The sequence below is a fragment of the Nomascus leucogenys genome, chromosome 5, assembly GCF_006542625.1.
Source record: "Nomascus leucogenys isolate Asia chromosome 5, Asia_NLE_v1, whole genome shotgun sequence".
Lineage (NCBI taxonomy): Eukaryota > Metazoa > Chordata > Mammalia > Primates > Hylobatidae > Nomascus > Nomascus leucogenys.
The window spans coordinates 18,378,020-18,521,384 of record NC_044385.1 but is presented as its reverse complement, the minus strand read 5'-3'; the positions used below and the strand labels follow the sequence as shown (position 1 = coordinate 18,521,384).

Sequence of the window (143,365 nt, the reverse complement as noted above, 5' to 3'; positions counted from 1 at the left end):
ACACAGTGAAACCCCATCTCTACTAAAAATACAAAAAAATTAGGCAGGCGTGGTGGCAGGCGCCTGTAGTCCCAGCTACTCAGGAGGCTGAGGCAGGAGAATGGCGGGAACCTGGGAGGCAGAGCTTGCAGTGAGCCGAGATTATGCCACCGCACTCCAGCCTGGGCGACAGAGCAAGACTCTGTCGCAAAAGAAAAAAAAAAAAAAAAAAGTGAATCACTGATTGCCAAGTTAACTATGTGCACAATAAGCACTCAGTGGGTCACAGGCAGAGGCAGAGGTTCTCCTGGAGCTTCCCATCACTCCTGCGCCCAGCACGCATGCTGGCACACGGTGGTTGTCCAGGGTGCTGCTGGTGTGTAGGGATGTCCAGCAGCACCCCAGGCACCTTCTCCTGGCTGCTGAGCACAGCCTCGTCCACCTGCTCCCAGTAGAGGGCATGTCCAGAGGAGATACCCACACGGGAGATGAGGTGGTAGAACTGGGGAAGTCACTCTGGGCTTGAAGAGGTAGGACACATTATATACAAAAAGCTCTAAAGGCCTCTGTATGAGCTGTCATGCCCCTGCAAATGATACCTTCTGTCTGAGGGATTTCTTTCCACTGGCACTTAGAAAAGAAGGTACTCTCACAAAATAAGGTATCTGCATGGTTTAAGCATCTTCCAGGGCGCAAAACTGGGAGCAGAGCTTGGGAGAGTCCCCCAGTGCTACAGTGTGGTGAACCACTTACCAGAAGCAGGGTCGTACAACCTCAGCAGGAGCGAAAGCACTGTTGATTTGCCAGAACCACTTGGGCCAACCAGTGCCGTGACAGATCCTGACGGAATGGAAAGGCTGAAATCCTGAAATATGGGCACCTCTGGGCGAGCCGGATAGGCAAAATGCACGTTCTTAAACTCCAAAGCACCCTGGAAGCTTTTCTCATTTAAGATGACCCCCTCTGAAACATAAAATGGAATATTAATTACTTACAGCAAAAAATTAAACTCACAGCTGAACTCGGTTCTCCTACTCATCTAGCTACGGATGGGTGACTCCACCACAGCTAATCCTGGTATATGAGCTCTTAAAGGGCAAGTAAGAAGTAGACCTAGGCTAAATGCTTACCACGTGCCAACTCTGCACCTACTATGTCCAAGGTACTATACACATAGACGGTCTTATTTGATCCTTACAACCCTGAGAGGTAGAAATTATAATTGCAATTTTGCCGATGAGGACATTGAAGACCACAGACAACAACCTGCTTAAGCTAACAAGTAGTGGAGTTAAGATCCACCCTTGTTAGTCTGGTTTCAAACCCGATGGCCTTCTCTCTATGCCACTACCTCTGTGTAGCTCCAGAGTTTATCTTACCTACCCGGAATAAATATTTTGAAAGAGTTACGATGAAACGGGGAGCGCTGCACAACAGCCGCAGAACTGGAGGGGTCAGAGGTCTGTTCTGCCCTATGGTGTTCACCTGCCCTGCTTTGGGAGACACCACTCAAACTCTCTCAGCTCGGCCTGTTTCCTAGGCCTATCACATTGGAGAATATTGGGCTTTCACTTATGGACCTGGGGCTACCTAATAATGTCCTAGGAAGTCAATAAGCAGTTGGGAGTGGTTACTACTCAGAGCCATTTCTCCCAATTCCTGGCTAGTTGGTCTACGCCCTACAGCTCCAGGGAAGTCACTGATAAGGAAGGAGATGGCTCCAGCCAATGAGTACCAGCCTCCCCTACCCCACCCCCAAATGCCAAGAAACTTAGATATTTTCTTATGTCTGGTTCCTCCTCCCTTCTTCCCACCCTAGCCCTCCACAGAGATCTCAGAATCACTAGGGAAGATCAGTTTGGTGGACTAGCTCGGACCCTTCCTAGTCACAGTCCTGGGCCACAGTGACTTCCATCCTGCCCTTGGCGGTAACACCCACATGCAGGGAGGGGAACAGAGGGCAGCACACTATGTGGCCAGCCCATGCATCCAGGGGCATCCTGGCCCACAACAGTGCCCCAGCAGCTGTCCCACCCCCTCTCATAGAAAACCTGACCGCCCCCACTCCAGGCCCGCTATGCAGCAGGAGCCACATCCTTATTGTGGCTCATCCCTCACTCCCTTGCAGGTAGGGGAAGAGCTGGTCTCATTGTTCAAAGCCATATTCGTTAATCCTAGCAAAGAAACAATCAATTTTCAGACCCACCGTTAAAAGGCAGCTTGGGCTCTCTCTCCAGGAGCTCCCAGAGGCGCCCCCCTGCACCCAGTCCTTTCATCAGCTCCGAGTAGAAAGAGCTCAGACCTGAGGACGAGAAGCAGAATCCACACACATGTCCACCACTGGCATTGGCACTGGCATTGGCCACCACTCCTCCGAGAGCAGTGACAATGATTGCTTTTAATATAAAATCTGTTATTAATATTTTCAAAAAACAACTTGAGGCAGCTTCCTGGGAACTGACATTCAGAATTCCCTTGTCTCATACTCTAGTTTTCCTTTGGCTTCTCCTCCTCCAGTTTCGTTAATTTTTTTTTTTTTTTTTTTGAGACGGATTATCACTCTGTCACCCAGGCTGGAGTACAGTGGCACGATCTTGGCTCAATGCAATCTCCATCTCCCCAATTCAAGTGATTCTCCTGCCTCAGCCTCCCGAGTAGCTGGGATTACAGGTGCATGCCACCAGGCCTGGCTAATTTTTTTATTTTTAGTAGAGATGGGGTTTCGCCATGTTGGCAAGGCTGCTCTCAAACTCCTGACCTTAGGTGATCCACCCGCCTCGGCCTCCCAAAGTGTGGGATTATAGGCATGAGCCACTGTGCCCGGCCACATTTCACTGATTTCTAATAAGGACTTAATGTTTGATCAGGGATTGAAAAACATATAGTCATACTCATCAACCACTGGATTAAAATCATAATGCCGCAGAGGAAGTCTACCTAGTTAAAAGCATAGCAATTTAACTGAAATGTAACGCTATCTCATAATTTAAAAAAATATAAAATACTTCAATGTTGATTTTAAAGACAAATCCACAAAATAATACCTCACCTTCAGGCACTCAATAAATACAACTTTGATAAGCTACACACATTCTCCCATATACTTCAAGTAATCTCTAGATTACTTATAATACCTAATACAATGTAATGCTATGTAAAAAAAAAAAAAAAGGGCCAGGCAAAGCGGTTCATGGCTGTCATCTCAACACTTTGGGAGGCCAAGGTGGGAGGATTGCTAGAGCCCAGGAGTTCAACACCAGCCTGGGCAACATAGAGAGAACCCTGTTTCTACAAAAAATAATTGTAAGGCTAGGCCTGGTAGCATGTGCCTATATTCCTAATTACTTGGGAGGCTAAGGCAGGAGGATCGCTTGAGTCCAAGAGGTTAAGGTTGCAACGAGGTATTACTGCACCACTGCACTCTGGCAGCACTCAGGGCAACAGAGCGAGACCCTGCCTCAAAACAAACAAACAAAAAACAACGACAAAAAAAAAAACAACAAAAAAACAACTTTCACAGTAGCAAAAACTGAAATAAATTTGGTTAATGTTAAACATTCCAGCAATCTCTTTATTTTTATTTTTTTGTGGAGACAGGGTCTTACTATGTTGCCTAGACTGGTCTTAAACTCCTGGGCTCAAGCAATCCTCCTGCCTTGGCCTCCCAAAGTGCTGGGATTACAAGTGTGCGTCACCGTCCCTGGCCTCTAGCGATCACTTTTTAAAGTCAGCTTTGAACCATGGTTTTTTTTTTTTTTTTGAGACGGAGTCTTGCTCTGCTGTGGCGTAATATCTATTCACTGAACCTCTGCCTCCCAGGTTCAAGCAACTCTCCCTGCCTCAGCCTCCCGAGTAGCTGGGATTACAGGTGCCCCCCACCATGCCTCGCTAATCTTTGTATTTTTAGTAGAGACAGGGTTTCACCATGTTGGCCAGGCTGGTCTCCAACTCCCAACCTCAAATGATGTACCCACCTCAGCCTCCCAAAGTGCTGGGATTACAGGTGTGAGCCACCGTGCCTGGCCTGAACCATTTAACAACTTAAACCCCAAATGCAATGGTCTACATCAAATGTGAGGACATATATTTGTAACATTTTCCCTCAGTAAGGATGTTGAAAAAATACAATTCAAATATTCTATGGTATGAATATTTATGCAAGATACAATGGACTAAAATTTTTAGGCTGAATTAAAAATGCATTTGGCAAAAATAGACCCCTACAAATAGTCAACTGATTTTTGACAAAGAAGCAAAGGCAATACAATGGAGATGCAACGGCAATATATGTATTATCTTTTTAACAAACGGTTCTAGAACAACTGAACATCCACATGCAAAGAAGGAATCTAGACACAGACCTTACACCTTTCCCAAAAACTAATGTAGAGTGAATTACAGACCTAATGTAAAACACAAAACAACAAACTCCTAGAAGGCAACACAGGAGCAAGTGTAGATGACCTTGAATTTGGCAATGACTTTTTAGATACAATACCAAAGGTACAATCCATGAAAGAAAGAAGCTGGACTTCATTAAAATTAAAAATGTATGCTTTGCAAAAGACAATGTGAAAAGAAGAGGACCAGCCACAAACTGGAAGAAAATATCTGTAAAAGACCTATCCAATAAAGGATTGCTACCCAAAATATATAAAGAACTCTTAAAACTCAACAATACAGCAACATGAAGACTTATTTAAAAATGGTCAAAAGTCCTGAACAGACAACTCACCAGAGAAGGTATACAGAGAGCAAATAAGCATATGAACAGATGCTCAACATCATATGTCATCAGGGAAATGCAAACTAAAACAACAATGAAATACCTTGCATCTATCAGAATGGCTAAAAGCTAGAACACTGACGCCACCAAGTGCTGGGGTGGATGTGGAGCAACAAGAACTCTCATTCCTTGCTGGTGGGGATGCAAATGTGACACACACTTTGGAAGGCAGTTTGGGAGTTTCTTACAAAACTAAAATTTTTTTTGTAAGAAAAAAAAATTCATTCAGTCTCCACAGAGATGTCAAAAATTGCCAATGCTGGCCAGGTGCGGTGGCTCACACCTGTAATCCCAGCACTTTGGGAGGCCAAGGTGGGCAGATCACTCGAGGCCAGGAGTTCAAGACCAGCCTGGCCAACACGGTGAAACCCTGTCTCTACTGAAAAAAAAAAATACAAAAATTAGGCCAGGCGCGGATGGCTCATGCCTGTAATCCCAGGACTTTTGGGAGGCCAAGGTGGGTGGATCACCTGAGGTCAGGAGTTCAAGACCAGCCTGGCCAACATGGTGAAACCCCTTCTCTACTAACAATACAAAAAAAATAGCTGGACACAGTGGCATGCACCCATAGTCCCAGCTACTCAGGAGGCTGAGGCTGGAGAATCGCTTGAACCTGGGGGGTGGTGGTTGCAGTGAGCCAAGACTGCGCCATTGCACTCCAGCCTGGGTGACAAAGCAAGACTCCATCTCAAAAAAAAAAAAAAAAAAAAAAGGCCCGGCATGGTGGCGGATGCCTGTAATCCCAGCTCTTTGGGAGGCTGAGGCACAAGAATTGCTTGAACCCGGGAGGTGGAGGTTGCAGTGAGCTAAGATGATGCCACTACACTCCAGCCTGGGCAACAGAATGAGACTCCCTTTAAAAAAAAAAAACAAAAAACCTTGCCAATGCTGACTACATTGCAAGTCATCACAGCAGGGTATTGAGAAAAGTTTTTAATTAGCAATAATCACGCCTTGGATAAACCTCATTGCCTATGATATTGCCACTGTGCTAAGCTAAACATATTCTTACCATCCAATCAAGCAGCTGTACTCCTTGGTATTTACCTAAATGAGCTGAAAACTCCTATCTACACAAAAACCTACACATGGATGTTTATAGCAGCTTTATTCATCATTGCCAAAACTTAGAAGCAGCCAAGTGTCCTTTAGTAGGTGAATGAATAAACTGTTGTACATCCACACAATGGAATATTATTCAGTGCTAAAAATAAATGAGCTATCAAGCCATAAAAAGACATGGAGAAATCTTAAATGCATATTTCTATGAAAAGAGCCAATCAAATGCTACCTACTGCATGATTACAAATACATGACATTCTAGAAAAGGCATAACCATGGAAACAGTAGGTTGCAGAAGGGTGATGAATAAGCAGAGCTCAGAGGATCTTTGAGGCAGTGAAACTACTCTGTATGATACAATAATGTTGGATACATGTCATTTTGCATTTGTTCAAACCCATAGAATGTACAACACCAAGAGTGAACCCTAATGTAAACTGTGACTTTGGGTGTAATGCTGTGTCAATGTAGGCTCTTTTTTTTTTTTTTTTTTTTTTTTTTTGAGACAGAGTCTCACTCTGTCACCCAGGCTGGAGTGCAGTGGCGCAATCCCAGCTCACTGCAACCTCCGCCTCCCAGGTTCAAGCAATTCTCCTGCCTCAGCCTCCTGAGTAGCTGGGATTACAGGCATGAACCAGCACACCCAGCTAATTTTTGTATTTTTAGTAGAGACAGGGTTTTGCCATGTTGGCCAGGCTGGTCTCGAACTCCTGGTCTCAAGTGATCTGCCCGCCTCAGCCTCGCAAAGTGCTGGGATTGCAAGAGTGAGCCACTGTGCCCGGCTGTAGGTTCATTAATTGTATCAAATGTACCACTCTGCGGGGGATGTTAATAGGGAGGCTGTGCGTGTATGGGGGCAGGGGTATACACCCCTATCTCCACACAATTTTGCTATGAATGTAAAACTACTTTGAAAATGGTATTAATTTTTAAAAAGAAGGGAGGGAGGGAAGAAAGAAAGAAGAAAAAAAAAGTAAGGCTGGGCATGGTGGTGCACACTTATAATCCCAGCACTTTGGGAGGCCGAGGCAGGAGGATCACTTGAGCTCAGGAATTTGAAAGCAGCCTGGGCAACACAACATAGCAAGACCCTGTCGTTACAAAAAATAAAAATAATTAGCTGAGTATGGTTGTGTATGCCTGCAGTCCTAGCTACTCAGAAAGCTGAGGCGGAAGGATCACTTGAGCCCAGGAGGTCGAGGCTGCAGTGAGCTAGGATTGTGCCATTGCACTCCTGCCTGGAGACAGAGTAAGACCCTGTCTCTAAAACAAAACAAAACAAAAAAGAAGTAAAGGGAAAGAGTCAAAAGTAGTTTAACACAGTAAAGAGCTTTGACTCTGAAGAACAAAAGCACAATGGCCCTGGATAAACAAAATGCAATCTCTCGCTATAATGGAATATTATTCAACCATAAAAAGGAACGATGTACTAGCCCAGTTGCGGTGGCTCATGCCTGTCATCCCAACACTCTGGGAAGCAGAGGCGGATAGATTGCTTGAGCCCAGAAGTTCAAGACCAGCCTGGGAAACATGTCAAAACTCTGTCTCCACAAAAACTACAAAAACTAGCCAGGCATGGTGGTGCATGCTTGTAAGTCCCAGCTACTCAGGGGACTGAGGTGAGAGGACTGCTTGAGCCCAGGAGGTCAAGGCTGCCCTACTGCATTCCAGTCTGGGTGACAGAGCAAGCCCCCGTCTCAGGAAAAAAGGAAAGAAAAAAAAAAAAAGGAAATGAAGTACTGATACGTGCTACAATGTAGATGAACTTTGAAAATATTATGCTAAGTGAAAGAAGCCAGGCACAGAAGGACATATATTGTATGTAGATATATGAAATATCTACAATAGGTAAATACATAGACACAGAAAGCAAACTGTGGTTGCCAGGAGCTGGCAGGAGGAAGTAATGTAGATAGACTGCTTAATGAGTATTGGTTTTCTTTTCAGTGATGAAACTGTTTGGGAGCTAGATGGAGGTAGTGGTTGCACAGCATTATGAATGTACTAAACACCACAGAATTGTAAACTTGAAAATGGTTAGGTTTTGCTTTTCTTCATACAGTACTTCTGACTTCATCTTAGCAGACAATGTACTTAGAATCATTGGGGTTTTTACCCCTAGTCTGCCTTTCTAAGCAGAAACCAAAATAAAAATTCTTATTTAATAAATAAAATAGAATTTCTTGCTTTGTAGATTATAGAATCACTTTAGACAGCAATTCTATAAAAGTATAAAATTACTTTAAAAACATAAAAGCACGGCTGGGTGCAGTGGCTCACACCTGTAATCCTAGCAATTTGGGAGGCTGAGGCAGGCGGATTGCCTGAGCTCAGGAGTTTGAGACCAGCCTGGGCAACATGGTGAAACCCCGTCTCTATTAAAAAAATCCAAAAGATTAGCCAGGTGTGGCGGCACGTGCCTGTAGTCCCAGCTACTCGGAAGGCTGAGGCAGGAGAATTGCTTGAACCCCGGAGGCGGAGGTTGCAGTGAGCCGGGATCATGCCACTGCACTCCAGCTTGGGCGACAAGAGCAAGACTCCGTCTCTAAATAAATAAATAAACAAATAAACATAAAAGCACTTAAAATCCAATTTAAGTTGTTGGGCATTGGTGGTTCAGTGGTAGAATTCTCACCTGCTAATTCAAGTTGTTGGATTAAATTCCTATCACCTTAGGCATCTATGTTATAAATGTGGAAGAACTGGTGGCAAGAGATGTACACTGACCTACCCATATTTTCTCTCATCCCTCCTCGTACCAGATGGCAGATCCTGAACAAGACAGTTGACCAGAGTTGTGGGCTAGCCTGTGGTTAAGAAAGCCAAATTACCCAATCTCTGCATGCAGACAAAGCCTTAGCAGCACCTCCCATAACCAGTGGTGGTAACTGACTATAGCAATGGATTAGAACTGTGTTTTCCAACACATTCTGTGCAAGGCACAGTTGTGAACTTGTCCCTTGTGAATAGAGAGGGCAATAGAACAACCACAAACAGAAATAACTTCTATCATGCCAAGTGGTTCAGAGGAGGGAAGAGGAGGGGCTGAGAAAGATCATGTCAAATGTGGCAGAAAATATTAAGATGAAGGGAGGCCAGGGAGGAAACCTGGAATGTGAACAGAAAGGCTAGGGCGAGGGGAAGTGGGGTAGGTAGTCCACTTGAAGGAGGATGGAAGACCTAAGGGAACAGGACCACAACAGGGTGTGAAACCTCCAGCCCAGCAGGCTCAATCCAGGAAATGGAGAGGGAAGAGCTACATACTGTCTGTGGGTCCTCCTGAACCGGTCCACCTTCTTGTTTCCCAAACTATCCAGCACCCCAAAACATCTTAATCAGTTTTTATTTAAGACCAGCTGGCAGAACTAAAATACTTTTTTCAGGGGTCTCTGAAAATCTCATTCCAGAAAAAAATCCTCACTTGCCTGCAGATGTCTACGGAAATGCCTCTACCTTCAACAATTAGACAGATACAAAACCCTGAAAATAAAACTCTCTGGTTGAGGCAACACCATAGGATACCTGATAATGTTCCATTAATCAGATCTTAAGCTACTTACCTGACCTTTCCATCTTGATTTTCAAAGACAAGAAGGGAAACAAAAACCAGGAAATCATTTGTCCCAAGTTGACTGGGGATGCATTCCTGCTTTCCTTCATCCGGGAATGAAAAATAAAAGCTGAACTCTGACAGATTCTTAATAAAAGCAGGCAACTCTGTTTCATACACTTGATAATTTATAAATTTTTTTTATTGCTCATTAGTTTTGAATATGGTCGGCTTTGTACAAAAGGAATTTTATTCTCCACTGATTTGCCAATCACGAAACCATCACTAACACAGGACTATGGGTTTCTGTGTCCACACTTGCTTAGCGCCACCCTCCTCCTGCCTGCACCTGTGAGCAAGTGAACAAATGGTCTGAAGACACAGGCTGGGAAATACCACTCCAGAGTGATGCTGAGCTATAAGAGGCCTGCAAAGATCCCAAACTTCCCAACTAAGGAGCTGTTTGCTCGCCTGCTGGGGAGGGTCATGCTCATTTTACTTCTTTAAAAGCTCAGTTGGAATAATAACATTCTAGGAAATGCTTTTTTAGTAGAAGTTAATTGAAGTAATGTGAAAGTTCAGTTTCTCTTTCAGAAATGATGCTCTGATTTTTAATTTGTAACACCCCAAGCCTATTTAAATTATTTACCTCCAATGCTTATTCCAACCCAGAAAGCATACATTAGGAAGGAAGAGAGTTCACCCACGGTCATGTGGGCACTGCCCATCAGCAGCCCTCCTTTGTACAGGACAGAAAGCACGATCAGGTTGCCGGAGAGCCCAGTCTGTCGAGTGATGAAAACACAGAAGTCAGGTGGGAATCAAGGACCCAGAATGCAAAAAGCATGAACATGGCCTGTAATGTCCCTTTTGCATTCAACTGTCACAGCAAGATTTTTCCAAAATATTAATTTCAACTGAGTTTCAAATTAAAAATGGTTTTGTAATATTGCAATAATGAAGAAAACAATCTCATCACCATGAAAACCTATAAGCTAAGTCTCCCATCAGATCCCAATTTTATCCCATCTACTCAGTTTGCAAAAGGTAAAAGTAATATTAAAGGCTCCTTCCCTAACTAGAGGAAACAAATAAGTATCTACTGTATGGGTTTATATAATATAATGAGATGTTCTGGGCAAGGACACCAGCCTGAGGAGCTGGACTCCTGTATCTATGGCCTGCTTTTCCCTTCATCACATGTGTGGTTGTCTTAGGTATAGGGGAGGCCTTCTCTGGGCCACTGCTCCTTATCTGTTAATCATAGCAATGACAGAATTGCCTCTGAAGTTCTTTTCAGTTTACACATATCTTGAATTTGCCCTCATAGTGATTTTCTATTTCAGTGTCCTATTTGAGTGCATTGTGATTGATTTTTTATACTTGTTTCTTGAAACACATTGAGGTAATTTTGGTTAATCCTCAGACTTTGCTGGCATCAGAATGACCTGGAAGGCCTGTTAAACAGATTGCTGGCCCCAGTTTCCTACCCAGCAGATCTGGGGTGGAGCTGAGTCTTGGTGAGGCAGACCAGTGCTCAGGCAAAGCTGATGCCGCTGCCCTGCACCGCGCAAAGAATCAGTGCCCGATCACACCATGCACTGACTTTTCTCTAAGGACATTTACTTGTTTCTTCCTTTTTCACAAAAATATTTTAAAGAAAGTCATTCTCGGCCTTGAAATTAAGACTAAAATTTTAAAAATTAAAATTATTTTCTACTTATGCTGAGCACCACAGAATAAAACTCTCACCATTCTAACATTTGCCACTTTCACTTTTTCCAAAATGATCTACTTACTGCTCCAAAGAAGCCAGCCCGAGCAAATGCCTCTTTCCTTGCTAACTGCATTACATGGTCCACTTTGCTGGCATATTTCTCTATTTCAGTCATTTCTTTCCCAAAAGCTCGAACAGTTCTTACATTTCCAATACGTTCCTCAGCTAGCTGGCAGAATAATAAATACATTTCAGGAGGAGAAGGGTCATATTTCAAGAGCTTCTAGAAGCAAAAATAAAATGTGGTTCTCATTTTGTTATTAAAAGAAAAGAAATAGTGATAGTAAGAAGTGAGAACGCCACAAAAGACACTATCAATGGAAAGCCACTCTTGATACGTGACTAAGTCAAAAAAGAGTGACAAAGCAGAGTATACAAAGCAATCCTAGTTTTGGGGAAAAAAAATCTATACCTAAATGTATCAGAAAAACATATAGGCAGAAAAATAGGAGTACACGTAGATGCAGAAATGCATTTTTATGCAGAGAAAAAGACAGACTCCAAAATGTTAATAGTGTTAATTCTAAAAGACGGGATTATGTGTGTTTTTGTTTTCTCTCTTTATATTTTCAAATTTTTCAACAATAAACATGCATGGTTTTTGTAACATGAAAGTATAATGGTTATTTTTCTTTTTTCTTTTGGAATGGAGTTTCACGCTTGTCACCCAGGCTGGAGTGCAATGGCGCAATCTCAGCTCACTGCAACCTCCACCTCCAGGGTTCAAGTGATTCTCCTGTCTCAGCCTCCCAAGTAGCTGGGATTACAGGCATGAACCAGCACGCCCAGCTAATTTTTGTATTTTTAGTAGAAACAAGGTTTCACCATGTTGGCCAGGCTGGTCTCAAACTCCTGACCTCAGGTGACCCACCCGCCTTGGCCTCCCAAGGTGCTGGGATTATAGGCATGAGCCACCGCGCCTGGCCATTTTTAATTTTTGAAAAGATAACGTTGCACAGCACTGCAAAGCTTGATTTATTAAATTAATGAAACACAGTGTTATCTAGTAACTATTTTCAAAATCTGATTAACCGTTTTGTCCTATAACAAATAGTGATAGTGGCTAGGTATGGTGGTTCATGCCTGTAATCCTAGCACTCCGGGAGGCCGAGGTGGGAGGATCACTTGAGCCCAAGAATTTGAAACCAGCCTGGGCAACACAGTAAGACCCTGTCTCTACAAAAAGTTTTAAACATTAGTGGGCATGGTGGCATGTGGCTATAGTCCCAGCTACTGAGGAGGCTGAGGTGGGAGGATCACTCGAGCCTGGGAGGTTAAAGCTTCACTGAGCTGTGATTGTACCACTGCACTCCAGCCTAGAGTGCATGAAAAAACTTTTCTCATGTACCTTGTCTCAAAAAAAAAAAAAAAAAAAAAAAAAAAAAGGACGAAAAGAAATAGTGATAGCAACAAGTAAGGACCCCACAAAATGTTTAGTCAAGTTGGATCTACTTTGAGATATGGGTAGAAATCTAGTCTAGAAAACAGAGTAGTTTAAGTTTCTGGGATCTTGGGGTAATTTCTAATGAAAGGAAAGGAAGGCACTTTATTGAAAAACCTAAGCACATCCCTTAGGATCTGCCCTCTAGGATCCTGGCTGTGACCCCATTCTGCTGGAAACCACGCGGATAGGAAGGGGCCTTTACCTGAGTGGCTTGTGCCAGGGAATCCTGGGTGACTTTGGTCAGTTTCCGTAGATACCGCCCATAAATTACAGCAATGATTGACACTGGAGGCACCACGCTCAAAACAAAGGTGGCCAGATTAGGTGAGACAAAAAACTGTCAAAAACAAAAAAAATTGAGAGGTGTTTGTTACATAGCGTGGCAAGACATTCTCATTACCTACGACAGGGGAGTGTGTGTGTGGGTGTGTCTGTGTGTGTGTGAGTGTGTTTAAATTAATAGCAGACTTGAAGGTACTGTCCCCAAGTTGTTATATCCTGTTTTGGTGGAATTTTTCAGACATCTTTATTCTTCACAAAACCCCATAAATATTCAGCATGCCACATAGAAGAAATGTGAGAAGCAATTGCTGAAGAAAGAATCCTCAGGCCAATACTAGATCAGACCATGCTGTTTAACAACAGAGTGGGAAGAGACAGGATGGGAGTTTGGCAGAGGCCCATTCTGCTCCACACTCCAGACCACCTCAGGAGTTGTGTATTCAGGTCTGAACCACCTGCAGGCACTGAACAACCAGAGCAACACGTCCCATCAAAATGACCAAGATGGTGAAGTCACCAAAAAACCCCACATCGGGTGAGGTGCGGTGTCTCACGCCTGTAATCTCAGCACTTTGGGAGGCCAAGGCGGGCGGATAACCTGAGGTCAGGAGTTTGAGACCAGCCTGACCAACGTGGTGAAACCCCATCTCTACTAAAAATACAAAAATTAGCCAGGTGTTGGGGCGCATGCCTGTAATCCCAGCTACTCGGGAGGCTGAGGCAGGAGAATCGCTTGAACTCGGGAGGTGGAGGTTGCAGTGAGCCAAGATTGAGCCACTGCACTCCAGCCTGGGCAACAAGAGCAAAACTCCGTCTCAAAAAAAAAAAAAAAAACACCTGCATATTGCATGACAAACAGCCAACAGAGGACTTGGAGGACACAACTAACAAGTCGAAGAAGAATTAGAGCTGCTTTCGTGGCTCAGTGGACTGAAGTCAGCAGGATGGATCTGGGCTCAACATACTGAGAAGCTTCTAGCAATTGGAATTGCTGAAAGAATAACCTAACTTCTAGAAGTAACAGAGGGTTTTCCTGTCAACCTTGCAAGTTGGTGATTGTACTTTTTTTTTTTTATTAATTTTTTTTGCACACAAAAACAATAAACATTTTCTAAAAATACATACAAACAAAAAGATGCGTAACAAACATATTAGGAAGGTTGCACATGGGAAGACGGGGAATAGAAATGGGGAGTGGGAATCAAAATAAATGAGAGAGGGACTTTATATGGATCAGTGATAATAACTCAATCCTCTATTTGACGAAGAAGGAGAAGGAAGAGGAAGAAAAAGAAAGTGGGATAAAGGATCAGAAAGGGAGGAAAATAGAAAAAATTAGAGTATGACTCCAGGATAGACCTGTTTTGTTGTCACTGAGTTGGTTGGTTGGTTTGTCTGTTGTATTTTTCATATGTTTCACCATGTTGGCCAGACTAGTCTCGAACTCCTAGCCCGAAGTGATCAACCCGCCTCGGCCACCCAGAGTGCTGGGACCACAGGCGTGAGCCACCACGTCCAGCCCCCAGATTGCTTCTGGCCTCCGTGGTATACCTCCCAGATGGGGCGGTCGGGCAGAGGCGCTCCCCACATCCCAGACGGGGCGGCCGGGCAGAGGCGCTCCTCACTTCCCAGACGGGGCGGCCAGGCAGAGACGCTCCTCACTTCTTCCCAGACGGGGCGGTCGGGCAGAGGCGCTCCTCACTTCCCAGACCGGCGGCCAGGCAGAGACACTCCTCACTTCTTCCCAGATGGGGCTGCTGGGCAGAGGTGCTCCTCACTTCTTCCCAGACGGGGCGGCCGGGCAGAGGCGCTCCTCACTTCCCAGACGGGGCGACCGGGTAGACGCGTTGCTCATTTCTTCCCGGACGGGTGGCCGGGCAGAGACATTCCTCACTTCTTCCCAGACGGGGCGCCGGGCAGAGGCGCTCCTCACTTCCCAGACGATGGGTGGCCGGCAGGCGCCCTCACCCCAGCGGGCCGCACCTCCTCCTCCCAGCGGGGGGCGGGCAGAGGCGCTCCTCCTTCCCAGACGGGCGGCCGGGCAGAGGCCTCCTCACTTCTTCCCAGACGGGCGGCCGGCAGAGCGCTCCCACTCCCAGACGGGGCGGCCGGGCAGAGGCGCTCCCACTTCTTCCCAGACGGGCAGCCGGCAGAGTCGCCCTCACCTCCCAGACGGGCAGCCGGCAGAGCGCTCCTCACCTTCCCAGACAGTGCGGCCAGGCAGAGGCGCTCCTCACCTCCCAGACGATGGGCGGCCGGGCAGAGGCGCTCCTCACCTCCCAGACGATGGGCGGCCGGGCAGAGGCGCTCCTCACCTCCCAGGCGATGGGCGGCCGGGCAGAGGCGCTCCTCACCTCCCAGACGATGGGCGGCCGGGCAGAGGCGCTCCTCACCTCCCAGACGATGGGCGGCCGGGCAGAGGCGCTCCTCACCTCCCAGACGGGGCGGCGGCCGGGCAGGGGCTGCAATCCCAGCACCCTGGTAGGCCAAGGCAGGCGGCTGGGAGGCGGAGGCTGCCGCGAGCCAAGACCACGCCACCGCACTCCAGCCCGGGCCACAAGGAGCACCGAGTGAGCGAGACTCCGCCCGCAGTCCCAGCACTTCGGGAGGCCGAGGCGGGCAGAGCACTCGGGGTCAGGAGCCGGAGAGTAGCGTGGCCAACATGGCGAAACCGCGCCTACAGCCAAAGGAGAAAAAGGAGGCTGGCGAGCGCTGGCAGTCCCAGGCAGTCCGTGGTGCGGGGCAGCAGCGAGCCGAGTAGATTACATGCAGCGTGGGTCACAGAGGGAAAGAAGAAAGAAAGAAAGAAAGGAAAGAAAGAAGAAGGAAGGAAGAAGGAAGAAGGAAGGAAGAAGGAAGGAAGGAAGAGAGAGAGAAGGAAGGAAGGAAGGAAGGAAGGAAGGAAGGAAGGAGGGGGTGATTGTACTTTCAATAGTACTAGCATCTCTTCGACAAATTATTAAAATCTACCATGTCTCATTTGCACAGAAAATAGTATAATCAGTACAAGGCTAAATAATACTAAGGAAAAACTGCAAACTGAAACATAAGTGGATGGATCAACCAATCATTCACTCATTCATTTACTCATTCAACAAGTTGTTACTGAAAGCCCACATTACTGAGTGCAAGCACTATTCCAGGCACCTGGGAGATAACCAACCCTCACAGAGTTTTCATGCAAGAAAGAAGAGGTGAGACTTAGATAATAAACAAGTAAAAGAGAGAGAAAGTATCACTGCAGATATAACACGATCTTAGAAGACCTCGCCACCAAGAAGGAAGAGCCATTGCATAAAAAGGCCCTGAGGCAGAAAGGAGGTTGGCACCTTCACAGAGGACAGATGTGTATAGGAATGTCCCACCCAGAGAAGACAAGTCCATCAGGACACCTAGGGTGAGCCTCGGGGAACACAATCATATCTCTGATGGTCACCATCAGGACATGAGACCAACAGGGCAGGTCTAACACTTCTGGGGCCTGAACACAACTGATGTCAAATGAACCAACTGGACAGGTGTCCTCTGTGTGGGGCAGGCACAGTCCATCAAGATTCTCCTAGAACTGTCCCAGAACCACCCCCCTCCCTTCACGGTGGTTCCATACTTAATGAAAAACCTTCTGAAGACTAATACAGGGTCCTGGCACCATAACAAAGTGTTCTGAATAGCAGAAATGGGCTAGGCATGGTGGCTCACGCCTGTAATCCTAGCATTTCGGGAGGCTGAGGCGGGCAGATCGCTTGAGCCCAGGAGTTCAAAACCAGTGGGCTGGGCAACATGGTGAGACACTGTCTCTATAAAAAATACAAAAATTAGCTTCCTTCCTTCCTTCCTTCCCTTTCTTCCCTTTCTTCCCTTTCTTTCTTTCCTTTTCTTTTCTTTTCTTTTCCTTTCCTTTCTTTTCTTTCTTTCTTTTCTTTCTTTCCCTCTGTGGCCCAGGCTGCAATCTACTCAGCTCGCTGCTGCCCGCGCCGCGGACTGCCTGGGACTGCCGCCACGCGCCACGCTGCCTGCTTCTCCTCGTTTGGCTGCAGGCGCGCGGTCGCCACGTTGGCCACGCTGCTCACCAGCTCCTGACGCCGAGTGCTCTGCCCGCCTCAGCCTCCCGAGCCCCTGCCCGGCCACCACCCCGTCTGGGAGGTGGGGAGCGCCTCTGCCCGGCCGCCCCGTCCGGGAAGAAGTGAGGAGCGCCTCTCCCCGGCCGCCCCACCCGGGAAGAAGTGAGGAGCGCCTCTGCCCGGCCGCCCCGTCCGGGAAGAAGTGAGGAGTGCCTCTGCCCGGCCGCCCCGTCTGGGAAGTGAGGAGCGCCTCTGCCCGGCCGCCCCGTCTGGGAAGTGAGGAGCGCCTCTGCCCGGCCGCCCCGTCTGGGAAGTGAGGAGCGCCTCTGCCCGGCCGCCCCGTCTGGGAAGTGAGGAGCGCCTCTGCCTGGCCACCCATCGTCTGGGAAGTGAGGAGCGCCTCTGCCCGGCCGCCCCGCCTGGGAAGTGAGGAGCGCCTCTGCCCGGCCACCCACCGTCTGGGAAGTGAGGAGCGCCTCTGCCCGGCCACCCACCGTCTGGGAAGTGAGGAGCACCTCTGCCCGGCCACCCACCGTCTGGGAAGTGAGAAGCGCCTCTGCCTGGCCGCCCCGTCTGGGAAGAAGTGAGGAGCGCCTCTGCCCGGCCGCCCCGTCTGGGAAGTGAGGAGCACCTCTGCCCGGCCGCCCCGTCTGGGAAGTGAGGAGCGCCTCTGCCCGGCCGCCCCGTCCAAGAAGAAGTGAGGAGCACCTCTGCCCGGCTGCCCTGTCCAGGAAGAAAGGAGGAGCCCCTCTGCCCGGCCGCCCCGTCCGGGAAGAAGTGAGGGGCCCCTCTGCCCGGCCGCCCCGTCTGGGAAGTGAGGAGCGCCTCTGCCCAGGCACCCATCGTCTGGGAAGTGAGGGGCGCCTCTGCCCGGCCACCTATCGTCTGGGAAGAAGTGAGGAGCGCCTCTGCCCGGCCGCCCCGTCCAAGAAGAAGTGAGGAGCACCTCTGCCCGGCTGCCCTGTCCAGGAAGAAAGGAGGAGCCCCTCTGCCCGGCCGCCCCGTCCGGGAAGAAGTGAGGGGCCCCTCTGCCCGGCCGCCCCGTCTGGGAAGTGAGGAGCGCCTCTGCCCAGGCACCCATCGTCTGGGAAGTGAGGGGCGCCTCTGCCCGGCCACCTATCGTCTGGGAAGAAGTGAGGAGCGCCTCTGCCCGGCTGCCCCATCTGGGAAGTGAGGAGCGCCTCTGCCCGGGCGCCCCGTCCAGGAAGAAATGAGGAGCGCCTCTGCCCGGCCGCCCCGTCCAGGAAGAAGTGAGGAGCGCCTCTCCCCGGCCGCCCCGTCTGGGAAGAGGTGAGGGGTACCTCTGCCCGGCCGCCCCGTCTGGGAAGTGAGGAGCACCTCTGCCCGGCCACCCATTGTCTGGGAAGTGAGGAGCGCCTCTGCCCGGCCACCCATCGTCTGGGAAGTGAGGAGCACCTCTGCCCGGCCACCCATCGTCTGGGAAGTGAGGAGCGCCTCTGCCCGCCACCCCGTCTGGGAAGTGAGGAGCGCCTCTGCCCGGCCACCTATCGTCTGGGAGGTGAGGAGCGCCTATGCCCGGCCGCCCCGTCCGGGAGGAAGTGAGGAGCGCCTCTGCCCGGCCGCCCGTCCGGGAGGAAGTGAGGAGCGCCTCTGCCCGGCCGCCCCGTCCGGGAGGAAGTGAGGAGCGCCTCTGCCCGGGCGCCCCGTCCGGGAGGAAGTGAGGAGCGCCTCTGCCCGGGCGCCCCGTCCGGGAGGAAGTGAGGAGCGCCTCTGCCCGGCCGCCCCGTCCGGGAGGAAGTGAGGAGCGCCTCTGCCCGGCCGCCCCGTCCGGGAGGAAGTGAGGAGCGCCTCTGCCCGGCCGCCCCGTCCGGGAAGAAGTGAGGAGCGCCTCTGCCCGGCCGCCCAGTCTGGGAGGTGAGGAGAACCTCTGCCCAGCCACCCATCGTCTGGGAGGTGAGGAGCGCCTCTGCCCGGCCACCCCGTCTGGGAAGTGAGGAGCGCCTCTGCCCGGCCGCCCCGTCTGGGAAGTGAGGAGCGCCTCTGCCCGGCCGCCCCGTCTGGGAAGTGAGGAGTGCCTCTGCCCGGCCGCCCCGTCTGGGAAGAGGTGAGGGGTACCTCTGCCCGGCCGCCCCGTCTGGGAAGTGAGGAGCGCCTCTGCCCGGCTGCCCCGTCTGGGAAGTGAGGAGCGCCTCTGCCCGGCCACCCATCGTCTGGGAAGTGAGGAGCGCCTCTGCCCGGCCGCCCCGTCTGGGAAGTGAGGAGCGCCTCTGCCTGGCCACCTATTGTCTGGGAGGTGAGGAGCGCCTCTGCCCGGCCGCCCCGTCCGGGAGGAAGTGAGGAGCGCCTCTGCCCGGCCGCCCCGTCCGGAAGGAAGTGAGGAGCGCCTCTGCCCGGCCGCCCCGTCCGGGAGGAAGTGAGGAGCGCCTCTGCCCGGCCGCCCCGTCCGGGAGGAAGTGAGGAGCGCCTCTGCGCGGCCGCCCCGTCCGGGAGGAAGTGAGGAGCGCCTCTGCCCGGCCGCCCCGTCCGGGAAGAAGTGAGGAGCGCCTCTGCCCAGCTGCCCCGTCTGGGAGGTGAGGAGAACCTCTGCCCGGCCACCCACTGTCTGGGAAGTGAGGAGCGCCTCTGCCCGGCCACCCACCGTCTGGGAAGTGAGGAGCGCCTCTGCCCGGCCACCCACCGTCTGGGAAGTGAGGAGCGCCTCTGCCCGGCCGCCCCATCTGTGAAATGAGGAGCGCCTCTGCCCGGCCACCTATCGTCTGGGAGGTGAGGAGCGCCTCTGCCCGGCCGCCCCGTCCGGGAAGAAGTGAGGAGCGCCTCTGCCCGGCCGCCCCGTCCGGGAAGAAGTGAGGAGCGCCTCTGCCCGGCCGCCCCGTCCGGGAAGAAGTGAGGAGCGCCTCTGCCCGGCCGCCCCGTCCGGGAAGAAGTGAGGAGCGCCTCTGCCCGGCCGCCCCGTCCGGGAAGAAGTGAGGAGCGCCTCTGCCCGGCCGCCCCGTCCGGGAAGAAGTGAGGAGCGCCTCTGCCCGGCCGCCCCGTCTGGGAAGTGAGGAGCGCCTCTGCCCGGCCGCCCCGTCCGGGAAGAAGTGAGGAGCGCCTCTGCCCGGCCGCCCTGTCCGGGAAGAAGTGAGGAGCGCCTCTGCCCGGCCGCCCCGTCTGGGAAGTGAGGAGCGCCTCGGCCCGGCCGCCCCGTCTGGGAAGTGAGGAGCGCCTCGGCCCGGCCGCCCCGTCTGGGAAGTGAGGAGCGCCTCTGCCCGGCCGCCCCGTCTGGGAAGTGAGGAGCGCCTCTGCCCGGCCACCCATCGTCTGGGAAGTGAGGAGCGCCTCTGCCCGGCCACCCATTGTCTGGGAAGTGAGGGGCGCCTCTGCCCGGCCACCTATCGTCTGGGAAGTGAGGGGCGCCTCTGCCCGGCCACCTATCGTCTGGGAAGAAGTGAGGAGCGTCTCTGCCTGGCCGCCCCGTCTGGGAAGTGAGGAGCGCCTCTGCCCGGCCACCCCGTGTCTGGGAAGAAGTGAGGAGCGCCTCTGCCTGGCCGCTCCGTCTGGGAGGTCTACCATGGAGGCCAGAAGCAATGTGGGGGCTGGGCGTGGTGGCTCCCGCCTGTGGTCCCGGCACTCTGGGGGGCGAGGCGGGTTGATCACTTCGGGCTATGAGTTCGAGACCAGTCTGGCCAACTTGGCGAAACATGAAAAATACAACAGACAAACCAACCAACCAACTCAGTGACAACAAAACAGGTCTACCCTGGAGTCATACTCTAATTTTTTCTATTTTCCTCCCTTTCTGATCCTTTATCCCACTTTCTTTTTCTTCCTCTTCCTTCTCCCTCTTCTTTGTCAAATAGAGGATTGAGTTATTATCACTGATCCACATAAAGTCCCTCTCTACCTTATTTTAACTCCCACCCCCCATTTCTATTCCCCGACTTCCCATGTGTAACCTTCCTAATATGTTTGATACGCATCTTTTTGTTTGTATGTATTTTTAGAAAATGATTATTGTTTTTGTGTGCAAAAAAAAATTAATAAAAAAAAAAAAAATACAAAAATTAGCCGGGCATGGTGGTGCACGCCTGTAGTTCCAGCTACTCAGGAGGATGACGTGGGAGGATCACTCGAACTCGAGAGGCAGAGGTTGCAGTGAGCCAAGATGACACCACTGCACTACAGCCTAGGCAACGGCGTGAGACCCTGTCTCAAAAAAAAAAAAAAAAAAAAAAAAAAAAAGAATAGCAGAAACACAACTTGATGGTGGGAAGGCCCACTATGTAAATTAATAAATTGGCAGTATCACACACAATATCAGGTTCTCATAACTGGACTTCCCCTATGTCAGGTCCATGAGTTTGTGCAGGAGAAACAAAGTCACATTTCTGATCCTCTAGAGCCAAAGATAAGATCCTAGGTGAAGCCACTTCCTGAGGCCCTTTTATAGACTGAATGGAAATTCCCCCTGAAATTCACATGTTGAAGCCTTAACTCCCAGCATGGCTATATTTGGAGATGGGGTCTCTAAGAAAGTAACTAAGGTTAAATGAGGTTGTTAAGTGTGGGGCCATGATCCAATAGGATTAGTGTCCTTATAAGAGACATGCTAGAGCACACTCTCTCTCCACTATGTGAGCACATGGCAAGATGGCAGCTGCCTACAAGCCAAGAGAAAAGGCCTCAGAATAAAGCTATTTTGCTAGCACCTTGTCCCTGGACTTCTAACCTCCAGAATTGTGAGAAATACATTTCTGTTGTTTCAGCCAGCCAGTCTGTGGTATTATTATGGCATCCCAAACAGACCCCTTTGAATTGCTCATCTGACCTACACTGAATTCCCTTTCCTTGTTACAAAAAGTACCCCAAGTGATTTTTCCCAGCTTGAACTCTTCCTGATCCCCAAAACTATTCATATTTGGAAAATGGCATGTTAGTGCAGGAAGGGTCCTCTTCCAGAGGTTTGCTTCTCTCTTAGCTGGAAAATCATGAGATTTCAAAGCTGTTTTTCATTCCGTACGTCAGATCTAATAGTCAACACACCCTTCCTCTCTGAGTGCTTCATGGGACACAAAGGACAAAATCCAAGCTTTTCCACTTGTGAGAAAGGATTATTTACAGTTCTTATTCCACGAGTCTAGAACTGCACTGCCCAAAACGATAGCCTTACATGGTTACTGGAAACTTGAAATGTGGCAGGTATGACTGAGACACTGACTTTTTAATTGTATTTAGGTTTAATTAAAATTTAAAAGCCTATACTCCATTCAGTTATTGGCAAACTATTAAGTATGTCTGGAAAACTTGAGTATGTCAAACTGCTTTTTCAATTGTACATTTTATAAAATCTAAATATAGATCAAGTACTTTCAATGAAAATTTAGCATCCGAATTAAGATGCTCCATAAGTAGAGAATACATACCAGATTTGGAAATTCAGTTGACCTTTGGACAACATTGGTTTGAAATGCATGGGTCAACTTATACATAGATTTTCTTCCATCTCTGCCACCCCTGAGACAGCAAGAACAACCTTTCTTCCTCCTCTCAGTCTACTCAGTGTGAAGACAATGAGGATAAATACTTTTATGATGAGCCAGGCGCAGTGGCTCACGCCAGCAATCCCAGCACTTTGGGAGGCCGAGGCAGGCAGATCACGAGGTCAGGAGTTCAAGACCAGCCTGGCCCCAACATAGTGAAACCCCATCTCTACTAAAAATACAAAAAAATTAGTGAGGCACGGTGGCTGGCGCCTATAATCCCAGCTACTTGGGAGGCTGAGGCAGGAGAATCACTTGAACCCGGGAGGCGGAGGTTGCAGTGAGCCAAGATCGCGCCACTGCACTCCAGCCCAGACGACAGTGCAAGACTCTGTCTCAAAAAAAAAAAAAAAAAAAACTTTTATGATGATCCACTTCCACTTAATAAATAATAAATATATTTTACCTTCCTTATGATTTTCTTAGTAACACTTTCTTTTCTCTAGCTTACTCTAAGAACATAGTATATAACACATATAACATACCAAATACATGGTAATTGACTATTTATGTTATCAGTAATGCTTCTGGTCAACAGTAGGCTATTAGTAGTTAAGTTTTTGGGGAGTCAAAAGTTATACTTTGATTTCTGACTGTGTGGGGTTCAGTGTCCCAACCCTGCATTGTTCAAGGGTCAACTATAATATGAAAGAAATAATATAAAATACCTCATTAATAATTTTGATATTAATTACATGTTGAGATGACAATATTTTGTTTATACTGGCTTAAACAAAACATTATTAAAATTAATCTCAGCCAGGTATGGTGGCTCAAGCCTGTAATCCCAGCACTTCGGGAGGCTGAGGCAAGAGGATCACTTGAGGCCAAGAGTTTGAGACCAGCCTGGGCAACATAGAGACCCCCCTGCCTCTACAAAAAATATATATATATTCTTTTTTTTTTTTTGAGACAGAGTCTCGCTGTCACCCAGGCTGGAGTGCAGTGGGGCGATCTCGGCTCACTGCAAGCTCCGCCTCCCGGGTTCACGCCATTCTCCTGCCTCAGCCTCTCCGAGTAGCTGGGACTACAGGCACCCGCCACCACGCCCGGCTAATTTTTTGTATTTTTAGTAGAGACGGGGTTTCACCGTGGTCTCGATCTCCTGACCTTGTGATCCACCCGCCTCGGCCTCCCAAAGTTCTGGGATTACAAGCGTGAGCCACCGCGCCCGGCCATATATATGTTCTTTAAATTAGCCAGACTTGGTGGTGTGTGCCTGTAGTCCCAGATACTTGGGAGACTGAGGTGGGAGAATCACATGAGCCCAGGAGTTTAAGACTGCAGTGAGCTATGATCTTGCCACTGTACTCCAGCCTGGGTAATGGAGTAAGGCTGTCTCTAAAAAAATTAAAATTAAAAAAAAAAATCAATCTCATTGGCTTCTTTTTGCTTTTTTAAATGTGGCTTCTAAAACATTAGAATCACATATGTGGCTTGCATTGCCTCTCTACTGATCTGCAGCACTGGGGTGAACAGAAATACTGGTTGAAGAGGTAAGATAGGCACAAGCCACCCAGTTAAGGAAAGGAAAAAAGGCCGTGGGAGTGAAGAGCTCTCCCCTTAAAAGAGCACAGTTCGACTTATACACACAGAGGAATGGAATTTAGTCACTGCTTGGTGCCACCCACAGGGTAGTACCCAGTGCTCCTTCTACCTGATACTCTTTTCTGCCTTAATACCCTGGATACACACATCTCAGAATACCCAGCAGTAACACAAGAGTCCATTTTCCAGATAATCACTCATTCTGGAGAAATGAAGGTACAAGAGGCCATGCAGGCAGAGGCAATCCCCACATCCCAGCAGCCTCTGCAACAGCACTTTTGGCTCTAGGCACTTACAGAATGATGCGAACCGCTCAGCTTGAGCTCATCTCACACTTGAGAGGCCTGGTGCAAGCCAAGCCCTGGCAGGATGGTACCAAGGGGAACCAGGCCAACATACCATCATACTGATGCCTACAGAAGCCTGGGCCCCGGCCCTGAGCCCATCTGAGAGGTTTTCAGTCACTGAGCGCCCCAGGAGTGCAGTGTCTGATGAGAGGCGGTTAATCAATTCTCCTGTGCGAGTCTTGTCAAAGAAAGCAACCTCCTGCCTCAGAATGGAGGAGAATAATGAAGTTCTCAGCCTATTCACAATGCGCTGACCTGCAAAAGCAAACAGGAACAGGCTCACCAGGGGTAAAGACATCCATTACCATTATGGGGCAGCCACCTACTGTGCAGCAGCTTGGCCTGGAGTTGTAACCCTTCTGAGCAATGCAGCCTCTGAGCGTGTCTGCTGCACTGTATCCCATGGGTGGAAAAGAGACTTTCCCAAACCAGGCACATTAACTGTCATGCACTACTAACACTACTTTTCTCTTATTAACTACAGACCGTGGGTGCTAGTGAGAGGATACAGGAATAAAATAAATATAACATGACTCAGAGGCTTTTTTTATTTTTACTTTTTTATTTTTTTAAGAGACTGGGTCTTGCTCTATCACCCAGGCTTGAATGAAGTGGCACGATCACAGTTCACTGTAGCCTCAACCTTGTGGGCTCAAGCCATCCTCCCACCTCAGCCTCCTGGGTAGCTGAAACTATAGATGTCTGCCACTACACCCAGCTAACTTATTTTTATTTTTTGTACAGACGGAGTCTTGCTATGTAGCTCAGGCTGGTCTCAAACTCATTAGCTCAAGCAATCCTCCTGTCTCAGCCTCCCAAAGTGCTAGGATTACAGGCATGAGCCACTACACTTGGCCGAGATTTTCTTAAGGTATTATTTACAAAGAACTTTTATTACATTAACTTCCAAAAGCTCACTTTGTTCCTCCCTGGAAACCCTTTCCTGTATTGAACCTTCAAATGGCAAAAACTGGTTAATTATCCACAGAGATAAATGGAGAGCAACAGATTTCCAGTTGGTGTCCCAGGTTCTCTCATTATTGTGGCAGTGACCTGCCTGTAACAACGAGACCTCTTCAGAGAAATACTAACAAAGTTATCATCTCAGCTGCTACTTAAAGGAGAAACACAAGCATGGGGCATGTAAATGGGTTTCTGAAGCCTTCAGGAAGCCTCAGAAGTCCAGCTTCATGGCCAGGGGGCTCATTTTCTTTTCTTTTTTTTTTTTTTTTTGAGATGGAATCTCGCTCTGTCTCCCATGCTGGAGTGCAGTGGTGTGATCTGGGCTCACTGCGACCTCTGCCTCCCGGGTTCAAGTGATTCTCCTGCCTCAGACTCCTGAGTAGCTGAGATTACAGGCACGCACCACCACGCCTGGCTAATTTCTGTATTTTTAGTAGAGACGGGGTTTCACCATGTTGGCCAGGCTGGTCTCGAACTCCTGACCTTGTGATCCACCTGCCTCGGCCTCCCAAAGTGCTGGGATTACAGGCATGAGCCATGGCACCCAGCCCAAGGGGCTTATTTTCAAACCTCCCATAAGACCAACATGATTGCCCTTACAGCTCAACTTCAACTATAAAAGAAGAGTTGAGAAGAGAGTGCTTGACCTAAAATAATCTGTAACTCCAACATCTGGGCAGTTATTGGACTCTATCCCCACTTAATGGGATGCCAGGAAGAGAGGAAGAGAATGGAGCCTAGAGCACATGAGATTTGAGCCCGAACAAACCCACAGGACTCTACATCTTCTTCAGGATGACTCACATCCCTGAGAGGAGAGACTGTTACCTGAAGTTTGCATGAGGTAGACACGAATGGCATTGGCGGCAGCACCACACAGAAACACGGCACTGAGCCCAAGGCAGAGGCGGGTCAGGTTGTCGCTGTAGTCCACAGTGGGGTTGGTATAGAGGACATCGATGATCTTCCCCAGGAAGAAAGGGGCAGACATGGAGATAACACTGGACATCGTGAGAAATCCAACCGCAGCTAGAAAACACAAGCACTCTCAATGTTCAGGGTGCTTCAGCAAAGGGGCTGTGGTGCTGAGTCTAGGAGGCTGCCTTGCCAAATAAGCTGTTTTCAGAGTATGCATTGATCTCAGTCTCTAGCAGTTTCCTCCCTTTTGCTCCTCGACCCCTGACTCAAGGGAAGAACCAAATGGTTCCAGGTGAGAACAAGCAGGTTGACTAAGGAAGTGAGTGATCACATCTGAACCAGAGAAGATGACTTCTTAGTCTGATCAACTCTTCCTCACCAAGAAAAACTGGGAGCCAACTATGGAACCCGTTCTGGCCAGTCCCTCCCTCCCTATCTCTTGATTTTGGTGTTAATCTCGGATCATATTTTTCCTCCATTTATGCTATACATGCTATACTCCTTGGCATCTAACTATACTGCAACTTGAAGATCAAGCTGTCTAGTTAAAGCCCTTGATTACATCTAGTATCTCAAAACACTCTGTCTATGGCCATACACTCTGAATGCATCCAATCTTGTCTGACCTCAGAAGCTAAGCAGGGTGAGGCCTCATTAGTACTTGGATGGGAGACTGCCTGGGAATACAAGGTGCTGTAGGCTTTAAACAAACAAACAATCCATTCTAGATAACTTTTGGAAAACAGTTTCATGGATCATTACACAGAAGCAAATGTCAATAAAACATGTGATATATTGCTTCTTATTATTGCTTTGGGAAATATCAACATGATATGAAAATAATATGAACAAAATTGTTCATGCACCTAAAAAACAGGCAAACAAGATAGTCTTATCAGAAGAGAAGATATTGGCTTGGCACAGTGGCTCATGCCTGTAATCCCAGCACTTCAGGAGGCTGAGGCAGGTGGATTGTTTGAGCCCAGGAGTTCGAGACCAGCCTAGACAACATGGCAAAACCCTGTCTCTACAGAAAATACAGAAATTAGCCAGGGTAGTAGCATGCACCTGTAGTCCCAGCTACTCAGGAGGCTGAGGTGGGAGGATTACTTGAGTCCAAGAGGTTGAGACTGCAGTGAACCATGATTATGCCACTGCACTCCAGCCTGGGTGACACAGCAACATGCTGTCTCCAAAAAAAAAAAAAAAAAAGTTTAGAAAATCCGCACGAACAGGCCAGGTATGGTGGCTCACAGCTGTAATCCCAGCACTTTGGGAGGCCGAGGCGGGTAGGTCACTTCAAGTCAGGAGTTCAAGACCACGCTGGCCAACATGGTGAAACCCTGTCTCTACTTAAAAAAAAAAAAAAAAAAAAAAAAAAAAATATATATATATATATATATATATATAAAATTAGCCCGGTGTGGCGTTGCGCACCTGTAGTCCTAGCTACTTGGGAGGCTGAGGCAGGAGAATCACTTGAGCCCAGGAGGTGGAGGTTGCAGTGAACCAAGATTGTGCTGCTATACTCCAGCCTAGGTGACAGAGCAAGACTCTGTCTCAAAAAAAAAAAAAAAGAAAAGAAAACCCAATTAGTAACAACACATATCAGATAACTGCATTCATAATAAGAGAAATGCATTTTTTTAAAAGATAGTGATGGGGGTCTCACTACGTTGCCCAGGCTGGTATCAAACTCCTGGCCTCAAGCAGTCCTCCCATCTCAGCCTTGCAAAGTGCTGGTATTACGGGCATGAGCCACTGCACCCAGCCAAAAGTATTATTTTATATAACCTTAATAAAGAGTCCAGAGCAAACTCAGTGCCAACTGGACATTTAGTCGACAAACAGAATTCTAAGAAAAACATGGGCCTTTTTAAGTGGGGAAAATTTTGAACAATTGCTCTTGCCCCTCCTTAAGGTCTTTATTCTAATATCCCCTCCCCAAAAAGGCCTGCTCTGACAGCCTCACTTAAAATTCAGACACCCTACACTATCCACCTCACTCCCTCTCCATTTGTGTTCTCGAAGCTCCTACCTTTCAGCATTCTAAATGTCTCACGTGTTTATTTAGTTTCTCTCTCTATTAGGACATAAAAGATTTTGGTCTGGTTTGTCACTGATTGCCTACAGTGACAGGCACACAGAAGAATCTCAATCACTATTTTGTTGGATGAACAAATAAATTGAACTTTGGCAATGGAAGCAATAACGTCTATCAGATCAAAATTCTTCAATAGCCTAAGCAGAAATGTGAGCTCTGGCAGCTCATAAAGTCCATATGCCTGGCTTAAAAACCCATAATCACAATCTAACTGAATAATAGGAAGCTGGGCAAGGGTCACTTCATTTTGATGTAAAGCCCAGAGTCTTGTTTCAAAGCACCATGCTTCTTACAACAGTGCCCAAGGGGGCTTGAGGGCCCAAAGGACGAGGAGTGTGTCTAACTTGAGGTTCCAAATACCTCAGCCTCGATGAACTGGCAGCTCCAGAAGGAGTCATCCTGGTGAATTCAGGATTCAGCAGAAAATTCTTTTTGTCCTTCATCAGTAGCTAATCTCTATTCTTTCACCTCAGTGAATAATTCCGAAAGCACAGTGTATGTGACCTACTATATAAAGGTCCACCTCTTCCCTCCTCCTCTAGTTTTCTAAATCAGTTATGATTCTACAATAAGAATCCACATGACATGAATGAAATGCCCCCTAATTATGATTCTGAGTCTTGTTCTCACATAGTAATGATGCTGATTACAAAGAGGAAGTAATTTAGCTGAATCCAAATTAATTTCAGGATATCCCCCCACACTTTTACTTTTTAATAATCATTTAAAAATTATCAGCTTGTTAGGCCGGGCACCGTGGCTCAAGCCTGTAATCCCAGCACTTTGGGAGGCCGAGGCGGGCGGATCACGAGGTCAGGAGATCGAGACCATCCTGGCTAACACGGTGAAACCCCGTCTCTGCTAAAAATACAAAAAATTAGCCAGGCGAGGTGGCACACACCTGTAGTCCCAGTTACTCGGGAGGCTGAGGCAGGAGAATGGCGTGAACCCAGGAGGCGGAGCTGGCAGTGAGCCGAGATCGCGCCCACTGCACTCCAGCCTGGGCGACAAAGCGAGACTCCGTCTCAAAAAAAAAAAAAATTATCAGCTTGTTTTATTGTCATTTGCTTATCCAATTTGAATGTAAGAAAAGTAAAAGATATTTTTCAGCTTTTAGTTAACTGGATTCTTGTTAATCAAGATCTGACTACATATCACTGTCTTCTGATATTAATGAATACTTTAGACTTGCTCCATAAACATCATTTCATATTCCACCACAAGCCCTGGACACAACTGAGCATACTGCAATTCTGAAATTCTTCCACACCTTTCACCATAGTTAAGTCTCTTGCTTGCCCCCACCCTTGCCTGATGCGGCCCCGGCAACTTCTTCCATTATCTATTTCTTGACAGATACTTTCAAGTATCTTTCCGTTACCTTATTCTACTGAATTGCGGCAAAAATGGAAACAAATATCCTTCAAAAGAAAGGGGAAGGAAAATCTGAAATGCAGATTGCTGGACAACAGGGCTGGATAGAAGGACAGAGGTTGGGGTGGTTGGAGGAAGCTGTACACTGTGCCTACTACCTGCCCACTGCTGAACACGGCACCCATCTGGTTGTATCAGGCAGGTACAGCAATCTCCACTGTCATTCAAGGACTCAAAGGCAGCACTTCAGAGTCCTCACGGTTATCTGAAGGATCTGGCATCCATCATCTTAAATCCTCCCTTTCACCCTCATCTTATCCTCGTTTTTCAGAGAGGAATCTCGAACACAGAGAGGGAGCCTACGCAAGGTCTCCCAGTTTACACAACGCAGAACCACATTCTGCAACAAAGCCTGTCTTCGGCATCTTCCCACGTCCCAAGCAGAGGAAGCAGCACAGGCCTCACCTTCGAGTCAGGGAAGGGAGCAGAAAGCCTGGCAGGATGGAGCAGGGGCAGAGACCTCATGGGTGCACAGGAAGGAGAACTGAGAAATGAAATGAAGCCTCTAGATTATAGAACAGAGGATTTTGTGGCAAGGTCGGCCTAACAGGGCTTTACACTGGAGAATGATACAGCCAGATTTGCTTTTTTTTTTTTTTTTTTTTTTTTTTGAGATAGAGTTTCCCTCTTGTTGCCCAGTGCAATGGCGCAATCTCGGCTCACTGCAACCTCCGCCTCCCAGGTTCAAGCGATTCTCCCGCCTCAGCCTCCCAAGTAGCTGGGATTACAGGCACGCGCCTCCACGCCTGGCTAATTTTGTATTTTTAGTAGAGATGAGGTTTCTCCATGTTGGTCAGGCTGGTCTTGAACTCCCGACCTCAGGTGATCCGCCCGCCTCAGCCTCCCAAAGTACTGGGATTACAGGCGTGAGCCACTGCACCCAGCCAGATTTGCATTTTTAAATGATCCACTCTGGCTACAGAGCAAAAGGAGCGGCTGACAGAGCACTGTTCTAGTGCCCTAGGTGAGAAGCAAACTTAGGGTGAAGTAGGTTGGGGACAGAGGGATAAAGGGCAGAGTATAGGACTGCAGATATTTTTAAGAACTAGGACGTGATGACTGGTTGGATGTGAGCATTTTTCCTCTCTGAAAAATGAGGATAGGATGAGGGTTAAAGGGAGGATTTAGGATGATGAATGCCTAACCTAGGAGGGCCGTTCTGAGCTTGAGTTGGTCAGGATTGTGTCGGAACCCTGAACAACTCAACCTCAGAAGGCGCCCTCCTAGGTTAGGTGTTCATTATCTTAAATTCTCCTTTTAAGCTCTGCCATCTAGCTGTTTGACCTTGCATAAGTCACTCCATCTCTCTGTGCCCAGTTTCCTCATTTGTAAAATGGCAATAAAAACAATCCCTCCCTCACAGAATTATGAGTAAACTAGACACATATTCAAAGCATCTGTTACAACGCCCAGGGCTGAGTACACAAGAAATATTAACTATTATCTTTATTACTATCGTTATAATTATAAGAACGACCCATGTCTCTGGCCAAGGCCAAGGTTCACACTGCAGTCTCTCTCACCGAACCGAGAGAGAAGAGGAAAGATGCTTTGTGGAGAAAGGTAACTTTGGTTTTTAGACATGTTGGGACACATTTCCACGGATGCAGGTGGGTGTGATGGAGAATACAGGAGTCGAGGGTGTGGGGGAGATGGAGGCTGAGTGAAGGGTAGAGAATAAGTGAGGACATGAGCGGCTGACCGATGAGAACGGAAGAGAGGAAGAAGCCAGAGACTCCAGGTTCTGGAAATCTGGAGAAGAAAGATCCGAGGCCCCCATGTGTCTGGTGCGAGATCAGACTGTCTCTGTCCATGCTACTAGCATGCTCTAGAGTTAGGAGTACCCCAAAGACAAAATTAAAACAGTTACGGGTACCTGTCCCATGAACCACAGGAGGGCTCGCCATGGACTCTTAACAGACATACGATGGGAGCCACCTAGGTAATTTAAACTTCTCTAGTTGCCACATTATAAAAAGGGATACGTAAAATTAATTTTAGTAACATTTTACTTGACCCAATATATCCAAAATATTATCCACACATGATCAGCATAAAAAATTAGTAAGATATTTTACATTTTTTCTCTACTGTCCTTCTGGAATCTGATGTGACAGCACAGCTACAGAATGCTGTTTCTCTGAAACAACGTATTTCCGTAGCACACGCACATCCCTGGCTTTCGGGGGCAGTTCCGATTTCAAAGGTTCATCCTCTCCAGCCCCCACAGGGCACTGTCCCTGTGGGATCTCCATCCTCACTGGGCTTCAGGAACTAGCTACTCTGGCCTCCTTGCCCACCATACCCACTGCTTTTGTCACTATATTCACTGTGGTCACTCACGGTCCATCTTCATAAAATGCAACTACAAACTCAGCAAAAGCTGCCAGCAGGCTTCAGGTTCTCAGAGCAGTCCTGCCCTCAAACCACACACCAACCCCTTATCAGTAACTGCAGTGAGAGGAGCCCCCCCGAGTCCTCCACACAGGCACCAATTGAACACGCCCCAGTAGAGGGGATAGATGTGTACAGTCCACAGTTTAATGAGGAGCCTGCCTGGGAGGTGTGGGGAAGGCATGCTGCCCGACCCCTCCCCGAAGCCCCCCACACAAAGAACCTCCAGGAGGCAGCTTTGCCCTAATCTCACAGTACTGTAGGGGCCCATATTTGCTCCTAAAACCCTGCCCCTAACTCACTCAGGTCAGAGCCTCCTCTATCTGCCAGGCACAGCCAGAGGGTTCTGATGAAGTGTTGCTTATCCCATCAGTCCATACCCTGCTCTTCCTCAAGCACCTGCATCTTTTAAGAGTCCTTCTGGCCAAAGTGATAAGATGGAGAATTACCAGTGAAAAGGGACCTTACATCTGTATGAAGAGAGCTGTGAATTCCTCCCCAAAGGGGCGGCTCAGGCCTTCCTTTAGGAGAGGAATGTAACACAGTTATGCTAAAACTGCTTTTGGCACACGTCTGTACATATTTCATGGTAGACTGTGTTTTTAAAGTTTCTGATGCAAACTACTTATCAAAGTTTTCTGTTCACGCAGTTTAGGAGGCATACCCAGCAAAATGCTGAGACAGATGGAGGTATTATTATTAAAATATAAAGCTGCATTTTTGGAAAAAGATTTTTGTATTTGTTTTTCTAAAAATTAACAAATTAACATTGGAATTCCTTTTCAGCTCAGCTTTTTTAATGTTTTGATTAGAAAATACACACACAATTGCTCTTTACCTCCAGCATTTCAACGAGATGTGCCAACACCTTAGGCTGCTCTTAGAATGATAAATTACACATTTTTTTAAATTACAAATTAACAATGACCCCCACTTCCTCTTAATCCTAACTGGCTTTAATATATAATGACTTCTCAGGAAATCATACGTCTAAATAAGGGCTTTTTATCAGATATCCTCATAACATACAATATGTATTTATCTGTTTGAAAAGCCAAAAAAAAAAATAGTTTGCCAACCCTAGGCTTGTTTCTTCAAATTACATATTCATAATTTCTCAATGTGGTGGAACAAAATATATTCTGTTCTTAAAAGAAAAAGAAGGCCAGGTGCGGTGGCTCACACCTGTAATCCCAGCACCTTTGGGAGGCCAAGGCAGGCAGATCACCTGAGGTCGGGAATTCGAGACCACCCTGACCAACATGGAGAAACTCTGTCTCCAAAAATACAAAATTAGCCGGGTATGATGGAACATGCCTGTAATCCCAGCTACTTGGGAGGCTGAGGCAGGAAAATCGCTTGAACCCGGGAGGCGAAGGTTGTGGTGAGCTGAGATCACGCCATTGCACTCCAGCCTGGGCAACAAGAGCGAAACTCCACCTCAAAAAAAAAAAAAAAAAAAAAAAAGGTACAAGCTGGGTGTGGTGGCACATGCCTGTAGTCCCAACTACTCGGTAGAGGCAGCGCTGCTTGAGCTGGGGAGTTCGACGCAAGTCTCAGCAACATAGTGAGACCCCTATCCCAGAAAAACAAAAGAAGAAAGAAAAAAGGAGGCAGTCTTGTCTTGTTTAAGGCTGTCACCAAAACATACTAGCATAGCAGGTTATCTGGGGACAAAGTGAGGGGTCACAGGAAAAATGGCCATGGGATAAGCAGGACTGGGCACGTGTAGGCCACCAAAGCCTGACACCTAAACACCCTTCCTGACATCTAGTATTTCAGAAACAAAACAGAACTGGATTTCCTTACACTTACTTTGAGTCACATACGGAAGTGGTGGGCGCACCCTATGATGCTTCGGGTTTCTAAAGGCCTCACTCTGTGCCTGGTGGTATGGTCATTTATTCCTTCACTGAAGGCACTCTGAGCACCTGCTCTGCGCTGTGCACATGCTAAGAACTAGAGACAGAAAGATGAATTAGACAGTCCCCCTCTCAAGCAGCTCAAAGTCCAGTGAGAGCTCCTAGTCTCCGATGGTTTTAAAAAGAGGAAAGAGAAAAAGAAAGATATTTTACAACAAAATCTACACTCAACCAACTGAACAATGAAATAATTCTCTTTATACCCGGGTGATACCAAGAGCCCCCTAAGCTTTCATAGCTACTGGTAGATGAAAAGTCACCACCTTAACTGCTCTCCTCCACTGTGCAAACCTACTCTAAATCCCAAATCACTACTCAGGAGGGTCCTTTCTAAAGCAATGGATTTGCAGCAAAGAATGCTTTTCTGGTGTTGCACCTGACAACCTCACAGGCCCCCTTCCACAGCCCACAGGTGCAGGCTTACCTGTATACATACGAATATTTCAAAGATGCTTCTCCCCACTAAGCTAGAAGCCCCAGCAGAAGTGGGGACCATGTTTCCTTGTGCATGCCACTGTAACCCCAGGGCCCAGTCCAGAATGAGGGCTCAACAATGTTTATAGAAGGAATGAAGATTTAGAGAAATCGAAAAAATTTTAAATCTTACAAGGCCCTTGCATCTAAACACTCCTCCAATTATGGCTAAAAAATGAGGAGCTATAGAAAACTGTTCTATTTAAATTTCGTTTCTAAAAACATTCATTTGGCTTCTTTAAAAAAAGTTACTCAACTACTGAACAGATCACTGGTTGGTGTGGACTGTTGAACACTGTGCTGTAACTTCCTGCTTACCACTAAGCACAAGAGACAAGTCTGAAAGTTTTGCTTTCCGCTGTGAAAGCATTGGTGACTGCTTGACTCGCTTAAAGCAAATAATGTTTTTTTGGTTTAAAAAAAAAGTATAAATGCCTAATAACAAAATAGGCATATTTTTGGCTAGAATTTTTTTTTTCCAAGGAAAAACCTCCAGCTCATTTTGCCGCCTAAGCCAAAACAGATGCTCCCACTAAGCTGGTGGCGGAACAGACCCAAAGATTCCAATAATGACATATATAACGTGTGTCAACAAGAAAACAAGTGTAAAATCTGCAAACAAGTCCCCAGCTAAGGCGAAATCTTGACAACGCTACTCTCAGGTGAACCATCCCCTCCCTCCTCCGGGGTTAGGAGTGGCCCAGGAGAGGCGGCGGTGACAGGCGCTCTGCGGCCCGGCCGTGTCCCTCTCGGCGCCCCGGGACCCCGCACGTGGAGAAGGAGCGGCCCGGCAGAGGGAAGTGGCCGAGGAGGGCCCTACCTGCCAGCCTCCGGCGCTCAGGGTACGCCAGCCCCAGGAGCTTCCGGGCCTCCAGGAGTCCGGCCGCTGCCGGGCGCAGCCGCCCCTTGTCCCCGGGAGGCGCCGCCGGCCCGCGCCGCCAGGCCTCGTCCCCTGCCCAGGCAGCGGCTGCGGGACCGCCCGGGAACCGGGCGCGCGGGAGCCGAGGAGCGCCTGGCCCGGCAAAAGCCCCGCACCTGCAGGTGCCGGGGCCCCGAGCCCACAGCCCCAGGAGCCGCGCGAGGCCCAGGCCGCCCCCCGAGGCGCCCAGACCCCCGCCCCGGCAGCCGCTCCTCCAGCGGCGCGCGGCACCAACGCCCCAGAGCAGCGCGGGCCCCGCGCCCCATAGCCGCGCCGGCCTCAGGCCAGTGAACGGCGATAGGGACCCGGGGACGCGGCTGGCCGCGGCCCACACGCAGGCTACCGGTAGGAGCCGACCTGGCTCGGCAGGGCTCGATGGCGCGAGCAGCCGCAACGGCCAGGCAGGGGGGCCGCGCATGGCGCTGCGTGCGACCCGTACGCCTCAGGCCGCCGGCCAGGCGCGCGCAAAGCCGGAGGACCCTCCCGGCCCGGCCCCGAGCAAAGGGCGTGGACGCGGTGGCGCCCGCCCCTCCCCGCTGGCTGTCACCCGTCTAATCGTGCCTGCACCCCGGGGCTGCGCCCGCCCCCGCCCCATCCTCGTCCGGGCGGTGCCGCGCCCCTCCGCCCCACTCCGGGGACTGCAGCTACCCGGACCTTGCAAGCCACCCTTCCGAGCGCCCCCAACCCGCTCGGGTGCCCTCCCTGCAGCGCCCCCAACTGCCCGCTGGCGGAGGAGCGCCGGGCGCGCCAGCTGGGACGAGGCCCAGGAAGCCCAGGAACACGGCTGCGCCTGCGTACTGGGCGCAGGGAACTTTTTCGCGCTTCGCGGTCCCCTCTGGTCTGAACCTGGGAGCCGCAGGAGCTCTTTCTCACGCCGGCCGACCGGGCGGAGCGCGCAGACGCGACCACACGATGGCCGGCACAAGGATGGGGCGGGAGGACAGCGTGCTGTACACGGCGTGGGGCGGGTCCGCGGCCCGGGAGACCCATGCTGGGGCGGCCCTGTCACCCGTCTCGCTGCCAAGCACAGGGCTGAGGTGCGGAGGGACCACTGAGAGGACTTCGCTGCGTGTCAGCTCAGCTCTGGACGGCGTGGAGGAGGTGGTTGGCGAATAGTGAAATGTGTATAACTTTGAGAAGGGAAGAGATCGTTTCTTTTTTTTTTTTTTCTTGAGACGATCTCGGCTCACTGCAACCTCCGCCTGCCAGGTTCAAGTGATTCTCCCGCCTCAGCCTCCCAACTAGCTGGGATTACAGGCATACGCCACCACGCCCAGCTGGTTTTGTGTTTTTAGTAGAGACGGGGTTTTACCATGTTGGTTAGGCTCGTTTCGAACTCCTGACCTCAGGTGATCCGCCCGCCTCAGCCTTCCAAAGTTCTGGGATTACAGGCGTGAGCCACCGCGCCCGGCCCAAGATCGTTTCTTAACTAGAGCAGAAATTTGAAGACAGGCGTGGTCGAGGCATTCCCGCTGCTCGAAGTGGAAAACACCAATCAGAAGGCAATGTATCTTAATACACGTGCATGGAAAGACAGGAGAGAACATTAAAACTCACTGGGACACTTTATGGAGACTTCATGGGGGGGAGGGGATATGTACCTGGGGTACAGTGAGTCGTGGGTAGATTTTTGTAGACTCCTAGGTATTTTTACTGGACCTGGACAGGGTACTGTCAGTTGCAAATTTTATGGGTTCACAAAACAAAAAACCTCAATAATCAACATAAACATTTTAGTGCAATATTTTTAAAAATCAAAATTAATTTTAAAAATCCATAATGAACAAAATATAAAACATTTTAATTGAGTATCCACTCCTGACCTTTCACAATCCTGCCTCTCTTCTCTCGCTCTAATCCCAGCCCTGGAAACTTTATTTACAAAAACTGACAGCAGCTGCCCTTAGTTTGGCAGCTGGAAAATGGGAAAAAGAAAGCAAGAGGAAGGTGAGATTTGGGTTAAAGTTGTCACTTTCTCTTCAACTGGGAGGGTATCAATCCTTGATGTTTCTTTAGTTGGGCTCAAAAAGGAGGTAGCGGCCGGGCGCGGTGGCTCACACCTGTAATCCCAACATTTTGGGAGGCCAAGGCGGGTGGATCACGAGATCAGGAGTTCGAGACCAGCCTGACCAACATGGTTAAACCCTGTCTCTACTAAAAATACAAAAATTAGCCAGGTGTGATGGAGCGTGCCTGTAATCCCAGCTACGCAGGAGGCTGAGGCAGGAGAATTGCTTGAACCCGGGAGGCGGAGGTTGCAGTGAGCTGAGATGGTGCCACACTGCACTCTGGCCTGGGAGTCAGAGTAAGACTCCGTCTCAAAAAAAAAAAAAAAAAAAAAGGAGGTAGCGGCCGGGCGGTGGCTCACACCTGTAATCCCAACATTCTAGGAGGCCGAGGCAGACGGATCACTTGAGGTCTGGAGTTCGAGACCAGCCTGGCCAACATGGTGAAACTCCGTCCCTACTGAAAATACAAAAATTAGCTGGGCTTGGTGGTGCATGCCTGTAGTCTCAGCTATTTGGGAGGCTGAGGGAGCATAATCGGTTGAATCCAGGAGGTGGAGGTTGCAGTGAGCTGAGATCACATCACCACACTCCATGCCCTCTAGCCTGGGCGACACAGCAAGACTGCATCTTTTCATAACAAAATCAAAAAAAAACAAAGAGGAGGTAGCAAGATGCATGATGAAAACGATCCCATTTCTTTTCAGAAGTCTCCTCATAAAACCTGACTTAAAAAATTTTCAATTAAAATAAATTTTGCATTATTTGATTACTGAGACTTTTTAGCACATCTTTAAATTTTGTCCCTAGTAGAGTGCCTTAAGTATATGGTCCTAGTAGGTAAGGAGTGAGGTGGGGGAAGGATTGATAATAGAAAGTGTGGGGTTAAGTCGGGCCTTAAATGTGCCTGTGAAATGAGCAGTAAGCATGTAATCCTCTGAAGTCCAACCTCTTAAACCCAGGGGACATGGAGTCTCGCCTCCCTACCCCCTCCCCCACTTTCCTGCCCCCAGGGTGACTACAATTCAAGCTAGTCTCTCATCAGTGCAGAAGTTCTAGAATTGGAGGTGTAGTGTGAAATCAGCTCCACTGATATTTATGAGTAAGCATGATCCTTTTAGCAAATATGTTATGCAGTGACTTCTGAAAAGAAGTGGGATCATTCCTCATCATGCATCCTGCTACCTCTTCTTTGAGCCCAGCTGCAGAAACATCAATGAATGACACTCTCCCAGTTGGAGAGAAAGTGACAATTTTAACCCAGGCCTAAGCTTCATCTTTCTCTTACCCACTTTCCAGAAAACCCCTGCTGCTGCAAGGGCCAGGAAATGTCAGACTGGCCTTCCCTTCCTGCCTTCCCTGGCATGGCATCCCACTGCCTTTTTCTGCCATTGCTCTCTAGGGCCTCCAGTCAATAGAAAAATAACTCAAGTGTAGCTGATTAAAAAACAAAACTTGGCCAGGTGTGGTGGCTCACGCCTGTAATCCCAACACTTTGGGAAGCCAAGGTGGGAAGATCATTTGAGACCAGGAGTTTGAGACCAGTCTGTGCAACATTGGGAGACTCCATCTGTACAAAAACTAAAAACGTAAAAATTAGCTGGGTGTGGTGGTGTGTGCCTGTAGTCCCAGATACTTGGGAGGCTAAAGTGGAAGGATTCCCTGAGCCTGGGAGGTCAAAGCTTCAGTGAGCTGTGATTGGGCCACTGCACTCAAGCCTGGGCAAGAGTGAGACTCTGTCTCAAGAAAAAAAAAAAAAAAAAGAAAAAAAGAAAGCCTGTAATCCCAGCACTTTGGGAGGCCGAGGCGGGTGGATCACCTGAGGTCAGGAGTTTGAGACCAGCCTGGCCAACATGGTGACACCTCATCTCTACTAAAAACACAAAAATTAGCTGGGTATGGTGGTGGGTGCCTGGAATCCCAGCTACTGGGGAGGCTGAGGCAGGAGAATGGCTTGAACCCAGGAGGCGGAGGTTGCAGTGAGCAGAGATCACACCACTGCACTCCAGCCTGGGTGACAGAGCAAGACTCTGGCCCCCCCAAAAAAAAAAAAAAAAAAAGAAAAGAAAAAAAAGTCTATGGCTCTTAAAAGTACAATGGGGAATGAATATTAGCAGAAGGATCACCTGGGCCTATATAGCCATCACACCAAAAAAAAAAAAAAGAAAAGAAAGATGACCTACTCTAAATATATATATGTTTATATAACATATTTCATGTATATATGAATTATTGCTTTGCATTTTTATGACCTTCTCACTTGAAAATAAGAATAACTTCACTGCCTCTTTTTTTTTTTTTTTTTGAGATGGAGTCTCACTCTGTCGCCCAGACTGGAGTGGGCTCACTGCAACCTCCACCTCCCAGGTTCAAGCAATTCTCCTGCCTCAGCCCGATGAGTAGCTGGGATTACAGGTGCGCACCACCACACCTGGCTAATTTTGTATTTTAAGTAGAAAAGGGGTTTCACCACATTGGCCAGGCTGGTCTCAAACTCCTGACCTCTGGTAATCCGCCTGCCTCGGCCTCCTAAAGTGCTGGGATTATAGGCATGAGTCACTACGCCCGGCCCTTCACTGCCTCTTTAGAAATTAGGATCAAGTTCCTAGGCCTCTGAAAAAAGCAAAAAAAAAAAGACAAAAAGCAAAACAAAACAAAACAAAAAATGCTCTAAGGTGTGTTTGGAAAAGAATAAAACAAGCCAGTTAGATGTGATTGGATTAATAAAATACCAGAGCAAAGCAAGAAAGGGCTGTGTATTAATGCCAAGAGAATAACAAACAAAAGTTTAAGTCCTGCCCACAAGAAAGACACAGAAGGCTCTTGATGGAGGTGTGACTGAACCAAGAGGTAAAATCTGGCCCTCTGAATAGACTCTTAATAGGTTTAGTAGCTAACAGGTATTGAATTCAAAAGAGACTTCTTTTGATGCAACTTGAGAGCTGTTGGGATTACTTCAAGAGCAATTCCACCTGTGGGTGCTTGTCCCTCTCCAAGGGTGGCAAAGGAGGAGCCCATGTGGACAGCAGGAACGGGTACACGATAGCACAAGAAGCAAAACAAAGGCTCTCTCATTGGAGTTTGTAAACTGATTGGGGGTGTCATTTGACCCTTATTGGTACATTCTTTTTCTTTCAACTCAAGCCTGCAGCTCATCATGTCAAGGGTAGGGTGTCAGGACTGTGGCTGAAGATGAAGGAAGCAGCTCAGTGAAGCATGCACAGCAAAGGCGTGGAATCCACATGGGGCAGGAGTGCTTTGTAAATTCCTCTGAAGAGGTTAGGATCGAAGCTTTTGGCAACTCACCTGTACTGTGTGATTACAGTGAATGCTGAGGCTGTAACTTTTAACCTCTTAGCACTATGACTTAGGCAGGTGAGTGCACTGTAGGTAGAAGGCTTCAGCATCTTTAGCTTTTACATTTCTTTCTCTCACCTTCTCACAAAAGAGCCCAAAGAAAGGTTGATGTGGTTTGAATTGTGTCCCCCAAATAAGATATGTTGAAGTTCCTAACTCCCCAGGACCTCAGAATGTGACCTTATTTGGAAATCGGGTCACTGCAGATATAATTAGTTCACGTAAGATGAGGTCATATTGGAGCAGAGTGTCCTTATAAGACAGCTATGCAAAGACAGACGCACACAGGGAAAACGCCATGTGATGAGGAAGGCAGAGGTGGAAGTTATGCAGCTACAAGCCAAGGGGAATGCCAGAGATTGCTAGCAAATCACCAGAGGCTACGAAGAGACACAGAAGGACTCCCCTGCAGCCCTGCTGCTAATACCTTAATTTCGCACTTCTAGCCTCCAGAACTGTGAGATATTTTATTTTATCTTATTTTATTATTATTATTGTTTTTGAGACAGAGTCTCACTTTGTCGCCCAGGCTGGAGTGCAGTGGTGCCATCTCGGCTCACTGCAACCTCCGCCTCCCAGGTTCAAGCGATTCTCCTGCCTCAGCCTTCTGAATAGCTGCGATTACAGGCCTGTACCACCATACCCGGCTAATTTTTGTATTTTTAGTATTTTGTAATTTTGTATTTTTAGTAGAGACCGAGTTTCACCATGTTGGCCAGGCTGGTCTCGAACTCCTGACCTCAGGGGATCCACCTCAACCTCCCAAAGTGCTGGGATTACAGGCCTGAGCTACCCGCTTGTTCGTTTAAGCCATCCAGTTCCTGGCACTTTTTTATGGCTTATGGCAACCCTAGCAAACTGATACAAAGTCCTGACATCAGTATCTTGAATAATACTGCAGTAGATGTTCAGTATTTGTCTATTTACTCACGTTTGGCCAAAAAAGCAACTGACTTATGAGGCTGCTTTAGTTTGCTGATCATATCTGTTACAATACTTACCTTCATTTTACCTCAAGTATGTTCAACAGCCATCCAGATTTCAGACTACACAAAGAACCTTGCAGGATGTAATGAAATGTAGCCAGGACTCTTCTACTACAAACAAGACAGTGAGCCTGATTCTGTATGTTTTACAATATTTAAATACATAGGGGGCGGGCGAAAACAATTAGATACAGTATTTTTTCATATGCTAAGAGTCTGAGGTTGGACTCAGACAAATAGAAAAAGCATCCATATGCTATCACTTGTTTGTTTTTTTAAATTAATATTATTTTTAATTGACAAGTCATAATTGTATACATTTATGGGGTACAATGTGATGTTTTGATAAATGTATACAATGTGGAATGATTAAAAGCAAGCTAACATTTCCATCACCCCACTTACTTTTGTAGTGAGAAATTTGAAACTTACTCTCTTAGCTATTTGAAATATACAATACATTATTATTAACTATAGTCATACTGCTGTGCAATAGAGCTCAAAAATTTATTCCTTTCTAAGGGAAACAAATGTATCCACCTTTAGAGTATCATACAGAGTAGTTGCACTGCCCTAAACATTCTCCCTGCTCTGCCTATTCACCCTTCCCTTCTTTTTTTGTGTGTGTGTATATATGTGTACATATATATGTAAATATATACATACATACATATATATATATGATGGGGTCTTATGTATAAACCCCCATCTATGTTGCCCAAGCCAGTCTTGAAATACTGGGCTCAAGTGATCCTCTCACCTCGGCCTCCCGAAGTGTTGGGATTACAGGCATGAGGCACCACGCCCAGCCTTTCCCTTCTTCTTAACCTCTGGCAACCACTAATCTTTCTACTGTCCCTATGGTTTTTTCTTTTCCAGAATGTCATACAACCGGAGTCATATAGCTTTATGAGAGTTGCTTCTTTTACTTAGTAATATGCACTTAAGTTACTGCCATGTCTTTGTGTAGTTTGTTAACTGATTTTCTTTTTAGCACTGAATAATATTTCATTGTCTGGATGTACCAGTTTGTTTATCCATTCACCGACTGAAGGACATCTTGGGGGCTTTCAAGTTCTGGCAATTATGAATAAAGCTGCTATAAACATCTTTGTGCAGGTTTTTGTGTGGGCATGAGTTTTCAGCTCATTTGGGTAGATAACATGGAGTGCAGTTACTGGATTATATGGTTAGCGTGTATTTAATTTTATAAGACACTACCAAAGTGTCTGTACCATTTTGGGTTTCCACCAGTAATGAATGAGAGTTCCTGTTGCTCCATATACTCACCGGCATTAGGTGTTGTCAGAGTTTTGGATTTGAGTCATTCTAAAAGGTGTGCCGGCTGGGTACAGTGGCTCATGCACCCTCCCAAAGTGCTGGGAGGCCAAGACAGGTGGATCATCTGATGTCAGGAGTTCGAGACCAGCTTGGCCAACATGGTGAAATCCCGTCTCTACTAAAAATACAATAAATTAGCTGGGCGTTATGGCAGGCACCTATAATCCCAGCTACACGGGAGGCTGAGGCAGGAGAATTGCTTGAACCCAGGAGGCAGAGGTTGCAGTGAGCCGAGATAGTGCCATTGCACTCCAGCCTGGGCAACAAGAGTGAAACTCCATCTCAAAATTAAAAAAAAAAAAAGTGTGCCACTTCTAGGAATTTAAGGTACATTTAAACTCCCACATGTGTAGAATGATAAATATATACAAAGAAACTTTCTGTAATATTGTTGGTAATAGCAAAACACTGGAAAGTGCTTTCCAGCATTAGTGTATTAGTTACATAACTTGTAGTATACCCAGGCAATGGAAGACTATGCAATCCTCAGAAAGAACGAGGCAGCTCTACACGTGCTCACTTGGTACCATACCCTAACATGTACAATGAAAAAGCAAGGTGCAGGGTTGTGTGTACAGCATGCTGTATTGTACACACAGGATGAATAGGCAAAGCGCATATTACACAAATATGGCTACATTTTGTGTAAAAAATTAAAAATGTATTAATGTACACATACATGCACTTATATTCATGTGTTCATTGAATATCTTTGGGAGGATACACCAACACCTCTGGGGAGAAGCAAATAACTGAAGTATAAGGGTATGTGTTCCTTTGTAGCTTTCAAATTGTATACTATTTATTCAAAAATAAATTTATTGATTAAAAAATCAAAAATAAAAGAAAACCTATATATTATAGAAAAAAGGGAAGAAATGTGCAAAGATATCAAAGAATTGCTTGAAAAATACAAAGATTTCTAAATGCCAAGAGAAAATTTAAAAATAGAGCAAAGAAAACACATCACATGGGCGAAAACAAAGCAAATAATCATGTACACAGTAAAATTTTAACAAAAAATAAATGGGAATGGGTTTAATCTATGAAATGAAAATATTTCCAATTTGGCTACAAAACAAGATCAACTATATTCTGTATGTAAGAAAAAGGCTAAAAATAAAGGAATGGGGAAATGAAAACAATTTCTGTGGTATTTTTTTTTTGCGGGGGTGGATGTGGGGAACAAGATCTCACTTTGTTACCCAGGCTGGAGTGCAAGGGTACAATGACGGCTCACTGCAGCCTCAACCTCCCAGGCTCATGTGATCCTCCTGCGTCAGCCTCCCAAGTAGCTGGGACTATAGGCACGCACAACTATGCCTGGCTACGGTTAGTTTTTGTAGTTTTTTTGTAGAGACGGCGGTTTCACCATGTTGCCCAGGCTGGCCTCGAACTCCTGGGCTCAAGTGATCCACCTGCCTTGGCCCCTCAAAGTGCTGGGATTACAGGCGTGAGCCATCATGCCCGGACTCTGCTGTGGTCTTGATATTAAGGTAGAACTTAAGCCAAAATGCATCAAATATGAAGAAGTACATGTTTTAAAGTAAAAGCCACAATTACCAACAACGAGTACCTTTGGAAGGAAAAACAACAGGAAATGCAAGGAGAAACGGAAGCACGCCAACAACAGCATGCTTTAACACGCCACTCTTAGAAGACAGACCAAGGTCGACTAAACGTGAGTGAGGACATAGAAAATCTAAACAACAAAATCAATAAGGTAGAGTTTATGGATATATATTTAACTTTATACCCCAATAATAGAGATTCAAGTGCTAATAGAATGATCACAAAAAATGATCATATATTATGTCACTAAAAAGCATAAGTTTCATAACAACACACTCTGATTGCAATATAATTCAGAATTAATAACAAATCAGAAAAGCACACTTAACAGCAGAATTTTTTTTAAAAAACACGTTTCTATTAAGCAACTCTTGAAAGGGAAATTATGAATAAAAATTACACAATTTAAATAAATAAATTATAATTTAAATACAAGTTGAGCATCCCTAATCCAAAAATTTTAAATTTGGGCTAGGCATGGTGGCTTGTGCCTGTAATCCTAGCACCTTGGGAGGCTGAAGTGGGAGGATCATCTGAGGTCAGGAGTTCAAGTCCAGCCTGGCTAACATGGTGAAACTTCATTTCTACTAAAAATACAAAAATTAGCTGGGCGTGGTGGCAGATGCCTGTAATCCCAGCTACTTGGGAGGCTGAGGCAGGAGAATTGCTTGAACCCGGGAGACGGAGCGCATGAATCCAAGAGGCAGAGGTTGCAGTGAGCCGAGATTGGGGTCACTGCACTCCGGCCTGGGTGACAGAGCAAGACTCCATCGCAAAATAATAATAGTAATAATAAATAAATAAATAAAATAAAAGTCGAAATGCTCCCATATTCAAAACTTTTTGAGCACCAACTTGAAGCCACAAGTTACCCTGAACATATGTTTTTTTACTTTTTTTTTTTTTTTTTGAGACAGAGTCTTGCTCTGTCGCCCAGGCTGGAGTGCAGTGGTGCAATCTCAGCAACCTCTGCCTCCCGGGTCAAGCAATTATCGTGCCTCAGCCTCCTGAGTAGCTGGGATTACAGCCACGTGCCACCACACCAGACTAATTTTTTGTTGTTTGTTTTGAGACAGGGTCTAGCTCTGTTGCCCAGGCTGGAGTGCAGTGGCACAATCTTGGCTCACTGCAACCTCTGCCTCCTGGGTTAAAACAATTCTCCTGCCGCAGCCTCCCAAGTAGCTGGGACTACAGGCATCTGCCACCACGCCTGGCTGATTTTTGTGGGTTTTTTGTTTTTTTTTTTCAGTAGAGATGGGGTTTCACCATGTTGGCCAGGCTGGTCTCGAACTCACGGCCTCAGGTGATCTGCCCACCTCAGCCTCCCAAAGTGCTGGGATTATAGGCGTGAGCCACTGCACCTGGCCCAGACTAATTTTTTTTTGTAATTTTAGTAGAGATGGGGTTTTACCATGTTGGCCAGGCTGGTCTCGAATTCCCGACCTCAGGTGATGTGCCTGCCTCAGGTGATGTGCCTGCCTGCCTCAAAGTGCTGGGATTATAGGCATGAGCCACCGCACCCGGCTTCTTTTACTGTATTAATAGTATCTTAGAGTACTTTTTTTTCTTAACTGTTTTTAGGTACTTACGTGTGAATAAGTATAAGAAAATGATTGCTATCGGTAGCATATATATTCAGTGTCATTTACATTCAGAATGATGGTAATGATGAACAACCACAGGTGGTCCAATAAATGAATTTCATATTTAGACCTGGGTCCCATCCCCATGATATCTCATTATTTCTATACAAATATTCCAAAATCCAAAAATATCCAAAATTCGAAACACTTCGGGCTCCAAGTATTTTGGTTAAGGGCTACTCAATCTGTACTACATATATGAATCTGTACAATGCATTTAAAGTAGTCATCAGAAGAATAGCAATAGCCTTAAACATGTATGTAAATAGAAGTAAAACAGGCCGGGCACTGTGGCTCAAACCTGTAATCCCAGCACTTTGGGAGGCCAATGCAGGCCGATATTTTGAGCCCAGGAGTTCGAGACCAGCCTGGGCAACATAGTGAGACACCCATCTCTTTAATTTAATTTAATTTGTTGTTTGTTTTTTTTTTTGAGACGGAGTCTCGCTCTGTCGCCCAGGTTGGAGTGCAGTGGCGTGATCTCGGCTCACTGCAAGCTCCGCCTCCCGGGTTCACGCCATTCTCCTGCCTCAGCCTCCCGAGTAGCTGGGACTACAGGCGCCTGCCACCACGCCTGGCTTATTTTTGGTATTTTTCATAGAGACGGGGTTTCACCCTGTTAGCCAGGATGGTTTCGATCTCCTGACCTCGTGATCCACCCCCTTCGGCCTCGAGAGGGGTCTTGCTCTATCACCCAGGCTGGAGTGCAGTGGCACGATCTCGGCTCACTGCAGCCTCCGCCTCCTAGGTTCAAGCAATTCTCCCACCTCAGCCTCCCGATTAGCTGGGATTACAGGGGCATGCCACCACGCCCGGCTAATTTTTGCATTTTTAGTAGAGATGAGGTTTCACCATGTTGGCCAGGCTAGTCTCGAACTCCTTACCTCAGGTGATCCACCGGCGTCGGCCTCCCAAAGTGTTGGGATTACAGGCATGAACCACCGCACCCAGCTGTCTTTTTTTAAATTTTAAATTAAAAAATACATAAAAATTTTTTAAAAGAAATAAAACAATAAAAATTAATGAATTGTATTCTCAACCCAAAGAGCTAGAAAAAGAACCAAAAACTAAACCCAAAGAAAGCACAATGTGAAGAAAAAGAGGCGGGAACAACCCCTGGACCAGCCAAAGCCCGCGCGCCGCTGCATCCCGCGCCCATGCCCACGTCCCGCTGCAGTCGCCGCGGCAGCCGCCATCATTTCCAAGAGAAAGGCTGAAGGGGATACTAAAGGAGGAGATAAAGCCAAGGTGAGGGACGAACCACAGAGAAGATCCGCTAGGTTGTCTGCTAAACCTGCTCCTCCAAAGCCAGAGTCCAAGCCTAAAAAGGCCCCTGCGCAGAATGGAGAGACAGTACCCAAAGAGAAAAAGGGAAAAGCTGATGCTGGCAAGGAGGGGAATAACCCTGCAGAAAATGGAGATGCCAAAACAGATCAGGCACAGAAAGCTGAAGGTGCTGGAGATGCCAAGTAAAGTGTGTGCATTTTTGGTAACTGTGTACTTCTGGTGACTGTACAGTTTGAAATACTATTTTTATCAAGTTTTATAAAAATGCAGAATTATGTTTTACTTTTTTTATTATTATTATTTTTTAAGCTATGTTGTTAGCACACAGAACACTTCATTGTTGTTTTGGGGGGAGGGGCATATGTTACTAATAGAATGTCTCCGAAGCTGGATTGATGTGAGGAAAACACCTTTCCCTTCTAGTTTTGAGAGACTTCCTCTTGGCTCCCAGGAGGAGGGATTCCTGGACTTTGACACACATGGCCACCTTGGCACAAAAACCTTGGAGTATGGAAAAACAAATACGTTCTTATGTCCTCTTCTCCCTTTCCATCTTTCAGCATACGCTTAACTCCCTTAAGCCCAGACATCTGTTGGGACCTACCCCCAATCATTGGTTACCAGTGTGTCAGGCAACCTGGACTTTCCAGAGATGCCACTGAGGTGGCATCTGTCAAAAGAGCAGTGGTTCCATTTCTAGACTGTGGGTCTTCAGAAAAATTCTGCCATTTTCATTTCACTTCCTGAAAGTCAGGGTTGGCTTGTGAAAAGTTGTTAAACAACATGCTAAATGTGAAATGTCAACCCTCACTCTAAACTTTCCCTGTTCAGAGCATCAGATGAAGACTTCATTGGGTTTTATAGTGGCTTTCTGATTTTTGGTAGGCCATTGAAGAAGGGAGTTTGAAAGTTGTTGTATACTGTTAACGATTGTCTGCCCATGTCCTGCCTGAAATACCATGATTGCTTATGGAAAGTATCTTTAATAAAGCTGGATACAGTTTGGCTTGGAAAAAAAAAAAAGAAAGCACAAGGAAGGGAATAATGAAATAAAAGCAGAAATTAATGAGATGGAGAATAGAGACATAACAGACAAAATACTGTTTAAACAAAATACTGTTTTTTGGGAAAAAAAAACAACAAAGCATTCAAACCATTGACTTAATTAATAAAAAAAGGAAGAAAGACCAAATGAAGTCATGTGCTACAAAACAGCAACATTCTGGTTAACAATGGACCACATATAGAACAGCGGTCCCATAAGACTGTAACACCGTAATTTTTTTTTTTTTTTTTTTTTTTTTTTTTGAGATGGAGTGTATTTCTGTCGCCCAGGCTGGAGTGCAGTGGTATGATCTCGGCTCACTGCAACCTCTGCCTTCCGGGTTCAAGCAGTTCTCCTGCCTCAGCCTCCCGTGTAGCTGAGATTACAGGCACCTATCACACCTGGCTAATTTTTGTGTTTTTAGTAGAGACGGAGTTTCGCCATGTTGGCCAGGCTGGTCTCGAACTCCTGACCTCAGGTGATCCAGCTGCCTCAGCCTCCCAAAGTGCTGGGATTACAGGCATGAACCACCGTGCCCGGCCATGTAACACAGTATTTTTTACTATACCTTTTCTATCTTTAGGTATCTATCTTTAGATACACAAATACCATTGTGTTAAAATTGCCTACAGTATCCAGTACAGTCACGTGCTGTACAGGTTTATAGCCTAGGAGCAATAGGCTATACCATATAGCCTAGGTATGTGGTAGGTTACATCATCTAGGTTTGGGTAAGTGCACTCTATGTTTGCACAGTGAAATTGCTTAATGATGCATTTCTCAGAATGTATCCTTGTTGGTAAGTGACACATGACTTCTTTTTTTGTAGAGTAGGAGTCTCATTATGTTGCCCAGGCTGGTCTCAAACTCCTGGGCTCAAGTAATCCTCCCACCTGGAGCTCCCAAAGTGCTGAGATTACAGGCATGAGGCACTGCGCTCATATCTGTATGATGAGCATATCTTATGAAACCTCATAGAGATTTGCATATCTGCAAACAAGATATGATGAGGGAGAAATACTTGCTGAGAAGAAATTTATAAAACCGTAAGAGGGCTGGGCCAAGTGGCTCATGCCTGTAGTCCTAGAACTTTGGGAGGAGGGCAGATTGCTTGAGCTGAGGAGTTCGAGACCTGCTTAGGCAACATGACAAAACCCTATCTCTACAAAAAATACAACAAAAATTAGCTGGATGTGGTGGTGTGCACCTGTAGCCCAGGAGGTTGAGGCTGCAGTGAGCCAAGATTGTGCCTCTGCACTCCAGCCTGGGTGGCAAAGTGTGACCACTTACCTCCGCCCCCCAAAAAAAATCAGAGACATTTTGCAAATCACAATGTACATACATTTTAAAATGTTCATGAAATAGTTATATAGGAAATCACAGTTCACCAGAATTTTCTAGTGATAGAAAACTTAAGCAGACCAATTTCTTTTTTTCTTTTCTTTTCTTTTTTTTTTTTGAGATGGAGTTTCACTCTTGTTGCCCAGGCTGGAGTGCAGTGGCGCGATCTTGGCTCACTGCAACCTCTGCCTCCTGGGTTCATGCAATCCTCCTGCCTCAGCCTCCCGAGTAGCTGGAATTACAGGCACCCACCCCCATGCGCGGCTAATTTTTGTACTTTTAGTAGAGACAGGGTTTCTCCATGTTGGCCAGGCTAGTCTCAAGCTCCTGACCTCAGGTGATCTGCCCGCCTTGGCCTCCCAAAGTGCTGGCATTAAAGGAGTGAGCCACTGCACCCAGCCTATATGCCTTAGTTCTAAACCAGCATTTTAGAGAGAAACACTAGAGGCATGTTTATTAAAATCAGGAACAGGAAAGGGCACTGAGTGTCCATGAAGATGAGCTCATGTGTGGCATCCATCTCTGGCAATATGGCCAGTCCATTTATGTGCCTATGTTTCCACTCCTGGGGTGGCCGATGACAAGGGCTGGCTGATGTCAACAGGGGGAGTCACTTTGTCTGTGCAGTTATCGGTGCGTCTTCAGAGGTGGATGCTTTCTGCTGAGCACAGCATGTATTTCAGAGATTATCCCTCTTTTTACCCATTCCCATATGCCCACCCAAATGCCTTTTCCCCTGACTTCCATGTCCCTGGCCTTCCAGGTTACTGACACAGGTCACTTGCTGCTTCCCATGAGTCCAGATGTATTTTTTTTAATCTTGGGCTGCTTTTCTTTCTACACCACACACATACCCATGTGCATGCTCAATGTTTTGCCCTTTGGGAAGGGTTCCTCTCTCCACTGTCTTTCAAGATCACCCCTGAGTGTGGCTACAGTGGCGCTGCCATCCATCTGTGGCTTGAACTTACTCACTGAGCCAACCCAAGATAAGTCAATTTTGCGCATTTTCTTCCTGCTTCAACTGGTTGAATGAGACTCTCCCCTCTTTGCATATGGCCATTAGTGTAAGTTGAGGGAGGGGTACTGTTGTGACCATGGTGGATGACCAAGGTCTGGCTGCCTGCTCATGTGGCTTACCTGCACCCTGTTGTCCTGCTTGGGCTTGATCCAGATGTATGATTTCCATTTTATGATAGATTGTCTCTGGGCTTGCCTGATCTTATGATTTGATGAGTTTGTTAGAAGCCAGAAGTCATGACTAGCAATTCTGGATTCACAGGCACTTGCTGTTCCATGGTCAAACATTCAGTCTCTTCTAGGGCCCCGTAACAGACAGGATATCCTTGTTCCAGGTCCCCTGAGCCTGCACTGTGACTCTCCCTCTAGAGCCTGGCATCAACTCCTTACTGAATCTCCTCCACCATTGATACCTCCAGCATCTTTGGGCCTGCTGAACCATATGGTCCAAAGCAAGGCTTCTTTGCCTGCAGCCTGGGCCTGCTGCAGAGCTCCTTCCTGCTCTAGGCCACATTCAAAGTGAGGAGTGTTCTGTGTCACTTGGCATATGGACTGGAAAAGTAGTCCTGAGTGTGGAACTGTTGCCTCCAGGATCCAGTGAGGCTTCATTCTTTGTGGTGAGGGAAGCAAGAAGTAGCAATTTGTCTTTTACTTTGCAGGAGTATCCCAGTATGCCCCTGACTGCCATACCCCTAAATACCATATTGATGAGGCAAGCCCCTAAATCTTTCTATGGTTTATCTCTCACCTTCCAAAGTGGGTCTTACAGAGGGCTTACGGCATGCCTCCAGCATGTTTGCCACTTCTTGCTCATACTGCTGGGATCAGCATGATGTCATCATTTTAATATACCAATGTCTTGAGGGATGTAAAGGACTCTGCTGCAATCTCTTTTAAGCATAGACACTCTAGTTAGAGAGCACTTGTTAGAGGATGAATTATGTCCCCTGAAAAAGTTCATATGTTGAAGTCTTAATTCCCAGTACTTCAGAATGTGACTGTATTTGTAAAGGGCCTTTAATGAGGTAATTGATGTTAAATGAGGCCATTAGGGTGGGCCCTAATCCAATATAACTGGTGTTCTTATAAAAAGAAATTAGGACACAGATGCACACAGAAGGAAGCCCATGTGAAGATACAGGGGGAAGACAGACATCTGCAAGCCCAGGAGAGAGGCCTCAGGAGAAACCACCCCTGCTGACACCTGGATCTCGGACTTCCAGCCTCTAGAACTGTGAGAGAATAAATTTCTGTTGATTAACCCACCCAGTCTGTAGTACTTTGTTATGGCAGCCCTAGACTAATATAGCACTGATTACAATCATCAGACAGCAGAAAAAACATTTCAGTGAATTACTTAAGAGAGAGCATTTAAAATCACAAACTTAAGAAAGTACTGATACTATGTATTGTTATTTATGTATTTTTTGTTTATTTTTTGACACAGGGTCTCACTCTTTCACCTGGGCTGTAGTGCAGTGGTGCTATCATAGTTCACTGCAGCCTTGACCTCCTGGGTTCAAGTGATTCTCCTGCCTATAGGTGCATGCCACCATGCCTGGCTAACTTTTAAAAAAATTTTAGTAGAGATGAAGTCCCCCTTTGTTGTCTAGGCTCTGATACTGTGTATTGGAATAGAGAAAAAGCGACATCTGTCAGCTCTTTGCTTGTAGTGGTGTTATTTATAACCAGAGACTTTGATTATAGCTGAAATAGGCTTTGGACATGATTGCCTAAACTTTCCAATTCACATGTGAGGAAATGGAAGCCCAGAGAAGTGACTTTTGCTGGAGTGATGCTATCAATGGTAATTTATTGAATGCTTTTCATAAGCTAACCCATTAGATATCTAATATATTTATTATTTTTTTCTTTTTTTGAGGCAGGATCTCGCTCTGTCACCCATGCTGGAGAGTCTCGCTCTTTCACCCAGGCTGGAGTGCAGTGGTATGAAAATAGCTCACTGTAGACTTGAGCTCCTGGGTTCAAGCAATCTTCTGCCTCAGCCTCCTAGGTAGCTGGGACTACAGGTGTGCACTACCACACCCTATTATGACCCAGGCATGACCCTCATCATCCAGGCATGACCCTGTCATTTTTTTTTTAAGAGACAAGATCTTGCTATGTTGCCCAGGCTGGTCTTGAACTCCTGGCCTCAAGTGATCCTCCCACCTCGGCCTCCCAAAATGCTGGTATTATAGGTGTGAGCCACTGAGCCTGGCACTAATATAATTTTTATCATATCATCAGCCTGATAATCTACATTTTACAGATGAGGAAACAGAGGCACAGAAATCATACATGGTTTGCTCAAGTAGGTCGTGGCCCTGGGATGTAGATGGGTCTGACTCCAGACATGTGCTGTCAGCCACAGCGCTGCCCCAAGCTGCTCTGCAGTGAGGACCTTGCTCTTCCCACCCACCCTCCCGCCTTTTCAGCAGCTATAGCTTGAGTTAGGGGGTTTATCATTTAGTAAATGGATTCCTTGAGGCCTTAGAACATTCAAATACCTGGAAAGGTTGGCTACTTCCTCACTGATTGGGTCAGGCTCATAAAGAGGCAGAAAAACATGGCAAATATCTCCACTATAAGATGTGTGTGTTTCTTTTTTCTTTTTTTTTTTTTTCTTTGAGATGGAGTTTCGCTCTTGTTGCCCAGGCTGGAGTGCAATAGCACGATCTCAGCTCACCACAACCTCCACCTCCTGGGTTCAAGCAATTCTTCTGTCTCAGCCTCCCGAGTAGCTGGGATTATAGACAAGCGCCACCACGCGTGGCTAATTTTGTGTTTTTAGTAGAGACAAGGTTTCTCCATGTTGGTCAGGCTGGTCTCGAACTCTTGATCTCAGGTGATCTGCCTGCCTCGGCCTCTCAAAATACTGGGATTACAGGTGTGAGCCACCGCGCCTGGCCAACGATGTGGTCTTAAAGCACTACAAAAGTGATTAAGGAAAATAGGTGGCCAAGCTGATGTTATGGCTTTGTTTGGGGCCATATCATCTGATCATATCACATAAAACATGACAAAAATAAGAGTTAAGTTTCAGACTAAGTGATGAAATTTGCCATAAAACTTGACTTTGAGCAATGTTTTAAAGAAATTCAGTTTAAGAGAGAGAGGAAACTTGTTTATCCTTATTAGTCTAGATCCAGGGCATTAATGTTAATGGGGATTTATTAAACTGGTGGGCATATTTATCAAGAAATAGCAAAACCCAAATCAAAACAATTTATCAGGCAGGCTTAGCAAACATTTCAATTTAACAGATGTCTGAGTAGCTATCATGTGCAAGGTCAGCCTCTCTGTTAACTGAAAAATGGAGGTACCAGTTGAACAAATCTGGATGTGTGATATTCACTCTCCATCAAATAGGCCTCATAACCTCTTCCTAAAGTGGGTGCCATCTAGGAACAATTAGAGGGCTTAGTTGAAGTAGTGCTAAGTGTAACAGCATTTTCTATTCGCTCATAGTTTCTGAACCGCACTTAAACACTCTCCTCATGCCAGGCACGGTGGCTCATGCCTGTAATCCCAGCACTCTGGGAGGCTGAGGCGGGTGGATTACCTGAGGTCAGGAGCTCGAGACCAACCTGGCCAACATGGTGAAACCCCGTCTCTACTAAAAATACAAAAATTAGCCGGGCATGGTATTGGGTGCCTGTAATTTCAGCTACTCGGGAGGCTGAGGCAGGAGAGTCGCTTGAACTCGGGAGAGGCAGAGGTTGCAGTGAGCCGAGATCGCACCACTGCACTCCAGCCTGGGCAACAGAGACTCCGTCTCAAAACAAAACAAAACAAAACAAACAAAAAAACACTCTCCTCTTTGAATTTGCAGAACACTGAATCTAGAGGTAGGACGCTATGCTCCACCACCCAAAGTGATTGCCAGTTTCTCTGCCAGGATTACTTTGGGTATTCTTCATTAAGAGGCTAGATCCATGGTATTACTGTCCACAGGAATTTCTTAAACGATTGCACACACAAGCAGGAGAATCTAGAGCAAACATTGCTGATCTTCAACATACTAGCAAACATTTCCATTCAATGATGTTGAGTCCCCACTATAAGCAGGACATCTATTAACTGAAAAATGGAGTTATCAGGTGAACACCACCTCTACCTAACTTATCAATGAATCTCTGGTATCTAGCACAATGCCTGGCATACAATATGTATTTTTACAAGTGGTAGCTTTTATTATTCCCTGATTTCTTTTTTTTTTTTTTTTTTTTTTTTTTTGAGACGGAGTCTCGCTCTGTCGCCCAGGCTGGAGTGCAGTGGCGCAATCTCGGCTCACTGCAAGCTCCGCCTCCTGGGTTCACGCCATTCTCCTGCCTCAGCCTCTCCGAGTAGCTGGGACTACAGGCGCCCGCCACCACACCCGGCTAATTTTTTTTTTGTATTTTTAGTAGAGACGGGGTTTCACCGTGGTCTCGATCTCCTGACCTCGTGATCCGCCCGCCTCGGCCTCCCAAAGTGCTGGGATTACAAGCGTGAGCCACCGCGCCCGGCCCCCTGATTTCTTCTTTTCTTTTCTCCTTCCTTCCTTCCTCCTTCCCTCCCTCCCTCCCTCTCTCCCTCCCTCCCTCCCTCCCTCTCCTTCCTTCCTTCCTTCCTTCCTTCCTTCCTTCCTTCCTTCCTCTTTCTTTCTTTCTTTCTTTCTTTCTTTCTTTCTTTCTTTCTTTCTTTCTTTCTTTTTCTTTCTTTCTTCCTTTCAACACAGTCTCACTCTGTCACCCAGGCTGGAGTGCAGTGGCACAATCTCGGCTCACTGCAACCTTCGCCTCCTGGGTTCTAGCGATTCTCCTGTGTCAGCCTCCCAAGTAGCTGGGATTACAGGCATGCGCCACCATGCCCGGCTAATTTTTGTACTTTTTTAGTGCAGGTGGGATTTCGCCATATTGGCCAGGCTGGTCTCAAACCCCTGACCTCAGGTGATCCGCCCGCCTCGGCCTCCCAAATTCCTAGGATTACAGGCGTGAGCCCGCCTCGGCCTCCCAAATTCCTAGGATTACAGGCGTGAGCCACCATGCCCAGACCCTGATTTCTTCTTGTGTCTACTCCCACCCTCCCTCTGAAAATGTCCCAGAGCCCAAGAATCTATTAGCATTTTACTGTAGCTTTGTTTTGGCTTAACACTGATTGTAACCTAAGGGCAAATCTGCTGCCACACTGTGGCAGCAAAGAAATGAAAAGAAGTGTCTGGCAGAGCAGGGGAGAAATTGTGCTTGCTCCTTCTCAAAAGGTTCACCTTTTCTATTTCACCTTCATCATTCACAAGAAGGTGAAAGGATGCCAGCAGCGAGGAGGATCTACAGGACTTTTGAAAAGAAATGTACTGACCTTTGGCTGTAAAAACTGTGTCATGAGAACAGAAAGCCCTGGGAGAGTAAGTCAGAAAATAGAGAAAAGGGGAAGGGAAAATAACTCCTGGCCTGCCTCCAATTCATTTAAATATTGCTCAGAGCTCAGCAGAGTGGGATGAGAGACACTGGCAAGAGGCTGTGCTGCAGTTAATGAGAGAATCTCAGGTGTCCTTATAATGACACTGTTCTGGATCGCAGCTTGGATGAGCACTTCACATAAATGCAAGGCCATTTCAGGACTCCCCAGCTGCAGTCAGCAGGCCCTCTGTGTGCTTTGGCGTCTGCAGCTGGAAGGAAGCCTGCACAGCTCCCTTCTGTCCTCTCATTGTTCACAGGACAACCATTCATGGGATCTATGGCGCACTCTGTGCTAGGGCAGAATGCCAGGGAAGAGCTGCTTGTCTTCAGCGCCCTTGCTGGGAACCACACGCCAGAACCCGACCATGCCATGCTTTGTGCTTCAGGCAGCAGGACCCCACCCCTAACAGAGTCTCAAGTCAGACACTAAGCGATGATCACGATTTGGGAACTCAGCCAGGAAAGAAAAGACATACAGCTTGAAAACAATGTGGAAAACGGCTGAGAAAGAGAGGAAGATAAGAAATAAAGAGGGCTCTCCAAAGAGTGAGCTGAACTTTGCTTGTGACAGGTTCTCAATAGTACCAAAATCCATGAACTTTTTTTTTGAGGATTCAAAAAAGTTTATAATTAAAGAGAAATGTTTCTAGTTAAGGAGACAGTTTTCTGTCCTTTGGGAGATGGGGTTGGTTTGTTTGTTTGTTTTTGATTTCTCTGTTATGCCTTTATATAACGAGCCCTTAACAAAGGTAATGATCATGAAGTAGATTACTACATGTACAGCACACTATGTTTCTGGGCATTTACTTATAGCTTGATATTTCCCCAAATTGCTTTACCTTTTTCTTCTTAGCTTGAGCAGAAATTACAGTATCTTGTCCCTCGTTATACTTACCTATGGTTTTATCTATTATTATTTTTTAGATGGAGTTGCACTCTTGTCACCCAGGCTGGAGAGCAATGGCGTGATCTTGGCTCACTGCAACCTCTGCCTCCCAGGTTCAAGTGATGATTCTCCTGCCTTAGCCTCCTGAGTAGCTGAGATTATAGGCTCCTGCCACCATGCCCAGCTAATTTTTGTATTTTTGGTAGAGACAGGGTTTCGCCATGATGGCTGGCCTGGTCTCAAACTCCTGATCTCAGGTGATCCATCTGTCTCAGCCTCCCAAAGTGCTGGGATTACAGGCATGAGCCACCACGCCTGGCCTATTCTTCTTTTTTTAAATCTAAATTTTATTTTTAGAGACAGGGTCTCACTCTGTTGCACAAGCTGGAATGCAGTGGCACAATCATGGCTCACTGCAGCCTTGAACTTCTGGGCTCAAATGCTACTCCCACTTCTAACTCCTGAGTAGCTGGGAATATAGGCACATGCCACCATGTCTGGCTATTTTTTAATTTTTTTTAATTTTTTAATTTTTTTTTTTGTAGAGACAGGGTTTCACTATTTTGCCCAGGGTGGTCTCGAACTCATGGCCTCAAGCAATCCTTCCAAAATTCTGGGATTACAGGCATCAGCCACCGCACCTGGCCTGGTTTTATTCTGGGAGGCAAAAGTATTTTACCAACATAAATTTATGAGCCATCAGAACAACTTGTGAGTTAATTCAGATTTGAGCTTTGTTCTATAGAAAGTCACAAACTTTGAAACATTGATAAATCCAGTAATATTGGCTTAATCAAGAAAGAGCATTTTATGGCACGAAGTAGGTAGGCATTAAACATTGCCTTTCAAAAAAATTTTGGACACACTTTTAGAAGCATAAGTCTCATTTTAAAAAACTTCAAAAAAACAAGAATAATTCAAAACACAAAAGTTGGTGCATTGAGTTAATGTTTGTGACCCTCCTCCAATAAATTCATCCTTAAAAATCCTACAGGTAGTTGAGTTGAAATCTCCTCGGCCGGGCGCGGTGGCTCACGCCTGTAATCCCAGCATTTTGGGAGGCCGAGGCGGGCGGATCACGAGGTCAGGAGATCGAGACCATCCTGGCCAACACAGTGAAACCCCGTCTCTACTAAAAATACAAAAAATTAGCCGGGTGTGGTGGTGGGCGCCTGTAGTCCCAGGTACTCGGGAGGCTGAGGCAGGAGAATGGCTTGAACCTGGGAGGTGGAGCTTGCAGTGAGCCGAGATTGCGCCACAGCACTCCAGCCTGGGCGACAGAGCGAGACTCTGTCTCAAAAAAAAAAAAAAAAAAAGAAATCTCCTCAAAGTCAAAAGGAACCCAGACTGCAGTTTTGTTTCATGAATGAGTAGCTATCTTTTGCCATGCATTCATTTACTCAATCATTCAATAAGCATTATTGAATTACTGCCAATTATAGGCCGTTGCACCTTACTTTTTCAATTTTGGGGGGTAACAACTTTGTTGAGATTGAATTCACATATCATACAATTCCTCTTCTTAAAATGTACAACTCGGCCATGCACAGTGGCTCATGCCTATAATCCCAGCACTTGGGGAGGCTGAAGTGGGCAGATTACCTGAGGTCAGGAGTTCAAGACCAGCCTGATCAACATGGCAAAATCCTGTCTCTACTAAAAATACAAAAATTAGCTGGGCTTGGGGGTACATGTCTGTAATCCCAGCTACTAGGGAGGCTGAGGCAGGAGAATTGCTTGAACCTGGGAGCCAGAGTTTGCAGTGAGCCGAGATGGCGCCATTGCACTCTAGCCTGGGCAACAAAAGCGAAACTCGTCTCAAACAAACAAACAAAGTACAACTCAATGGTTTTAAATATATTCAGTATTGAGCAAATATCACCAAAATCAATTTTCATTACCTCAAATGACCTTCCGAATTTAACGTTTTCTTAAGGCAAAATTGCTGACTTTCCCATATTTTTAGTAAGAGATGAGACTTTTCACTTACTATTTCTAAGTTACATTATGGTGTCATTTGACTATTAAAGTTTGACCCTCTTAAATGCTACTTCAATTATTTTCTTCCCTCAGACTTGAATTTAATTTTTTATATGATCTAAGGAAGCAGAGGGTTTTACATAATAACTACATGCACACCTATGAAGGGTGCTTTATCTTTTCTTCGATTTTTTATCCTGGGAAAATATAATCACATACAAATTACCATTTTAACCATTTTCCTTCATTTTATCACTTGATTTCTCAAAATATCACAACTCTCTCCACCTCCCAAACCCACTGTCAATTTAGACTGAGCATCTTCTTGCACAGCCAAAAGCAGAACAAAGCGTCAAGGAAAAGAGGGAGCCGGACTGCAGCTTAGTGGAACCAGAGGCGAGGTCCAGTTGTGCTCTTGAATCCCTGCTGCCCAGCAGAGCACCTGACGTAGCTGGTGACTAGAGGAGTGAATACAGTGGTGGATCTCATCCAGGAAGGTCGGGAAGGACAGCAAAATCCCAGAGAGGACCGAGTCAAGCCCGGCAGGCTCTCCTTCCTCCAGCACTGTTCTGGCACAGTTCCACCTCTATATTTTGAAGAAGTTACTCCAGATGATTGAGTTATTCTGAAGCAGGAAAACATTAATATTGAGTATGTGCTATGGGTGGGGCCTATATTCTTTATGTCATTTAATATTGCCAACACACCTGGTAGGTATAAATATGTCCACATTCATAGGTGAGCCAAAAGGCTCAGGGAGGCCAAGGACTTACCCAATGCCACGGCATACCTCACTCAAGCTGGAATTCAACAGCACATGTCACCTCTCAGGCCTTAGCATTCCATACTCTGCAAATAAACACTGGACCCCTTTCCCTGTGCCAGCCCAAACTCAGCAAGCCAACTAAAATGCCCTCCCTTCCTCCCTAAAAAGCCCAGCTTTCCTTCTATAGATGTGTGCATTTCATAATATTTGAATTCAGTGTCTGCAATGCTTCAGAGAGTAAATTGTGCGTACTATGGTTTTTCCTAGACCAGATTGACAGCAAAGGCTGCTAAGCTATGAGAAAATCAAGTCCAGGCAAAAGGAGTTAGAATTACTGTGATTTTTACCAGACAATAGCCAGAATCAGTTGAACTCTCTAGAGACCATCACCTTCTTGTTTTATTTATTCATTTGTTTATTTATTTATTTAGAGACACAGTCTTGTTGTGTCATCCAGGCTGGAGTGCAAAGGCGCAATCTCAGCTCTCTGCGTCCTCCACCTCCCAGATTCAAGTGATTTTCTCACCTCAGCCTCCTGAGTAGCTGGGATTACAGGCATGCACTACCACACCTAATTTTTGTAGAGTTGGGGTTTCACCATGTTGGCCAGGCTGGTTTGGAACTCCTGGCCTCAAGTGATCCACCCACCTTGCCCTCCCAAATTGTTGGGATTTCAGGTGTGAGTCACAATGCCTGACTCACCCTCTTGTTTTAAAAAAGACTGTTATCAAAGCTGAGTGTCGTGAACAAAGCCTAATGCATAAGTATTAATCTGAATGAACCAAAATAAACCACATTTATCGGGGAAGCCCCCAATAGTCATGTAAGTTCTTTTCTATTTTCCCTAAGCATCGGCTGGGTTGAGAAATAAAGGGACAGAGTATGAAAGAGAGAAATTTTAAAGCTGGGCATCCGGGGGAGACGTCACATGTCGGTAAGTTCTGTGATGCCCCCGAGCCGTAAAACCAGCAAGTTTTTATTAGGGATTTTCAAAAGGGGAGGGAGTGTATGAATAGGGTGTGGGTCACAGAGATCATGTACTTCACAAGGTAATAGAATATCACAAGGCAAATGGAGGCAGGGTGAGATCACAGGACCACAGGACCGGGGCGAAATTAAAATTGCTAATGAAGTTTCGGGCACCATTGTCATTGATAACATCTTATCAGGAGACAGGGTTTGAGAGCAACCGGTCTGACCAAAATTTATTAGGTGGGAATTTCCTCGTCCTAATAAGCCTGGGAGTGCTATGGGAGACTGGGGCTTATTTCATCCCTACAGTCTCAACCATAGAAGACGACCACACCCGAGGGGGCCATTTTAGAGATCCACCCTCAGGGGCGCATTCTCTTTCTCAGGGATGTTCCTTGCTGAGAAAAAGAATTCAGCGATATTTCTCCCATTTACTTTTGAAAGAAGAGAAATATGGCTCTGTTCCAGCTCACCAGTGGTCAGAGTTTAAGGTTATCTCTCTTGTTCCCTGAACATTGCTGTTATCCTGTTCTTTTTTCAAGGTGCCCAGATTTCATATTGTTCAAACACACATGCTCTACAGTTTGTGCAGTTAACGCAGTTATCACAGGGTCCTGAGGTTTCATACATCCTCCTCGGCTTACAAGATGACAGGAGTAAGAGATTAAAGTAAAGACAGGCATAGGAAATCACAAGGGTATCGACTGGAGAAGTGATAAGTGTCCATGATATCTTCACAATTTATGTTTAGAGATTGCAGTAAAGACAGGCATAAGAAATTATAAAAGTATTAATTTGGGGAACCAATAAATGTCCATGAAATCTTCACAATCCACGTTCTTCTGCCATGGCTTCAGCCGGTCCCTCTTGTTTGGGGTCCCTGACTTCCCACAACACACATTGGCTACAGTGAGTGTAGACTGAATGGGCTCATAAGCTTGTTCTTTTATTTGCAACCTACCTCCCTGTCTCTTTTCTTTCCTTCTTCCCACGTGGAACACTGAGGAAGAGCCTTGGTAATTCAAGGCCAGGCCTGCTCCCAGGACTTCTGACCCCAGCCTACCCCACTGCCGGCCTCTTGTCCTCACTTCCCTTCCCACTTTGCACACTGCTTATCAGCGTTCAGACGGTCCCTACTGCCCTTTCCAGCTTGCACATAATGGCCTCACTAGTGGGCCATGGAATTAATTAGTGGGTAGTGACCAATATTAAAAATTTTACCTCACAGTACATCTCACATATAAATGGTTTATTTATTTATTTATATATTTTTTGAGACAGAGTCTCACTCTGTTGCCCAGGCTGGAGTGCAGTGGCACAATCTCAGCCCACTGCAACCTCCATCTTCTGGGTTCAAGTGATGCTCATGCCTCAGCCTCCCAAGTAGCTGGTATTACAGGTGCGCACTACTGTGCCCGGCTAATTTTTGTATTTTTAGTAGAGACGGGGTTTCACCATGTTGGCCAAGCTGGTCTAGAACTCCTGGCCTCAAGTGACCCACCCGCCCCGGCCTCCCAAAGTGCTGGGATTACAGGTGTGAGCCACTGTACCTGGCCAGAAATGGTTTTCTTATACACTACCCTTTGTTGGGCCTCATATGCAATTTAAAAATTTGGGGGAACATTTCTGAAATCAGGAGAGAATAGGACTTATAACGGGATGGCATCTTGCCAGAGGGTGGTTGTGACATTTGAAATGGGTTGTTAGTCCAGGTGGCGGGACTGCATCACTGCCGTCTTCATCAGCTTGGTCAGAAAAATATTGAATGACAATTTAAGGAAGGAATATAAAGCGGGAAAGTCTCTGTTAACACCTTCCACTAAGATCAAGGTTTCGGGGAGCACAGAGGGGAATAGTTAGACACTGACGACCAACTCAAAAAGTTGGACTTGGTGTGAAGAAGTTTTAGGAACACCAACACTAGTGGATTTCACTTATAAAAACAATGTACGGTCTAAAGGAAAGGGCTTTAAATAAGCATAAAATAAGCTGGGTGTGCTGGAGTGCATCTGTAGTCCCAGCTACTCAGGAGGCTGAGGCAGGAGGAGTGCTTGAGCCTAGGAGTTTGAGTTCAACCTAGACAATCTAGTGAGGCCTTGTCTCTTAAAAAAAAAAAAAAAAAGCAAACGCAGACATAAAATAAAATTAACTTCTAAGTGAAGAGAAAGCATTCATCTAATTGACAGTTTCAAAAAATGGTACATAAGATAATGGTGCATCTTCTAATCAAAGGAGTCTCAGATTCGGTAAACACAGCATATGTGTATGTAGGGACACAGTGTGAAATACATTTGTTACTGTGGGTTGAAGTCTACAAATGTCGGTTGAAGTGGGTTGAAGTCTATAAGTGTGAAAGTCCCTGCTCTAGGAACCTTCATTAAAACAAATACATAAAACCAAACAAAACCAACGAGCAGACAGAACAATTATTTCTTGCTTCCATACCACCTTCAGTAATGTCTTCATCTCTGCTCCCCTCAGCTGCCTGAAATTTTCTGCAACCCCAAATCCTCTCTCCACTCCTCATCTCCTTCTTACTCTTTTTTTTTTTGAGATGGAGTCCTGTTCTGTTGCCCATGCTGGGGTGCAGTGGTGTGATCTCAGCTCACTGCAGCCTCTGCCTCTTGGGTTCAAGTGATCCTCTTGCCTCGGCCTCCCGAGTAGCTGGGACTACAGGCGTGTGCCACCATACCTGGCTAATTTTTGTATTTTTTGGTGGAGTTGGGGTTTCACCATGTTGGCCAGGCTGGTCTCTAACTCCTAACCTCAGGTGATTCACCCGCAGTTGGTAGCCCTCTCACAACCATGGGAAAAGCCAGCCACAGAAGAGGGCAAAGGCGAGGTATAGAACAGAGGTGGGCTCATAGTGAGTTGCACATGAAACCCACCTGAGCCCTCAGACTTTCCATTATGTGAACCAGTAAAATTCCTTACTTAAAAAGGCCACCTGGAGTCAGATTTCCATCCCTTGTAGCAGAAAGCACTCAAATGGAAACAATTCCCAAATGAGCACAAGCCCACACCTCTCCTGAGCTCCAGGTATGTCTACCCAAGTGCCTGTCTGCTATTTCACGTGGTTCTCTGATAAGCGTCTCAAACTTATGAAGTTCAAAACTGCAACTCTTGATCCTTTCCCCTGAACCTCCTCTTCATCCTTTCCCGTGAACCTCCTCTTTCTGTAGTTTTGCACCACAATAAATGGCAACCCAATCCAAGTTGGTGTGAGTCGCCTGGCCACCTCACGGCTTCTGTGGTCAGGAATCTGGGCATGCCTGAGCTGGCAGCCTCTGCCTCAAGGCCTGCCACAAGTCTGCAATCAAGGTGTCAGCCAGGGCTGTGGTCTCATCTGAAAGCTGAACTCGGGCAGGATCTGCATCCAAACTCATTCAAGTGGTTGGTGACAGGATTCACGTCCTTATGAGTTCCTGGTTGGAGGCCTCATTGAGTCGATTGCCCCACAGGCTGCTGGTGTCCATCATCAGCTGTACCCTGACATGTTTGGCACAGATCAGGCTCAGTAAACGTTGAGTTATACTGATGTTAAAGTGGAATTGCAGTGGTAAATGTGCTGTCTCTGTCTTCCTGTCACTGATGATACCCAGGTGGAGGCTGGATCACATCACCGTCCTCTTCTACATCCTTCAGTGGCTTCCATCCCATTGAAGATAAAACCAAACTCCTGCTGCTGCCCAAGGCCCTGCCAACTGTCCAACCTTTTCTTACACTGCCTTAGTCCCACTGAGCTTCTTTGAGTGTACCAGTCTCTTTCTCATTTTGGGGTCTGCACACTATTCAACTCTGTCTGGCTAACTCCCACTTATCCTCCAGGTATAAGCTTAATTACTACTTCCTAAGAGAAGCCTTCTTTGAATGCTTAATCTAAATTAGATCCCCTGGTATATATTTCCATAACACACTGGATTGTACTTACTACAGTTTGAAATTATATCTTTATGGTGTTTTTGGTTAATACCTGTCTCTCGGCCAGGCTTGGTGGCTGACGCCTATAATCCCAGCACTTTGGGAGGCCAAGGCAGGTGGATCACTTGCGGTCAGGAGTTCAAGACCAGCCTGACCAACATGGTGAAACCCCGTCTCTACTAAAAACACAAAAATTAGCCGGGTGTGGTGGTGCACACCTGTAATCCCAGCTACTCGGGAGGCTGAGGCAGGAGAATAGCTTGAACCTGGGAGGCAGAGGTTGCAGTGAGCCAAGGTCACGCCATTGCACTCCAGCCTGGGCGACAAGAGCAAAACTCCATCTTAAAATAAACAAACAAAAGCAAAAACAAAAACCTGTCTCCCTCTCTAAACTATAAACTCAAGCCAGGGACTATATCAGTTTTGCTTTCCACTGTATTTCTACCCACGGATACAATGTCCACTCAGAGTAGAAACTCATATTTTTATATACAAATTTCTTTTAGGCTAGGGTGCAGTGGCTCATGCCTATAATCCCAGCACTTTGGGAGACTGAGGTGGGAGGATTGCTTGAGTCCAGGAGTTTGAGACCAGCCTGGGTAATATAGTGAGAGACCTCACTTCTACAAAATTTAAAAAATTAGCCTATAGCATGCTGTGCAAGTCTGTGGTCCCAGCTACTTGGGAGACTGAGGTGGGAGGATCACCTGAGTCTAGGAGGCGGAGGTTGCAATGAGCCGTGTTCACACCACTGTACTCGTCTGGGCAGGCAGAGTGAGATTCTGTCTCAAAAAAAGATGAAATAAATAAAAATTTCTTTTAGAGATTTCAGTCAATCATAGGTAAGTTAATAAGTTGTCCTTCAGTTAGTCAAATTGACAAGAAACATTTGTGTTCCTGGCCGGGCATGGTGGCTCATGCCTGTAATCCCAGCACTTTGGGGGGCCGAGGCAAGTGGATCACCTGAGGTCAGGAGTTTGAGACCAGCCTGGCCAACATGGTGAAACCCCGTCTCTACTAAAAATACAAAAATTAGCTAGGTGTGATTGTACATGCCTGTAATCCCAGCTACTTGGGAGGCTGAGGCAGGAGAATTGCTTGAACGTGGGAGGCAGAGGTTGCAGTAAGCCAAGATCATGCCACTTGCACTCCAGCCTGGGTGACAGAGTGAGACTTCGCCTCCTGAAAAAAAAAAAAAGTGTGTTCCTTAAATTCTATAATAGAGACTTTCTATTTAGTCCAATGCAGTTTCAGACTCACTTTGCTGCTATGTAGGTGTCAATATGAATTTTTGGCCAGGTGCAGTGGCTCATTCCTGTAATCCCAGCACTTTGGGAGGCTGAGGCAGGTAGATTGCCTGAGGTTATGAGTTCAAGACTGGTCTGGCCAACATGGTGAAATCCCATCTCTATTAAAAATACAAAAAATTAGCCGGGCATGGTGGTGTGCACCTGTAATCCCAGCTACTAGGGAGGCTGAGGCAGGGGAATTGCTTGAGCCAGGGAAGTGGAGGTTGCATGAGCTGAGATCGCGCCACTAGACTCCAGCCTGGGTGACAGAGCAAGACTCTGTCTCAAAAAAAAAAAAAAAAAAAAAAAAGGAATTTTTGGTCTGGGCTGGGTAGATAATGAACACCTTTCTAAAATATGCGATGGAGAGCCAAGTTGAAGCGCACAGACTAATCTTTTAATCCATACACTTAAACACCAATCTGGGCAATAGCAAAATCAGAAGACTGCCATGCTCAATACATTTTCTTATGCCACCAAGACATTTTAAACATGTAAATAAAACAAACAGAAAGGTGGTAATCATATCCTTAGAAGCTGAATCTTGAATACAAAAACTTTAAATTGTTCCCTATTTCATCTTTATTCATTGCTATAATTTTCTTCCATTTGGCCAGTCTCTTGCTAAATTAACATTACAGTCTGATTTTCTGAGTCTGTCATTCTAAGAAATTTCAGCTGGTTATTTTTACATTTTATTAAAAAACTTTTTTTTGAGACAGGGTCTTGTGCTGTCTCTCAAGCTGGAGTGTGGCGGTGTCATCATGGCTCACTACAGGCTCAACCTCCCAGGCTTAAGTGATCCTCCCAGCTCAACCTCCCAAGTAGCTGGGACCACAGTAGTGAGCCACCACAGCCTGCTATTTAAAAAAAAAATTTTGTAGAGATAGGGTCTCACTATGTTGTCCAGGCTGGTCTTCAACTCCTGGGCTCAAGTAATCCTGCCTCGGCTTCCCAAAGTGCTGGGATTACAGGTGTGAGCCACCATGCCTGGCCTCAGCTGGTTAAACACTTTCCCACCTTATACACATTTCAGAGATTTATCATTGTGGTTCAGAGTAACAAAATATTCTGAAGTTTCTTTCTTTCTTTTTTTTTTTTTGAGATGGACTCTCGCTCTGTTGCCCATGCTGGAGTGCAGTGGCATGATCTCGGCTCACTGCAACCTCCGCCTCCCGGGTTCCAGTGATTCTCCTGCCTCAGCCTCCCAAGTAGCTGGGATTACAGGCGTGAGCCACCACGCATGGCCTGAAGTTTCTTTTAGCCATCTATTGTGTAGGTCTGTTCTTACTGCCAGGTCCTGATCCTGCTTGTGGCTGCTAGTTTATTGGGCAGAGAGAAGCAAGAGTCTTGTAACTTTGGCCTGGAACATTGAGTTACTCCTAACCTCAGTTCCGTCTTTACCTGGTACTGTAGGAATGAAGGGAGACAACAGAGTAGGGATAAAAGCAGCTCTGCAACCAGAATGCCCAGGTTAAAATCTGGCCTCCTCGACGACCAGCTGCGACCCTTGGCAAGTGACTTAATCCTTCAGTGCCTCAGAATCCTCATCTGTGAAATGGGGATTAAAAATACACTCCCCTCAGAGGGTTTTTGAGATAAAATAAGTTAATTTTCATAAACCTCTTGGAGCAGTTTCTGGCCCATGTTAAGTACTACCTACATGCTTATTAAATATCCTTATTTATTTTTTGGAGGTTTTTAAAAAATATTTTTCTATCTCCATGGCTATACCCTCCTGCTAGAACCTAAGGATACTGAATCTATGGAGCATATTCAAGACACGTGACTATTCCATGTCAGATGTGGACGAATAACAGAGCGTTGCTGTGCATTTAGTATGTCGTCTACAAAATGGTGCAAGTCCTGCACGCCTACCCTTCGGAGAAAAGAGCGCAATCTCTAGAGTGTGACCACACCCTCAAGCACTCGAGTGGACACAGACACACGTACACACCCCTCTTGATACTTCTAGGAACTTGGGAGACTTCTGATGGGCAGTCTATGAAGTCAAATTATCCCACATTAAAATGTGTTCCTTTAAAAAAATGCAAAGCCAATTATGCTCATTAAGAACTTGAAGATAAATCACAAGGTATGGACATGACTGGTGGGGTGAAGACTAATCTCATATAGTTTGTGTTTAATGGAGATTCTGCACTAACCCACAAACACACACAAAACCTTTCCAAATCATCCTGTCAGAGATGTACTTTCACTTCAGAGAATAATTCCGTCCAACTTAGAGATTTTGTTGTTTCTGGTAATATACCACAGCATCTCACCTAAGAGTTTGCTTATTACAGATCAGAACACATTTGAACTCTAGGCTTTACATGGAGAACACACGGAAGGTGATGCCATCAGGCTACTACCAAAGGACCCTTCTTCCAGTGTCTCAAATATATGGATTTTATAAATAAGAAACATTTCTGATTAATCAGCATTGTAGGTTCAAGTAAAAACAAAAAAACTGGCATGGAATTCTAGTCTTCCTACTTAATTTCCTAATGATTCTTGGTGTCCTTGTCAGAAAATTATTTTTTTCTTTTTTTTGAAACATTCTCGCTCTGTCTCCCAGGCTTGAGTGCAGTGATTCGATCTCGGCTCACTGCAACCTCCACCTCCCAGGTTCAAGTGATTCTCCTTGCTTCAGCCTTCTGAGTAGCTGGGATTACAGGCACCCGCCACCACACCCAGCTAATTTTTGTATTTTTAGTAGAGACGAGGTTTTGCCATGTTGGCCAGGCTGGTCTCAAACTCCTGACCTTGGGTGATCTGCCTGCTTTGGCCTCCCAAAGTGCTGGGATTACAAGTGTGAGCCACTACATTTCGGCCGAGAAAATTATGTTTTGAAGTTCACTTTACTTTGAACGAGTCCTTTATCTGGAATTGTTCCATACATAGTTTGAGTTTATTTTTTTTTATTTTTTATTTTTTGAGACGGAGTCTCGCTCTGTCACCCAGGCTGGAGTGCAGTGGCGCAGTCTCGGCTCACTGCAAGCTCCGCCTCTCAGGTTCACGCCATTCTCCTGCCTCAGCCTCTCTGAGTTTGAGTTTATTAAACAGCCCAGTTCTTAGGCCCCTTGGAGGTTTTATAGTGGGGTCTTTGAAGGAAGTGTGAAGTAGGATCTCATCAAATGACTAGATAGTGAAACATGTGGTCTCCAGTCAGCAACTATCAATCTTGGATGTACAAACAGCATTAAATGCCATCAATAATCCAAGTGAATACTAAGGGAATCATGATTCAAAGTAAGCTGAACAGAACCCAAGAACAGATAAAAATGCACCTTCGTTGGGGACAGTGTGGCCTAGGTAACCGACGGGTTATTGCCCTGATGAGAGGTGAGAGGCACACCATCCCAGGACAGAGCACGCACCCGCCTGTCCTCAGAGTTGAAATGAGATGCCAACACTTTTTTTTTTTGAAACTAAATACATTTTAATAGAAAACAAAATACAAAATAACTCTTTTCAGAAAACAGAAATATTTAATCCTTTTTCCACAAATTAGAACTTGCTTTATCCTCAGAGCATAGTTTGATATGCGTGCGTACATACTTACAATTCGTTTCACAAAGTGTTCATTAGACTGGTATTGCAGTGCAGGACGTGGGAGCAGTTCATTGCAGGAGAAAAAGACGTGGAAAAAGCCACACCTCTGAATGGTCATTCAGAAATTCAACATTTTTCTAATTCTATCTTGTTACTTATTACTCCAAATTATTCTTTATCATAATCTTTCTTTTGAGGGGAGAGAATTATTAAGAGAAGTGCAGCTATGGAAAGAATTTTTCTTTCCCACCATCACTGCAGGAGCCCAAAATGTTCTCAATCAAACCCACCCACCCACTTCCAGAAACATGTCAGCCAGGGTGATCAATCTGTCACCTGAAATTTCCCTTTCTCCCAATACACTGTGCTACCAAATTCTCTGAATTCCCTGAACCTCAAAATTCCAAGTATCAAAGCCAGTGCCAGGAGTCAAACCTGAAAGATTAAAAGCAGAGAAGGTGCCCTCTGCCAGTGCTAGGTTTCCTCATCTCAATAATAATAATAATTATAATTAAAATAACAATAATTAAAAAAATCCTGGTTCTCTGTAATTAAGGAAAAGGAAAGACTATTTGCCAGGATCATGCCCTCCCCTTTCCTCGTTCCCGCCCCGCATCCCTCTGCCAACAAGGACTTCCCTCCCACCCGAGGGCTGGACCATGCGTGACCCCTGCGGCACCACTTCTCCTGAGGGTGCTCTACAGCCGCCCTCTAACCAAACCCAGCCCCGGTCACATGGGGAAAATGAGACAGAGACAGGAAGGTGCTCGCATGCGCGAGGTCACAGCAGGGTCTCCATGAGGACTTGTGAGTGACCTCCAGGGCATCCTAATTCTTGATCACTCATCATTGCCTCTCTTCTGTTCCCCTCTCCAACCTTGGCCTTCGACACTGGGGGGCTGAGTGAAGTGGGACCTGCCCGGAATGAGGGCCCAGGAGAGAGGGGAGGAGGGGGCTCTTTCACAGTCAATGATTCAATCTCAGCTCATTGAAGGATTGCAACTGGAGGCTTTCCACTGTTACCCCAGTCCATTCCAACAAAGTTAAAAAATTAATGTTCCTGATTTTCTTGTGTAATTCCAGTCACCAGAAGAAGGTTACAGGCCATGAACTGCACGCTCAGGACGTTGCTCATCTGCCCGGTGTACACGCCCACGAGCTCGCTGGAGGAGCCGTCGGCAGGTGCACTGCAGTAAGTGTTCCTGATGTCCCAGACGCGCACCGAGTTGTCCATGGAGGCAGAGGCAATCAAGCCGCTGTCTGGACTGAAGGTGAGGCTGGTGATATTGTCTGTGTGGCCTCTCAGCTCTTTATAAAGGGTCCCAGAGGCCAAGTCCCACAGCTTCAACCGCTGGTCCTCGCCAGCAGACGCCAAGTACTTACCGTTGGGAGAAAAGGCGAGAGAAAGCACGGGGCCGCGGTGGCCTGTGAAAAGCCTCACCGAGTTCCCCTGCTGAGCGCTCCACAGCCGGACGGTCTTGTCGGTTGAGCCCGTGGCCAAGTAGTTTGAATTAGGGTGGAATTTGACACAGTCCACATCTGCCAGGTGTCCTGCATATATCCTCAGCGGGTACGTCCGATCAAATGACCACAGCCTGGCGGTGCGGTCGTGGGACCCGCTGGCGAAGTACAGGCTATATGGACTGATGTCCAGATCCCACACAGGATAGGCATGTCCTTGGTACAACACAGTGTTGGTGAAACTCCCCAGATCCCAGTATCTGATGGACATGTCTTCAGAACAAGAGAGCAACCCTGAGCTGTCCGCGAGGAACCTCGTGCTGTACACTGGTCCGCAGTGTCCCCGCAGTATCTTCATCTCTGTGCCTGCATTGTCATCCTCATCATCCTGGGAACATTGGGGTGGGGTGGGAAAAGAAACACACAAAGATATGTTCAGTGGTCTGACAAGGAAAACAAGTCCAGGAGAAAAAAAAGTACAGAACTGAGACTGCTTGGGAAATAGCATCTATTCAGCAAATGACAGTGGCCTTGCCCTTGAACGCTACCCCAGGAAGATAACTCATAACGGAATAAAAGTCTCTTACGACTTAAAAATTGCTCCCCTTAAATTCACCTTGCAGTTCAGACTATATCGGATTAAAAGATACAGAAATGCAAGGCCATTACACAGTAATGACTGTGGACCTTACCCTTTGATTGAGGATAGCTAGTATGGTTAGTTCTGATGCGTGCCATTTGAAAATATTTACTTCTGAATTTATGTGAGGCTCTTAGATTGTTCTATTCTATGGGCATTGCCTTCATCCATCAGTTTTAGCTGCTTTATAAGCCATACTGCTGTTTTTACTCCATTTAACTGACAATATTTTGTCAAGTCCTGACATGTTCCTTACTCCCATGATGGGAGTTAATGATGGACGCAGCAACACATGAAGGCAGATGTGGTATCACTTCAAGATTTTTTTTTTTTTTTTTCAGACGGAGTTTCGCTCTTGTTGCCCAGGCTGGAGTGCAATGGTGTGATCTCGGCTGACCACAACCTCCGCCTCCTGGGTTTAAGCGATTCTCCTGCCTCAGCATCCCAAGTAGCTGGGATTACAGGCATATGCCACCACGCCTTGCTAATTTTGTATTTTTAGTAGAGATGGGGTTTCTCCATGTTGGTCAGGCTGGTCTTGAACTCCCGACCTCAGGTGATCCACCTGCCTTGGCCTCCCAAAGTGCTGGAATTACAGGCGTGAGCTACGGCGCCCAGCCTCACTTCAAGATTAACACACAACTATTGGTTCAGGCATGGTGGATGGCACTGTAATCCCAACACTTTGGGAGGCCAAGGCAGGAGGATCACTGGAGCTCAGGAGTTGGGAGACCAGCCTGGGCAACATAAGGAGACTCTTTACCAAAAAAATTAAAAAATTTAGCTGGGCATGTTGGCGCATGCCTGTGGTCCCAGACACTTGGGAGGCTAAGGTAGGAGGCTCACTTGAGCCTGGGAAGTTGAGGTTGCAGTGAACTGTGATGGCACCACTGCACTCCAGCCTGGGGGACTGAGCGAGACCCTGTGCCAAAAAAACCCCAAAACAAAAACAAACGCAAACAAACAAAACCCAGAACTATCAGAGGAGTTTAGCCAAAATAAAACCTGGATGTTTAAGAATTAACAGTAAGCTAGAAAGGTACAGTTACTAGCAAATCACAATTCCCCCTGCCTAGTGACCAGCCACAAAGTGCTTGGTGTTTAAAAATAAGTAAGAATGAAGTTTTTCAAGTGACTTTCTGGAGGGTCTCAAAAAACATCTTCCCCAAAGTAACAAAACAAGGCGTGGATTCAGAAGTGCTTTAAGCAAAGCCAAGCGATTCATGTGATTCTTTAAAATAATTTCCTGTGTGTGACGACAGAAAAGACAGCAACTAATGGTACTCAGAAAGAGTCCCCTTTCCTGGTCCCCTCCCCACAAGTATACCATCTGTTTTCAAAATTTATTTCCCTTTATTCCCACACAGATAAACTCCTCAAAACTACAGCTGTCTCTTCCGTCCCAGAATTCATCAATTAAAATGGGTTTTAATTAAACACCAGAAGAAAGGAGTATGATGAAGATCCCCAAACCGGTCAGCTTTGTTGGTTCATTGTGGCAGCCTTCGGTTCTTGTATAAGAAAAGGGCACCCTTTTTTTTCTACTTGAAAATAGTTAAATTCAAAATAAAATGAATGCCTCCCATGTGTACATATTTAAGAAAAAGTTGAGAGAAAATAAACACTGATGTTCATGAATATTCACAATGGCTATTCGGAACACTCAACATTAAAAATACATTAAGTATTTGGGAGCTTAAGGGTCTACTGAGTGCTACCAAGAATATTAGTAATTTTCCTTTCCAAAGAAGTTACAACAACACTTTAAAATTTCAAGAATGACTCACTGCTCTACACCAGAAAGTTTATATAAAGACTGGGAACAAAAATGACACCAGATGAATTAAACAAAGATCCTGTGAAAGTTAACTGTGAATTAAAGGACATGTTACTGCCTCTGAGGTCTAAGTGGTCTTCATTTGGAACAAGAAGCTATGGAAGTGGCCTTCACCTCCTCAGTGATGAAGGCATCACAATTGGAGATGGAGGCGCATGGGCTAGAAGCATGGGCTGGGAGTACAGCTGGTGCTCCCCAGGGATCCTGATGATTGTCCCAGGCTGGTGGAAACGTGTCCAGCTGACTCTGTAGACCAAGGAATGGAGAAACCAGAATGTTCCTGCTGGCTATCACTGTCAGCCCTCTGCCAGGACCACAGCTTAAAATAACCCAGCCACATTTTCTGTGTGGCTCAACCAGTCCCACACGGGCCTCAGCGCAGTCGAGCAGCTGATTTACAAGGGCCCAACCCCATGGGTTTTCACTTCTCTCTCCTGCCGACAGGATAATACCATACCCTACGATTCGGCCTGAATACTCCACAGTAATTGGGTATGCATCCCAAATAGAAATGTTTAATTTGTAAAGCATATTCATGTAATAAATCTTATTATGTACATTATGAAACACACATGAAATAGAAATTTAAAAAGAAAAATAAACATAAAGAGATCAAGTATCATCTCATGCACCCTTGTGCTGTAGTTTGCTGCCCCTGCTCTGGACTATGGAGTCCCTAGAACCTCAGATTTGTTATGGCTGTCTGCTCCTGGACTCTGAGGCTCCAACTACCTCAGAGCTCACACTCACGTTTCCCCCAGACCAGAGGTCCTTTCTTGGGGTCTGGAATTTAGCCTCCATCTATTCTCTAATTAGCTGTCAGTGGAACAGGAAGACATTAAATCTGGCTGGACTTGTGAGTGTATTAGACTTGGAAGCAAGTGGATCACTGCTATCTACATGGGAGATGACAGCAGCCTGAACTAGAACAGAAAAGTTGGATACTGGCTAGCATGAATTGACATGTGCTGTTTGTGTAAAATACATATCAGATTTCTAAAACTTAGGCCCGAAAGAGATGTATGTAACAGATTTCATGAATAATTTTTTATATTGCATGCTGAAATAATTTGTTCATATTAGTTTGGATGAAATACATCATTAAAATTAATTTTAACAAGTTTTTAACCCTTTTAGATGTGGCTACTAGAAAAATTTAAATTACTATATGGCTCACATCATATTCCCATTGCATAGCATTAATCTAAATGACAATTTGATACACAGATTATAGAATTGAGTACTGCTGCTAAATATTGCCTTCTTTACTTTTCAAACCTAAAGAAGACCAGATTGGAGGGAAAACAACCAGACATATAAATGAATTGCATTTATTGCTGGGTTAAGGAGGCAGGTGCTGGTAGAGATGAGGGTAGCTGCATACACATAGCTGAAAAGAAAGAAGAGCAAATCCTTGGTTTGGTATCTCTGCGGTTTTGCCATGTTGCTCAAATATTAAAAATACATAGGTATCAGTCAACAGGGGTAAAGGTTGGATATCATTTCTTTTTTTGAGATGGAGTCTCACTCTATTGCCCAGGCTGGAGTGCAGTGGCGCGGTCTCGGCTCACTGCAACCCCTGCTGCATGGGTTCAAGCGATTCTCCTGCCTCAGCTTCCTGAGTTGCTGGGATTACAGGTGTCTGCCACCACGCCCAGCTATTTTTGTATTTTTAATAGAGATGGGGTTTCACCATCTTGGCCAGGCTGGTCTTGAACTCCTGACCTTGTGATCCACCTGCCTCAGCCTCCCAAAGTGCTGGGATTACAGGCGTGAGCCACGGCACCCAGCCGGATATCATTTCTATCTCCATTTCATATAGAACAAAAGGTGGAGAATGAAGGTTTCACTCTTCATCTCAGTGTCTGAAACAGGAGGAGGGCTGCTCATACCAAGGTAAAAAGCAAGGGACTGCTATGCCACTTAACACCTTTCCAAAGGTTAACCTAGATGATCTTCAAGTGGGAGACAACAGAAGCTACAGGACAGTGCTGTGAATTGTTTTATTTGGCATAATAAACAGAGAAAATTTTATGCTTACATAGAAGATTTTGGCTACTGTTTTCCTGTGTGTGTTTTTTTAAACTGAGATATAATTACATACTATATAATTCTTTCAAAGTGTACAATTCAATAATTTTTAGTACATTCACAGAGTTGTGCAATGATCACCACTATCTAATACAGAACATTTTCATTACCTCACAAAGAAATGCCACACCCATTAGCGGTCACTCTCATTCTCCTTGCCCAGCCCCTGGCAACCACTCCTCTCCTCTCTGTCTCTATGGACGTGCCTATCTGGATATTTCCTATGAAAGGAATAACAATAGGTGACCTTTTATGACTGGCTTCTTTCACGTAGCATAAAGTTTTCAAGTTCATCCATGTTGCAGCCTGCATCAGTGCTTCATTTCTTTTTATGGGCAAATAATATCCACTGCATGCACACACTACATTTTATTTATTCATTCATCTTGATGGCCATTTGGACTGTTTCCACTTTTTGGCTATTGTGAATAATGCTTCCATGAATATTCATGTACAAGTGCCTGTGTGCACATGTTTTCCATTCTCTTGGATATATGTCTAGAAGTGGAATTGCTGGGTGTGAACACCGTTTCAAATACTGTTGAAATACTGTATTCACTGATTTATGTAATAGTTATTGCTTCAAAAAGATGAAAGCAGAGTGCAGGCTGGCTTTTTAATCTGACTTACATAGTGATTTTATACTTTCTATCATCTCATTAATCCATGTGGCTTCACCACTTGCTTTTACCTGTTTGGTTTCTCTAGGTATGTGAGTTTGTGGCTCCTGTATTAAGAGTCTCAGGCCGGGCGCGGTGGCTCACGCTTGTAATCCCAGCACTTTGGGAGGCCGAGGTGGGCGGATCACGAGGTCAGGAGATCGAGACCACGGTGAAACCCCGTCTCTACTAAAAAATACAAAAACATTAGCCGGGCATGGTGGCGGGCGCCTGTAGTCCCAGCTACTCAGAGAGGCTGAGGCAGGAGAATGGCGTGAACCTGGGAGGCGGAGCTTGCAGTGAGCCGAGATTGCGCCACTGCACTCCAGCCTGGGCAACAGAGGGAGACTCCGTCTCGAAAAAAAAAAAAAAAAAAAAAAGAGAAAAAAAAAAAGAGTCTCTTTTATTTTTTTAATATTCAATATTTCATTTCAAAATAATAGTCTGTTTTAATTATGCATTCTACAAGGGAAAAAGAAAAGTCCAAATTTTCACTGGAGAAACATTAAACACCAACTGTCGTAACTAATTTATGCCTGGCTTTCCCCCCAAATGCTTGTTGTCAGAAACCAAAAAGAAAACTTCCCAAATTGCTGTGATAAAATGGGCAGGCATGCAGAAATCCCACACAGGAAGCCCCTCAACAACAGAATAGGAGAATCTCAGCTTTAGTTCTTCAGTTCAAAAAAAAATGTATTCTTAAAAAGGGCAGAGGTTAGCTAGCATCTACAGTACTTTCAGTATGAACGATGGAAAGCCAGAAATGCTTAAACAAAACCACCATTCCAATGACGTCTTTTGCTCTCTTCTTGATGGACACCCAACTGTTTAAGCCTGAAACACAAACGTCACCCTTGATGCTTGCTCTCCCTTATCCCCTACAGTAATTGAATAACCGAGCTCTTCTCTAGTCCATCCATGTCTCCTTTGCCACTGCCACTACCCTAGTTTGGCCACCATAATTGCTCATATAAGACAGTGTCACTACATCATTTCCTGTCTTGGCCCCTCTTCTAACTCCAGCCATACTTAATTTCTTTCAGTTCCTGGAATTCTGCATGCAGTTCCTCACTTCTGAGTCTTCAGATACACTTCTGATACCCGGAAATATACATAGGACAAGTCACAGCGCTAGTTATCAGTAGTGGCCAGAGTCTTAAAATGTTTTATTTTGGTCTACTGTTATCAGATGTCATAATGCTATCTTAATATTAATTTTTAATGCACAGAATAATCTCCAAACTCTGTATCATCAAAGCTAATAAGGTCAGTGTAATTTTTTTTTTGTATTTACAGAAAATTGAAAGCAAATGCAGGCAGTATTCCTCAGTTTTATCAGAAGAACTCCCAAAAAGGGAACTGTCTCCAAGGAAGAGAGATGTTTGAAAATTCAAATACAAATGTAATAAAAAATCTTTTGGCGAGTACTATAAAATTCTAGAAATTAAAGCTTCTACACGGGAATCTAGACTCTTCACTCATCATAAAGAAATCCTTCAATTATACTGTCTCGGTTGCAAGAATCAAAAATTCAAAGGCCATCCTAACGGGAAGCGGACTCAGAAAACAGGAACAGGAAAACAATGGTTTAATTTACGGCACCCAATATTCTTGACATCCTTATCATTAACTGTAATTTAATTAGAGTGATTTTTTTGCTCCTTAATTATTCAACATTGTGTAAAGAATTTTCCATCCAAAGTAATGTGAGGCAGAGCTACCTGAATTTCAGTGGTGATAAGACAAAAATATTTTGGCCCACAGCTCTTTCAGGACCACTCTAAAGAAAAGTTAATTCTGTGAAGTTTAATTTCTATCTTCCTTGGCCCACATTTTTTCTAAGGTAGTGATTTTTGGTGACCTGAAACCCAAGCTGCGCCCCCCTTTTCAATGACTGTCCTAAACGGTTACAAGCCAAACAAGATTGAACACTGACTGACGGCGGGGAGCTGGCAACTCTACTTCCTGTGTTACTTCTCCAAGTGGGGTCTGGGAACACCCTGGGGTACATCGAGCCACAGGATATGCATTGGCCTCAGAAAGCCGATACCATCCAGTGTGGTGAGGGTGCAGGGATGCCAGTGTTCTTACTACTGTTGCTGAGACTGTGAAATGGCACAACCTTCTGTGGGGAAAATAATATTCATTACGGTTTACAATGCAGGCCCTTCGACTCAGTTATTCCACTACTGATTATTTGTACCTGAGCAAATGTGCACACACATAAGTGTGTATTTACTGCAAATCTCAGCTAAAGTCAGTATTAGCTAAAGGCTTAGTGTTGCTATCCACATTTCACATTTCACATAGTATAAATACTGACCATTCATTAATAATAAGTTAATGCTACTAAAAATTGTTTTTGCATCTTAGGTTAAGCATGGGCAGGAATTCAATGGCTACAGGTTACATGGCATTAGTCTGGCTTTAGCTGTATGATGAGGAAAATTAAGTCCATTCTAAGATATGTCGTGTTTGGTAAGGACATTCTAAGGAAATTAGGAAGGCGGGTGCAGGGAAGAAAAAAATGGTATTCATACCTCCTCCTCCAGAATATCACAAGCCAAATGGATGCGGGACACGTCTACTTGATGGGGCTCTGATTTTAACTTCTTGGATCGTAAACTCCAAAGTTTTATACAGGAGTTGTCAAACCCAGCAGCAAGCAACTTGCTATCGGGGGAGATTTCTGCAGTGTTCAACAGCTGCTCTGTGTTATAGAAGGCATAGAAGCAGATGGTAGTGAGGGAGGGAGGCCCATCCTTGACACGCTTAATGCTCTCCTGTAATACCTCTAGGGCAGCCTCATTCTGCAGAATAGGGCTGGGCATGTCAGGGGGCTCCAAACCGTTGTTCTCACTGCGGGAGGAGCTGCCACTGGCATACAGCTGATAGTCTGTTCTCTTGGCAGGCTGCACGTCAAGATGAATATGTAAGGTGAGGACTTTGCACAGGGCAGTATTGTTGTCACTTTGGAGGTAGCGGATAAGGTAGTTGTAGCTGTCTTCTTGGAGACGGACCACGTACTTGTTATCTAGGAATGCTCGAAGCTTGAAGTTAGACAGGATGTCCTGGATGGTTTGAGTGGTCTGTAGCTGCTCAATGACATCCTTCTGGCTAGCATTCTGCAGAAACATTCCATGGAAGCGGCTGTAAAAACTTTCCACTGTGCTCTTGGGACCGTTTTGGACCAGGTTGAGATGGAGGTAGACAAAGAGAGGATAGAGGAGAGGCATCACTTCGTGGCTATGCTGGGAATCAGAATCTATAATGAAAGAAAATGAAGGCTTTATAATCAGCATAATCTTACAGAATAATGTGATCCCTCCTGGGGATCACCACCATCATATAATGCTTTCTTGCCAGGACCCCATTTTTTAAGAGTACTGATGAACTATAAGCCCAACACAGGATTCTGGAATTTCAAAGGCTTTTTGATTGAAGAAAGAGCATGAGCTCTGAAGTCCAGCAAATCAGGGCTTGAAGTTGGGCACAATTCAGGAACTTAATGCCCAGAGTGGTTAAGTGACTTGCCAGAGTTCACAACAATACGGTGGCTTGTACCCAGGTCTTCAAGATTTAGTATTTTTTCCCAATACGTTAGTGTTTCTTCAAATTGGGGACCTCAGATATCTGAGGGTACTTAGACATATTCTTGGAAGATTGAGTTCTTCACAATTTTTTAACTTGATGATAATGTAAAAAATAATCAACACACAGTATATTCAGAATTATCTGGATGTCCGCTTAACAAGTGAGTACTGACAAGTGATTTTAGTGCTCTAGTTTGTGTTTTGTGATTACTTTTGGCATTCATTGTCTCAAGTAAAATCAAAGCACTTATTTTAGTGGGCTCATTAACATGTCTGGCTATACAGGCTGGCGTGTCCTATGTTAACATGACAGCCATCATTAACAATTGTCTCGTCAGCATATTCATTCTGATTTTGTTGGTTAACAAGTTAAATTCTCTCTTGCAGTGAAAATTTACAAATAAGACCATTTTACGTCATTAAGACTCAACTACTTACTAATTTGGGAGTTTAGCGCCATGACACTGTAAGACAGAGAACGTTACTTAAAAGGTGTACAGCTTGAATTCATGGGCGAATGAGAAAAGAACAGAGGTATATTTGACACCTAAGTAAGCGCTCAAGGCATGCTGTGAGGGAGCAAAGCTTTCGAGGTGATTCATACACAGTGGGGAGAGAGCAGGGCCACTGCAGGGCAGAAGCCCCCCCCAAGGAGCTGAGACCAGCCCGTGTCACAGTCACCAGTGCTGTCCAGATGCCTGCTTGCAGTAGCAAGTTAGTTCTGGCAAAATCCATCCGTTACATTCACTCAGTGTTATTTTCAACTTTACTGCTTTTGGGGTTTTGCTTGTCCCTTATCTGTAATGAGTCTGGGTTTCATAAAGAAATATAATAAGCATAAAGGTTTTAGATCTAGTGTAATGTTTGTACATATTTAAATAAATTAAAATAAAAATGTTTTAAGTCAGCACTTATGTTCTGGTACCATTTTTTTTTTTTTTTTTTTTCATGAAAAGGCATCAATACAGGGTTTAAGACTGAGGAATACTCTCGGCCAGGCGCGGTGGCTCACGCTTGTAATCCCAGCACTTTGGGAGGCCGAAGCGGGCGGATCACGAGGTCAGGAGATCGAGACCACAGTGAAACCCCGTCTCTACTAAAAATACACACAAAAAAATTAGCCGGGCGTGGTGGCGGGCGCCTGTAGTCCCAGCTACTCGGAGAGGCTGAGGCAGGAGAATGGCGTGAACTCGGGAGGCGGAGCTTGCAGTGAGCCGAGACTGCGCCACTGCACTCCAGCCTGGGCGACAGAGCGAGACTCCGTCTCAAAAAAACAAAACAAAACAAAACAAGACTGAGGAATACTGCATCAGAGAATCTTGCTCCCTAATTTGATGATAAAAGATATCTGCATGTTATTTCTGCTTAACACCCTATTTCACTTTATCACAAGGTGAATGAATCTGCTGCATAATATTCATAACATGCATTTTAGAATAAATGTATCCCTACTCAAATACATTATTTAGAGGATGAAAAATTACAATCATTCCACTGAACTGGAAGTTAAGACAGCCACTCAGCCACTTTGGGCTCCTCACACCTCTGAATCAATAGGCAAGGAAGGGAGTTACAGTATTGGCTGGGGTAACTGATCCTGCCCAAGAGGAATTGGAACTGCTACACAATGGAGGTAAGGAGGAGTATGTCTGGCTTAAGGAGATCCCTTAGGACATCTCTGTATCCTGCCCTGTGATTACAGTCAATAAAAATGACAACAATCCATACAGGACTATGAATGGCCCACACCCCTGATGAATGAAGGTTTGGGTCACCCGACCAGGTAAACCATGATCAGGTTGCGAGATGAGTGCAAAAGGAATACAGAATAGGTAGTGGAAGGAGGCAACCATGAATACCAGCAACCACCATGTGACCAGCTACAGAAACGAGGACTTTAATAGTATTTCTTATTTTGTTACGAATGTTTGGGTGTGAATATCTATATATAGATATATAAAAAGCAAATATCTTTGTATCCTTTCCTTTCTTGTTCCCTTATCACATAACATCGGATTACTGACTTTATTTTTTTGAGATGGAGTCTCGCTCCGTCACCCAGGCTGGTGTGCAGTGGCACGATCTCGGCTCATTGCATCCTCTGCCTCCTGGGTTCAAGGGATTGTCCTGCCTCAGCCTACTGAGTAGCTACAGGCATGTCACACCATGCTCAGCTAATTTTTGTATTTATTTATTTTTTTTTTAGTAGAGATGGGGTTTCACCATGGTGGCCAGGTTGGTCTTGAGCTCCTGACCTTAAGTGATCCGCCCATCTCAGCCTTCCAAAGTGCTGGGATTAAGGGTGTGAGCCACTGTGCCCAGCCAGATTACTGACTCCATATCATAGTATTTAAGTATTGTTAACTTTACCTCACCGTATCAAAATTAGGGAATATCACAGAGAGGAGTAAACACCATCCAAGGACTTTGCATCCTCCTCCGGGGAAAAGGTTAGTGTGTTTTTTGGTTGTACACAGGATAATTTTACTAGGTTAGGTGGAAGTATGAACTTGTTATTCTCTTTATTTAGAGATTAAGTATGGAATAAGGAGATGCATATGGTGCCAAGTTAATAAGGAGTGGACTTGCGACGTTACTTTTACATGTCAAACTGTGGGGCAGGCACGGTATACAGATATTCAGTCAAACATTATTTTAAATGTTTCTTTCTGTGAAGGTATTTTTTTTCTTTTTTTTTAGATGAGATTAACACGTTTATGTCAGTAGACTTTGAGTAAAGCAGATTACCTTCCATAAAGTGAGTGGCCTCATCCAATCAATCAATCAATCAGTTTAGGCTTTAATAGAAAAATACTCATCTTCCCCTAGTAGAAGGAATTCTGCCAGCAGAGAGCCTTTGGATTTGAACTGCAACACTTACTCTTTCCTGGGTCTCCAGCCTGCTGGCTCGCCCTGATTTTGAATGTGCCAAGCCTCCATAATTGCATGAAACAATTCCTTAAAGCAAACCTCTACATATCCATCCTGCTGGCTCTTGGCTCTGTTTCTTTGGAGAACTGGGACTAGATTTTGGTATTTCTTTTTCCTTTGTATTTTATTGGGATGAAGGATTGTTTTCAATTCCTTAGAAACAAAATTTCAGGCTCATTTTCTAAAATGAGAGGCATTTTAATTGAGTAAGTTTAGAAAAAAACCTAGCTATCAAGAAATAGTGATGTACTACTTTAAAACTTACTGAAATTCACTGTTGCTTCAGCTCATAGGTTCAAAATTGCTTAATTGCTCTCTTGTCTGAAGAGAACAGTGTGCTGGGTATAAAACAAAAAAATTGATCAATTTGGAAGAAGATGAGATTCAGAATTCTAACTCCCATTTTTAATTATTCCCTTGCAATCATAACATACTCTATATTTTACTGAAAGTGTACTCACTTAAAATATATTTTTTTCTAACTGCAAAAGTAACAAACATATCCTCTGAAAGTACACTTTTTCTTCCTTCTATCTACCCACTGAAATGTAATGAATGCCTACCTGGTGCCCAACTCTACTGGTGGTAAATGAGAGAACAATGGAGTTTTTCATGAGTTCATGGAAATTAGTAGTAAAAAGGATACTAAATTAAACAAAACTAATCCTGTCGGTCCTCATTCTCCTCTACCTTTCTTCAAGGTTTGGCTCTATTGACTAGTACTCCTCTGTCCTTTATTCTGAAACCCCACACTACTTGGTCCTGTCATCACTCCCTTTTTGGTTCCTCTTCCTCCTGTCAATCCTCAAATGCTCATTTCACTTTAAAGAATTAACACTGGGTGTGTGCCTCTTAGGAGCCAGGTACTTTACATCCATGATCATGTTTAAGAGTCACAGCTGGCCCTGGTTCAAATCCAGAGGTTGCTTGACTCCAAAGTCTGTGTTCTTCCCACTACACCTCCTGAAGAAAAGGACCTACAGCAATAGGTGAGCTCACAGAACCTCTCATCTACAGACAACCTGTGGAGGAAAAATACATTCAGGTGGATATAGACATAGATACTCTTACATCTTTCCCTAGTATCTTCCTTTGAGATTTTATCATTTCTTAAGACTTTAATTTGCATCTCCATGTAGCTGATGCTACATGTTCTTTATCACAAGTCTTTATCTTTCTCCTAAATCCTAGCCTCAAATTTCCCACTGCAAGCTATGCAGTAGGATGCCACTGTCACGACAATTTAAAAAACATAAACCCTTCTGACTTATTTTCAATAAACCTTCATCTCCACTCCAGTCTTAAAGCCTGAGCCATTGTCACCTCTTCTTCCTCCTTTACTCCTGAGCCTTGGAGATTCCACCTTGGTAATTTAACTATGAAATAAAGCTCCTGCCTTCCAATTCCACAATGCTGTCAAATTCTGGTCCTTTCTCACCTCATTTCTCAAGACTGCCAAGCACTTTAATGATCAGTCTCCCTGCCATTCCTCTTACAAATAATTTTACAAACTGCTTTCAAACTAATATTCATTGATCTCCAGTCTGAAAGCCCCATTCTCAACAAAGCCTTAGTTGTTCCCGTACAATCGTCAAGTCTGCCTTTTTGCTCGTTATTTCTTACCCAAATCACTCCTCTTCCTCCTCCTCTTCCAGTCTACTGAAACTCAATCCATCCTTCAAGTGCTGACTTAAAGCCTACCTCCTGCTCACTAAAGCCTTCTCTGACTACCCCCAACCAAATCACTTTCTCCTTTCATTCTGAATGCAATTTCTATATAATTCAGCAATTGATCTCATGCTGGTCTGTGAAGTGCTTCTGTGATATTCACATTTTATGTAAAAACTTTTACCTATAGTGTTTTTATGTTGGGACTGCTTCTAAAATAGATTAATGAGTATATCTGATACTTTATCTTGGTGCTCAGGAAATAACTATTCATTTGATTTGGTTAACTGCTCTTCAGAGACCTGAGGGTAGAGAAAAATATTCCAGGAGCAGCAGTCCAAAGTGATCAATATATATTAACCCCTTTTAAATAATGATCCTTTAAACCAAAGGATTAAAGAATCAAATTACAGACAAAATAACAGACAACTTTCTCAGTTCAGAAACAAAGTAAGAACTTAAAGGAAATGCTTGATAGATTATAATCTTTTGAAATGTAAAGTTCTGGCCAAACAATTCTAGTGGTAATAATTTTTAATGGTAAACGATGAGTATAAAGTAATCAATCTATAAACCAAAATAATAAACCTGGCCTTACACACACATAGAGTTATCCTAGTTTTACCTGGCCCCCATAATGGTTAGAATTTTAAAGCAAAGAATCTATATTTACTATAGTCTACAGTTGGAGAAAATGGTCAAAATATTACAGGAAATAAGGGTTACAAAATAAAACCCTCTAGTGGGGTTATCTTATCAGTTTTATGGTTGTTGGGTGATAGAATTCATAAGTGGAGAATAATAGTTACAAAAACAAAAAATCATGAAGATTAAGGCTTTAGTAAAATGAGTCTATTATGTTTGGAAAAAAAGGAAGTTCCATTAATTCTGCATATCATATAAATGTTAAATATTTCAGTGCAGTGATCAATTTCCACTAAGGATAAAAAAAGAAAAACTGAATTTATAATAAGAGTTTCTTTCATTGAGAGGTGAGAACTTAGGGATATTTTTTATCATTGGCATTGGTTTCTGAGGTTTTAAGCAACTTTCAGAAAAATTTAACTCAGTTTTTAGAAAGTTATTTTACTCAGTTAAAAAAATATGATATTAATCTCTCCATGACAGATTTATTTTCACCATACTAGTGGTGGGGAAGCTGGTGTAGAAAGAAATGTCTTGGCTGGGTGTGGTGGCTTGTGCCTACAATCTCAGCACTTTGGGAGGCCAAGATAGGAGGACTGCTTGAGGCCTGGAGTTTGAAATCAGCCTGGGCAACACAGTGAGACCCTGTCTCTACAAAAAAATTAAAAAAAATTAGCCAGGTGTGGTGGCACATGCTTGTGGTCCCAGCTACTCAGGAGGCCGAGATGGGAGGATCACTTGATCTCATAAGGTCGAGGCTGCAGTGAGCCATGATCATGCCACTGCACTCCTGCCTGGGCAACAGAACAAGACCCTATCTCAAACAAAAGAAAAAGAAGCAAATTATCTGGCTTCTTTGAGCCTGTCTCCTTCACTCATTCAGCCTGTATTTATGTTAAGTGCTGACTACATGCCAGGGTAGATATTGTCCTAAGATATATTGATATGGTCCCTGCCCTCATGGAGCATATAGTCTAATGAGGAAAACAGACACAAAAGTAAATCACCAAATGTATAATTTTAATAGTGGTATATTCTGACTCATGACAGTGAGATGGCTCTTGTCATGGACATGACTTATTTCCATTATGAGTGACACTCAGATGACCCTAATGACATTACATACATTTTTGTATTTTTTTAATCACTGAAGCATAGGTGTATAATAAAATAAACTCAATGGCATAATTTTATTGTTACAGAATTGCCATGATTTTTGCAGTGAAGTATTAATACACTCGGTTGATTGCTAAAGTGAGTTATCCTGGTGTAAATTTTTATGTTCACATCCCTTTCCGATTTATCTTCTGGGGCTCTTAATGTTTTTCTTCCTAATATGTGGTACAGTATCTTTTTTATTTTTACCTAATATGTGGTACAGTATCTGCCACTCACAAACTGGTCTAAACAACAACTTCTAGTATTTTTGCCTGTTCATTCATAAGGACTATTTACTTGCACTTTTGGAAATAAGGGGCAAAGACCATTGTGAAATGTACTATATTATTAGTAGAGATATAATGTACATTTCAAATGTGCTGTATTTAAGGATGGTTCTCAGCACAGCTGACAGTTTTTACTTATTCAATACAAGTCACAAGTCACTGTGCTGAATGCCATGAATGAAACAGTGAATAAAACACACAGAGCTCTGCCCTTGTCAACTTAAACCTCATGATTGAACTCTTCAGGAATTCCAACGGACCATAAGTTTGAATGCAAGAACTGTGTTAAGAGTACCTTCGAATCCCTAGTACCTCACACCAATTGTGGAATATAGTTGGTTCTGAGGGAAATCTGCATTACTCTATTTTTTTATTTTTCTTTTTACTGCTCCTTGTGGAGCAGGGCTAACTCACAAGCAGTGTGCCCAGAGTTGGTCTGTATTACTCTGTTTTCTTAATAAGAAAAGGTTCTAGAGCTGAGTACTTACCAGTGAGAAAATTCCGCAGTCGTCCAAACTGTACTTCATATTGCTGGGGTTCTGCCTGGCAAGGGGCTGCAGACACTATGTTGGCACAACCAGATTCTGATTGCACTAAAGAGAAGAAGATACACAAGTTAGGACGAGAAACAGAGAGACGATTATTAACCCAGTATGTGGCAGGATGGGTGGAGGAACGTGTTGTGTGCACATGCACAGCAACTGACATTTCAGCAGGTTTCCAAAGCATGCTCGGTCCTGGTTAAATACGACAGACTGATGACACTTGTTTCTCTCCCCTCCCTCCTGAAGCCCAATAAATGAGGGCCAGGGAAGGAAAGGCATAAAGCACAGGACAAGGTGAATGAGAGAGGACAGGTACATAAATTCATGAGATTCATCAGGAAATGTTTGACCCTATGTTCTGACATTTCACAGGTGCCTTGGTGTGGGTTCATTGTCAACCACCGTGCTGGGCACTTAGTGGGCCCTTTCAATCTGGAAATTCATGTCTTCTAGTTCTGTGAAGTTTTCTGGAATCATTTTGATAACTCCCTATCTTCCGAGACTCCTACAATTTCAAGGTGGGATATCCTGAACCAATCCTTTAATTTTTTTCTCCTATTACTCCATTTCTTTGTCTTTTTGCTCTATTTTCTGAAAGCCTTCCTCACCTTTCAGCCCTTCTACTGATTATTTCCCCCTAGATGACTTATAATACCTAATGAGTTTTTATTTTTTACTATCATGTACCTAATTGATAACTTTTTTGTTCTCAACATTCTCTTTTTTCCCCAAACAGGCTATGCTTTTTGAATCTTAAGTATTTGAAACAAGGTATTTTTGAAGTTTTCTTCTGTTTCTTTCCATCTGCCCTTCTTATGAAATATGTTTCTTCCAGGGTTCAATGCCCCTGGCTGTCTTACAGTGAGGCACTCTGGGTGGTGAGGCTCATCCTCCAGGGTGACCAGGGTGAGCAATGTCCCAACATCACTGTCTTTTCATCTTTCTTCTTGGGCAAGTTGGACTCACCAGGGAAGGATCGTTTACTTGCCTTCCCAGAGCAGGTGTGCCTGGCTGCAGTATTCCAGGCATATGAATTGGTGCAGGGGAAACAAGGCTAGAGTCTCAATATTCAGTATGTAAACACACACTTAATCTCCAATTTGTGAGTTTATGCTTTCTAAAAACAGAACACAGAAACCATTCTCCTCCTGTTTACAAGAGGAGTGGGGAACTCTGGGGAAAGAAGGTGGCTAAAAACCAAGGAAAGCCACCTTTAACCGTGTCCTGAATGAAACATGAATGCATTTTGGACAATGGAATATGGATGGAGAAATGGTGACGAATGTGGCAGGACTGAGGGAGCCATAACAGGAAATACATAGAAAGGGAAACACAGGTGAGAGGAAAGCCAACCTACTCCAGGAGAAGGAAGAGACAACCAGAAGCAAGGACCTGCTGCAAGCCTGCATGCAAGGGCAGGACTCCTCCTCCTTCTTCTTGCCCCCACCTTTAGTTATTCTGTCACTAAGTCCTACAGATTCCTAAAATTTATTCTCTCCTCTCCACTCCCATTACCACTTCCTCAACTGAGGCTGTCCTCACTTCTCACTGGACTGCATCTTTTAACTAGTTTCCTCCATTCTAATCTGGGCTGCCTTATCAATACTGCCACCAGACTGAGTTTTCTAAAATTCACATTTGAAAACTTGGATACCCTCCTCCAATTTGTTCCCTGGTATACATCTAATGGTTCCTTTGCAACTTAGCTCACTCTTTCAACTATTTAGTGACCTCCAACTATATGTCAGGAGTCACAAGGCCTTTGGGGAGCCTTCCTTGGCTTGCCAGCCTAATTTGGATGATCTTTTCTGCTATCACTGAACCTCCCCCCTCACAGAACTTACTACCTCATGCTCTTCTACAATCACTGACTTACCTGCCTCACTTCCCAATTAGAACACTTAGCTTCTCAGAGCTAGGGTCAAATTGTAGCTATCTCTAGAACTTTTCAGCACTTGGCCTATAGCAGATGTTCACTAAATGTCTGCTGAAAAAAGAATTCTTCAGATTACTCAATTAATGGAAAAATCTAGGACAAAATCTTCTGATAATCATATTTCATGTTTCTCACTTTTCCTGGTGGTTTTCCAGTAACAACACTTTCTCCTAATAAGCTATTCTACTGAAACTAAGACAACTTACACGAGCAAAGTTCTGGAAGACTGTTTAATATTGTTCATTCCTACTTTCTATCAACAACAGCAAGAATTACTGCTCCCTGGTTCCAAAGGAGGCAGGGCAGCAGATTTTTTAAGTGGCTGGGACGGCATGTTCAGAAGGAATTCTCTACAGTGGGACAGAGGCCTTGTAAATGGACTCCCCTATTCGAACAATAAGGCAGTTAGTATTCTATACCAAGGCCATCAACTGGCCCTGTTTTTTGGTCAAGGGTATCTCTGAGGAGTTTGAAGGGAAGGAAGAATGGGTGGATCTGACCCTGAAATATGTGATGGCAGGCTGCTGACTGGGCTTCTGTTAGTGTTTCAAAGGAAGTCAGGAACCACTCCTTTGAGAGCATCCTCAGGTTGTTACTGTCCTAGCACTCTCTTCCTATGGCAATGTCAATGAGCCCTGGGTCCTTGACTTTGAAGGTATATGAAAAGAGGGATCTGAGGTAACTGCTGCTACTAAGATGGAGGATGAAACCATTAAGAAATGGAGCACGTGGTGAAAAACATTTGGAAGAGCACAGAAAGTCCAGGAACAAAGAAGAGAGAAGAATGTAGCCTGAGCATATAAGAAAGGGAACCAGGGCTGAGCTGCAGAAATTACTGCTAACTCCACCTCCACACACAGCCATTAAAGTAGTTTGTAATCACCCTAAAGCATCCCAGCAATTTTTTTCTCCCCCAGAATCACTAGTAAATAAATTCAGTACAAGAAAGTCCTGTTATACAGTGGCTCACACCTATAATCCCAGCACTTTGGGAGGCCAAGGTGGGAGGATCACTTGAGGCCAGGAGGTCATGACTAGCCTGGACAACATGGTAAGACCCCACCTCTAACAAGAATAACAAGCAAAAAAAAAAAAATTAGCCAGGTGGTTGTGCATGACTGTGGTCCAAGCTACTTGGTAGGCTGAGATGGAGGATCACTTGAGCCTGGGAGGTTGAGGCTGCAGTGAGCTGTGACTGCATCACTGCACTCCAGTCTGGGTGATGGAGAAAGACCCTGTCTCAAAAAAAAAAAAAAAAAAAAAAAGAAGAAGAAAGAAGAAGAAGAAAGTCATAAAGTCATATTACATAAAAACATGAACTCACAAAATAGCTAACAATTATAGTCGGCCCTCTGTATCTGTGGGTTTCACATCCATGGATTCAAACAACTGCAAATCAAAAATATTTGGGGGAAAAAAACACCAAAGTCCCAAGAAGCAAATTTTGAATTTACCAGGTGCTGAATACTATGATGAATCCATGTGAATGAGGTGATATGTAGGCTGTATTAGGAATTATAAGTAATCTAGAGACGATTTAAAGAATACAGGAGGATGTCTGTAGCTGTAACCTGCTATGCCAAATATTATACCACATCTTATCAGGCAGGGACTTGAGTATCTGTGGATTTTGGTATTCATGGAGGGGTCCTGGAACCAATCCTTTATGGATACTGAAGGATGACTATACTTATTAATCCAGATGGAGTCAACTCAAGCTTTTCTAAAATAGAATTGGATTTCAAAACATTAAAAAACAAAAACAAATTTAAAAAACTTCAGCAATGTGTCTATAATAATATTTCCAACTACGGATCTTGAAGTACCAATTTATTCAACAAACCTGACTTCCACATGTGAGGCTCCATGCTGGAGGAGAGGGGACCTGTGCAAGAAGGGGACAGAGGGAGACCCTGTCCCTAAGCATCTTGTAGGTTAATTGTTTACAGAAGGAAAAAGTTGCACATACTTTCAGGTATGGATAAAGTAACTGAGAAGTCCTGAGGAAGGAAATGACTTTAGCCAGAGGAACCACAGAGGTTATTAGAAGTGACATGTGAGCATGGCTCTGAATGACAGACAGGGTCTCTGAGGCCAACATCATTCACTTAACGTAGCTCACTGAGGTTTTTGGTCAGTCTGCTCTCTCCGGCACTGTCTTGAGAAGAGAAGTAATTCCACATGGATATTGACGTGAGTTCTCCTGCTCCAGGCTCACCCCACCAGACAAGCCCCCACCATTACCTGTTAGATTGGCCGCCATCTCTTCAGCAGTCTGTGACAGCCGCAGTCCTTGCTTCAGGGGACCATCTGAGTCCACGTACTGCCGGCGTTTGAGGTAGCAGGACACTGCCATCTGAATCTGCTCGGTACGCACTCGTTTCATGACCTTTAAGGGAGGTAACGACAGGATACAGAGACATCAGGGGCCTGGGAGAGCAACCTATCCAACTGCACCATCGCAGATGGGTAGGATACATGGGAGAGAAAGACCAGCCACGTGGCTAAGTGGCCTAGTTAAGACGCAAATCTAAGTTCCCTAATACCAACGTGGTATACTCTTCCATTTTGTCTGTTTCTCCAATGACAATACAGCCAACTTCAATTATAGAAAATAGGAAAAGCATGGATAATAAAGTCCTTAGATCACCCCCAAACTCTGTTTAATACCAAGATTCCAATCAGCCCCATGAAACTTTTCATTAGAGAAGCTAACAAAAAGCAAACAGGGCCAGTCTGAAATTTAGGGCCTTTGATTTCTCCTGCCTACTCTGTGAGAAAGGTGTTAATTAGCAGTGAACTAGCCAAAAAAGCAGGCAGGAGGCAGTGCCAAATCAAAGACCACAGAAACTGGATAAATAGATGTTAACAAAGTATGAAGTTAACAGTGGTGAAGGGGATTGTGATATTTTTGCTTAATAGCCAGGAAAAGACTGCCAGCTCTAAGTTAGGGATTTGCAAAATGTGTTTTCATTTTATTTTATTTAATTAATTATTTAATTTATTTTTTGAGACAGAGTCTCACTCTGTCGCCCAGGCTGGAGTGCGGTGGTGCAATCTCAGCTCACTGCAAGCTCTGCCTCTTGGGTTCACGCCATTCTCCTGCCTCAGCCTCCCAGGTAGCTGGGACTACAGGCACCCACCACCACGCCCAGCTAATTTTTTGTATTTTTAGTAGAGACGGGGTTTCACCCTGTTAGCCAGGATGGTCTCAATCTCCTGACATTGTGATCTGCCCACCTTGGCCTCCCAAAGTGTTGGGATTACAGGCGTGAGCCACCACACCCCGCCATGTTTTCATTTTAATTTTTTGCTCTTTATTTAAACCACAGGTATAGAAAGGCAGCACAACACTAAGAGGGTATGTATATGTGTCAGCATATGTCTCATAAATTCCTGTAAGAAAGGAAAGGAAAGTGGTAGGAAGTGACCTGAACAGAAGTAAATTATTTTTGAATAATTCAAGCTAATTTGTAGGTTCACAAAAATAAAAAGGGAAAAAGAAAAAAAAAAAAGAAGAGGCACTGTTTCCTTTGACTATTGAGTTTATTATCAAGAATGACAGGAACCCCTAGTATTGCCATGGCCTCAAACACTACTTTGCCAGAAATAAATACTGCAGTCCAGATGACCAATGACAGCTGGATGAATTTTGCGGTTCACTTCTGTCATGTAAAACATACTTTCCCCTCCAGGACCAAAATATTGTGTCCATTTTGGAATGCGTTTCATGTACACATACACAAAAGATCATCCCAAACAAAGTAACATTCTCTAAATCAAGGTTTCCCAGTTGTTTTGTGTGGGAGATCTGTTTTTGATCATTTATTTGGATGTGTTTTTAGTTTTCAGTTTCAGTTACATCCATTAGTATTTTCCTTTGAGAGTTCTACCATTCTTTCATTTTATTTTATTTTTTTTTTGAGACAGTGTCTTGCTCTGTCGCCCAGACTGGAGTGCAATGGCATGATCTCAGCTCACTGCAACCTCCACCTCCCGGGTTCAAGTGATTCCCTGCCTTAGCCTCCCAAGTAGCTGGGATTACAGGCCCACGCTACCACACCTGGCTAATTTTTATATTTTTAGTAGAGATGGGGTTTCACCATGTTGGCCAGGCTGGTCTCGAACTCCTGACCTCAAGTGACTTGCCTGCCTTGGCCTCTGAAAGTGCTGGGATTACAGGTGTGAGCCACCGTGCGTGCCCTTCCATTCTTTTTTAAGATGTAAAATTCCACCTTTTCCAGAAGTCTATTTATTTTTATTTTTTAGTAGAGAAGGGGTTTTGCTATGTTGCCCAGGGTGTTCTCAAACTCCTGGGCTCAAGCAATTCTCCTGCCTTGGCCTCCCAAATTGTTGGGATTACAGGCATGAGCTACCATGCCTGGTCTTATTTTTCTTTAAACATAAAAAAATTATTTGTATCCAATTTTCGTCCATCTGCAGTTTCTTCTAGTGTATGTGTGGTGAATAACCAAACAAATGTTTTGCCCAGTGACTGTAGCTAACACACTGTCCCAATACCATTTGCAAGTAATTATTTCCTTCTAAACTGATTTGTGGGAGCCCTTTAAAAATATACTCTGAAGACCTATTTTTCAATTCCCTACAAGTCATAAAATGGAGGAAACTGTGAAGGCTAGAGACACGCTCACAAGTATATATACATATAAATATAAAATGTTAGGACATTATATATATGTTAAACTATATGCACAGAAAGATTACATTATCTGTGCATTTTATTTCTAGATTGCCAAAGAGTTCAAAATATTTGTTACAAAGAAGGGGTACTAGGTGTGTGATTGTTAAAAAGAAGGGACACTGTGGCTGTGAATCAGTGACATAATGAAACACAATAATAAATTTCCAAATATTGAACTCTCTTCTCACTATGAAATTTACCTTGCTGGGTATGGTGTATTATTCTTTCACTGTATTGATGACTTAGGTTACTTTTTAATTAAGCTGTTTTTTTAAATTGCTAATACAGGGATTCTGATACTCTGAGAGTGGTGTCTCTGTTCCCATTCTCTGTGGCCACTGATCAGCACTGCTCTATCAGTGATCCTCCAACCTGGCTATACATAAGAATCCCGTGAGTGTGTGGATATGTATAAATAATTTCAGCCCTGCAGATTCTGGTTCAGTGTTACATTTAGAGGAAAAAAGTTAAATGCACACAGAGGCTGTGACAGTACCGTCCTTTCCCGTGTGGCCCAAAGTCAAGACGAGTCAATCCAACCAGTGCCTCTTCCTATCACTTGCTAAAGCTGCTTTTCACCTAACTTCAAGAGCTCCTAATCTGCGGACTTTCCCAAACCAGCCCAATTCCCTACTCTAGCTGAGACTGAAATCTTTCCGGCTTCCACACTGCTGATCTTTGCTGACTTGGGAATGCATGCACATATTGATGTACATCTGTGAGCACTCCAGGCAGATGGGCCTGGATCTCTCAGATCACCTCTGACAAGAAAAAACCCTGTGTGTGAAAGACACGTGAATGACTGATCGTGAGAACAGACTCTGCGATGACACAGTGTGTTCAAAGTGGGACAATATACCTATGTGTCTGAGGAGGAAGGGAAAAGATGGGAAGTTATGAAAGAGTAAACAGAACGGAGTAACAATGAATGATAGTCAACACTGACCATATTTAAGATTGCTAGAAGCTAGTTTGTAATACCGAGTCTAACAAATGTGCTTAAATTAGCTGCCCCAAACAGCAATTTCTCTGAGACCAAACTACCATTTACGATAAGGGCGCTTCCCTGAGGGTGGGTGGTGAGCCGACTGTAGGGCCATGGATCTTAAGAGCAGGAATTCTGGCAGTGACTCTCTTGCATAACCACGCTAAATACAAATACTAGAGACAAGACCCAATCAACTTAGCTGGGTTTTATTCCAATGTACATATATTTCAAGTGACATGGATAATTAATGAACCTGAGATAAATCAGTCCCCTCCATCCAGATTGATTTTCAGAGTACTAATATCCAAAAAGGGACATGTGAAGAAAAAAACTCTCCTTAAACTAGACCTAAGTCTCTGGAGAGACTCATACATGAGACAAACAGTGCAGTTTCGTTACCTGCCTAGCTTTTCCTATAATTATAAAATCTTTCAAACTGAAATTGGATTTAGATATAATTATACTCTTTGTTAATATTTCAGAATTTCTCATAATTTTCAATTTATATAAAATACTTAACTTTCAGAGGTAAAAACAGATGTCAAATACTCTGCTCTTCATATCACATTATTAGTATTTCTGGAAATCAAAATGAGGATTTTGACACAATGTATATCTATTCTCATGTATCAACAGTTGCCAGATACTTCAACCAAGTTGCTGTATAAAATCCCACACGATCATTTCAATGTAACAACTCTGCAGGGAAAACCACAGCCACACTTAATATTCAACACATAAACATGGGGAGGTGGAGATACATGGAACCCAGGCATCCTCTTAAGATGCTGTCAGTGTGGAACTCTAGTCTGGTCAATCCCTTCAGTGGTTACACGCTGCATCCAATCCCTCCACCCCCACCCCCGTTAGGCTCTAATGTACACAGTCAGTAGAGGAGTGCTGGGAGGCACCCTCACCCACCATGTCACAGGTTAAAGTACTACACAGTTCCAGGAAATGCCAAAAGAGTACTACCTGGCTCCCCCATCCCTCCCCCTGCCCCAATAAGGTGGCAGTTTTGAGTAGGGGTAAGTTCAAGATAAATTCAGGCAAACTCACTACACAATCCTCAAATCAGCTCTTCAACTGAGACTTCTGACTGTTGGCTTTTGAGTAATTGCATTTTTTTTCCAATGGTAAATTTATGCTTGTAACAGATGAAAAAAATTATTTTTGCATTTTTTTTGTAAAGTGTCTACTAGGTAACTCAAGTTATTAGTTCTCTTCACTCACAGCAACTAAATGGTTATAATATCAAAAGATCAGTCTAAGTAGGACCTAAAACCCTAGCTTTGCATTAATCATCATGATAAAGTGTATTCAGTTAGCTTTGTGAAAATACAAATCACAACTGAAAAATAAATGAGCCATATTACTTTCAGTTTCAGTCATACCTCATATAATTTAAAAATTATGATAGCCTTTCATATTCAATCTTTGCTCAGACTGACATAAATACACTTGAACTAGAAGCTGTGTTTTTTCCCATGGTGTCCTAAGAAATAAAATGGCACATGGATAAGGCCGTAGCTGGGCTCAGGACGCAGTGAAGAATGTGGCCTTTTGGTGGGGATGGCAGCAGTGGTAGAAAGTAGGTGGAAATCACGAAATCCAGTAAACAGATGTCATGAGAAGTAGATTTCCTCCAGCATCAGCTGGGACCTCCATGATGTTCCAGAAGTCTTGTTTCATCAACTACTTACCCTACAGACTTCCACTTACGCTATTCTAAACCTTCACCAGTCTCCTCACCCAGCCAGCTGACCCTGCTTCTGACCTCAGCGGGCTACTGAGACTTGGGATTCCTTAACTTTTTGATCTAACCGGTCACTTTCCAGCACCACCCATCATGATCTCTCAGCTGGATGTGATGCTGCTGAACTCACCTCCTACTTGAAACTCTCTTGGTCCCTCCCACTGCAAGCTTCTCTTGTGGCTCTGCCCTCCCATTACTGTCTGCCACTGCTTCTTCACATTCCCTGCTTCACCACACCACTATGCAAGACTTACAGTCAGACCACCTTCCTGAACTCAGTCGATTAACAGACATTTCCACCTGCAATACCTCTTCCTTCTCCCGGTTTTCTTAGCCAGCTTAATGGTGCCATTATCCACCATTAAAGCAAAAACAAAACAAAAGAAAACAAAACAACCAAAAAGCCAGTCATGATAAGATTCTGTTCTCTCTCTCTCTTACTTCAAAGAGCCACCAACTCCTATTCTAAATGGGAATTCTCTCTCAACTTAAAAAAAAAAATGCGGCTAGTGCAACCATTTCTGCTGCCCCATCCTGACCGTTTGCTATTTGACAGCACAAATTGCTTCTCGCTCTCTTTAGAGAAGTGGTCTGGCTATACTGCCCAGGCTGGTCTCCATCCTCTGGGCTCATGATCCTCCCAGCTCAGCCTCCCAAGTAGCTAGGATTATAGGTGTATGCCACTATGCCCGACTCTACAAATCACTTCTCAATTGGACTATTCCAATATTCTTCCACCTTTAGGCCCTCCTCATATGGCCCTTTGAAAAGCAGCCAAAGTACATGACAAATCTAATGATGTTACAACCAAGCCTAAATCACCCCAACCCTCATGCAGGTTGTCCTCTCTTGCCATCACTCTTCCTCAGTTCCCCTAAACAGATGGAGAGTTCCCTGAGGACAGGGCTTATCTTTGAAACTCATCATAAAAATAAAGTGAGTGCTATCTAGCTTCTTGGAATTCTTGAGAGTTTATTTTAAGCTCATGTTCTTTTTGAATTTCTACTTTAATACTGTTTCACAGCACAGAAAAACTGCTTTTATACAAAATCTTATTAACACGGAAGAGTGTGGCACAATCTACAGAATGGCTCTCCACATTACTTACTATGCTTGACTACATAAAGAAAACTTTCACAAATGCTCTATTTGCAAACACCACTGCAGACAGAAATAGGATGTCCTGTTCTCAAAATAAGGGATAAGATGTTTTCCTATGCTTATCACCATTCCTGAAACTGAATTCAAATGCAGTACATGAGGATTTGGAGACGCTTCATTAAAACATTTATATGTGTGTGTGTGCGTGTCTCAAAGTGGATGGAATGATCTTCAGTTTTTCATTCCAGAGCAGTACTGTCCAAGAGGACTTTTGGCAAATGACGGAGGTGTTCTAAGTCTGCATTGTTCACAACAGTAGTCACTGGCCACACAGGGCGATTGGGCAATGAAAATATGACCAGTGCAACTAAGGAACTGAATTGTTTTAACTAATTTTAATTTAAGTAGTCATATGTGGCCAATGATTACTGTATTGGACAACCGACTTCTACAGAATGACATTACCTGGTGAAACTAATGCATCAGCATCTTAGCTTAAAAAAGTTAATTCACAAAGTTTTGCATAACGCTTCTGCTTACTAATGACAAAGTCTCCAAAAGTTAGTATTTTGTTTTAAAAACACAGCTACCTTTTATTATTGCCAAACATCGTAAAGTTATTAACATACCCATACACCTTGATACACCTTACTGGGAGGATATCTTCTTTGACTACTAAACAATTATAAATGGAAGTATTTTATAGTGTTTTCTAAACACTGACAATATACAACACTCTTCAAATCTTCTTTAAATTAAAAAATAAGAAGGAAAAAGACAATTTGCTTCAGCAGAGACAGAGTAGCAGCTAATTTCTTTCTGTAAAATGTCCAACTAAAAGGTAAGCCCAAACCTATGACTACCTTACCTTTGCAACAAGAAAATTAAAAAGAAAACATTTTAGTCAACTTTAATTTTAAAAAAGAGAAACTCTGAGGGTTATAGATGAAAATCAAATGTCTATAATCTCTATTAATTTACACATATCTAAAATATATAAGGCAATATATTAATTCACTAAACAAATTCACTCCAACTATTCATGAATATCTTAAACACTAGTGTCTGTGATGAATTAAGCCACTATGAATCATCAAATTCCATTTCCAGAGCACTTTACCTTTCCCATGTACTAAATCAGTTACAATAAAGCACTTCTTAAATCCATATGCTCTTGCTGGAAATCTCAACCTAAGCCATCAGTGCCTGTTCGGGTGAGCAGAACTTCTTTTCATTCATCATCATATATATATACACACACATATATATGTGTATATATATTATACATGTAAACATATATTATGTTTCGCATTTAACACTTGCACTTCGTGATACCCCCCCACCCCTATCAGGAGTAATGACTGACTCTTTCCTATTTTTTTGTTTCACGTATTTGGTAAAATTGAATAAATATTCCAAACTAGCACCAGCTGAGGTTGCTCCAGTTGTTCCAGCCCATTACATCCTTCCCAAACAGCACCTTGTTGTTCAAAATAGACTGAGAAAGAGTGCCCCGTAACAGGGGTGCCCCAAACATGAGACTTTTAGGGGAAAACCTTGCTTGTGATCAAGCATATACAATGTATACTTGAAGATAATTTTTAAGAGGGAAGGCTGCCTGGTTTCTTCATGCCTTCTGTAAGTGCTGTCTAAGCTTTGAGATTTGGAATAAAATGCCCAACTCTACTACCATTTTCCTTTTGAAATCACGGGCAGATAGGGAACTGCCAAGACTTTTTTTATTTTAATAAAAAATAAAAGTAAAATAAAATAAAAATAAAAGTAAAATAAAAGTCTTTCTTTTTAATTTTGAAACAAGGTCTTGCTCTGTCACCCAGGCTGGAGTGCAGTGGCATAATCACAGCTCATTGCAGGCTTGACTGAGCTCAAAGATCTTCCTGAGTCAGCCTCCTCAGCAGCTGGGGCCACAGGCATGCACACCATCACACCCGGTTAGTTAAAAAAAAAAATTTTTTTTTTGTAGATACGGGGTCTCACTATGTTGCCCAGGCTGGTCTCAAACTCCTGTGGCTCAAGTGATCCTCCCAAAGTGCTGGGATTATAGGCATGAGCCACCACACCTGGCCCTACTTTCAACATACTACTATACTACTGTAGGCACAATCTTTCCAAGGAGCTAATCTGATGTTATCTCTGCTAAGCTTAAAAACATTTACTGCCGCCAGGCACAGTGGCTCGGGCCTGTAATCTCAGCACTTTGGGAGGCCGTGGTGGGTGGATCACCTGAGGTCAGGAGTTCAAGACCAGCCTGGTCAACATGGTGAAACCTTGTCTCTGCTAATACCAAAATTAGCCAGGCATGGTGGTGCATGCCTGTAGTCCCAGCTACTGGGGAGGCTGAGGCAGGAGAATCGCTTGAACCCGGAAGACGGAGGTTGCAGTGAGCCAAGATCACGCATTGCACTCCAGCCTGGGTGACAAGAGTGAAACTCTGTTTCAAAAAACAAAACAAAACAAAATACTTTCTACTGCCCCCACTAGTGTGAAGGATAGAAAAACTGAGTGTCTACTGTGTCATTTCCAGGTTACTCTAATCTGCCTTTGTTTACCTCACTGGACCAATCCTTGGTTCTTCTTACTCTACTGGTGGGTCCCACGCCACCTTCTCCCCTCAGGGGCCCTCTAGTAGTTGGAGGCACTGCCACACTGGCACTACAACCTGGTTTGGCTAAATCCCACCCACACTTCGCAGCTCAGCTTAGTCATCTCTTCCTCCCAAAAGCTTCCTTGATCGCAATACCTTCCACACAAGGACCCAGGAACAAATCTCTATCACAGAACTCACCCTACTCTTGTCTGTTTCATACACTACCACTACGAATACTTAACACTGAGCACACTCGACGCTAAGACACTTCGAGCACTTAAAATTAAGTGCTTTACATAGACTGCCTTCTTTAAGCTCACAACAAACCTATGAGGTAGGTAACATTCTTTAGATGGCAAAGCTGAGGCCCAAATAAGTTACACAGTGCCAGGATGGGAACTCAGGCCATCTGGCTGAAGGGTCTGAGCTCTCACCTTCTATAGCATCTTGCTGCTCAAAGGATTCTACATATGACCAGGGGCTTCCTGAGGGAGCACAACAATGAATGCTTACTAGAAGCTAGCTGAGAGAATGATCAGAACACTTTCTATCTGAGAAGCCACCAGTCACATAGAAGACAGGCTGTAAACTTGACTTCTGGTACTGTCCATTGAGTAATGCTGGTTTAACAGATGACCCCTAGAGCTCCCTTCCAGCAAAACAAATTAGCAAAAACAAAACCCCCTTTCTTTCCCCAGAGATGTCCTTCACAGGTGCTAATATATTGCTTGCAAAACCAAAAACCAGTTACTGAGTAGTTAAGTGAGGCCTTTACCTGGTTTCACAGTGACAGAAGCTCACATAAGCCTCACATTTAGAGGCAGGAGCAACAAAACTATTCCAAGATACACTAATCTAATTTGTTGTTGATGACAAAGAAAAATACTCAAAACAAGCCCACTTTTTAATTTTCTAGCTTAACACTGATTTTTAAGGCAGGAAGGATTTACGATTCATTAAAAAATTAGCATATATTCCATTTAACGCAAAAAACTTAGGACTACAAGGAACCTAGAATGTATTTTGCCAAAAACGAAATCATAATAGCTAACATTTAGCCATTTTCATATACATCATTCTTTTTCTGGGTACCTTTGAAAAGGTCGTTTATTGGGAGGCTGAGGTGGGAGAACTGCTTGAGCCCAGGCCTGGACAACATAGAGGCACCCTGTCTCTTAAAAAAAAAAATCCGCATTTAAGTTATTCCTCATCATCGCATTTTATAGATGAGGAAACTACAGTTCAGAGACGTTATGCAGATGGCTACATGGTTTCCATCCTAGGTCTACTGTCACCAAGCTCTATCCACTACATTACGCTGTTCCAAAGTTTAAAGATGTAGACAGACAAAGATGCATTTAACCTATTAAGCACAAAACTCCCTTTCCTACTCCCACTTTCAGGTAGAGCTGGGACCAGGAACTGGGGAACAGCCTCCGTGTCCTCCCCTACATCCCCAACTCAGGTGTTGGCACAGTTGAACTGCCTAATATAAGACATGCTCCGCCCTTACTGTTCCTCTCAGCACAGCTCCCAACTGCTTGTTAGCAGAAGTCACCATTCCGAGATTCCAATCCGCAAGGTCAGTTTAGGTACGGTAATTTAAGACAGACACCGCATGGGACTGGCACTTACCTTCTGATCCCAGAACCACGAAGACTGCGAGATCCGCATTACAACCACTTTCACAACTGATGGGAGAACTGCATGTAGCGTTCCCGCACTCCACTTCCGCTAAGTCTAAAATGACACCACTGTTTCTAACCATCCACTCACTTCGGACCAACGCCTTATCGAATACATTTTCAAAAGCCTGGCAGCTTCGCGAGCCGGAGGTGGTGAACCCGTCCCACGCCGTGGGCGCACCAACCTTACCTTGCTGTCATGAGGCAAAGAGCCTCGGGAGACACCCTTGCAGGTCGGCACTCTCCTGCAGCAGCTAGTCTAACTCTGGCTCCCCCGTGTCACACGCGGAGATCGACTCCACACCCACCCACGCACGATCACCATGTGCAAAGTTGAATCCCGACTTCGCCGCAAAGACATTTCCTTTTCCCCTACATGCAAAGGAGCTCTGGAGCCGTGCTCCCTGCCTGGCTGTCGGGCACTGGGATACCTTCCCCGCGGGCGCCCGCCACCTCCTCCCCGAGCCCGGCATCCAACCCGCAGGACCCACCCCTGCGCAGGAACGCGACGCCCGTCCAGGTGTAGCCGCCGACTGCAGGCCACGCCGCCGGCCGCAGCCCGGGACTCGGGAGGCCGAGGGCGGAGGCGCGGCCGCTGCGCCCGCGCAGAGCCGCCCGCCGCCCCCCCGCCCCGCCTCCCGCGCCCCACCCCCACCGCCCGCCGGCGGGAGCCAAGGCGCGCCCCGCCGAGGCCCCACCGCCCCGGCCCCCGCCCGCCCGCGCGCGCGCGCCTCGCGACCCTCCCGGCCCTCCCCGCCCGTGCGCCCGGCACTCACTGAACATCCCAGGCGGCTCCGGCTCCCCCGGCCGCCGCCGCCTCCGGGATCGGGTTGCTTCCGCCTCCGTCGTCTCTGCCGCAGGGTCTCGCTCCGACGGCCGGCTCAGCTGGGCCCCCGAGCCCCGCGCCCCGCCGCCCCCGCCGCAGCTCTGGGCGGCCGCTCCATGACTGACTGACACGGAGCGGGCCGCGGGCTGGGCCGCTCGGGCCTCCAACGCGCAACCGTCTCCGCCAATGGGCGAGGCGCCTCGGCGCTCGGCTGGCGACGCCTGGCGTGCGTGCCGCCCCTCCCCGCTGCGCCGCCGGCGTCTGGCGGAAGGAGCGCGGGTACCGGTCCCACGTGGTGGGGCCGCGGGACCGGGACAGCAGCAGCCGCCGCCGCTGCAGCCGTCCTCCGCCGTCTACCCGGAGGTGTCTCGAGCTGAGCCCCCTACCGGGCCCGGGTCCCGAGGTGAGTCCCCACCGGCGGTGAGTCCCTACTTGCAGCCAGGTCCCGAGGTGAGTCCCCCACCCGGGGCTGGTCCTGCGGAGATCCCCCTACCTGAGGCCGGGCCCAGATGGGGGGCCCACCAACCCTGCCCAGTTCTGGTGCCGCCGGCAGACTCTGGGCGAGAGCCGCTTGGGCACGCTGCATTCGCGAAGGCGAACTCCCTCCTGGCTTCTAGTTGTTCTCCCCTGGTTCTTGTTGCTTGGCCTCTTTCTGCTGGGCAGGGAGTGCTGGCAGGGCTGTGCTGTCCGCCCTGGACTTCGCATTGCCGGGTAAGGGCGGTTGGAGGCCCGGAGAGCCGAACTCTGGCGGAGCCGGGGAGAGCCAGTTCAGCAAACATCTGTTATGCACTTTGTAGCTGTCGCGGTGGCGGTTCTGTGGTGTTGAACTTAGAAGTCAGGCATCGTTGAATTCGTTTTGGACATTTTGACAAAATAGGAAAACTGACAGCACTTGATGGTTCTTGTTCTCTGCAGTAGAGTGAAGGATAACAATTTCTAAAATGAAAACGTCTTAACGTTCCTTTTTACTATAACTTTTAGGAAACTCAAAGCCAAGTTTACCCAGTTTTATAGTAACTGTAGGTGTTTGGTATGTTTGCTACCCCCGAGACTTCATGTTTTTTTGTTTTCTATTTTTAGTCTTTTCCTTGTGCAAGTATCTCTTGTAGAGTCTTTTTTGAAGTGTGTTATGTGCGTTGTAAATTTATACATGACTGAATAAAAGTCTTAGTGGAAGGTTACTGTTGCAGCTGAAATAACAGTATTCCTTTGGGGATTTCTTTTTCACTTGGAGGCATATTACTTTCTCCAGATATTGCTTATGTATCTTTTCCTCTTTCAGTTTGAAACCATGTATGAATGACTCTTTCCACAAATAACGTAAACACTGATTTTGGCCTTGTTGAATTACTGCACACTCACCTTTGTGGAGGTGATGTTTGATCGCAGCTGGAATGCATATCGGCCATCTTCTGTGTGTGCAGTCCGTCTTTTGCTTGCTTTTGTCTGAATTTCCCCCAGAAAATTCATGGAGTCAAGCATCTTGTATGTAGATTTACCCCGACAAATCTGTTGATTCATTAAAAACTTTTAAAAGAATACGTATTAGGTAAACAATAAGATACAGTACTGCAATACTGTTGGTTTTCTGGTGCCTGCTCAGTCTGACCTTGTTATAGTATTTTTTTTCCCATTGTTTTTAAATTGTAGATAAAGCCTAGCCATGGCTGCTGTTTATTCTGGCATTTCCCTTAAGCTTAAAAGCAAGACAACTTCCTGGGAAGATAAACTAAAACTAGCTCACTTTGCTTGGATTTCTCACCAGTGCTTTCTTCCAAATAAAGAACAAGTAAGTTTAATGTGAAACTCATATTTTTACAGTCTGTCAAGATAATTATCACTTGTATAATTTGGATATTGACAATTGGTTAAAATAAAAAGAGAAAAAGTTGGGGAGGGAACTTTGTTGGAAGTTAAATGTAATGTCAATGAAAAAAGTAATGAGTCAGGTACTTCATTAATACATTTTTTTTTCTGTTAAAAAACGTCGTTTAGGTCGGGGGCAGTGGCTCATGCCTGTAATCTCTATTTTGGGAGGCCAAAGCGGGGGATCGCTTGAGGCCAGGAGTTCTAGACCAGACTGGACAACATGATGAGATCCCATCTCTTAAAAAAAATTATATATATATGTATATAAATTAGTCAGACATGGTGGCATGTGCCTGTAGTCCTCACTACTTGGGAGGCTGAGGTGGGAGGATCCCTTGAGCCCAGGAGTTTGAGGCTGCAATGAGCTATGATTGTGCCACTTTCACTCCTAGCCTGGGCAATAGAGCAAGACGTTGTCTCTTTAAAATAAATGAACCCACCGAAATTGGCATTTCTTTTGTTTGGAGACATTGTATTACAAATTAAGTATATGCATTAATGAACACATTGGGAATTAAGTTACCGAAGTTAGGTTCTGAAAGTCTATTGATAGCTGCATTTGCTTATAAATCCAAAGTGATGTTTTATAAACTGTTGGTTGGTGGTGCTTTGTTAAAAATCTTCTGAATCGGATAAACTGAAGGTTTGGAAGTAGAGAAATGTTAGTATTTGTATAAAGCCATTTTAGAAATAGGCTAGGTACCAAGAAAGGCATTGCATTTTGTTAGAATTTCTCAGGCTTTTTAGGCTAAAAAATAGTTGGCATGATAAACACCAGGATGACAAGCTCATGAAATTGGATTAATACACATCCAGTTGCTGTTGTCAAAGAAGACAGCACAAAATGCTTCCAAGATGGATGACATGTAAAGCAATGATGAGATGTGGTGTGGAGAGCAGTGGTCATATCCAGTGCTTTCTACACCTGGCTGCCCTTGGGAGTCATCTTGGCAGCATGGCCATCACCTGGCAGGTGCTGCCCAGGGTGAAACAAAGGGGAGGCTCTAGCAGCCGATTGGATCAAGGTTTCTGCTGTTGTTATACTGAGAGATTTTATTCCTTCTGACATCTGTCACTATTCATACTGTTATTGACAGTTCTGGGATTGTGAGCTGAGGCCTCACCACCTTTCTTCAATGTTTTGTGAAGAGGAAACATGACACGTAATGGAACCTGTATAGGCACAGTTCTCCTTTTCATAAAGCACTTGTGTGATTTTATATCGACTGTGTCTGTCTCCTGGATGATGTATAAATATTAATAGTATTAGAGGTTAAGCTGTAGGTAATGTGGGGGAAGCCAGGACACAAATCCCAGACTTTCGACTCTTATTTACTTTTTTTCTTTGTGTGTCTGATACATTCTGTGGTCATTCTGAGCAGTCTTTGTGTTTCTAACTTTTAAAACTTAGTACATGCATATCTCACAGATACTGCAGGTTTGGTTCCACGTCACCGAAATAGATCACAATATTGTGAGTCACACAAATTTTTTGGTTTCCTAGTGCATATAAAATTTATGTTTATACTATACCGTAGTTTGTTAAGAATGCAATAGCATTATGCCTAAAAAAAGCACATACCTTAATTTAAAAAAATTGCCCAAAAATGCTAGTGGTTATTGGTTATCTGAGCCTTCAGGGAGTCATCATCTTGGAGGGTCTTGCCTTAATGCTGATGATTGCTGAAGGTTAGGGTGACTGGCAACTTCTTAAAATAAGACAACAGTGAAGTTTGCTGCATTGATGGAGCTTTTCCTTTCATGAAAGACACAGCATTTTACCCACAGTAGAACTTCTTTCTAAATTGGACTTCTTCTCAAAACCTGCCACTGCTTTATCAACTAAGTTTAAGTTCTATTCTCAATCCTTTGTTATCATTTCAGCAGTGTTCACAGCATCTTCACCAGGAGTAGATTCCATCTCAAGAAACCACTTTCTTTGCTCATCTCTAAGAAACAACTTATCCATTCAAGTTTTTTTAGTCCCACCTTCAGGCTCCACTTCTAATTCTAGTTCCCTGGCTATTTCCATTATACATGCAGTTGCTTCCTCCACTTCAGTCTTGAGCCCTTCAAAGTCATCCATGAGGATTGGAATCCGCTTCTTCCAAACTCCTGTTAATGTTGATATTTTGACCTCTTCCCATGATTCATGAGTATTTTTACTGGCATCTAGAGTGATTCTTTCCAGAAGATCTTCAGTTTGACTTTCTCCACATCCATCAGAGAAATCACTATGGCACCTATAGCATTAGGAAATGTGTTTCTTAAATAATAAGACTTGAAAGTCAAAAGTACTCCATGATCATGGGTTGCAGAATGGATGTTGTGTTAGCAGTCATGAAAACAACATTCATCTCCTTGTACATCTCCATCAGAGCTCTTGGTCACCCAAGAGCAGTAATCTTCTGGTAGGAATCTTTTTGTTCTGATCAGTCTTGACATGGGCTTAAAATCTTCAGTAAACCATGCTGTAAACGGATATGCTGTCATTCAGGCTTTGTTTTTCCATTGACAGAGCACAAGCAGAGTAGATTTAGCATAATTCTTAAGGGCCCTATGATTTGGGGGATGGTAAATGAGCACTGGCGTCAAAGTTACCAGCTGCATTAGACCTTAATAAGAGAGTCAGCCTGTCCTTTGAAGCTTTGAAGCCAGGCATTGACTTCTCTTCTCTAGCTATGAAAGTCCTAGATGGTGGCCGGGCACAGTGGCTCACGCCTGTAATCCCAGCACTTTGGGAGGCCAAGGTGGGTGGATCACCTGAGACCAGGAGTTCGAGACCAGTCTAGCCAACATGGCGAAACACCGTCTCTACTAAAAATACAAAAAAATTAGCCGGGCATGGCGGCGGGCACCTGTAATCCCAGCTACTCAGGAGGCTGAAGCAGGAGAACCGCTTAAACCTGGGAGTCAGAGTTTGCAGTGAGCCGAGATCGCGCCATTCCACTCCAGCCTGGGCGATAAGAGCGAAACTGCGTCTCAAAAAAGAAAAAAAAAAGAAAGTCCTGGATGGCATCTTCCAATAGAAGGCTGTTTCTTCTACTCTGAAAATCTGTTGTTTAGTTTAGCCAACTTCATCAGTGATTTTAGCTAGACCTTCTAGATAACTTCACCTGGAACTTTTATGTTATGAAGATGGCTTCTTTCCCTAAACTTCATAAACCAACCTCTGCTAGCTTCTAGCTTTTCTTCCGCAGCTTCCTTACTTCTCTCAGCCTTCATAGAATTGAAGAGAGTTAGGGCCTTGCTCTGGATTAAGCTTTTGCTTAAGGGAATGTTGTGGTTGGTTTGATCTTCTATCCAGACCACTAAAACTTTCTCCGTGTCAGCAATAGGCAGTTTCACTTTCTATCATTTGGTGTTCACTGGAGTAACACTTTTAATTTCCTTCAAGAACTTGTCCATTGCATTCACAATTTGGCTAATTGGCTCAAGAGGCTTGGCTTTGGTCTGTCTCACCTTTCAGCATGCCTTCCTCACTAAGCTTAATTGTCTTTAGCTTTGGATTTAAAGAGACATGCAGCTAGTCCTTCCACTTGAACACCTGGAGGCCACTGTAGGTTAGCTGGCCTAATTGCAATATTATTGGGTCTCAAGGAATAGGAAAGCCAGAGGAGAAGGAGGGAGGGGAAAATAGCCCGTCAGGATAATAGCATTTTGGTGGAGCAGTCAGGATGCATACACCATTTATTGATTAGGCTTGCTGACTTAGAAGGACACAGTTCATGGCGCCCCAAAACAATTAGAATAGTAACATCAATGATCACTGGTCACAGAGCACCATAACAAATATAAGAATGAAAAAGTTGGAAATACTGGGAGAATTACCAAAATGTGGCAGAGACATGAAGCAAGCACGTGCTGTTGGAATAAAGGATCTGATAGACTTGCTTGGCACAGGGTTGCCATAAACCTCCAATTTGTAAATGCAATATCTGTATCTACAAGGCACAATAAAATGAGGTATGCCTGTATAACCTCAGAAAATGGGGTAAGATATGTTGGTTTCACCTGAAACTTTTAATTTGCACTAGCTGAAGACAAATTTGTTGTTTTCCCATTCTTATCCTTTAATAATAAACATTTTAAAATACCAGAACACCTAAGTAATATTACCAAAGGTAAGTTTTAAAAGAGAGGTTCTCCCCCGCTGCCCCCGTGGCAGTTGGATTTGCTTATACCTGTAATGTCCCTATAATGTCTAACATCTTTCTCTCAGCAAATTAATTTATTTTCAGTGTATGTTTCCTTCAAATTCAGGTGTTACTTGATTGGGCAAGACAATCATTGGTTGCATTTTATAAGAAAAAACTTGAACTGAAGGAAGATATTGTTGAAAGGCTTTGGATCTATATCGATAATATTTTACATAGCAGAAAATTGCAGAATCTCCTCCAGAATGGAAAGACCATTAATCTTCAGATTTCCCTAGTCAAGGTATTCACTCTTCTGTATGTGTTGCATGCATCTCCATTGATTTCTTGTTAATGGTGGAAACTTGTTTTAGTGTCAATTGTATGAAGATATAGGAAATATTAAGGTAGGAGAGAAGGATGTAATATTATTGGAATTATGATAGTAACTATTGAATGTGTATCATATGCTCTAAGCATTTTGTTATTTAATATTCAAAAAAAGCTTGGAACGATTTCATAAACAGGTCATTGATTACCTTTTGAATTGGAAAAGGTAGCTAGCAAATTATGCTTCTCTGATTTGTTTTTCTTCTTCTTCACCTTTCTTTTGGCCTGGAGGGAGGTCAAAGGCCAAAATCGGACAGGAATTTCCTCAAAGTTTTTTTTTTTTCCCACTATGGCCTTTGAGCCATAAGTGCCACTAGTGGCTTGACCGGCAACCTGGGGCCTCCTCAGTTTTTGACTGAAGGTGATTTTGAAGTCTCAGATCAGAAGTAGGAACTTCATTGTCAAAACTGAGTGTGTTTAAATACCATGAGAATAGCTAGATACGATAAAAACTACTACTAGTGAGCACTTAATGTGTGCCAGGCTCAAAGAAGTTTAACTTTCCTAAAGTCACATGGCTAGTTAATGGCAGAGCTGGGATTTGAACCTCACTCTGCCTGAGTGTAAAGCCTGGGCTGTGAAGTCATAACATTGCCTCACCCTCATGAGTGTGCAGGCAGAGAGAAGATCATTAGAGGCTAGTAACGGAGAGGAATGAAGGTTGAGCTGCCTGATGGCACATAGGGCTTAACGGTTCTTGAGATTATGTTCCAAACTGGGTCACTTTTTAAAATAATAAACCAGTGGTCATCAAAGTGGCTTATTTCAAATGCTCTTTTGGAATATGGGAAGAAAATCTTGGAATGTCTCCTTGTTTAAAAAGCCATACTTAATTTTTATTTGTATGTATGCTTCATAATTATATAAAATGTTAATGCTGTGGCATATGTGCATAATTTATAAATAAATTACACTTATTGAGTATAAATGCAGGAAAAATCGATGAGTTGTATAATCAAAAATTTGGAGATCACTGTAATAGTGCATTGACATTTAAGGATTTGTCATCTTTGTTACAGCTTTTCCAGAGTAACTTTAAAAGTCCATGGCCAGCAATTACTTGAATTAATAATACCTATCTCATTAGGGCACTGCTAACTTAGCACCTGGGATAGGTTTGGTTCTCAGATTCCATAAGGCTGGGAGCAAGTCACTTAACCTGTGACTGAATTATAGAATCTGCCTGGTTCTCATAATTTCTGGTGTTTGTGAATTTTGGAATTTTGAGAGCAGTAGACAATAGATTTGCTGTATAATAAGCAGTAGCAACATACCATCTGCTTTCCTTTTAAAAAATTTTTTGAGATAGAGTCTCTGTCACCCAGGCTGGAGTGCAGTGGTGTGATCTTGGCTCACTGGAACCTCTGCCTCCTGGGTTCAAGCAATTCTTATGCCTCAGCCTCCCGAGTAGCTGGGACTACAGGTGTGCACCACCTGTAGTGGTGCTAATTTTTATATTTTTAGTAGAGATGGTGTTTCACCATGTTGACCAGGCTGGTCTCCAATGCCTGGCCTCAAGTGATCTGCCCCCCACTCAGCCTCCCAAAGTGTTGGGATTACAGGCATGAGCCACCATGCCCAGCTGCTTTCTTTTTTAAAAGAGTGCCTTTTGCTTTGGCTTTTTTTTAATAGAAAAAGTATAATTGACTATAAACATGTATTTTTTTTTCTTTTTTCAGAGAGTCTCACTCTGTCACCCAGGCTGGAGTGCAGTGGCTCGATCCCAGCTCACTGCAACCTCTGCCTCCCAGGTTCAAGCAGTTCTTCTGCCTCAGCCTCCCAAGTAGCTGGGATTACAGGTGCCCGCCACCATGCCTGGTTAATTTTTTCATTTTTAGTGGAGTCGGGTTTCACTGTGTTGGCCAGGCTGGTCTCAAACTCCTGACCTCAAGTGATCCGCCCACCTTGGCCCCTCAAAGTGCTGGGATTACAGGTGTGAGCCACTGTGCCTGGCCTATAAACATGTATTTTGGACCACAAGATCGTAATTTAAGTGCTACTTTCCCTCTGCCTGGTAACATCTAAGCTCGATTGCAGGTTTAGGATCTAAGGGAAAGTGACATTTGGCATTTAAGCCCTTTAAAACCCAGCTTTAAAAAAAGGGACAGCAAATTTACAAAGGCACGGATCCTTTTCTGGGTTTGCATTGGTAGAAGATGGATGTGTGGAGGAATTGAAATAGGTGCTTTGCCTTATTTTGATGCACTAAGCTTATGTCAAGTTCACTGAAATATGGTAATCTGGGCATTTCTTTCTTACTGAGATGAGGGAAAGGGGTGAGTTTGTTGATTTTTTTTTAATACTTGTGTATGTATGGGTTTAAGGTCAGTAATGAATTTTCTTTCTTTCTTAATGTTCAGATCATAAATGAGAGAGTAGCTGAGTTCTCTCTTTCGGGATCCCAAAGAAACATCTGTGCTGTCCTTCGATGCTGCCAGGGCATCCTGTCGACACCTGCCCTGGCTGTCATCTACACGGCCAAACAGGAGCTGATGGTAGCCTTGCTGAGCCAGCTTTGCTGGTCAGCCTGCAGGCAGCCCGAAGGAGCCGTGGTAGCCCAGTTGTTTGAGGTCATTCACCTGGCCCTTGGTCATTATCTCTTGATCCTGCAGCAGCAGGTCAACCCAAGACGTGCCTTTGGGGATGTGACTGCTCACCTGCTCCAGCCGTGCCTGGTCCTGAGGCACTTACTCTCTGGCGGCACATGGACGCAGGCTGGCCAGGGCCAGCTGAGGCAGGTGCTGAGCCGGGACATCAGGAGTCAGATTGAGGCCGTGTTCCGAGGAGGGATTTTTCAGCCTGAGCTGCTGTCATCATACAAGGAGGAGCTCTTGGACCAGCAGCAAGGGCATGTGAAGACGGGAGCCATGAAGAACCTTCTGGCTCCCATGGACACCGTGCTCACCAGGCTGGTTGATGCTGGCTACAGCGCAGCATCCCTTCATTCCTCTGTTGTGGCCAACTCAGTGGCCTTGCTGTATAAGCTCTTTCTAGATTCTTACTTTAAGGAGGGAAACCAGCTTCTCTGCTTCCGGGTTCTCCCCAGGCTGTTTGGCTGCTTGAAGATTTCACACCTGCAGGAGGAGCAGAGCAAAGCCCTGTCCACATCAGATTGGACCACAGAGCTTTTGGTTGTGGAACAGCTACTAAACTCAGTGGCCAACAACAATATCTACAACATCGCTGCCGACAGAATTCGGCATGAAGAGGCTCAGTTCCGCTTTTACCGCCGTGTGGCTGAGCTGCTGATAAACCATGCACAAGCACCCATACCGGCCTGGTTCCGCTGCCTGAAGACGTTGATATCTCTGAATCATTTGATTTTGGAGCCAGACCTGGATGACCTGCTGGCTTCAGCGTGGATCGATGCAGAAGTAACAGAGTTTCGAACCAAAAAAGCCCAGGAGGCGCTTATTCATACTGTCTTCCAGACTTATGCCAAACTCCGACAAGTGCCACGGTTGTTTGAAGAGGCTTTGGGGGTGATCTGTCGTCCAGCTGCTGAGGCACTGAGGCAGCCTGTGCTGGCCTCGGGCCCCTCCACGGTACTCTCTGCATGCCTCCTGGAGCTGTCTCCGAGTCAGATCCTGGACACGTGGTCCCTTGTGCTGGAGAAGTTCCAGTCTTTAGTCTTGCCCTATTTGCAGAGTGATGCCGACATGGCCCTGAAGTCACTGTCACTGAGTTCGCTGCTGCACTGTATCATGTTCAATATGAGGAGCCTGGACAGCAGCACGCCCCTGCCCATCGTCAGACGGACACAGTGCATGATGGAGAGGATGCTGAGGGAGCTCGTGCAGCCCCTGCTGGCCCTTCTCCTGGACCCCCCAGGTCCAGAGCCAGAGCTGTGGCTGCAGAAAGTCAGTGACTCTGCACTTCTGCTGTCTTACACTTGGGCCCAGGTGGACGCTATGTTCAGTTTGAACTGTAGCCAGTATCGCTCTATGTCTGGGCCTCTTGCAGGTGTTGCTCTGGAGATCTCGAACCTCCCTTCATTGCTCCCAGGTGTGAAAACACAGCATTGGAAGAAGATAGAGAAGTTTACAGCTCAGTTCAGCACTCTTGGTAGATATTGCTTAGAACAGCTGTACCTGCAGAAAATGAAAAGGACTTTAATGCAAACTAGTTTCCGGTCTGAAGGAGCCATCCAAAGTTTGAGGTGCGATGCTGCCTTTATTATTGGTTCCGGCAGAAAAAGCTTGAATCAGAGAACGACGGCTTCCTGGGATGGCCAAGTCGGGACGGTGAGCGGACTCACATACCCTGTTGCACACTGGCACTTGATTGTGTCAAATCTCACAATTTTAATATCCTATCTGTGTCCAGATGATGTGGGATACCTGGCCAGTATCCTGCTGAGAACTTTACCGAAGGGCAAAGCCCAGGAAGGCTCAATAGATGAAGAGGCATACATCACACTGGAAAAAATATCCAAAGCCTTCCTTCATAGCCCTCTTTTTCCAGAGATGCAGTCCCTTCATTCTGCTTTCTTAATGTGCGTAACCACAAGTTGCTCCAGCATTCTGTGTTCTGGTGCCCAGCGTGACTCAGGTCTTGTCAGTCAGCAGCTTCCCTGGCTTTTTGAAAAGGACCACATGGTTGTGGGTCATTGGGAAAACAGATTTGCAAAAGCTGGACCCGAAGGTATAGAACCTAGAGGAGAAATTGCCCAGAATTTCCTGTCCCTGGTCAAGAGTGACTTCCCTATCCAGCTGGAGGGAGAGCAGTTGGAAAGCATCCTGGGGCTTTTGGAAGTGATTTCTGCCTTACAGCTGGACAGCCTCTTGCCACCCTATCATGTGCATTATTTTCTTCTGTTACTGTCCATGGCCATCACCAAACTAGGATGCTCTTGCCCCTCCTCACTGGCTCTCAAGTTCTTGACGACTTGCTACCAGCTTCTTGGTTACCTACAAAGGGGGAAAAGTGCTCGCTCTGTGTTCAAGATCATGTATGGTAGTGATATTTTTGAGATTGTACTGACCTCATTGTTCAGAGCTAGTAGTAGGTTCCTTACTGAGATGGATGATCCCGCTTGGCTGGAATTCCTCCAAGTGATAGGGACATTCTTAGAGGAGCTAATGCAGATGCTCATCCAAATGAAGCTGAGCTTGGTGCTCAATTTCAGAAAAATCACCGCATTCCTCTGTAGTTCCAAACCATACATGGAGGCAGCTTCAAGCAAACGATTAGAAAATCAGAACCCCCAGGGCAGGCAGCTCCTTCTGGTGTCTTTAACCAGGTTGTGCCATGTCCTGGGACCTTTCCTCAAAGAGCAGAAGCTGGGCCAGGAGGCCCCAGCAGCACTGTCTGAGCTGCTGCAGCAGGTTGTGCTGCAGACAGGAGCTGTGCTGCAGCTCTGCTTAGTGCCGGAGGCCCAGGGCTGGCGCCTTCCCTCGGTCCTCATCTCATCCGTCAGCATGCTCATGGAAGCCGACCTGGGTCAGCACTGCAGGGATGGAGGGGCCGACATTTCCCAAGGAAGCGACAGGACGCTGCTCTCCCACGCTGCCCTCTACCAGAGTGTTTACTCTCAGATACTGTTGGAGTTGCCAGCTCTCGCGGGACATGATCAGTCTTTTCGGGCAGCCTTGCAGTTTTTAACTCTGTTCTTTTTAGCCCCAGAACTGCATCCCAAAAAGGACTCTGTGTTTACCTCCATGTTTCATTCTGTGAGAAGAGTTCTTGCAGGTAAGATATTTTCTCTTGAGCTAATTCTGTGTTATAGAGGTCTAGTTTCCACTGCTCCCCTTTTTGGAACTGGGAATAAGTGAACACGTGATGTGTTCAAAAGGTACCACGTGAGGCTGGGTGCGGTGGCTCACGCCTGTAATCCCAACATTTTGGGAGGCCAAGGCGGGCGGATCATGAGGCCAGGAGATCGAGACCATCCTGGCTAACATGGAGAAACCCCATCTCTACTAAAAATACAAAAAATTAGCCGGGCGTAGTGGCAGGCGCCTGTAGTCCCAGCTACTCGGGAGGCTGAGGCAGGAGAATGGCGTGAACCCGGGAGGCAGAGCTTGCGGTGAGCCGAGATCGCGCCACCGCACTCTAGCCTGGGTGACAGAGCAAGAGTCTGTCTCAAAAAAAAAAAAAAAAAAAAAAAAGTACCACATGTGGACAGTGAGAAGACCTCCCTTCTAGGCCCAGCACCCACGACTTCATGCCCTCTGTTGACATTCTAGGCATACATAAGCAATTACTGCTACAACTGTTTCCTTACTTTCTGTGCAAACAGCAGCCTCCTCCGTATGTTACTCTGCACCTCAGTTGCTCACTTATTTTGGAGGTTGTTCTGTGTAAGTTTATAGTTTTGAAATCTGCTCCTCTTCAGCTTTTTAGCCTTTAACTTGTGCTGGCTGCAATGAGATACATAGATACCTGCATCCTTAGTAGGCTGTTATGCATCAGACTTTCAGTGCCATAAATTGACTTTAAAAAGATATAAAAATCTGCCAACTTTAAAAAAGTACAAATCAGAGCCAGGCGTGGCAGCTCATGCCAGTAATCCCAGCACTTTGGGAGGCTGAGGGGGCAGATTGCTTGAGTCCAGGCAACATGGCAAAACCCCATCTCTATAAAAAATACAAAAATTGGCCAGGCATGGTGGCATGTGTCTGTAGTCCCAGCTACTCAGGAGGTTGAAGTGGGAGGATCACCTGAGCCCAGGGAGGTTGGTGCTGCAGTGAATCTTGATCCTGCCATTGCACTCCAGCCTGGGTGACACAGTGAGACCCTGTCTCATAAAAAAATAAATAAATAAAAATTAGAAAGTACAAATCACTTAATTTCTTTTTTTTTTTTTGAGATGGAGTCTCACTCTGTCTCCCAGGATGGAGTGCAGTGGTGCGATCTCAGCTCACTGCAAGCTCCGCCTCCTGGGTTCACGCCATTCTCCTACCTCAGCCTCCCAAGTAACTGGGACTACTGGCACCCACCACCATGCCCGGCTAATTTTTTTGTATTTTTTAGTAAAGACGGGGTTTCACCATGTTAGCCAGGATGGTCTCGATCTCCTAACCCTGTTATCTGCCTGCCTCAGCCTCCCAAAGTACTGGGATTACAGGTGTGAGCCACTGTGTCCAGCCAAATCACTTAATTTCCAAAGAGCCTCTTACAGTTCCTTGAGGACAGGACTGTGCCTTCCTTAGTTCACCCCCATCCCCTCCCCCCCCCCCCCCCCCCCGTATTAGGGTGCTGCCAGGTGCAGGTGCTCACTGGACCAAGGCTAATCTTCAATGTCATCAAAGCGTTTTAGTCTGAAGGCAGCCTTCCAGGCAGCAAACTAGGACCTCATACACAGCCTTGAAGCAAGAGAGCTCATGTCTTCCTGCGCAGAGTCAACCTTTACAGCCCCCTTAGTGAAAGGTTAATGGGTTACTATGCAGCCATTAAAAATATAATTATGAAAACTATTATGAAGACAAGGGCTAGAAATATCTAGAAAATATTGTTAAGCAAAAAAAGTACAATATGAAATGTTAAATATGCCACAACTATATAAGATATACATGTGTGCAGACAAAGGCTAGAAATGCATCCAAAAATTAAAATAATTATTGTATTAACATGCATGTATTAACATGCATTGTATTATTGCATTAACATGTTGTGATTGTTGCTATTATTTTGTACCACTTTAATGTTGCATTTTAATAAGAATAAATCAAAATACTTTTCTATGATTTAATTAAATATGTCATAAGCAGGGGATAGATTATAATGTTTTTGGAGGCCCAATTAGAGTTTGTTGAGGTTTTCCTCTATAGTGAAAGATGATTAAGATTTGTTACCTTTATTAGGGTATACAAATAAAATACACTTTTACCCCTCCCAAACGAAGTTAATGGAAGAGATTTCTTCTGTTTCAAGATGGCACACACCACAATTGTGGGGGGTCTTTTCTTTTTTGTTTTGGTGGTAATGAAAGGGCTGGGGTCAGGTCAGTCTTTTGAGGTGAGGTCTGGAAGTCAGCCCTGACCCTCGTTAACGTCACGTTAACGTCTGTGTTAAGCACATGTTAACTCTGTTTCTGGGTGGAGAAGCTGTGACGGGTGGGGCCACGGGCGTGCCTTTCAGTACGTGAGGGTTAAATGGGTTCTCGCAGAAAGTAAAGCCATCTGGTCTGCTTGTGCCAGTGCCAGAACTGAAGTGCCATGGGCCAAATCACGCTGCTGTTGTCTCCCTTTCAGTAACCTGTCTCTGTCTGGATTGTGGATTAACTGAAAGCCTTTGATATTACATTGTTCTGTCTTACTGTGTCAGGGCCTCTTTTAGTGAATGGTGTTCACCTTCTTAATGGGGGCTAAAATCGAGTCTTTTATTAAGCCTGATTACAGTGTTCTAAGTGACTGGCCCAAGAAACGGCAGCTGGTGGTCTGAAGCTCTGCCCTGTGCCCCTTAGTTAAACAGAATGTTGTGTCCTCCTTTTCCTCTTCAACCTTGCTGAGTTGAGGCAATCTCTTTTTTTTTTTTTTTTTTTTTTTTGAGGCAGAGTCTCATTCTGTCACCTAGGCTGGAGTACAGTGGCGCCGTCTCGGCTCACTGCAACCTCTGCCTCCCGGCTTTGAGCGATTCTCTTGCCTCGGCCTTCTGAGGAGCTGGGATTACAGGCGTGCACCACCACGCCCGGCTAATTCTTGTATTTTTAGTAGAGATGGGGTTTTACCGTGTTGGCCCGGCTGGTCTCAAACTCCTGACCTTAAGTGGTCCGCCTGCCTCGGCCTCCCAAAGTGCTGTTATTATAGGCATGAGCCACTGTGCCTGGCCAAGTTGAGGCAGTCTTTAAGTCCTAACTATATGTCCTTGGACTTCTGGTACCTTATTTCCCCAGGGACAGAGCCCCTTGGTCACAGCATGATCAGGGTTGGGCAAGGCCAGCCTGCCACACTGTGCCCTCAGCTCATGGGCCTGGGGTGTTGCTGTTTCCAGGCCTCTTCCACCTGAGCTGTTAGACACTGTCCAGGGAAGTGCCAGAGTTGTCAGTGCTCTGGAAGAAATGCCAAGTGAGGAGTGGCCCAAGGCTTTGGGCAGGGAGAGGGAGTGTGAAGAGGGGCCATGCAGGTGCCCCAGCCACGGAGTTCTGCTTGTGTCCTTAAGGGTGGCTCAGAGGTGGGCTTTTGTAAGGAATGCCTTCTGACAGCAGAACACAGGACCTGACTTCAATTACAGAAATCAACACTTCTAAAAATGCTTCTTGGCTGGGAGTGGTGGCTGGCATCTGTAATCCTGCACTCAGGGAGGCTGAGCCAAGAGATCACTTGAGGCCAGGAGTTTGAGACCAACCTGAGCAAAAAAGTAAAACCCCATCTCTACAAAAAGCCAGTGTGGGTAGCATGCACCTGTGGTCCCAGCTACTCCGAAGGCTGAGGCGCGAGGACCCCTTGAGCCGAAGAGGTCGAGGCTGCAGTGATCCATGATTGTGCCACTGCACTCCAGCCTGGGTGACGGAGTGAGATCCTGTCTCCAGAAACATAAAAAAACAATTAAAATGCTTGTATGTTTGAGGCTGTATCCTGCTCTGGAGATGAGTGAGGTGTTGATTTTGGCCTATGTAATTAAGTAAACAGACATTCGCACAGATCACAGGGTAAAGGTTGGGGAGATGCCATAAAGCGAACCAGAGCTATGGGACTTGGTGGAGAGGCCACATACAGGCCACGTGTGAGTGGCCCTTGAGGGGTAGCTAGGGCAGGTGGAAATGGGAGCCTTTCGTGTGAGGGCACTATGTTGTGAGCTCTGTGGCCTTTTTTTATTTGCCAGCCACAAGAGTTGGTGCTGTTGTGCCCACTTCACTGATGAGGGAGTTGAGGCTCAGAGAGATCATGGGTCCAGGGTTTTACAGCTTGTGGGAGACTTGGACCTAGATCCTTACCTCTCAGAAGTCCCCTTTACCCCAGTGCTGTAAATAGTAAACAAAGCCAGGAAAGCAGGAAGGTATTCTGGCAATGTGGAATAGGCAGATGGGGCTGAAGCGCTGGCTGGAAAGATGACCTGGGGCCAGATGATAAAGGGCCTCGAGTGCCCTGGATTTGGGCGTTATTGTGAAACCGTGGGCCCAAGGACACTGGGGATGATGGGAAACAGCTGGGTGACTTCCTGACAGTCATCCAGGCCTGGAAAGTGGAGCTCTCTTAGTCTTTCTGACTTTCCCATCTGTTTAGAATACCACCCACTCTTGCACCCCTACCGATTTTATAAAAGAAACACAAAGAAAATAGAGAAATAAAATACAATTGACCCTTGAACAACATAGGGGTTAAGGCACCAACCCCCGGCACAGTAAAAAATTCCATGTATATCCTTCTGATACAATTCTATTAAAAAAATCTTGTATTACTTTTGACTCTCTAGAAACTAAACTACTGATAACCAAAGCCTTACTGATAACATAAACAGTCGATTACCATATATTTCTTGTATGTATTTATGTATTATATTCTTACAATCAAGTAAGCTAGAGAAAAGAAGATGTTATTAAGAAAATAATAAGGAAGAGAAAATGTATTTGCCATTCATTAAGTGAAGTAGATTATCATCAAGGTCTTCATCCTCTTCATCTTCACATTGAGTAGGTTGAGGAGGAGGAAGAGGAGGGATTGGTCTTGCTGTCTCAGGGGTGCCAGAGGCAGAAGAAAATCCATGTATAAGTGGATCCATGCAGTTCAAACATTGTTCAAGGGTCAATGGCACAAAGCAATAATCACTGTCTTCTGTAGTTCGGAATTTACCTCCTAAGCATGGCTGTCGTATTCTGTGTTTGTGTGTGTACACACAGTGCACAGGTGTAGCTGTGTATGTGAGAGCATGGCATCATACTAAATATGTGTACCTGCTTTTTCCACCAGTGCTTGTGTCACCATGCCCCTAACTTGGTGATTTTTGATGGCGGCCACAGCTGTACGCAGTTTCATCCTATGGCTCCTTGGTAGTTTATTTCACCTGTCTGTCACATCTTAACAGTTTTGGTTTCTTTCCCACACAGATCCTGAAATTCCTGTTCAGGTCACTCAGGATATTGAGCCTCATTTGGGAGACTTGTTCACCCAAATGTTAGAGGTTGGGACGACAGAGGACTTGAGGCTGGTGATGCAGTGTATTCTCCAGGGACTGGACGTCAGTAACATGTGGAAAGCAGATGTGCAGGTGAGCGGCTTCTCCCTCCTTGTGTGGCAGGCTCAGAAACCACGTCGGCTCAAATGGGAAAACTGATTTGAGATGTGGTGTCACCCCTAACACTAAACAAATTCTAACTGGTAGAGACTGTAGGCAAAGAGGGAGGCTGTGAGGGAGCCCTGGGCTGTGAGACAGCCCAGGCTGCGGCATAGGGAGGCCTTAGTTTTCAAACAGGAAGTTTTTCAAATTACAAATGTGTGGTCTTATTACGTCAAATACTAAGTGTTATACATTCACAAAACTGATACATAAAAAAGTTAAATTCTGCGCATTCTTTGCGGAAGACCTCTCACACCGTACTTTTTGAAACATGTGGCCTGATTGGGCCATACTGCCCTCATGCCAGCATTTGAGAAGCACCTAGGTTAGCCTACCCCCATCAGTTCTGACAGAAGTTGCTAATACAGCCTGCATGGTGTTGCATTTGCTGAGTGCCTTTGCACAGAGCTCACATGCTGCGATTTGCTTCTCTGAATGCCTGTGGGCACTGGACCAGTCAGACGTCTCTTACACAAGGAAGAAGGCCACAGGCCACAGAGCCAATGGTTGGCAGGGTGGAGAGTCCAGCCAAGGTCTGTGGTCTAGGCATATTCTGCCTCATGAATGGCTTATTGACTCCTGGTCATATACAGCACACTGGTATTGGGTACTGATTTGGGCAGGAGAGGAAACAAACCCAAATTTCTGTCTGGACCAGTTGGTCAGGAGACTTCCCTGAGGAAGTGAGACTCCAGCCGTGCAATGAAGAATGCAGGGACTTGGTTGGGGAGCAGAGGTGAGGGGAAGGGAGACGTGCACCATGCAGGCAGCGTGTTGGGTTGCCAGGAGCAGGGGATGTGCAAGTGTGAGAAGATGGACAGGGAGAAGTGGTGCCGGGGGGCAGGCCCTGGTAGGGAGATAGCCTGTAGGTGGGCAGGAGAGTGGGAGTGGAGATGGGGCTTTGGGGTGTGCCTAGTCAGAGGGAGCAGGGAAGGGAAGAGAGTGAAAGGCAGAAGCCAGGACTTTGGCTAGGGTTGTGGGGCGGGCTGCACAGCATTTGGGGAGTAAAGGATGGTGTGAGGCTGAAATCGAAACTCACTGACAGTGTGAAATGCCTGGCACTGGGTCTGTTTGTTCATATAGGCACCCCGTAAAGGTAGGGCTCTGCCCATGTCTCATGGTTTAAAACCTTATTTTTCAAAGGGGAAGTTTTTCAAATTACAAATGTGTGGTCTTATTATGTAAAATACTAAGTATTACATATTCGCAATACTGACACGTATAAAAGTTAAATTCTGGCCGGGTGCAGTGGCTCACGCCTGTAATCCCAGCACTTTGGGAGGCCGAGGTGAGTGGATTATATGAGGTCAGGAGTTCGAAACCACCTGGCCAACATAGTGAAACCCCGTCCCTGCTAAAAATACAAAAATTAGCTGGGCGTGGTGGTAGGTGCCTGTAATCCCAGCCACTTGGGAGGCTGAGGCAGGAGAATCGCTTGAGCCCAGGAGGTGGAGGTTGCAGTGAGCAGAGATCATACCATTGCACTCCAAGCCTGGGTGACAGAGCGAGACTCGGTCTCAAAAAAAAAAAAAAAAGTTAAATTCTGCTCATTCTTTGCTTAAGACCTCTCCCACCATATATTTTGAAACATGTGACCCGATTGAGCCATACTGCCCTCATGTCAGCATGTAGCACCCGTGACCACAGCACCTAATCCGATTGTTTTCACATTTTCCTCCAGCCCCTCCTATCTGTCAGCGTGCATCGTTGCTCAGTGAAGTAACAGCCAGTGTCCTCTGCGTGGACAGAGCCTTGACAGCACAGGCTGTCCATAATTAGGTCACAGTGTCCTGGCCCATTTACGTGCTTGGTTTAGTGAGATGCTGCTGAACGACCCTGACTTTGCCCTAGCTCTGCTCATCTTCTTCGCTTCCTTCCTGTCTGCATGCTGATGTGAAGGGTGTCCCTCCCAGGACTTAACCCCAAGCAGGCCTTGTCCACCTCCTCTGACACCAGGGTTCTCAATCCACTCCAACGCCGCAGCCCCAGGGAGCAGGCTTCTTCCCCAGGTGGAGTTCTTAAGAGAGAACACGCTATCTCTGCTGCTAAGTTTTTTCTCTTTTGCCCCAGGCTGTTGTGTCAGCTGTTACATTGCTGAGGCTGCTACTGAACTGCCCACTCAGTGGAGAGAAAGCAAGTCTGTTGTGGCGTGCATGTCCCCAGATAGTCACGGCTTTAACAGTGAGTACCCTCTGGAGATGTGTCCTCCAGCTCCTCCCCTCCCTCTTCCTGTAAAGACAGAAGTCAGCCTTTTGGGGTCTGCTGCCCTGTAACTTTATGCAGAACGTGTGTGTGGGCTGCTTCCTAAGGGTGGCGGTGAGCAGGATGCCGAGCTTGTGTGTCCTGCCTGAACACATTGGTATCAACGATTGGAGCAGTGGAAGGGAGGTGGCATCAAGGGACATTTAGTAGCACTGGGAAGCATCAGACAGGCAGTAAAAAGAGGGATGTAGTGATAAAGGGAGGCTATCATGGAGGCCTGCTTAATTTTTAAAATTTTATGTTTTATTATTATTATTATTATTTTATTTTTTATTTTTTATTTTTATTTTTATTTTTTTGAGACAGAGTCTCGCTGTTGCCCAGGCTGGAGTGCAGTGGCGCGATCTCGGCTCATTGCAGGCTCCGCCCCCCGGGGTTCACGCCATTCTCCTGCCTCGGCCTCCGGAGTAGCTGGGACTACAGGCGCCCGCCATCTCGCCCGGCTAATTTTTTGTATTTTTAGTAGAGACGGGGTTTCACTGTGTTAGCCAGGATGGTCTCGATCTCCTGACCTTGTGATCCGCCCGCCTCGGTCTCCTAAAGTGCTGGGATTACAGGCGTGAGCCACCGCGCCCGGCCTGTTTTATTATTTTTTTAGAAATGGAGTTTCACTGTGTGGTCTAGGCTAAGGTGAAGTGGCTATTTGCAGTTGCAAACATAGTGTTCTGCAGCCTCAAACTCTTGGCCTCAAGTGATCCTTCTGCCTCAGCCTCCCAAGTCACCAGGATTATAGGTGCATGCCACTGCAGCCAGTTTGTAGATGCCTATTTAATCAGATTATAAAAGAAGGAATTCTGGGGCTTTCTTTGTCCCCACAAAATGTTGTGGTTTGTTTAATGCACTCGTTTATTTGTAGGAGTTGTGTGCGTGTGTGTGTGTGTGTGTGTGTGTGTGTGTGTGTGTGTTTAAGGCCTATGATACAGTGAGAATAAAATGCTTTATAGGATGGGATAGTAATGTTGCAGATAGGAGTTTATTTTATTACAATCTTACTCAAATGTTAAAATTTGTGTCTAGTTGTTGCTGGGCTGTTTGTTTCACTAGAACAATCTGGTTCAGATTGGGACGGCCTCCTGCCCTCTAAAAACCCTGACCTGGGTGTTCTTACACTTAGGTGCGAAGGAGCAGTATCTATTTTACCATCATCCTCTGCCCTAATTCTAGCTGTTGCTACCTGAGACAGTTGCCCTGAGTTAGCATGTTCCTGGGGCAAAAGGGTCTAAAAAACATACTTAATCTTCTCTCGTTTCCAATTTGGCTGCTTTGTCATTTTCTTGAGCATCTGTATTGTTGGATGGCAGGGGTCATCGTCACCGAGCATGTGTGGTGAGCATCAGGAGAGGCACGTGGGCTGTATAGGGAGGCGACCCATGCTGATGGGCGGGGACAGTGTTGATGTGTGTGGTAGGCCCTCACTGATAAGAACACCAGGCTAGAATCCACTTAGGTCCACCCAAAGGGTGTAGCAGGGGTCCGCACAGCCAGAATACCCAGCAGAACAGTGAGCATTGTGAGAGACAGGACCCAAAAGGCCTCACCAGGGCTGCTGTGTATCTGAGAAGGAGGGTCACAGGTGCGCTGTCGCAGGTTACTTAGGTAAGACTTTGAGCTATCCTTCCTCTTGGGTCTGTTCTCTTTATTTTCTAGATCATTAATTGAATACCTTTCACTAGAGCTGATTTGTAAGAAGTTTAGCAAATAGTATTTAACTGCCCACTGACCACATCAATTCATTTTGGAGCACAGACATTTCTACCTCAGTCACTCAGTGCTGCAGTGTTTGTGTTATTTCCTTGGGGAATTACTTTCATTTTTCCTCTATCTCATCTTGCCCTTTAGCTCCTAAACCGAGAAGCTTGTCAGGAGCAGCCTGTGTCCCTCATGGTGGTTGGGCCTGTCTTAGACGTCCTGGCTGCACTGCTGCGGCAGGGGGAGGAGGCCATCGGCAACCCCCACCACGTCAGCCTGGCCTTCAGCATCCTTCTCACTGTCCCTTTGGACCATCTGAAGCCTCTGGAGTATGGAAGCGTCTTCCCGAGGCTGCACAATGTGCTCTTCTCAATCCTGCAGTGTCACCCTAAGGTGAGAAGGAGGGTGAGAGCGGCAGGCAGCTTTTCCTCTGCGAGCAGGGTACTTGAAGTCTGTAGAAAAGTGGCAGCAAAACTTTACTGTTGCAGGATAATGATACAAATAATGATTTGCTAGGCAAACTTTCTGTTGTAGTAAATTTCAGAGCCAAGTGGTTTCTCAAGCATAAAAATGCTCGACCTTCATACTGGGCTTTGCGAGCGAGTTTTTCTTCATTGGATCTGGTGCTATGAATAGTGTTTGTATACTACAGTTGAACACTTCTAATACAAAATGCTCCAAAACTCGGAACTTTTAGAGTGCTGACATCATGCTACAAGTGGAAAATCCCACTCCTGACCTCATGTGACTGGTCGCAATCAAAACACAGTCAAAACTTTGTTTCATGCACAAAATTATTTAAAATTGTTGTATAAAATTACCTTCAGCTGTGTGTATAAACTTTTATAAAGTGAAACATAAATGAACTTTTAAATTATATTTAGATGGGTCCCATCTCCAAGATATCTCATTATATATATGCAAATATTCCAAAGTCTGAAATCTGAAACACTTCTGGTCCCAAAGCTTTAGGATAAGGCATATACAATCTACACTTTTTAAGGAAGCTCGTTAGAAATTACTCTGTTTTTGCTCACCACGTATTTAAATAAGCCACTCACTTGCATAGATCTCTTGCTGGGCTTATAATTCAAATGGATATAGGGAATGAGGCATCCTGAGTTCCAGTTTTATAGTATGCTCCTTTTTAAGTTAAACTGAAACTAGGGATAAATGTCCCACAGAAAAAATTACAGTTCGGCTAACATTTATTGAACATTTGCTATGTTCCACCCCTATAGCAAGCCTGTGAAGGGGGCAGTAATCCCATTTTATTGATGACTGAACTGAGGCTCAGTGCCACCAAATAATTTGACCAACGTCACTTAGCTGAGTCTAAACCTTAGACTCTAGACTTGTTATCTCTGACCAGTCTTCTTTTCATGGTGCCGCCACTGTATGTGTGGCCGACTATATGTGTAGGAACTCATAGATATGACAGTTAATGCATCACTTAATGACAGAGACATGTTCTGAGAAATGTGTCGCTAGGTATTTTTGTTGTGCAAACACCATAGATCATATAATACTTTCACAAACCCAGATGGTACAGCGTACTGCACACCTAGGCTATGGGGTATAGCCTGTTGCTTCTGGGCTATAAACCTACGCAGCACGTGACTCTACTGAATCCTGTAGACAGTTGTAACACAATGGTAAGTATTTGTGCATTTAAACAGAAAAGTTCCATTCAAAATACAATTTTATAATCTTATAGGACCACTGTTGTTTATACAGTATGCCTTTGACCAGAGTATTGTTTTGTAGTGCATGGCTATGTATCATATATTCATGCACATTCAGATATTTTTTAAGTGTTTTGATGTCCTAAGGATAGAGACCTGCCAGCAATGCAGTTTTTAAGAAAAATATTCTCTGGTAAGCTAAACACTCATGACATTGGTTCTAACTCTAAAGCCTTCCCCCATTAACAATTGCCTTTGGCCCTGTTTATCTTGTCAGCATCTTTGTTTTAAAATCTCTCTGCTGATGTTAGATTTGTACGTGACTGTACAATATAAATGCAATGCACATAAATTACAAACTGAAATGACAGGTGCAGGATTTTATGAAGTTGATGAAAGAATCAAGCTCCTGAAATTATGCAGTGTGGTTCTCTACCCTAGATAGTTAAAACAAGGGTCAAAGAGTCTATTACAAGATGGGTGAGCAGTGACACCAGCATATCCAGGCGAAAGGATGTGGCTACCCCTGGGCACACACAACTGGTTTGAGTGTCCCGATAGACAAGGCTAAGAAAGAAAGAAGTATGAGCTCCTTTAAAGTAGAAAAACTTAAATAATCATGTATGTACTTTTACATTATGTTATCTGTCATTACAGGTAATGCTGAAAGCCATCCCTTCTTTCTTGAACTCTTTCAATAGATTGGTGTTTTCAGTTATGCGTGAAGGGCGGCAGAAGGACAAAGGTAATTTGGAGTAACATCAGATACAGTTTCAAATGTATTTATCATGAGGTGTGGCTGCTGGCCGCATATGTTACTGAAAATAAAACTACTCAGTTGTGTTTAAATAAGAGAAATGTTGATATCAAATGAATACTCAAAGTATTTTTTTTTTAATTTCAAATGGTCACATTTTATCTTATCAAAAACAGTGGATGAATCAGGTATCTCCTTATTGAAATAGTTCCTTTTCTGGGAAAAAAAATATCAGATTTAGGAAATGTTTACTGAGCATGTACATCATATAAAGGGGATATAAAAATGACTTACAACCCCATTCCTGCCCTTAAGGAGCTTACAGTTCAATAGGGAGATGAAAAGGAACAGGCAGGTATAGAGCAATCTCATTTTATAAAAGGGATAAGGTCCTGCTGCTCACTGTTCCAGCCTCACCTTGGCAAGGGTGTGTTTGTTTACTAGGGAAACACTAACTGCCATATGGCAATAGCATATATTATGTGTACAATTCATTTTTCAGCTTTGAAGTTGATTCTTGTTGAATTTCTAATTTGAGGGAGACTTTCGTTATTTTAAAAATTGCTGGCCAGGCACAGTGGCTCATGGCTGCATTTTGGGAGGCTGAGACGGGTGGATTACCTGAGGTCAGGAGTTCAAGCCCAGCCTGGCCAACATGGTGAAACCCTGTCTCTACTAAAAATACAAAAATTAGCCGGGCGTGGTGGCGGACTCCTTTAATCCGAGCTACTTGGGAGGCTGAGGCAGGAGAATTGCTTGAGCCTGGGAGGCGGAGGTTGCAGTGAGCAGAGATCGCACCATTGCACTCCAGCCTGGGCGACAGAGCAAGACTCTTGTCTCCAAAAAAAAAAAAAAAAAAAAAAATTCATGAATTTCTATTTTATAATGCAGTATTTTGAAATTGCATAGCATGTACCAGCCCTGTACTGTCTGATGTGCTAAGCGGTAGGCCAGGGTGTCAGCTCAGATGCTCTGGGACCATAACTCAACTCAGGGTGTCAGAGAAGACCCTGTGACTGTAGTTCTGGGCCAACTGGAAATACACGAGTGGTACTCAGCTTCTCTCCCACCATTGTGGTTCAGTTTTGTAGACCTAAGCAATAGCCCTTTAACCGGACATCTTTTGAGAAAAGGAAAAGGGCACTGTTAACACTAGGCTTTAATTCCTCTGCCTGGTTTTGGGATCAGTCAGTGGCACAGTTAGATATTTCGCTTCTTCCTGTATCAGGTGCAGAGCATGTCAGCTTAATATCATGAAACGATTTAGGAGCAGCCTTAGTAAACAAGTTTCCCCTCCCATGCCAGCCTCAGCCAGTTGGTGGTGGCTGCCTACATTTCTGTGTCAAGGCCTCTCTCATCCTGTCTGAGCTCAGCAAGGAGGAATCCCTGTTCTTCTAGTCACGTCTGCCTGGACGGAAGGCCGGGGCCTTGCTCAGCAGTGGTGGAGCACAGCCTGGTCACACTGCCACAGGCATGTCCTTTGTCATGTATTTGAGGAAGCACAGGAGCACATCACACTTCTGGGACTCTGTGCTGTGTTCATGTGAATGTAGCTTCATCTTATCTGCTAAGATCTGGTTCTCAGACAGTTCATGACTTAACTGAGTAGAGTTTTAACTGTTTTATTATCTCTTTTATTGGTATCTAATATGTTCTTTCTAATGAGCATGTATTAAATTGGTGGCCAAAATAACAAGTGCTGTGTATTCATGTTGTAAATAGCATGTATATGGTCAACAGTCTGAAAAGAGAAGAAACAGTCGATGTTAGATATTAAAGCGTATCACTAAAGTATATTGTCTGTTGAAATGCTACACGAATGTTAACAGTTGACATAATTTCATACAATTACATTGATCTAGAAAAATTACATCTATAAAAGATGTCTGTATGCTTATTCAGGGTCTTCAAAAAAGGTATGCCTTCTAAAAATCAAATTTACTGAGTTATATACAATGTATGTATAACAAATTGCTTCTGTTTAAAGTATGCAAATTAATGGGTTTTATATATGTATGATGCCATCCCCACAATCAAAATATAGAATATTTTCCAACATCCTTAAAAGATTCCTCTTGCTTCTTTGCAGTTTTTTCTCCACTCTGGTTCCAGCCCCAGTCACCCATCTGCTTTTTGTCCTTATGGATTCGTTTGTGTTTTCTGGAGTTTTATAAAAACTGCCTACCATTGTGCTGAATGACAGCAGGGAAGGTACTCTGGTGTGTGCTGGAACTTCCCCATGGGCTGTAACTCAAGCTGTGGGGACACTCATGCAATTAGGATTCTTGGGAGGAGTTTGTTAAGAGGCCCTGGATGGTCCTGACACCATATGGTAGGAAAAGAACTAAATCTAAGAAGACAGTAGAATGTCTGCTAATGATAATTGAGTCCTATGTCTGTCCACCTATAAAAGGCACATACACAAACAATTTCTGAAATGTAAGGAGGCAAAGACATAATTTAGGGTATCTCATTTTTTAAATCATATGATGTCGGTAAATGATTTTCTTCACTTAAGATAATTTTCAATTTGTTTTCCATTTTATGCCTTTCTTATAGAACTCCATCTTGTGTTTTTTTTGTTTGTTTGTTTCTTTGTTTGTTTTTAGTAGTCCTAGATTTCATCCTAAAAGTCTTGATTACTTTTCTGGTTAGACTCTTAAAAACACCTGAGCACTCTTGAGTTTTTAAAGTGTCCTTCCCTTTGTTGTGTAGATAACTGTTTGGACATATCTGTTCTCCCTTATTCTGTCTGCAAAATAAGCCAATTAAAGAGTCTGGGAGACATGTAACACTTGAGATAATTTTCACCCATATTAAGAAGTCTAACATAGAAGAGTTAAAATGTGCTGTTTTTGAACTAATTTAATTGGTTGGGAAACACTTTGTTGTCTGTAGGAAGCACAGATGACCTGCCCACGGTCCTAAAGTGTGCACGCCTGGTTGAAAGGATGTACAGCCACATCGCCGCACGAGCTGAGGAGTTCACTGTGTTTTCCCCATTTATGGTGGCCCAGTACGTGTTGGAGGTACAGAAGGTAAAACTGGGTTCAATGTCTTTCCCCAAGTGCTGTGTTTATGGTCCTTAAGCAGGGTTTCTCAACCAAAATGGCAAGCGGTGTTGTGGATCTGACAGTTCTCTGTTGCTGTGTGCCAGTTTTAGACAGGGTTTTGCTTTCTCACTCAGGCTGGAGTGCATTAGTGCAATGATAGCACACGATAGCCTTGAACTCCTGGGCTCAAGTGATCCTCCTGCCTCAGCCTCCCAGGTAGCTAAGACTACAGACATGTACTACTCCACCCAGCTAATTTTTAAATTTTCGTAGAGATGGGGTCTCCCTATGTTGTGCAGGCTGGTCTCAAACTCCTGGCCTCAGGCCTTCCTTTCTCCTCAGCCTCCCCAGTCTCTGGAGTCCTGTCTATTTCAAGGTGTTTAGCAGCATCCCTACAGGGTTATTGTAAGGACCAAATGAAATGACATACAGAGGGCTCAGTGGTGCTTTGTACACAGAAAATGCTCGATTATCTGTCTTGCTCCAGCACAAACCTTGGGGTCTATTTTGGTTAGTTTCTTGAATAATATAAAAGGAGAGGAAATGTTACTCAGGTCCAAGAACAGGAGCTCTCATAGGACCAGGCTTAATGGAGACTAGAAGGAGGGGTTCTAGACCTCAGGGTTCTGGGATCCCCTCAGCTGCAAGAGTTCATGTATCTTTACTCTGGGGGTGTGTCATTCATGTGACTCAGCTGCTCTCAGACACTCAAAGTAGACGACAAGGTGGAGATACAGGTATTTGTTCAGATAGATTAAGAAAAAATATCTTTGTCCAAATTAATCTGACTTTTTGATTCAGTAATCTGACTTTTTGATTCAGTGTTCTGGATAATTCATTATTCAACAGTTATCTTTTTTTATTTTTTATTTTTTGAGATGGAGTTTTGCTGTTTCTCCCAGGCCGGAGTGAAGTGGCGCTATCTCAGCTCACTGCAACCTCTGCCCCCTGGGTTCAAGCGATTCTTCTGCCTCAGCCTCCTGAGTAGCTAGGATTATAGGTGCCCGCCACCATGCCCGGTTAATTTTTGTATTTTTAGTAGAGACAGGGTCTTGCCATGTTAGCCAGGCTGGTCTCGAACTCCTGACCTCAGGTGATCCACCCGCCTCGGCCTCCCAAAGTGCCAGGATTACAGGTATGAGCCACCACACCCAGCCATTCAACAGTTATCTTACTTTGGAATGTCATTGTGCTATTTTCAAAATTCTATAGGACCCTATGTGACCCATAGTAAGTTCACTACAGAACTTTGTAAATCTAGGCTGTATAAATCTTGGTTTAAATTGACTGTCATAGGCTTGAGTAAAGTGCAGTGTATTCTTTTGACTGTCTTCTTCTGTATGTATAGATACACATTTATATTGTGTTCAGTCTCTCTGTAAAATACCCATTTCCCCTTTGTAAATCTTGTAAGAACAATAGTAAAATCACAAGTAAGCTCGTTAGGGTAGAGGTGTCAGCATTTGTCTAGGGAGGCTGGGTTGAATGGGCTTCCTTAGAAAACCTGGAGCTGCATCACTTTTCATCCCTGCTCCTGTTTTAGATACATCTAGAACTACTAAATAATTTCTACACTGCTGGCCTTGCTCACCTCGGCAGGTGGTGATGCCTGTCCTGTGGGTGGGGACATGGGGGTAGCCTGACCATGTGAGTGCACACACCTCAGGTGTGGAGCCCACACCTGGTAAGAGCTGCAGATCTTGAGAACGCCCCTTCACGTTGTCCTTTGACCAAGATGTGGGCTTGTAGTTTGGTTTCCTTGCAGTTATTTGGCCTTTTTATGGAATCTTAATATTTCCCAGGCACACCAGTCATTAACATGTAAGCTTTTGATGAAAGAAAAGCTGGCATTATTTTCTGTCTTACTGAATAATAAAATGAGACATAGTAATATCACTTCACTAAGGGCCAAGAAGAGAAGCAGTAATTTGAACCCTTAAGTCACTAATTATTATTCTGAAATTTACTTTATGAAAAGTCTCTGGCTTCCTGGCCTCATTATTCATGTCTAATTTGTGCTCATTAGTTATATTTTATTTTTAATCTTGAAAGCCAAAGGCTTTGGGAATTAGCTAGGGCCATAGCCTCCCAGAATCCACTGGCACCACAGTCTGTGTTTTATCTTTCATTTGTTTTTAAATTCAGTAATGAAGAAAATATTCCATATGCATTAGCGGCCTCTACTGAGAGAGCCATAAATCTTTCTAGACCAGCGTGTTTAAGTTTAATTAAATACCAGATCTAATGCTAAATAGATCTCCTTTGCATTTTCCTTGTACTTCTGCAGAGTTGAGTATTGCTGGTGGGACCTGTCAGTAGTCAGGGAAGACGACCTGGTGAGATGTGTCAGTCAGGAGAAGGGGCAGCTCCGGAGGCCCACTTGTCTTCTTTCTTCCAAGCAGTAATGAGTCCCCATGGAAACATGCAGGGAAATTATGGTTACTTTCATCTCCTTTTTTACCTGTAGACTAAATTTACAATGTCCCTCTACAGATGCTCCTGGACTTAGGATGGGGCTGTGTCCCGATAAATTCATAGTATATTCAAAATATCATTAGTCGAAATGCATTCAGTACTTGATAAACCCATCGTAAAAGTGAAAAAATCCTAAGTTGAACCATCGTTAAGTCCAGATGCTCCTCGACTTAATGATGCGGTTATATCTGGATAAATCCGTTGTTAATTCAAAAAATGTTAAGTCGAAAAGTGTTAAGTCAGGAACCATCTGTATGTTGATAGCTTAAAATAAATAGTTTGTGCTGCTCATCTTATCTAAGGTTTTTAAAAGCTACTTAGTGATGTTTTCATTTGTTGGCCAGTGATCTTAGTGTTGTAGAAATTGACTTTTTTCTTGTTTTATAAATAAGTTATCTGAAACCTAAAGATTTAAAGTGGTTGTGTTGTCTAAAACCTACTGGCCTTCCTTTCTACCCCCAGAGCTCTTTGCTAGAGGCTGTCTAGCTGCATTTTCACTACTGAGAAACTGTGTAAATAGTTCAGAGCATGGGCTCTGGACTCAGACTGCCTAGGTTCAAGTCTCAGTGCTGCCAGTTATTAGCTGTGTGACTTTGGGGAGGTCACTGAACCTCATTTTTTGCCTTTGGAAGTGGAATTATTTATTTAGTAAGTGATAATTAAATGAACGAACAAGTATGAATAAGTAGTCCACTTACAAAGCCCTCACCCTGCCAGTATGATCAAGGACTTTCTTCGTGTTTTTGTCTGTTTTTTGTTTTGTTTTGTTTTTTCTTTCCCTCCCAATTACCTTGCTGTAAAATTCACAGACACGCCATTCTATCTTTGGTCCTTGAGTGTTTCTATCATCTATAAAATGGTAAAATTTAAGATGATCACTTGTCAGAAATTTCTGAACTATCACATGAAAAGGATCATAACTTTGAAGAATAGCATCATCTTAGAGACAGAAACAAATTGCCTCTTTAGGAATGTACTTCCCAGTGGTTGCCTTTGTGAATCAGTTCTTCTGGTTAATAAAATATGTCCTCATTAGAAACTGTTTGCAGAGACACATTAACTCTTTCAGGTTATCAGGGTAGCAATAAATGACCAGCCAAATTCCAGGCCTGTCTGCTGGTGCTCTACTACTGCTTTGGTTTTTTTCTACTTTTTAAAAGTAATGGTAAAATACATCTAGTATAAGGTGAATTTTACCAGCTTAACTGTTTTATGTGTGCACTTCAGTAGTATTACATCCATTCTTATATTGTGCAGCCATCACCACCATCTGTTCCCAGAACTCTTCATTACTACTGCTTTTTAGTTTCAGTTACTAGGGTTTCAAACTCTGTTCAGCCCACATTTAGTTGAAACCTGAATGGATGTGGTAAGTGCGAAGAGAACCTGCTCCCCCAGCCGTTTAGGTTGGTTTGATATTAGTCTGAGTCTCTTCTCTGGAAGTTTGGGTGGAGCATCAGATACAGCCAGGTTGGAGCTGGCTGCCACCCCCACTCCTGTGCTCCAGATTTTAGTTAACCCTGAACTTAAGGGGAGAAGTGCATCTTTAGGCATGAGGACCAGTTCAGCCATTCCAAGGCTGTTAGGAATTAAGTGCACATTGTGCTGTTCTTGACATAAATAAAAAAAGAATCTATTAAGTGGCAATCATGAATCACTTCTGCTCTTGGGTCATATGATGTGATCTAACTACTAGTGTAGGCTTATCAGTGGTCTGTTTTGGTAGTTTCGGAGCCTGCCTGCTGCCTTGCTCTGGGGTGAGATGGGGTCATAGTGTTATAGTGAACATAGTTGTCATTGTCCCACAGGGTTGGCATAGCTTCCAAGGTGATTGACAGTGTAGAAGAATTTGACACAATGGGCAGGCAGCTTATCTTCTTATAAGGTTTTTAAATTTAAAGACTCCAGTTTTTTTAAAATGCCCCTGGTAAACCTGTAAGCATCATTTACTGAACAGCAAAGCCAGCCTTGTGCTTTCATGGAGTTTTATTCCAGGTTTGTGTTTGCTCGAGTTAGCTTCTGTTTCCCCAAAATACAAACTTTAAAAATATGAGTATTTAAATATTTGACTTAGCAACAAAATTATATTTTAAAAGTGAATGTCGATTTTTTTCTCAATTTGGAGATCAGTTTGCAATTACTTGTCAGTGCTTCCCAAGACATTGTCGGCAGGTAGTGCGGCTCGATCTCTGCCCCCAGTTGTTCTCACAGAGGTTTGCCTTTTTCCACAGGTGACCTTATATCCAGCTGTGAAGAGTCTGCTGCAGGAGGGCATTTACCTCATCCTGGACCTCTGCATCGAGCCTGACATCCAGTTCCTGCGTGCCTCGCTGCAGCCAGGAATGAGAGACATCTTTAAGGAGCTCTATAATGACTATCTCAAGTACCACAAGGCCAAACATGAAGGAGAGAAAAGATATACGGCCTAAGGCCATGGGACAGAAGTGCCGCCAGGGACACTTTCCAGAGGCTTTGGCTGCGTGGTCTGAAAGATCTGGAGAATGAAAGACTTAAGATGTTCTAATTCGTAGTATTGGTATACATAGAAAATCCTTTGGGGTTTATGTAGTATATTTTGATGTATTTTACATCGTGTTTTTCTTACTATTTTTTAATACATAGTTTTATGCAGTAAGTATTGCAATAGAATCCTGAAAATTGACCCTGGGATGAGATTAAGTCAATAGAAAAATTTCTGACTCTTGGGACCTTTCCATGTTTGGTTCTCATGTTGGCTCAGTGGTTTGGTGTTCCCTCGTCCGCACTAGAAACTACAGAAAACTTGACTTTTTACTTTGGGTACATGGGCATATAATCCAGCCCTATTTAAATATATTTGCCTTTCAAATTCTTCAAGTAACATGGGAAATATTCTTGAAATGTCACTTTTTCTGCCTTGCCTCTAAGTATGCTTTCTGAAGAAGTCAGGGAAAGTTAGAGTCTGTGGCCTGGTGGTGTCTGCTCTGGGTAGCGATAGTGGGCACCTCAGGCAGGTGGGTGATCTTTAGCACAGGTGCCAGGGTTCCTGCCTGCTCCTCCTGTGTTAGCTCTGTGAAGTTCATTTAGGAATTTTTTTTCCTATTCAGTTTAAGAAATAATCCTAATTGTTTTTTCTTATTACCTAAGCAATATATTTTTATTATAGCAACCTCAGAAAAGAAAAATAGAAGGATAATTAAAAAAACTCATTCATAGTCTCAGTTACCCAGATAACCTCTGTTGTCACCTTGGAGTATCTTCTTTTAGTCCCTTTACTATGTGTATGTATATAGATGTGCATATAAATATATATAGTAGCTAAACTGGATCATAAATGCAAAGTTACCTTTTTTCCTGTGTAATATTTAAGTAATTTTGGGTCAGTGAAAACATTTGGCATATATTTTTTATTTGCTGCATAGTAGTCCATTGAGTAGATATTGTTGTTTTATTTAATAAGTACCCCATGGTTAGACATAGGTATCTTTCCAAATTCCCTTTTATAGATGAATTATTTTCAGAAGATGAATTCTCATGAGTTGTATTATCTGTCAGAAAACCACATCATTTTTAAAGGATTTATATAAATATTGCCAAATTGCCCCCTAGAATATGTACTAATCTATTTTCCTACTAGTGAGTCAACTTTAATATTACTGATTTTTGTTTCTTTGTGCTTCCTTGATAGGAGAGAGATGTTATTCTGTTTTGAATTTCTTTAATTACTAAGAGATTATATATTTTTCATATTTACCATATTTATTTCTTGTGTAAATTATGTGTATATAATTATCTTTCTTATGTAATAGCACATTTCTCAATTGGGATATTTACTATTTTTCTTATTCACTATCTTTGTGGGATTCATGTTGGAATTCCCTTTTTAATTAGTTCAAAATGCAGACTTTTAAAGTTAATTTGAAGGATCATCCTTAAGCAAAGGTTTTTTTTTTTTTAAACACTGTATTTTCAAGCAGATGTGATTGGAGCAGACAATATAAAATGAATGTCTTTGATACCTAAGAGAAATGGCCCATGTTTTACGCCCCACATTTGATTTTATTTCCTGTGCTATCTTGTGGGGGCTGAGGGACAGTCCTGCCTTACGCACTGCTCGTGTCATCTGTTCCCTTCCCTTCCTCATCTAGACTGTGTGTGCAGAGAGGCTTTTGAAGCTCTGGCCACCAGAAATGGCTTCGGCTGGTCTGGCATCCTTTCACTTAATGCTTTGTGTTGACAGAGTTTTGTTTCTGTGGTAAACTCCCTGCAGGAGCCTCGAAGAGAGTCTGGTGGCACCATTTCCTGTTCACAATTGGAGATGGGTGTTGGTGTGAGCGGGCGACCTTTCAAGGACACGAGCTGTAAACAAGCGGGAGCTAAAATCACCGTCTTAGGTTTGCCCCTGGTTCAAGTACCCAGACCGGAAGCTCACTGTCTCCGAGGCCTTCATGGAGCCGTGGCTAGTTTTTCCTGTGCTTTAAGTTCCTGAAGGCCAGAGGTGAGGGGACCATCCTTTCCCACTGCCTTGGGAATGCTGGGGGAGCTGACAAACGTGGAGCAGTTCGTCAGGCATCCTGGCGGTGGCACTGCAGGACCTTTAGAAGGGAGTTGGCAGCGGCTGCCAGGTAGTCAGCCTTGAAGGAAGGGAAGGAGGAAGAGAAGGCTGGGACTCCACCTCCTCCCTGCACAGCTCTGAAGGGCTCTCTGCTGTGTTCCCATTTCTGGGGAAGCAGTCACAGGTTCCTCAGAGTCATTTCGATTTGAACTCCAAACGTTTCTCAGCAAAGAATTTGTTTTAACTCCATTTTGCTGATTAATAGGGTAGAAGAAACCTGTTTCCAGCTGGCAAATATGGAGGCTCTGTTGTTCATTTTTATCCTGTTAGGATAGACCTCACAGGCAAAGAGAGTTGGCCCAGCTAGCTCTCCACATGGCAGAGTGGGGGACTCAGCTGGGGGGACGGCGAAATGCTGGGCTTCAGAGAGACTGTCCCCACCAGACTTGCTGTGGCTCCAGACCCCTCATCACCTGACAGATGTGTGTGAATCACCTGTCTGTACCAGGCATGGAGACATGGCCCTGGTCCTCAGGGAGCTTTCTAGCAGGAGACATTGACAACGGGCCAGGAAACAAATAGGCCAGGGGTGATTGCGGGGTTGGCAGCAAAGCAGACAAGTTCAGTGGCTGGAGAAAGAGGTGATATTTGAACTGAGACCTGCCTGGGTGGTGAGAGGCGCCCCTGGAAGGGCCTGGGGTGCTGATCCTTAATGCCTGCACTGAATCCATGTGGCAGCCTGGTTTTGGCTGAGAGTGGACACCTGAAGGGAGGGGTGGGCATAAGGGGAGTTGGGCGAGAGAAGGCTCAGTGGGGTGACTCTGCCTGGGATATTGCCTTGGGCGGTCCTGGACAGTAGTACATCGAGGGTCCCCAGTGGCACAGACAACACACAGCCCCATTCTCGACCTTGCCCTTGACTACTGCTTGTGGACCACAGTGGGTGGGTCTCCTTCACAGCCTGTCTTCTGCAGCTTCCCGGACTCAGCCTCCTACAGTAGCTGTGGAAACTGCCCAATGTTAAGGAGTGATGTGAAGTCTCCAGAAAAAAAGACAGCAAGGAGGGGGTGTGTACTTGAAGGGATTTGGGTGGAGTTCTTTTTTCTTGGTTTCTCTTTTTCATTTTTCTTTGGAGACCGGGTCTCGCTCTGTTGCCTAGGCTGGAGTGCAGTGGTGCAATCCTAGCTCACTGCACCCTCCAACTCCTGGGCTCAAGCGATCCTCTTGTCTCAGCTTCCCGAGTAGTTGGGACTACAGGTTCACACCACCACAACCAGCTAATTTTTAAGTTTTTAGTAGAGATAGTCTCACTATGTTGCCCAGGCTGGTCTGGGACTCCTGGCCTCAAGCAGTCCTCCCTTCCTTGGCCTCCCAAAGTGCTGGGATTACAGGTGTTAGCCCCCGCACCTGGCCCTGGTTTCTCATAACTCATAGAGGTTACTTTGATTTATTGCCAGTGTGCCAGGCTATAGCCTGAATCTTTTGTCCAATAAGCTCGCACATTTCTGCTTTATGTCTCATAAAAGCCACTGTAGAGGCAGCAGCAGTGTCGTTTTTGATTCCTCATCCCCTTGTGCAACTTCTGAACACTCTCCTTTTTTTTTAAATTTTACTTTGCCGTTTACCTTTTCCAGCTCTTCCAGCAGACAAGTTCAGCAGCTGGAGGGAGAGGTGATACTCACCCTTTTCCCCTCAGCCTGTATGTCTCTCGTGTCTCTCTAATGGATGTTACTTCTGTTGCCCTGTGCCCTCTTGTCCCCATGTCCTTCCAACACCATTCTGCCATCCCCATTCACTCACTTCTCTGCCCTCCCTCCCTTGTGTGTCTGGGCCACCTCTGCTAATCACTCCTGCTTGCTGGTGACGTCTCTTCTTTCCCAGTCTTCCCTCTTGTTTCCTGCTGATATTTTTTGTAGCCTCATGTCCACACTGGGGACTCTTCTGAAATGTCCTGACCCCACATTCCCAGGACTGCCACCCCTGCCCATCTGCCATTGCTAATGTGAGAACTCACACTTGAGCCTCCTTGTTGGACTCTTCCTGGCTTCCCTTGCTCCTTTTTTTTTAAGAGGCTGGAGTACAGTGGTGTGATCCAAGCTCACTGCAGCCTCCAACTCCTGGGCTGAAGTGCTCCTCCCACGTCAGCCTCCCAAGTAGCTAGGACTACAGGTGCATGCCACCATGCCTGGCTAATCTTTTTTTAAGTAGAGATGGGATCTTGCTCTGTTGCCCAGGCTGGAATTGAACTCCTGGGCTCAGGTGATCCTCTTGCCTCGGCCTCCAAAGTGCTGGGATTACAGGTGTGAGCCACTGTGCCTGGCCCAGTGAGCCTGTTTGTAATGTCCTTTCTTTGGCTTGCCCTGTTGTCCCTCTACCCAGCTTGTTCCCCATTGCCACCATGACCACTGTGCCTCACTGGCATCCCTAGGTCTGGCACCTCCTTCCTCGGCTTTGGAGTCCCCTGATTGTCCTGCCCTCCCCTCTACTCCAGAGCCAGCTCTGTTGAGGGAGAAAGGAATGGAGTCATGGGGATTGATCTCTACAAAACCCTGTTCTCTCTCTTCTGCTGGGGCCACCTGTTGGGAGGAAGACCTCTTTTTTCATCAGAGGGAGAAACATCCATGAGGCAGCATAGCTTTGGGATGTTAGGAGCTTGTGGAGACTGGATTGTTATAATGGTTTTAATGTGAAGTTCTGGTTGATCGTAGAACATAAATGTTTGGATGAGAGGAAGGAAGAGGTTTGTGAAATGCTCCAGAAAGAACACAACTAGTAGTAGTGGGAGTGGTTTTTCATTACAAAGGAGGATTGAGGGGATATGACTCAGTAGACCAGGCTCATCGGAGGTGAAAGTGTGCTGGGGCCTGGGGCGAGAAACACACTCAGAAAAATGAGGCCATGGGAAATCCCAGCAGTAACGCCTGGCCGGATGCCAAGGTGGTGACAAAGAAGCACCCACAGAAACACAAATCAGTGCACGGCCCTGCGTCTTCCTGTACCTTAATGTCATGCTGGAGGGCATGGCCAACTGTTTCCCAACTGTGGCCATTTCAAAGACTGAGAATGCCTGTTCTTATGGGGACAAACGTGGGTGCCAGTGACATTCAGTGTCTGATATTCTCTGACTTGGCATGCAGCCTGCACTGGTATCTTCTCTAAGCCCTCTTTGAGCTTTGTAACAGATTAAATCAGGCACACAATCTCTTCCCATCTAACCATAGCCCTCTGTCTCTTGAATCTCTGCTATCACTTTCCCTGCTGTTTATAGACACACACAGAATACTCTTAATTTATCTTGAGTATCAATCCTGTTATCCTCCCACATTTCCATCAGCCTTTTCTCTTGACTACCTAACAATTATAAGGAGTCTACCTTTGCTCCTTGGTCATCCCATCGAAACCGCCCTCTGAAAGACAACTGGGTCAGCTTTAGCCACCTGGCTTCACGAATGTGTGGTAGGTCCTTGACCATCGCTGGACACCCTTGGCTGGTCGGACCCCCCGCTGGCTCTGCATCCTCTAGGGCCTCGACTATCTCTGGTGCTCTTGCTTACCTTTTTCTCTCCCTTCCCCTAAAATACTGGTGTCCTCAAGGATTAGTCCTTGACAATTCTCTCTAGACCTTCTAACTTTCCTGACCTTCCACTCCCTGATGTAACCATTGCCTCCGGGCAAGTCCTTCTCAAACTTGCCAATTTCTGCTCATTGAATTGAGTTGAAAATCTGGAAGACATAACGGATTCCTCACTCTCCTTCAGTCCCAGCTCTCACTAGCGTCTTCCCTCTTTTCTCTTACTGCCTGCGGTCACTCATCCTAGAGAGTGTTTCTAAATAGTCCTAGTGGTTGTCCCTCCATCTTCCTTCAAAACCTCCAAAGAGTCTCCTTTCAAAAAACCAATTTCTTTTTTTTTTTTTTTTTTTTTTTGAGACAGGGTCTTGCTCTGTTGCCCAGGGTGGGTTACAGTGGCATGATCTTGGCTCACTGCAGCCTCCGCCTCCCAGATTCAAGCGATTTTCCCACCTCAGCCTCCTGAGTAGCTGGAACTACAGGAGCGTGCCACCATGCTCGGCTAATTTTTATATTTTTTTTGGTAGAGACGGGGTTTCACCATGGTGGCCAGGCTGGTCTTGAACTCCTGACCTCAGGTGATCCACCATCCTTGGACTCCCAAAGTGTTGGGATTACAGGCATGAGCCACCACGCCTGGCCTTATGATGACTTTTGGAAACTCCACCTAAAATCCCACCCACCTGCCTTGACCATCCTGTCCCGTTTTCCCTGCTTCATTACTTTTTCCTCAGTATGTGTTGCTCTCCAACTCACTAGGTGTTTTGCTTATTCATGTTGTGTGGTGTCCTTTTTCCTAGTAGAAGTTAAACTCTGCGTATGCAGGGATCCTGTTTGTGCTACTCACAGCTGTGAGTACGGACCTGGAATGGGCACCTGGCACATAGTAGGTGCTCAATTAATACTTGTTGGATGAAGAATGCCCTGGGAATACTGGGCTTCCAGCAGAGTAGAACAATTTAAAAACTGCGCTCCACCCGCCTGCCTCCATAAAGGTCAATGAATGCGTCTTTGTAGAATAAATATTTGAAAAACAAGTGACTGTGTGAATTAAATTTTCCATGCACTGTGTGTGGCTTCGTGGCCTGACTGTATGGAGGCTGCAGTTTACCACAGCAAAGTGTTGCTGATGCTCCCTATTACAATGCATCATTGTTTCAGTAAACACCCACAGCTTAGGTTTTCAGAAAATCTGGAAATGTGACATTAGCTTCCTGATTGTCTCAATTTCCAGATGCATTCATCCCTAATCCAGCAAGTGTCAGGAGGGCTGCTTTATGCCCTGGGGGCTGAGGTTTTCAGCACCTGTTTGCCAGGCACCTAGTTCTGATCGTCATTGGGATTGGAGATAAGGCAGAAGATAGCTCTGCCAGATTCGACTTTCTGATGAGGCTCCTGTGACACGTACTGCTGCTGGTGCTGGCTTGTGGTGCTGGAAATGCAGGGTCTGGTGGCTCCCTTTGCAATGGGAAGTTTCAGAGGAGCTGGGCTGGTGAAAAGCAGCTGTTCATCCACAGCACGTCTGTGTGGAGCAAGGGCACTGGGGAGACTTAAATGTCCACTTTCTTCTGGGATTCTCTGGGTGGCATTTGGATGCCACTTTGATTGACAGGTTGTCAAAATGATAGCATGAATGTCCATGGCTGGTGCCTTACGCGTGCATGCAGCAATTGCTAATGGTTTCCTCCAGCTTCTTGAACGCATATTCATCACAGATGGGGCATCAATCTGAGGGATTCTTCTTCCCTCCTTAGAAGACAATGGGGAGAACTGCCAAGGTTCCTTTCAAGGTATCCAAAAGGGCAAACGTTTCTGTCTTTGGAATACTCACTTTGGAATGCTTTATGGAAAACTGTCCAAATCCCAGGTGGTATTTTCTTTTGCTGTGTGGTGGGAGCAGGTGCAGTGATTCAGATGGCTGCATGCATTGGACAGACACCTGCAGCAGGGCAGACAGAGCTGTGAGCTGGGGAAATAAATAGCTGTTCTTGCCTGTGGGCTTCTGCAGTACGCAGGGTTTTGTAATTAACCTTTTGTTTATCTTATTGAGCAATTTTGTTTCTTCTTGCTAAGATGCAAAGGACTTTTTGTGAAAAGACTATATAAGCAGAGATTAGGAGATGGCTGCTCAAAACCCAGAGAGTGGTGGGGGCGAAATACCCTCTCTCATCTCAGAATCCGTTTTAAATCTTCATTTAGTTCTTCAGTAATCTGATGGCTGCCTCACTCTGGCCAGGCTTGGGCTTCTGGTGAGTGTTTGAAGGCTGCACCCTGCTGTGTTGAGCTCCCTTCTCCATGCTCAATTCTTGAGCACCCTCAGAATCAGAGACCTGGGGTGTGTCCAGGAATAAGAAAAAGCTAACATGCTTCTACTCAGGAACTGTAACTTCTACCTTTCTCCTCAAGGCTGAGGTTTTTAAACTGGCCTTCAGGGGAGCCACAAACCCGCTGAGACCCTGTACCAGTTTCTGCTTGTATGTGCACTTTTCTGGGTGGGCCCATGGCTTCCCTTGATTCTACCTTAGTGCAGGCTTCCAGAAAGCAGAGTAAGAGATGGAGGACACAGGTGCTATTACTGTATTATGGAGTTCAATCTCAGCAGGAGTGAGGGACGAGGGGCACCACGCGTAGAAAGAGCTAATAGGGGCCGGGCGCGGTGGCTCACCCTTGTAATCCCAGCACTTTGGGAGGCCGAGGTGGGCAGATCACGAGGTCAGGAGATCGAGACCACGGTGAAACCCCATCTCTACCAAAA

General features: G+C 45.0%; 3 protein-coding genes and 1 non-coding gene across 6 annotated transcripts in view; 1 reads left to right on the top strand and 3 right to left on the bottom strand.

Moving 5' to 3' along the window:
• ABCB10 (ATP binding cassette subfamily B member 10) overlaps positions 1–35,998 on the bottom strand; it is a 49,126-nt gene extending 13,128 nt beyond the window's left edge. Inside the window, exons 1-8 of the mRNA XM_030812720.1 lie at positions 35,346–35,998; positions 26,108–26,308; positions 24,369–24,571; positions 12,801–12,935; positions 11,177–11,323; positions 10,027–10,162; positions 2,186–2,281; positions 733–942 (exon numbers count right to left, since the gene is read on the bottom strand). Of these exons, the coding sequence (XP_030668580.1) occupies positions 733–942; positions 2,186–2,281; positions 10,027–10,162; positions 11,177–11,323; positions 12,801–12,935; positions 24,369–24,571; positions 26,108–26,308; positions 35,346–35,862 (1,645 nt within the window). The 5' untranslated portion in view covers positions 35,863–35,998. The remainder of the gene's footprint in view (positions 1–732; positions 943–2,185; positions 2,282–10,026; positions 10,163–11,176; positions 11,324–12,800; positions 12,936–24,368; positions 24,572–26,107; positions 26,309–35,345) is intronic.
• LOC115835229 lies at positions 5,620–5,763 on the bottom strand. Its single transcript, XR_004030225.1, has one exon. It is a non-coding gene; the product is annotated as a U4 spliceosomal RNA (small nuclear RNA).
• Positions 35,999–69,732: 33,734 nt separating the features above from the next.
• Positions 69,733–103,124, bottom strand: TAF5L (TATA-box binding protein associated factor 5 like). 2 transcript variants are annotated; one of them, XM_030812718.1, is made up of 5 exons: positions 102,926–103,124; positions 91,554–91,698; positions 87,317–87,421; positions 79,087–79,811; positions 69,733–71,707 (listed from the first exon to the last, which is right to left on the bottom strand). In XM_030812718.1, the coding sequence occupies exons 2-5, from the start codon at positions 91,693–91,695 to the stop codon at positions 70,910–70,912; spliced, it is 1,770 nt and encodes a 589-aa protein (XP_030668578.1). In that variant the 5' UTR covers positions 91,696–91,698; positions 102,926–103,124; the 3' UTR covers positions 69,733–70,909. The 2 variants fall into 2 exon arrangements, with proteins under 2 accessions (XP_030668578.1, XP_030668579.1); XM_030812719.1 differs by lacking the exon at positions 102,926–103,124 and adding an exon at positions 102,641–102,701.
• Positions 103,125–103,249: 125 nt separating this feature from the next.
• Positions 103,250–135,696, top strand: URB2 (URB2 ribosome biogenesis homolog). Of its 2 annotated transcripts, none has more exons than XM_003275158.4 (10): positions 103,250–103,378; positions 104,626–104,764; positions 109,108–109,284; positions 111,731–115,061; positions 120,358–120,518; positions 122,658–122,768; positions 124,689–124,931; positions 126,881–126,968; positions 129,879–130,018; positions 134,740–135,696. In XM_003275158.4, the coding sequence occupies exons 2-10, from the start codon at positions 104,639–104,641 to the stop codon at positions 134,935–134,937; spliced, it is 4,575 nt and encodes a 1,524-aa protein (XP_003275206.2). In that variant the 5' UTR covers positions 103,250–103,378; positions 104,626–104,638; the 3' UTR covers positions 134,938–135,696. The 2 variants fall into 2 exon arrangements, with proteins under 2 accessions (XP_003275206.2, XP_003275207.2); XM_003275159.4 differs by having other exon boundaries at positions 103,257–103,378; positions 104,595–104,764.
• The last annotated feature ends 7,669 nt before the right edge of the window (positions 135,697–143,365 follow it).

Excerpts from the sequence above, each read along its gene's own strand:
- TAF5L (XM_030812718.1), bottom strand. The coding sequence starts at position 91,695 with ATGAAACGAGTGCGTACCGAGCAGATTCAGATGGCAGTGTCCTGCTAC. Across the intron at positions 87,422-91,553 it reads GATGGCGGCCAATCTAACAG|TGCAATCAGAATCTGGTTGT; the intron begins GTAATGGTGGGG and ends TCTTCTCTTTAG. Across the intron at positions 71,708-79,086 it reads GTGATATTCTGGAGGAGGAG|GATGATGAGGATGACAATGC; the intron begins GTATGAATACCA and ends CAATGTTCCCAG.
- URB2 (XM_003275158.4), top strand. The coding sequence starts at position 104,639 with ATGGCTGCTGTTTATTCTGGCATTTCCCTTAAGCTTAAAAGCAAGACA. Across the intron at positions 104,765-109,107 it reads TTCTTCCAAATAAAGAACAA|GTGTTACTTGATTGGGCAAG; the intron begins GTAAGTTTAATG and ends CTTCAAATTCAG. Across the intron at positions 130,019-134,739 it reads ACGTGTTGGAGGTACAGAAG|GTGACCTTATATCCAGCTGT; the intron begins GTAAAACTGGGT and ends CTTTTTCCACAG.